The following is a 121,896-nucleotide window of genomic DNA, read 5'->3' as shown; positions in this document are numbered from 1 at the left end:
AGACAAAGGAGCGGCTTGCTCTTGCTTGTACCGTTTCTCGCGTTAACAGAGTTAGCCGTTCGTTTGCGGAATTAGAAATGAAGGCTCGCGTGAAAATTCGCGAGACTGGCTCGCGAGGGACGGAACGGAATAATCGGAATTTAATTTCCATCTCATCGTAAAGCCTTTTTTTTTTTTTCTTTTTCTTTTTATCTATGCATAAACATTAGAAACTTTTTTTCAGAGAAGAAAAGAAAAACGAATATACACGGATAGCAAATTGACGTCTGTATTCGAATTGGTGTTCATTATTCGACGAGACGTTTATTCATCGACCTGTGTCTTGCTAATAACGCGGATCCACGTAATCACGGAAGAGGATTTCTGCGTGAATAGTTGCATAATCATCGATCATAAGGTTTACACGTCGCTCTTAGTCTGTTACACGTACCGTAACGTGATGTACGCGGTCATGTAGTGAATTTTGAACGAGAACTATTAATTGCTCGAATGAAAAAAAAAAAAAAAAAGAAAGAAAAGGAAAAGAGAAGAGTAATTCTTCGTTATCTGGTGAGACAATTTTCTGGTTTATCTTTAATCGAAGGCCTCCCCCGATCATTTGCTCTCGTTTATCGAGTGATTCTGTCGTGTCAGTGTCGGCAAGACTTCAGAAAGAAAAAGGGGCGACTCATATACTTCGAGTTCTCAGACTTTCCGAGAAATTCTCTCCAGTCATCGGGAAGAATTTCATCGAATATCTAAACGGGCGGCCGATGATTAATAAGTTTTTACGGGCATTATATCTGACCGCGTGACAAATCGATTTCCGTTCTTCCTTCTTATCGCGTCTTCTTACCTTTGTCTCGCGAATCGACTTCCGTTTCACCGCTCGAAACATTTTCAACATTTTCCCCTCCGCTTACGTTGCGTGAAATCAGCATTTCGGCTCTTCTCCAAAGGCTAGAAGAATAGAGAGAAATAATAGGTGTGCGCCACGAGTGGTCGAGAAGATGAAAAGGGAAAAGGGATTTCGTCGAGGAGCAGCACAGCGAGGAATAGGAAAAAAGGGAGGAGGGACACTTTGAACGCGTAGAATCGTAAAAATCCAGGTATAAAGCAAGGATCGAACAAGTGCGAGGATGATCCTAATCTCTGGGCTCATTGGTAGGTAGAACAGCAGCAGTTTTTGAGAGATGGAAATCTTTTGAGGAAGAAGAAAATGGTCGAGTATAAATTAGCGTGAATTTGTTAGAAAATCGTTAGGAAATGCAAATTTCAGAAAGAAGATGCTTCGTAAGAATTTCCACGTACATAAGCGAGAGATTATTTACGCACTGCCTACAGTGTCTTTGGTCTGTTCGATAATTTCAAGCTGCTTCGATATTTCTTAAAGAATATGCCGCGAACGACGACTAATCTTTGTCCTTTTGAAAAATTCCTCTTCACACGATTCAATTGGTATTATTATACCCGGTTTGTATCGAAAGACATAGGTAAGAAGAACGTAAAGACAGGAGCTTTTACGTTCCCTCCTCGTTGCCATTTTTGGGTATCGTGAATGTAGCTCCAGGGTTTCTCGTTCGTTGATTCATGCTTTACGCCGACATTTTTATTCGGTTGGTCACCATCGCTGTCAAAAGATATATTCGTCGTGGGTAAAGTGACAGTAAAAACAGGCTGAAAACGTTAATCCGTCATACGTGTCTTAGGAGGTAATTAATAGAGGAGGGTATTCGAGTATGGCTGGCTGGCTGGCTGGCTCGGTCATAAATTTTGTGGAAGGTCGGGGAATGAAACGGCGCATAAATTTCACTTGGACGCGTTGAGCAAAAGACGCGTGCTGGGTAAGAGAAGCGCGCGTGATTTCGCGAATTGAACGGCGGGGAGCTCGAGTTCGAGTTAATGGTTTCGTAATTGAATAAATGTGGGCGATTAGTCGCGTAGCCTAACCGAGACGGTTAACGAGCCACCACCGTAATCCATAATAACCGTTCGTCTCTGCTAAAAATCGAATTTAGAGTTAATCGTCGCTTAATTTAAATAACGCTCGCGCACTAACAGACTTATCTTTCCCATCAGACACGCGAAGATCCGATCTATCTTCGCATCAATTTATAATTTTCGTGTTTATATAGTCTCGCGGCCATGTTGAAGGTTTCTTCTCAGAGAGAGAAGGTTTCTTCTCTAAAAAAAAAAAAAAAAATTGTCCGCCGATCCGGACTGAATCTATATATCGAACAAGAGTTATTTATTTCTTATCTTTAGGCACAGATCGTCGCACGTTGCCTCGATACAACGACAAAACATCTGCTTGATCAAAAAATGAGAGAAAAGTTTTCGGTGAAAACAGTGGACAGAAGACGAAGAAATAACGTGCGATCCCGCCGAGCCCTTATTTCTTCTTGAATCTGGCTTTCTTCGATACCACCACCGCGTTAGACGGAGACTTTGGGTTCGACTGATTCTTGTGCTTTTTGCTCTCCACGTGTTGAGCGAACGTGCTCTCGGAATTTAACGACAGGTTGCACGGTGCGCAATAATACTGGCCTGCGAACAAAACACTTTGGAAATTAACCAGCGACAATACAAATAGATACGGATATTTAATCTCGAAGCAAACTTTTTTTAAAAAAGAAGTCGAAACGAGTCTCGTTACCTGATGGCGTTCGGTAAATGGAATAATCTATTGGTCCAGGAGTGGCGGGTATCGCTTCGCTCTCGGTTGCTGGAAAATCCACGAGGGCGAATTATTATTTATCGCGACAAGAGGCGGGGATGTGAGCGGGATTCTTACCAGGCTCGGGCACGGGTAACCCGTTCAACCTGAGCATTCTCAAATGCCTGGCGCCACGCTTGTGCGTTTCCAATTGGTCCTGTCGATTAGCGGAAACCCCACACAGATCGCAACGCAATGGCGTTGGATAAGGAGGTGGTGTGTAGATGGACCCCGCCCCCGGCGCGGGTACCGCATTGGTACCGTCAGGTACTAGCACCGGCTGTGCCGGTGCAGATTGCACTTCTGCCTGAAAAGCCATTCCTATCCCGAATCGGCCGGTGGGATCTATTTGACTGTACTGATTTTGATTTTGCGACTTCTTCGACGGCCTGTAGAATTCAACGCTCTGCTATGACGATCTCGGCTGACACAGCTATCTTTCTAAGAATAATTAGGGACAAGTATACATCTCTGTACCTCGCACGACGTCCCCCGTTTACTGCTCTAATATGTTTTTTACCGGCATAGTGTTGCGTCGCATCCGTTTGCGACGTGAACCACGTTTTACAAATCTGCAAAAAAAATTGAACGCCGTTTACCGACCATGTTCGCCATTTCTCCCCCATTTCCCCCCACTCCTCAGGCCTCTTCCACCCCGCCCCTCTCATTAATGCCATGTTTTATCAATCTTACATCACAATAATTTTGCCAATCGCTGGTCGTACTACTGACTTGGCCGTCTTCGGTTTTCTGTTTCTTTACGCTTTGATTCAGAAACATCGATACTTTTTTCTGATGCGGCTTTCCATCGTAATGTAACTTTGCTTGCAATGTGGAGTTCATCTGAAATCGTTTATTTTCTTTTTTAGCGATGCTGTACTTGGAGTTGATTTGGTTAAAATACGTGTTAAATATTATGATATAATAAGGATGTTTCGTGTATTTTTTATTATCGAATAAAGTGATCGAGGCTTACAACTGCATTGCACAGATCGCATTTCAGCGGTTTCATTAATGCTGACAGTTCCCTCTGGGCGCTTGCAACTTTCTCTACGAAATAGAAACATAAATCAATCTTTAATAAATTTGAAATCTGATTTCTTAATCGATAATTTCATATAGATACAGAGTTGAGAGTAATCAACTCTGAAAAAAAAAAAAAAGATAAATTCTAAAAATAAAATTCATATATTTCTTATAATAATAATTTCTTTAATTACCAGCATCTTGCGCAGGATCGATGAACTCGTTCTTGCGTTTGTAATATTTGTTCTTAGCTTTGTTGGAAATTGATATAGTAGGTGATGCGACCGCCGCAGCTGTCGTCTTGTAGGTCGTGTCGTACCATCGTGCATAAAGATCGGAAGTGTCCGCGTCTGTGGGTATCCACCAGGGAGTAGTTGGTTGTCCAGGTGTTTGTGCTTGCATCGCTGGATGCATGATATATGGTGTTGGCACAGGGAGGTTTGGAAACGCCGTAGCTGCTGCTTCAATTGTTAGATTTCCCGCTGTTTCGCAGCTCGTTAAACCGGTCGTTGTCGCTTCTGTCGTTACCGGTTGTTGTTGTTGTTGTTGTTGTTCCGTCGTAATTGGCAAATTGTTGCTTTTCGAAGTTATGATTGGTGGTGGGGGTGGTGGAGGTGGCGGTAGAAAACATTCTAATCCTATATAAATGAAAAATATATTTTAAATATATATATATAATAATAATAATAATAATAATTGTATATTAGATTTATGATTATTAATAGAATTCCTTTTATTTAGATGTAAATACGTATAAACATGTATGAATAAAAGTTGAAAAATAATAATAAAGTATAAAGAAAATGTATATTGATATAATTTATTTGGAGATCGGATTTAATCGAGTATAATGTTTTGACTAATCTTGTTAATATCGAATAAGTTTATAAATATATTCAGGATTCAGGATTAAAAACAACTTGAAGTGAATTTCGTTTATCGATTGTATATATTTTGTCCAGTGATCAAAGAAATTATTTTAATTCGCACGATTAATTTTCCGAAATAATGAAATAATCGTAATTATTGTAAATAATAATGTATTCAATAATGTATTCAAAAATTTGATGAAAAATTAGTATTGTGCAAAAAAAAAGAATAATAATAAAGATCAATGTTTACATATTAGCAAAATATCATGCATATGTGATAACTGTTTACATGTTATGTTTACATGTACTACATTCGATAATTCATACACGTATAATCCCTTTACATTTATATCTTCGTTTAATTTATTGATATTTTATTCTAATTCGATATAAAAAAAAGCTAATTTTGATGACAAAATTGATAAACAATTATTATATCATTGTATCAGTGGTATATATATTTGTTATTTTATATTTTAAGTCGTTAGCTGATTTAAATAATCAAATATTGAATGAAATTTGACAATAAACGTAAAAATATCCTATGGCTAAAGTACTTTCTTATTTTACCTATTTAACGTTGAACGTAACATGTGCATGCTTTAAGTAATTGTTTTGATAATTGATTGATATAGGCATATCAAAAGTTATATCCGGTTATTTCTAACAGACTCCATTACGACTGCATACAGTATATTTACACTTGCGGTGGTACTGTTCCATTTATAAAAAATAACTTTTCATATATATATTAATAACAATATAATAAATGTTTTTTCAATGATCGATGTGTTTGGGAGATTCAGGAGTTTGCATATTTTCGATACACTAGATTCACTAGAATATACGTACATATGTCTCTAACAACGTGAATCAATGAAGAAAATTCTTTCCTAGGAATAGAAACTTACCCGGTACTTCTGGATTTTCGATGATCTTTGCACTAGACATTTTTTTCAACTTAAATACCGTGATATTCTCTATTATTGTCAGAGGAATCTTGACGGTGCGCGGTAATTACGGCACGATAAGGTTGTTTTCGTTCGATTTACACTCGCGAATTAGTTTTCTGCCTATAGTTTTACATTTCGCACGATTCGTTGGAATATGGTATCATTACGATTTATGAATTATGTTTGACTGTCAATTATTCAGTGAAATATAAAAGTTTGTGAGGTTAATAGACGAGTTTGACAAGCGACCCGTCGACATTACGCGATATTGAACTGTAATGCAAGATGGCTGCTAACACTACGTTCGTCGATCGTGAACTATTCAAAATTATTAGAATTACTACAAAAAATACAACTTCTCATGGCCAACTTGTCGAAAATCGTTTAATGTTAAAGGATGGAGGAAAAGGGTGAACTTTTAACATGTCTCGGAGAAAAAATAAGCACTGGCAAAGCCACGATAGATCGTCTGAAACTTGTAGGAAAGATTGATGGGATTGAAAAACTTATACGAAAGATTCAACAAGAAATTAGATTCTTAGAAAAGGTATGTTTTTTAGATTACAAGTCAAAATTACAGATATCATATATCTACATTTCCTTCACGATATTAGCCATATATTATAACTTATATAAGTTATGAAACATTTCACTCTCTTTTCTTCTATTAATTTTATGTTTAAATACAAAAAATTGTCGAATTGTTACATACTTTTTTATTAAAAGGATCAGAATTATAACTATATGCTATTCTCATAAAGGTACAATCCACAGGGAATGTAAAGAAGGAACATTTACAAAGCACAAATCTGATTCATTTGAATGCAATTGTAGCACGACTCTTTTGTGCTAATGAACCCATCAATGTTATGAAACCTTTTAAATATCAAAAATCACGTTTAGAAGTAGATATTGTATGTAATGGAGGTGCATCATGGATAAAAGTTATTGCTAGAAATGCTAGAGCTCTTACAATGATTTCAATGGGTAATGGAGAATATGGGCAAAAATCTGTGCTTGACCAAGCAATGAGTTACTTACAATGTGCAAAATGCTATCCACATTTGTATAGGCCACCTGATATTATATTCCATTTTGCTTATGGTATAGAAATTCCATTAGCTACACGTTTGGAACAGATGGGAATAATTGTTGAAGGGGATAAAATACAGTGTGAAGATGTAAAAAATATAGATATACATGGTATATATTTTTTTTAATACGATGAATGTATGAATATGTATGATATATATAAATTAACAAATCATATTTACGGTTATATCTATTCTTCTGGAGGTAGATAGCGAGGACAAAATTTCTACATGGCTATATTCGTTAGAATCTGCCGAGGAATCTTGGGATGATTATAAAAAAAATATAAATTCAGATTTAAATACTCTAAACACATCTTCCCTTAAAACTGAAATAAAGATTCTTAACTTGGATGTATCAACTTTATTAGCATATGTGACAAATATGACCAATGGATATGATCATTTTATTTATCGGGAACCGTTACTCACTCAACAAGCAGAAATGGAAAGAAAATATCCAGTTAAACCAATTTTAGAGAATTTGTTCAAAGGGAAAGAATTAATTGTTTGTCAAACTGCTTATGAAAATTTTATGAATATTATAGATGTCATTGGTGGACCTAAAGAGACTCTTAGGGCAAAAGAATTATTAAATAAAGTTCAGATTGTTAATGACATACCAACAGGCAGAATAATGGAGAAGTTAAATTTAGGTGGTAAAATTAAAGACAGATCTAGATTAGTTTTTGCAACAGGAGAACATATGAAAAGTATTACGGTATCTGCAAATGAGGGATTTGTTAGAGCAGCACGTATGCAGGTATAAGTATTTGTACTATAACAAATATAACAAATTTAAATAATTCTAGTAATAAATTCTTTCAGGGTATTGAATGTACAGTCTTTTTGCATGAACCTAGATCTCTTTCAGAGATTAAAGAAGGTTATGCGACAAAAATAGGTCCATCTTGACACCAGTTAAATGCATTTTAAATTATTGCAAAAGAAATATTCATACTGCATAAGAAATATTTCTATTGTTTACTAATTAATATTATTAACAGATGAAGCTTGATATTTAACGCGCATTTCCAAACTTTCTTCAAATTCTGTAACAATAAATTAAATAAAAATTTAGAATTGTGATAGAAATATTTTCAATGTAAAAAAACATCAACAAAGTACCATTAATAAAATTCGTTAAATGTGGATTTCTTTCTTTTGCTAATAGAATATATTCTTTGTATTTCGTTTCATCTCCGAGTTGTTTATAACACTTAGCACTATTTAATAGGGCTTTCAAGTTCGTGTTATTAACTTTTAATGCCCATTCGCAATCGTTTAAGGCTTTCTCGAATAATCCAAGCTGAATATATGACAAAGCCCTGTTATTCCATAATAGGGTTGAATCTTTTCGCTGTTCTAGCGCTTTAGTATAATATGTTACCGCTTTCTCGTAATTTCCTTCCTTAAATGCCCCATTACCAATTGTTTTCAATGTTTCCGCTCGTTCATTTCTAATCTTTCTATTTTCCGCCCTTTCTTTTGCATCTTTTTCTACGCTTTTCATAAATGCTTCTAAATATAAATAAAACTTTAATTAGTATACAGGAATATAGAAGACAAAAATTATTATTTGGTATACCTTTGGACATTTCTTCATCAGTAGAGTTTTCGTTAATCGAACATTTGTTAATTACTGTACGATTCATTTTTATTTTTACTTCAGTATCATCGCAAATGATATTTTCCATCGCTCGTCCATCCAAAATTTCATCTGCCAATATTTGTCCATGTTCTTGTTCTTCAGGATTGGAAGATGCCAATTTTTTCACAATTTTTTCTTAAAAAAATTACAATAAATCGAAAATTATGTTTATAATCAAAATAAGAAATAGTACTTACCAACTTCGGTAACGCGCTGCATAAAGTTCTGAAATTCTTCCTCAGTTACATGTTTATCAACTGATAAATTATCCATAATTTTTTGCCCTTCTGTTATTTTGTTTTTTAATATATCATGATCTTCTGTTTTATCCATTTTATGTTATATAAATATTTTTTTTATACAAGATTGATCTAACTATATTTGAGACTAACTGTGAAAGGTTTCCATAGAAACATATAACATGGTAACATAAATGTGTATCAAATGGGTTAAGTGATTAAATAAGCATGAAACATTTATTTTGAATTGGTTTATTATAAAATGAACAAGATCATGTAAGAAAGTAACAAGTATGATAGTGAATTATGGTTAATTTATATATATTGAAATTTTGCAGCTTTTTTGGTTAAAAAAGATTTATAATCACAAAAAAGTTTTATTCAGTCTAAGTGTTATATTCAAAGCAATATATATCAATAATTTCAATTTTAAAACACAGTGTTTTATATATTAACCATTAGATCCTTTTCTTGGAGGATATTCTGAAAGTGTTCCTGCATTATAATACGTTTGTTCCACATTTGTGACAGGAAAAATTTGGGAAGAACCCATAATAGTATCTGAACTTTCATTTTCTATCTCTTCAACTTCAAGAGGATCCATATCTGCATCTTCTTCCATTTCAAATATATCCACTTCGTCTTTTATGTAAACTGCACATTTCATGGATTCATTGCTTTCCGAATTAGTCCTTTGTTTTCTTCTGTCTAAAGGTTCATTCCTCTGAAACTCTTGACTAGCTGCAGATGGCTTTCCAGCTGTAATTTCAACTTCATCCATAATACATAATTTTTTCAAAGGTAAAGATTTATCCTTTGATATAGCAGATAAAACACGAGGCCAACTAATAACAGATTCAGAGGGTTCTTTTCTTTTTTGAGGCGGTGGATTGGAAATTCCTCTACTAGTACTTGGCATATCATTAATGTCTACAATACTGATTCCAGATTTTCCTGTGTCTAAACATTGACTTAATAAATTAATATTAGCCTCTTCATTTTTCTTAGTAACCTCTAGTGGAACTTTATTTCCACTTTTATGAAGGTGAGTAGATGAAGTAAATTTTGTTTGATTGTTAGTTTTAGTTTGTGATCTAATATTAGAATCATGATCAGGTACTGTTTTGGTAGGTAGACTCTTTGTTTCTTCGATTTTTAAACGAGATACTGTAGTTGTTTTCCTGGACGTATCATGAGATGCGTTGTTCGATTCTCCTACCAAAACGGAAGTTTTAATATGTCGTAATCCAGTGACTTCCAAAATTTCGGCCAACTTTAACAACCTTCTAACCTCACTTTGAACCACTTGTATTTCACCGCAGTACATAAAATTGACGATAGTCTTGAGATCGTCTGCTTCAATATCGTGAAGAATAATCATAGGGTGAGGATGATCGTTGGCAACCAGTAAACGACGGAAAAATGAGCTCGAATTAGCCAATACCATTTTATGACATTTTATAATCGTCCCATCTTTGCATACTAAAGAAAGATCTACAAACTGTTGCTTCTCATAGCATGTATCGAGAGAAACCGCCAAATGCGATGGAAAACTATGCCACTTTAAACTTAACACTGTTTCTTCCTTCATTTTGAATATTGTAATTGATAGCTTTCAATTCTATCTACGACTAACAGTATACGACTTTCGTTTATAACAACACACTCGCCATGACACGTGCCGCTGTCATCGCAACTGTTTTAAACGGCTGTGCATTCCAATAGAGAAAATATCTTTCAACATGTAAAAAATGAATTCGAAATAACATAGCATCAAATTATGCGATTGATTAAAAATACATTTCACATGATATATTTAAAAATATTCCATGAATATTATATTTTTTGGGTTAAGTAAAGATTCTACTTTTTAAAAATAATCTGTAGAAATCGATCTTTCTAGTTAGATGACGAAATTATCTACATTCTAGAAGATACGAAATACACTTTTACTCGTATCTAAAAATATCTATTTGTCATAAATTTAGAATAATGTCAAAAAGAATTTTTAAAATTACGATTGATCGTCATTTTTATTTGTTTGCAATATCATTTTTAAATTAAGAAATTTAATCAAATTAAAAAAAAGAAACATACTGAATACGATGTTATTTTTTATTATGTTTAATCATACATTTCATAATTTTTTTCACTTTTAAATTGATTAAAAATGGAATTAAATAATTTTTACGTGAAATTGAATTTTGAATATCGCGCCAAATAGGAATGCGCGCATTCTATGACGCCATCTTATGCTCGATATGTCTCGATATGTCTTTTGCTCGATTCTCGATGTCAATTGAGTTCGATAATTGCAAATGGTCGTTTAATAACAGATGATTGAACGCATTCTGCGGCGCGGTCTAGCATTTATCTGTCAAAACTGGTGACGGCCGGCCGATCGGCGATGAGCCGGCATACGCGTGCCTGTTGATTGTTTCGTGCTAAAGTTTTAGGTTATCTACGCGAATATTTTAATAAAATACGTGTGTGTGTATATTTGTGCACTTAACATTACGTTTTCCGAGTGGCATAAACGCGTCGATCGTAAATATTCTTTAAATAATTGCGTCCATTATTATGTGATCGTGAATTGGGAACGAAGTACACGTAGAGAGAAAGACAAAGAGAGAGCGACAACACGAGAAGGAAAAAACAAAGGAAAATGCAAAACATTCGAATCTATGTTTTCTGTTATCTCATCGTGGCAATACTTTTTCTAACGCCATTCAATTACGCTTCAGGTAAGCATGAATTCTGAGAAATAATTTGCAGTTTGTTTAATAGAATAAATCAAATGTCTCTGTACCGAGCGAAGCCAAAATTAGTTGGTTTAATCGAACCATTGGGGTCACCCCTGTAAGGCCACAATAGTCTTCTTCCGCTTTTTCTCCATCACTCTCTCTACCCCTCTCTCGTTCTCTCTCTCTCTCTCTCTCTCTCTCTCTCTCTCTCTTCATTTCTTTCTGATTTCTTTTTGATCCAACTATTCGTACATTTCTCTCTCTCTCTCTCGATGCTTGTAGTCAAAAAATTAAGCTCCCTTAATTACGTATTTTTACTTCGATAGTATTTCATTTCGTTCATCGTTTCTCTCTTGATTTATTTATTCATACTCCATGTTTCAAACCACAATTACTATATATTCTGTCTGAATGGAAGATAAATGCTTAAATTCACGTAGGAAACGCTCGTTATCGCACAATCAATTTGATTCGGTTATTCGGTAATTGATACGATAACACGATATTTTTGTAATAATTGTACGTTTAGTTATTCCTTCTGTCAAGAAATTTCCGTCGAATATATAAATGAATTAACGTTTAACAAAAGTTATCTTTTCGAACCGCGATGAATACGTTTAATATTTTTGCATGATTTCATGGAAAAAAAGGCTCATCAGTATTTGGTCATAACGAAGAAGATGAGTCAATGTGATAATAAAGTCCATGCGTAGCGTTTAACGCTATTTAACACCGAGTACGAGTATTGGTAGCTTTACTAAACCAGTACTAGAGTAGAGTACCCAGTATTTATATCAGAATCAGTACCGCCTGTTTTCATTCTTCATTAACGAATAGCGCTCGATAAATAAAACGTACCACGTAGTATATTCGATTCAAAATATCATTTTATATTTCGCAATCCATTTTATAGGAAATAATTAACGTGCAGTTAACGTATTAACACATTAACTTTAATAACCATAATTAACTTTGCAAATGAATAATGTTGCGCGATAATTCCGTTAGTCATTCTATAGTGCTCTTCTGCTAAATGTAATTTATTTTATGAAAGATACGATTATCCATAGCTAGCGATGAATTCTTTCTTTATATCGCATTTTTATACACGACATGCGTAAAATACACACAGTTTTGTATAGTCAATCTAAGTATAAGTCAAGGACTCTAGCGCATACATTCAAATGATTGAATAATATTTTTCGGTTCTCTCATTCTTTGATTTTTATCTTCTGAATAGAAATACGAACGCATGACGTAGAATTAGAATAAAAGGTCTCATTGTTCGATTGACCTATGAATTCTGTGTGTTGTTATCATGGAAAAGTTCATTGACACGTATTAATGGTATAAATTAATTGCGGAAAGCTGAATGTGATATTTCGAGTCAAGTTGCAAATGTTTCTAATCTCTTGAATATTCGTTTATTTGAAATCGTTCCAAATATCTTTATTATTATTATTATTATTATTATTATTTTGCATTGCATGATTATCGAATTTACAATACCACGATTTAAATCAAAAAGAAAGTCTGTTAATTTGCTTTATTTAACATCGGTATAGTTAACCTCTATATTTTAACTGATAAAATTCGTCTCAATTAAGTGATTCAGCCAATTTCAACTCGTACAGTGTCGATAGAGTCGCAATGATACATCACTATTCAACCGCTCTCTGCCTTTTGTTCAAAGAAAATTAAAAAAAAAAAATAATAATTCTGATTGTCCGGTTTAATAGATATGGAACGTAACAACGAATAATAATACATAATAAAATTTTCAGATTGATAACGATCATCCATTAAGATACGTTTCTTTAACGTTGGTTGGAATTGAAAAATTGAACAAAGATACGGATATTTTTTTTTTTTTTAAACGTGTTCAAAATCGTTTATCGCAATCCGTTAAAGACTTTATTATCTTCATTGTCATTCGTCATATCGCGAGTCGTATATTAACCTTTAGTCTAGGTGAATTAACTCGGAAAGCTATTCCTTTCTTTCAATTCTTCGTCCAATCTTTGTCAACGCGATACATCGAATCTTGAATCATGCGTTGATACAACGTTAATTTGTTTTTTGGATCTCGACGTTTTTTTTTCCGATTTTTAATTTCTTCTTTATTTCTGTGTGTGTTCAGATTTTCCCGCAGGAAATGTCACAAATCAGACGAAACAATGCGATACCCAAAAGATGGAGAATCAATGCGATGAAAACGAGAGATGCTTTCAAAATTCGAAAGGGGAAAAAGCATATTGCAAATGCAAGATAGGTTACGATCTGGAGAAAGGCCGATGCGTCCAGGTTACGATTACCACGGTTGCCAGTGTAACTGATCAACCAAACGTCACGGCCAATTCAGCAGGTATATACACACGCAATATAATTACAAATATTACGATGTTATGAATCATCGCGAATCATTTATCCGTGTATTTAGTATTTATTTATAGAAATCAAATATTCAATTTCACAAGGCATTGGAATTAAATTTTTGCTGAATTAACTAATCGTAGAAAAAAAATTTTCCACGATGTAATGTTTTTATGATAACTATTTTTCTTTTTTTTTTTTTTTCCTTTTTTTTTTTCTTAATTCATAACACGACACATATTAATTTATCATATCGTAAATTACTCATACGATAACGGTATCGTTATATATTGCCATCGTAAAAAAAAAAAAAAAATGGTTACGTAAGACGCGCCACGATTTTACGCTAAAAATTATTGCTGACAAAATTATGAATTTGTTTGAATTTTGTTTAGGTAGTTCTGTAGCCGCTGGCTTGTTAATACCAACTTTTCTCGTAGTAATGAGCGTATTACTGTATTTTGTCGCGAGGCGATATAAATGGTTGCAACGAGTTCGACAGCTTCGTCCAAACCATTATGGTAATGTCCTAGTCACAAGAGACGACGATGACGATGACGATCCACCTATAGCGTAAGCAGACATCTAATAATAATAATAATAATAATAATAATAATAATAATAATAATAATAACAATAATAATAATAATAATAATAATGGAATAATTAATATGTGTGCCGTGTACAAAGTGCGAAAGTTTTTATCATCGAAACATGAACTTTAACACAGTTTAAAAAACGCTCAGTTACACAATTCGCATAATTTTAAAGCGACACAAGCTTTGAGTTACCGCCGTTGCGCGGTATATAAACGGGGATCGTCTTACGGGGATCTCTTTTGTAACCGCAAGAAACGAAAAAAAAAAAATAAAAAAGAAAGGAAAGAAAGGAAAAAAAAAAATAGTTCATGTTCAATTTCTTCGTCACTCTTCTTGGATGGCTTGCAAGAAAATTTCGATCGATCGATCGATTTCGATTATGATTGACGATCGATCAATCATTTAACCAACTTGTCTATCTTTGTGCAGATTTCGAGAATTTTTTTCGTAGATCGCACACGGAAAGTCTTCTCTTGAAGCTTGATACGCTTAGGGAACAATATTGTGTAACTCTGTGTACATATAAAGAAGAGGTTTAGATACATGATATACATAACATATCGTCGAACTGAAATAAGAGGCTAATTGTAAACGAGTGTTAGTGTAAGTAGATGTATTTTATATAAGCGATAAGCGAAACATTAATCGATCCTATTTTTTTTTTCTTTTCTCTCTTTTTTTTCTCTCTCTCTCTCTCCTTTCTTTTCTTTTCTTTTTTTAGTCATAGATGAATATAAATGGTGGACGAGTCTGTCTCATTGATCTTATTGATTAGCGTTAATAATCGCAACGGTTAAATTAATATTTATACTCCTCTTCGAAATTTTCTCCTATCCAAATAATTTTTTTCTAGAAAGAAGCAATAAAAAAAAACGAATGCAGTATGAAAGTATTACTACTTACACAATCACCATTTCTCATGTTTATGTATGTATGTATGTACGATGGTTGCGGGATAACTGACTGCGTTTTCTCATAGTTTTTAAGATTAAGATTAATCGTATCGAGAACAACATATAATTTTTTTTTTTTTTTTTACAATGATATTAAAAAGCTGGTCAGTAAAGTTTCTTATCTCTGTTAATATCTTGATATAAAAATTGATTATCGATCAAACAATTTCACCACGTGTTTTTAAAATTTAGAATTTCGAATTATTCTCTCGATGACAATTGTATAATTTTTATTAATCGTGCAATGAAATTTATCCATGTGACGCGATGATCGATATCGATGCGATATCCTATATTTTTTTAAGAAATAACTCCCCCCCCTCCTTTTATCATTTCGATAAATTTGAGAAATAAACGACGATACATCGATCGGGATCGCGTCTCGTGTATAAATTTATATATCGTTTTCTCTTAATGTCTTGTTTTTTTCAAGGATAACTTTCCACAGAACAAACAATGTAACATTACCAAAGAGCGAATCTCTAAATTAATTAACCAGTTAGGGATAATAATAACTTGGAGAATAACTTTTTCTATCGTACCTCTATGAATTTATAAATATAACTGTATTGATTAATTATAAATTAATTATATAAATTAAATTAATTAAATCGTCACGCGATAAATAATAATAATAATACGTATTTCCAATACGTACCGTATCTCCCAATGCAATATTATACATGTATTATACGATCATTACACGGAATTCGGATTCGACGAGGGTTATTAAATAGGATATTTTTGCTCAAGATGGATTTAAATTTTGTACAAAGGAGTTAACTTTTTAAATTGCAAGACAATTGTAGAGTAGATATGTTTGCACTCATACCAAAACGGGATCGCATTTTCTATCGTGCTCGGTATTGTTTTTTGTATAATATAATGGAAAAAGAAAGAAAAAGAAAGATATATTTGTAAATAAGTTTCCGCCATTCCGCGGCGGGTGCGTAATCTTGCCAGCCAATCATTCTCTCATCCTATAGTATGTAATCGTGACGCAAGAAGAAAAATTTTACATATATAAATTATATATATATATAATTCCTATAAGAAAAAAGGAGAGCCTCCTCCAGAAAGATGATTGGGACGTATGTATTTGCGAGATATACATATACATATATATATATATATTATTTAACCTATTCTTGTACTCTATCATTTTTGTACAGAAAGCTACGCACTAGAAGAAGTTGTGTAATCAGGGCAATTTAATCGGGTGCTCGAAATATCATAATTCTGATTCGTTAGGCCGCTCGACATCGCGAGAGGAGATTTAATATTTTTATAGTTGGCGAGTACAAATTAATTAAAAAAAAAAAAAAAAAAACGGTGCGACTGGTACTAGCGAGTTATCGTTTTTTTTTAACTTTGTATCGTGGAAATTTTCCCGATACAATTGATAGACGAAAATAGGCACCGTTCTTCTCACTCGTTACGACACGTAATCTAATTAGGCTACGCTCAAGCTACATGCAGTTTAGAACGATTCGACTGACTGTAATTGTTGTTGTTACCGTTTGTTTGTTTTTTTTTCTCGATGTATCATAGCCATGTTTGCGTAAAAAAAAAAAAATAAAAAAGCACGGACAATCCTTGAATCGTTGAGAAACGATCGAAAATTAAGAAGAAGAAGAAGAAGAAGAAGAAGAAGAGGAGGAAGAAGAAGAAAATTCTTCTCGCGTACAAGCAATCTTGTTAATTCATCTTTCCGTACCTATGTAAAGTGATGATTTATTTTGCGTAGACGTGGCACCAATCGGGTTGTAAATTTTATTCTGTGATGTGATTTCTCGTTGTTGACATGATCTTCTCTTGGCACAATTCGTTAGGGATAATATTTACTCGACTGCAAGAACGTGCCGTTTTTCCTGTTCTTCGACATTGTACGTATATATATATATATGTATATATGTACATATATATATATATAGATATCTGTGTGTTTAGGTACAAAATTTAAAAGAAAAAAATTTTTTGTTTAAATACAACGAAATATTCTTTTTTGCATTGTAAATTGAGTAGCCATAATCTCTCTGGAAAAAAAAAATTAATCTATTTGTGTAACAAAATGCGTACGTGAAAACGTGTCATCGGATTTATAGGCCACTTGTGACCGCAACGAAGAGTTTGTAAATATTTAACATCGAAAATAAATAGAAAATAAAGAAAATAACATTTAAATCGTTGTAATTATTTGATTATTATTGATACACCTTTTAATTATTCAAGTAATACACCGATCGTTGCCCCATCGTTTATTATTATTAATTCCATTTCGTTTCATTCATCGCGTCGCTTAATTAAGTTGGGCGATAATGAACACGATCCTTCGTAAGACGAGTTTATTTTTGTGAGTCTCCATCCGTAGCAACCTCCACGTTGGTGAGACTTGGGAAATCGATATTATTATTTATCCATATATACTACTGTACACTACTTGCTTGTTATTTACGATGTTATTATTATTATTATATGGATTACATAATATCGAGCTAATGGCTACGAGATTAACACATTAACGTTTATTGGATTCTTATTTGCTATTGCTTCGTTTTTATCGTTATATGTATATATATATTTGTCGAAATTTAATAAGAGAAACGTATAATGTCAATCTAGATGTCTAAATCCAGTTGTGTATGAGAAAATAAATTTCTGACAATTAATTTCAATTTTTCTGATTCTGATTTGTCAAAATTTAATAAGAGAAATGTATAAAGTTAATCTAGATGTCTAAATCCAGTTGTATATGAAAAAATAAATTTCTGAGAATTAATTTTAATTTTTCAGGAGTCTGCTTCTGATTTGTCAAAATTTAATAAGAGAAATGTATAAAATCAATTTAGACATCTAAATCTAGTTGTGTACAAGCGAAAAAATAAATTTGTGAGAATTAATTTTAATTTTTCGTGAATTTGATTCTGATTCGAATGATTCTGATTTGTCAAAATTTAATAAAAGAAATGTATAAAGTCTAAATCCAATTGTATACAAAATAAATTTCTAAGAATTATTTCAATTTTTCTGATTCTGATTTGTCAAAATTTAATAAGAGAAATGTATAAAGTCAATCTAGATATCTAAATCCAGTTGTGTATGAGAAAATAAATTTCTGAGAATTAATTTTAATTTTTCGCGAGTCTGATTCTGATTTGTCAAAATTTAATAAAAGAAACGTATAAAGTCAATCTAAATTCAGTTGTGTGCAAGCGAGAAAATAAATTTCTGAGAATTAATTTCAATTTTTCGCGAGTCTGATTCAAGCGAGAAAGAAGAAAGAAGAAAAGTTTCTTTCCGCAAAGTATCAAGTTCGTGTGAGGATATCAAATAGATTTGTATATGTATATATATATATTTTTTTCCATTCTTTAATATTCGTCAAGGCTGGTATAATTTACAATATATCAAAGGTAAAATGCATACTCGAGAAAACTTATTCGCTACTAAAAAATATCGGGGAAAAAAAAAAAAAAAAAAAAAGAAATCGAGACGACGAATGTGCTTTTAATAAAGGAAATTGTTTACACACGCGCTTAAGAGTAATAATTTAAACAGAAAGAAAGAGCGATAAAATTAGACGCATAATCGTGCGCATATTTACAATAGGTTTTTTTTAGCCGAAAGTAGAAACAAATTACATTTACGACGAATTTTTACAATTTTTCGGATCGAAGTTTCGTTTCGTTCAGTAGTTGTATTCGATTGGAATTGATGGTGATGATGTAAATACAATTATCGAAAAAGTCTCGAAAAAGGGAAGGTCTCGAATTTGAAATCGTTTCTAATTCTAAGAGATTCACCTGTCTCGGAGATTGATTACTTTTCTTAGACAAGCTGTTGCTCGATCTTGTTTCACGTACAACTACTCAAAAGTAGTTTCTCATATTCGTTTTCTACTTTCAAGTTTCTCAAATCTAAACTAACCGCTTTCCTAACCTGTCCCTTCGCGTGAAAGACATCGAAAAGTTTGACCTAAAGGGTCTAAATAAAATTGTGCTCCTTTGCGTCCCTTCCCCTCGGAAAGGGAAGTCAATTTTTCTCTCTTTTTTTTTTTGTTTTCTAAAACTCGACTCTCCTTCGATCGATCGATCGAATCGAATCGAATCGAATCGTATTCCAAGCGAATTTCGCCCGCGTTCACGAAATTGTTCGCCAAAATAGAAGATCGATCTCTCCTAATCTCTCCCTTCCCCCCCTCCCCCCCTATTCCATTCCCTCTTCGTTGGAAATCGGTGTTTTTCTCCCTTTTCAGTAGCCGGTGTAATCCTGCCATGACAATCCTCCCCTCTGCGGCCTGTACTGCGTCCCCCCTATTTGAATCGTCTCGGGTGTCCTGTAATACACGGCTCTTAACCTGTCGTTGCCGCCCGCGTCGACCGCCGATAAGTATTGAGGATTGGGGACGAAGGATTTCTGGTGTTGGTGGTCGGAAATCACGGGCCTGGAAACTTTGTAGTTACTTTCGGACGATTGGAGGATCGCGTCCCTGCCTAACTGCCTGTGGAGAGGAAGGACGAAGCCGCTGGGCAGGCTGGTCTCCTGGTTCAACGTGGGCGTCAACGCGTCGTTCAGGGTGACGTCGTACTCGCTCTCAGGGATGTCCTGCAACCGATGGGTCACCTCGTTCAACCTTTGCTTCACCTTGCTGAAACTTTGGGGCCCGGTCGGATTCTCCTGGATCTCCTCCTGGTTCTTGAAACCGTACACAGGATTCTCGCTCCCCGGACTCGCGACGCGGCCCCCCTTGCCGCGGTACGACTGCACGCTGCTTTGCGCTGGACTCGAGAACTCCTCCGCGGCCCATCCTCCGCCCAACCCCTCCTCGAACGCGCCAACGCCGCCCTCCTGCTGCCCCTTCGGCCCTCTCGCGAGTCCGTCGTCCGCGGATCTCAAGCCATCCTCCCCTCGATGCGTCTTCTCCTGCGTCCCCGGCCTCCGCATCTGACCACCTCTCGCCACCAAGTCGTACTGAGATCCGTGCTCGTCCCGGATCTCCGTCTCCACCTTCTTGTACCCGACGTTCTCCTTCTCTCTGGATTCCAATTCACGGGGGCTCTCCTCCGCAGTCTGATGGTGCACGTGGTAATTTCTTCCTCTTTCCTGCGCTGTCCTCTCGCTGCTCTTCTCCTCCTCCTCCTCCTCCTCTTGCTCCTCCATCAGCCGTTTAGGCGCGGCCGCTTTCGCGCCGACTGGAGATAATCCCCGGGGATTGGGATTACCACCCCTGGACGGGAGGAAGGGTCGTTTGACTACGCGAATAGTGGCGCGCGGCGGTGGCGAGGGAGGATCCTCGGCCTCGTCGTAATATTCCTCCTGCGAGTACTCCTCCATCGACACCTGATACCTGTCGCCTCGTTTCGCGTCGAGGTAATCCGATTGCTGGCCGGCTCGAGCGTCGACCGATCCTCGCAGCGTCTCGCCCTGCGCCGATTTCTCGACAATCGCGCTCGAGACGGATTCCGTCCTACGAGGCGGTGGTTGCTCGGGCGAGCAAGTGGTGGTTGTGGTGGTGGAGGAGGTGGTGGTGGTCGTGGTGCTGGTCGTGGAAGGGGCGGTGGAGGAAGCGGTTGTTCGATCGTAGTTGCGATCTCGAACTCTGGACGGTGAACTCTCGCCGATCCCTTCCTGCGTGTCCTTCGATCTCGACTCCTTCGATCTCGAGCGATCTTCCTTGTCGATGGGCGGTCGATGGCCGACCCTTTCCTGCTTCTCGCCCTCCTGCCCCCTCCCTCGATCCTTCCCACGGTCGAGGAGCGACCGATCCCTGCCGCGCTCCACCACGCCTCGATCTCGATCCCGATCGTAGTACCGATCCCTCGACCGATCCGGGTGTTTCCTCGGCCGCAACTCGTCCTCGTCGTCCCGATATCGCGATCTGGAAAAGAGAATGGAAGGAGGAAAGATCGGAGGATGATTCGGTTCTCGACGATGTCGAGAACGTCGCAATACGAGTGAGGAGAGATTGGATCGGTCGATAGAGATTGATAGAATTGTGTATTGCGTACGTACGTTGCCTTACCTGAAGGGTCGGCCTCTGTCTCTCTCATCGTAGAAATCCCTGTCCCTATCCCTGTCTCTGTACGACGACGGCCTTCTTCTCAACGGCCTTCGAATAGGCCTCACATCCTCCAACTCGTCCTCGTAATAGTCATCCTCCGCGATGTCCACCGGCCTTCTTCGAGGCTCCTCTGTAAAACAAGAGTGTTAGCTCTTGTCTCTTATTTCTCGCTCGATCAATTTCTTACAGCTAACTTGAAATGATTTCAAAGTTAAACGAATCAACGTGTGATACTTTTTGATACGTTGTTTTGCACGATATTTTAATAATAATGTAATTGGCAAGATGAGTTTGTCAATATCGCGATAAATACTCTAATATCCACTGTCTATTATTCTTATTTTTCATTCATTCAATATTTTCCTTCTCTCTATTATCAATTAATATAACGTGTTCTCGTCGTATATTTTTCCCTTGCCATATCTCTATCATCAAATTCTTAATGAACGAATCAACGAAAGAATCGAGTTCTATCCTCCATTTAATTCGAGATAACGAAAAACTAACTCGACAGCATATCATTCCACGCATTTTGTAAGATTACAAACAGCTTAAGAATCTCTATTTTAAAAGGATGAAACATGAATATCGTTCAAATCCAAGAGTCGCCAACTCTCAAAGGGTTGACGAAACAGGTGGCAAAATGGCGTACCGGTCGATTGCACGGCCGTAGTTTTGTAAGCGTATTTATCCTGCTCGGAGAGCGGGACCGGCCTACGAATCTTGGGCGGCGTTCTTGGTCTCGCGTAGAGCGAGGTTGCGGGTGCGGCGGGTTTCACCAACAACCCGTCCGAGCTCCCTCCACCCGCCGAGACGGGATCCTTGTCCTCGTAATCGTCTCTATATCTGCAAAAACGAAATTTAACAACCGTGCAAAAAGAGAGAGAGAGAAAAGAAGGAAAGCTTACCTTTTATCGACGGGATATCGACGATCATCGGCGTCCCTGAGCCTCGACTCGATCCGTCTCTCGTCCAACTCCGGGTCCTCCACCTCCCTGGACACTGACGATCTCGACCCCTGCTCTGGATCCCTCGACCTTACCCTCGAATCCTCCTCCTGGAAAGGCGGATCCCTCCCCCTGGCTGGCTCTCTCCTGTTGTTCCTGGCCGGGTATCGGTCCCTCTCGTCCCTGGGCGCGCCACCCTCCCTCGACCTGGGCGAGTCCCTGTCCCGAAACTCGCGCTCCCTCACGAACTCGCGATCCCTGTTCCTGTACTTCCGATCGTCGTAATCGTACTCGTCCCTCCCGTAACCACCCCTTGGCCGGGTGTAATCGTCGTCGTAGTACTCCTCGTCGTAGTAATCGTACACGGGCGGCCGCCTCCTGAACGGCCTCCTCCTCCTGGGAAGGTCCCTCGGCGATTGGCGGCCGCCGGCCGCTGCCGTCACCGGTGGCAACGCGGTCGTGGTGCTGGTCGTAGTGGTGGTGGTCGTCGAGGTCGTGGACGTGGTGGAGGTCGTGGTCGCTTTGTACAGGGCGTCGTTCCTGTGCCAGTACTTCCTCGAATTCGCGCAATCCACCTCGGACACGAAGTGGCAGATGAACGTCTTTTGGTCGAAGGCGGTGAAATTGGCGCACAGGAAGTCGTATCGGGTGCCGAACAGGCAGTGGTGGTACACCTTGGGTAGAAAGGGTGGAATTTAGAACAGTGGAGTAAATTTTTGGGGGGCGAATTTAACGCGGGTAAGTAAATGGCACGCTTTTCTTCGACTCGAGCCAGCTTTCACGCGAGTAGAAGATCACGCGAACGTGGATCACACGTTTCTCCGTAAAAGTATCCGCACGATTGTCTGGGTATGGCTCTGCTCGGATAGTGGAATCATTCGGAGCACGTCCTCGTTCGTACTCGTTTCGTTTCTCGAAATCTTATCATTTTCTTTTCTTCGAAGGTCCTCGTTCTCTTTCCACGCGATCGTTAATTTTCGAATCTATTTCATTTCGTGTCCAAGTTTCACCAGCTTTTGCTAAGTTTATTGGAAAGTCGTTTCTAAATCGCAGGAAGCGAGGAGAATTCGCTTGGAATATCGTTCGAAAAAATCGCGTCCCTGTTTCCAAGCAACATCGCGGATCCTATTGCTCAACTTTGGTAGGTAAATGTCAAACGTACTCGTTGCTTGGTCACGAGTTCGCCGACTCTTTGCAACCGCGAAAACGGGATTATTTCGAGTTCGATGAAGCGAGAACCCGCGAATTTCTTTCGAAACGTTTCCGCCCAAGATTTCGGATCCTCCGACCACAACTTCTTTCTTTTTGCGATAAATTTTCACTTTTTAACCACGTCATTTTCTGAAAGCCGGTTATCCGGCCACGGGCGGATCGTTGCTCCACACCGGGGGCCGAGCGAGGCGAATCCGCCTTTGAGACATTTGCATAACAATGGCCCATTCGTTCGGTAGCTAAAACAATCGATAAGAAAACGTCGGAAAGGGATACTTTGCAATCGCTTTCACAATCCCAAGATCGTGAATCTTTGAAACGGTCAGGGACGGGAAGCGTATCGGACCGCGAAAAACTCTCCAGTCCTTTTTTTTCTTTTCTTTTTCTTTCCTCTTCTTTTTTCTTCGAGATCGAATCGAAAGAAAATTTACATCTCCCTCCGCGACGGAGAAGATGGAGAGCGTTATGGACGGTTGACGATACGATAATCGATAAGAAAATCTTTCCTCGGGCATTCGTCCAGATGACACCGACTTTCCTTTTCGCCAGATCGATCGAATACCCCGCTTTTACTCTCTCGATCGCGTTTTCTTTCTTTGCGACTTGAAAAAGAAGAAAAAAAGAGACTTATTTATTTATTTATCGCGCGAAGAGATTTATCGGCGGCGAGCGGCGAATGGCGGTGGAAGCGAATTACCTCGAGAAACTGGGCCTTATTAGACCGCGTCTAAAAAAGGTTCGCGTCGTGATCGCACAGTGTCACGGAACAAGCGGTTTTCCACAATCGTGCATCTTCTTTCTCCCCTCCCCTCTCCTCATTTTCATTTTTTTTTATTTATTTCGCTCGAAGGTCTCTCGAAACGAAGAGACACGAGCAGGAATAAATTTTTGCTTAATTATGCGAATCGACTGTCATGAATGCAAACTATATATATATATATATACATATACACATATATATATAGAAAAAGAGCGCGCGCGTCTCTCTTGGAAACATTAAAGGCATCTTTAAGCGGACGGTATCCTTCGATGCGTTATTTAAAGAAAGAGAAAGTCTACCAATTTTCATCGCCAAGAATAACTAAGCAATCGGTACGTTCGTCAACCGATGGAATAATTACGAATACTAATAAAGCATACATATACTACTTCTTCTTCTTCTTCTTCTTCTTCATCTTCTCACCTGGCATTTGTGCGGCACGCTCGCGTAAAATCCATCGTGGAGGCCGTCGCATTTGAAGTCGATGTCCTCGGGTATGCTGTTGTAGAACGGGTAATCGCTCAGGTTGTAGCCGTTCAACTCGCGGGGCAAATTCGGGTCCCAGATGTAGTCGATCTGCGGGATACCTGTGAGGACGTGGCCGCTGGTCGCGTTCGCCTCCCCGCCAGCCGCCACGGTTGCGGTGGTGGTCGCCTGGAGGAAAATTGAATTGAAGGGAACAAGGGGAGTGAAAGAATAGAATCGATTTCTTTTCGATTCCGAGTACGGGTCGGTCGAGATGAGCTCGCCTCGTTGGAGGATGATGTCACCGTGTTTCTATAGTTTCTATGCGAAGGTGAACTTGTTACAGCCTGCGTGTATATACAGTTACAAGATGGATGGATCGTTAATTAATTTCGATACGATCGGTTGAAAGGAGAAGATGAGTTTATCCTTAGTTTATTACGACGCGCGATAAAATGTTGGCTGGCTGGATACATCCAGTAATAGTTGCATCATCTCCCGAATCGAGGCGTTAATTGTTCGAAGCGTACCTCAACATCCTCGTTCTCGCTCCTCTGGCTCTCCTCTGTGGTGGTCGTTGTCGTGGTCGTCGACGTGGTGGCGATCTTGAATTTCGGCCTGGTTGCCTTACGTTCGGCCGAGATCGCGTTTGCCAGCAGGATTCCTGCAAATTGTGCGGGCCAATGAAACCATCTTTCCTTTCTTTTTCGAATTTCCAAGATACATTGATACATTGAATCGAACGAGAAAAAAGTTGAGCGAGTCGAGAGGCTTGTGGAGGCAAATGGTAAATAATCAAAGGTACGCATCTCCGCGCGGGTTGCGCAAGCCGAGAGGAGGAGGAGGAGGAGAAGAAGAAGAAGAAGAAGCGTCGGCGTTGCAAAACCCGCGCATGAGAAGAGCAGCAGGGAGAGGAGTTCTCGGTCCTAGTTTGTGTTGCAATTTTGTGTCGCGGTGAACAGGTGAACGCGTTTGGTTGGGCAATTGTTTTCAAGCGGATCAAGGCTGTCTATCGATCGTTCGCGAGAATTATTTTTCGAGAATTATTATTCGATGAACCTCTTCACCATCCTTTTTCCCCCTTTTTTTCTTTTCTTTCCTCTTTCATCCGTAACGGCACTCTCGTTAATGAACTTGAATTATCGGCGGATCTTTACAGGACGAGCAATCTCTAATTAAATCGAACCGGTTCAAGGTCGGTGGATGGACGAGAAAATCGAACACGTCTCGTGTAACTCGTCGAAGGAAAAAGAAAAAAATACTTTCCTCTCCGATTTTTCCCCTCCCCTTTCGGAACAGTTGTCACGATTTCGGTGTGGGGGTATCTTTACGATCTCCCCCCTCTAGAAGGAGGAGAAGCGGATGTCCTCGATGATGGAAAACGCGTATATAACGGGATATCGTGGTTTTCCAATCGAGAAGGGGAGGGGAGGGGGATCGATGCAACCGAGCAGTGTATAAAAATGAATTATGGGAACGAGAGTGCTCGCATTCCGTTTGTGGGAAATGGTTCCAATCTGGTCACACCTCCTCCCCTCGCGTTTTCGTGACGAATCGATTGCTTCGTTCGAATGGGAATGGCTCGACATTCTCGTTAAAAAGAAGAAGAAGAAAAAAAGGGAGGGGCGCGACGAAATGCACGGGTATGTGTCAAAGATTTTCTTTCTTTCTTTCTTTCTTTCTTCCTTCCTTTTTTTTCGATCCCCCGTGGTATTGGGACAGGAGTGCAAGGTACCGTATCGTTCGATAGCTTTCAAACAAGTTTTCGAAGGCCTCGAAGGACTGTCTCTCTCGGTGCGAGAAACGAATAGTCGTCGAACGGGTGAAAATGTCAGAAACCCACATTCGTATTGCTCGATTCTCTGTTAATATTCCTTCCGAACGATCTTTATCTTTCGTCGAAGCAAAAATTCTTGGGAAGCTGCAAGTGTTCGAATGCGTCTCTCTCTCTCTTTCTCTCTCTTCGTGAGTTTCGAAATGTGGAGAATTTTGGAGCTTGCCTTGTCGCAACAGGACAAAGGAAACGGGCTTGTTGATATGCACACCGGTATCCAGTACCTTCGTGGAATCTTTCGGTCAAGCTCTTTCGCGCGTCACGCGTATCTGATTTGCCGTTATGAATACGAAACGTGGTGTTTTTCCATGCACGTATATATATATATATATATATATATATATATATATATATATATATATATATACGTATGTTCACAGATTCGATCGTGAAAGAAGAAGAAAAAGAGAGAGGAGAGAAAAAAAAAATCGATCCGCCAACGGAGAGAACGAGAGAACAACGGTGTGAACGAACCTTGAACGACATCGACGCGAAACTCTCGCAATGGAAGGTCGACCGCTGTCTTCGGCATTCCTCTCCGGATATGGAGAGTCCAAAAATACCAAGGACACTTTTGTTCCCGGCGCAACGAATCGGAAGCGTACGTAAACCTGTACGCATACGTGTTAAGTATGCGAAAACTAAATCGAGTTAACCAGGGGCGAGATGAGTTAGAATCGATCGAGTTTCTCGAGTTTGATTTTGTGTAACGTGCAGCTACTATACCGTGCTGTACTTACCGTACAGAGCGAGCAGAAGCCACCTTTTCTCCCGCATGTTGGCGCTACTGTAACACACAAGAAAAATGTCTCCGATTAATCCTATCCTCGTGAATCTCGCGAAAGTTTTTCGTGCGCGGCGTGGAATTTCCACTCATAAAAGAGGGTTGAAAATTGATTAGGATGTGTCGTATAGATTCGATATTGAGTTGTACGTAGCATAATCGAGGCAATAGCTCCGCGTTGGAACGTAGACCGGTACAGGCGCTTGAGCATATGGGAACGGTTAGGGAACTTTCTCTGTGCTGTCACCACTGCTAACCATATAATGCAAGGATAATGTAGGTGTTATATAAATGCACGATCACGTAATACCGGGTGTGACTTTGTCGTCACTGCTATGCACGCTACTTTTAATAATAATTATAAAACAAAGAGAATTTTCCCTCTCTCCAATATCCTACATTGCTCCGTTGATAAATCGAAATATATTTTCGACGAAAGTATCGACCGAGTTAACTGAAATCAACGTAATATATTTATATGGAATCGTACTCGTTTCGATACGTCGTCGGACAACAGATTGGACGGAAATAGGTGAAAGTAATCCGCCGATAAGATTCGCGTTTCGATTATTCAACGATTGATTGTTCTTATTGTTGGTTTATCGTCTTCGAAGGAGAAAGAAAAGAATGTATCAACGATTATCGACCGATACGGATTTATCAGTTAAAGAAAAGAAGAGAAAAGGAAAGAAAAAAAAAATGTAGACCAATCGCGGGATATTTTCGCATTAATTAAGCGCTCCAGTTCGCAGACGGATCGTTATCGTTCGTGTAAAAGCGTGGTGGAAAAAGGAGAGAGGATATATACCTGCTCTCTGCCCCTTTCCGCAAAATGGAAGCATGGAATAGCGCGTTGTTCGATTACACAAGTCTCGCGATTGCTTTCTTTACTACGTGTCACGACGACGAATGTACGCGAGTTCCCAGGCGTGCTGGGAAATTTTAGCCGTTTCATTCGGAAGAAGAAGTCACGATTACGCGATCGCGTTTAACGCGCTCGTTTCCTTCGCCATTTTAGAAACTGCCGTTAATACTCTATTCTTCTCTATAGCTCGACGCTCGACCAATCCTCGCTTCTTCCAATCCACCGAGTAAATTGTTATTTCACGCGAGGCGACTACATTTTTCGACGGCTACTGCGAATACTTCTCCTCCCACGGTGGTAGAGATTCCTCTTTTATCGAGTCGCGCGTTCAACGACGCGACACTCGTAACGTTACCTTACGGTAAATTACGTTATGTTACGACACACGTAACGGTCAACCCGCGACCGCTAAAGGTCACCGGAAGTAAATAGCTAGCTAGCACGACTAGTTGCCCGATCAATTCGACTTCTCGAAACAACTGGTAACCTTTTAACCGTTTCTTTTTTTTCTTTTTTCCCCCAAAGCGACGACACGAGATGAACCTTCTCCTCCTCGAACCTTTTAAAACAACTTTTCCTTCTTTTCGTTGGATTTGGAGAGACAATTATACGTTTCTTTTCGAGGGAGAGGAGAGGGATGGAATAATTGGAATCGGGTCAGAGAAAAACTTACAAATATATACAACGCGTAGCGCTTGTTGCTTCTCTCGAGACATTTCTGATATTTTTTTTTTTTTTTTTTAAGATTAAACAGTTCGCAGAAGGCGTGGTTAGAAAACCCGATAGCCTTCAAAACCCGTACGAGTTGGCAGCAAGCTTTCATTTCCTCGTGCTTGCTGTTCTTTCGTCGCCTATCTGTCGAATAAATACATACGTTATCGAGTGAATCGCGTTGCGAAGAAGCTGCGTACTCCTCGCTTCGATCGAGCGACAAGTTTCCACGCATTTTTTTTCCCCTCCCTCTCTTCTTTCTCAATCCGAGTGGGATGCTCGCCGGTGCTCAATCGTAATAACAATAATCGCGCTCAAAAATGGAACGTGAGAATGTGACGTTCTCCCATTTCGATCCCGATTATCTCTCCGAAAACTCGTCGAACGAAACCTCGAATCGTCGAGTGAAAAAAGTCCTGACCAACAAGCCAGCCAAACTTCGAATAGATTCCATCCTCGTCTCGATCGTCTGTTTTTGTCCACGGCGCGTGTTTACCTCCTCGCGAATTCGTACATCCTCATTGGCCGACCGTTGGCCGGCTTATCTGCGTCGCTCGCCTCGTCTGACGCAACGAAACGGGCGAGGTCAAGGCATAACGCTCGATCCTGAGAAAGAAAGGTGGCGGCGCGATATTTTTCCCGTTTCGAATGCTTGCCACTACTACTACCGCTGCTATTATTATTATTATTATTATTACTACTCGATGGACAGGGAATGAGCGCCACTGTGTGGGCATTCAACGTAAACCCATCTTCTTCTCTCGATCGTTAAACACTCGTCGCAGGATAGGATATATAGATAGGACGTAATTACGCGTGGCAAATGGAGACGATTGCGGTCGCACTATCAAATGCACACTCCTCTTTGCCACTTTCAATTAAAATCGCGACGCGATTATGATTATTTCTGGTGGATAATGAGACAGACCGCGAATGCGGGTTTCCTTCGCGCCTGTCTCATCCTTCCCGTGTCGTTTTTAGAGAGAAGGATCGTGTACATGTATAGAAAGTGGCGGCGCGCGCCAATAGCGTGTTTGCTCGCAGTTTGCGCGATATGGAACTGCGCGCGCTGTATCGCCTTTGATTCGAACAGCTGTCGCAACGGGAGGCAAACATTTTTGCGGAACCGACATCCGTGTGAATCTCTCGCTCCTCTTTCGATCAGCGGACCTTGAAAGCTTGGGGGAATATCTTCTATTCTAAGGCGTATCCTATTCGGACGCATAAAAAACGCGAAGGTGCGACTTAATGCCGACTGGTTTTTCGTGTCAAGGTGCCAGAATTATCTCTCGGATTGGTCGCGTGCTAATAATGTTGACAAAAGGTGACAGCACGCGAGACTTTTTAACGCGCGGAAAGCAATCGTCGAATCGAGCAAACAAGCCGTTTTGATTGAAATTTTGAAACCGTCGGCGAGTAACCTCGATAACTACGATCCTTCGATTATTATTCGCTCGTCGCGTCGCGATAATCTGCGTCGCGCGATGGTCTCCCCCTCCCCTTCTCCCTCCCCCTCCTGCTCTGTGCTTCCCTCTATACGTAAACACAGGGCTCGAAAGAGTTTGGTGAAAATGGCCGACTTATGTAATCGCTCATTCATCGAACATGCCTCTTGAATAATTCTAAATCCGCGAGTTTCCCCGCCACGTTGAGTTCGTTCAACCTGAGCGATCGAGAGACGGGGAGAGTGTTGGAATCGAAATAAACTCGAAAATTTTTTCGGAGAGGAGAGGAGAGAGAGCCGGCTTCGGGTATAAACAATTTCACTCTCCGCCATGATGGATAAAATTTATGTAAAAATTAGTGTCAATAAATTTTACATTTTTATCGGCGCATTGTATAAGCTTACGGTAAAGCGACGGTAAAGCGAGAGAAAAGAAGGCCTCTTTCGAATTCTTTTTTCGACGGGAAACGGCGTAAGAGTAGGAGGTTGGCCCGAAATTAAGAAGAACAGGAGAATAAAGCCTGGCATAAAGACGTATGTTTCTTTCTTCCGTTCGCGGTTAATCGGTGCTCGTTCGACAAACGATCCAGAATCCAATTTCACCATCGTTTCGGGGAAAATTTTGTAACCGGGATCGGCGATAATTCCTTCGAAACGGCAAGAAAGTGATCGGCGAGGAGGAAACGGAATGTTGCCGGAATCGGAAATTGTATCTTCCTTTCTGCTTCCTCCACGAATAAATCCGTTTCTTGAGAGGAAGAGATTTTCGTAATTAGCGCAATTAATGTGTCGTGAAGCCGCACTGCCGCAAGGAGTAATTATTACGAGAACCGATCCAGAATCGTACGAGAAATGTCTTTTTTTTTTTTTTACGATTGCTTCCTACTCGTGTAAATTACAACTTATACTTTACACGGTTTTTACGATAGTGGTGAATCCGAAATTGACGATTCGGGATTGCTAAGAAGAAGCGTGTAGTTTTCGAAGCATGATTTTCTTCGTTCGAGCGTTGCTTCGTTTTCTAAAATTGTCTCTGCTTGCTTTCATTTGAATTTCACGATCTCACTCGGGGTCTCTCGCCATCGGTTTCGCCACCGATGTTTGCTCTCTGTGTCTCCAAGTATAAGTTCATCTGAACGGGGAACGGAATCGTCTGAAATTCGATTCATCGGTGCAGATCGCATCATCGAAAGTAGACATCGCGCAATATCCACGCGTGCCTCGCGTAGAACACCTCTGACACACTTTATTTCGTTTCGAAAGCGGCGATGGTCAAATTTCGCTTTATCCTAAGGCGAGGAATAGCGATTAAAAGGAACCTGTTCATTTCATTCTCGCGATAAATAATTTATCACGCCGAATTTGTATATTTTATTCGTCTCTTCTCGCTTAAATTTTTCCCTCCGATACGCGCGATTATTTTTTCTTTTTGACATCGGGACGGGATTCAAACCGGTTGTTTGAAGCAAAAAAAAAAAAAAAAAAAAAAAAATATAAAGCAAAGTTTCAAGCAAGAAATATCTAACGCCGTCGTCCGTCGTTATTGTTCGAGGAAAAAGAATTTCGAAACCCACTCGTCTCGTACGGTAGAAAAGTCAATAAATTCTAATGTCGCGTTATTGGACACGGATAGTGACGGTTCGTTAGTCGTACCGATGATATTCATTTACGAGAAAACCGTTCGGGAAAGGAGTACTGGTCGAGGTACGACCTCGAGCGACCGCAAATATAACGCAAAGCCCTTGAAAATTATCGTACCGTTGATCTTTCGAAAACTAAAGATGGGATACATAAGAAAGGAGGAGTGGGGGAAGAGGCAGAGTTGGCCGTTAACCCGTTGAAAAAGTAAAAAACTGTGGTTAAAAATTTCGAATAAAATTAACCGATCTCTTGTTAAAACGCTTCAATGACATTTATTCGTATCTATTATACCCGTTAATTTCCAATTATTATTATTATTATTATTATTACATTTCGAAAGACGATTAACTTATCCAAGTGAGTTTACTCGTCACTTGGACTATTAAATTTTGCCATTTGCCGTGGAGAGGGCAGTAGCGTCGCTAGTCCGTCTCTATCTATATGGTTCAGAGAGTGCGCGAAAATATTGTGGGCGAATCGGCGATCGAAACGATTAAAGTGTCTATTCCGACCGTTCGATTACGAGCGACCAGCTCGTTTATTTTTCCGACGGCGTATAGCGGGAGAAAGCAGACCGCGGCCGGACGACGCTTGTTCTCTCGTGTCGTAACGTGGCTCGTTCGAGAGCTCGCGCTCCCGATATTGTTTATTGTAAAACATCTGGCAAAGTATCGGTCGAAACGTGTCAAAACAGTGCCGCGAAAGCGTGGCACGTGGATTACGTAAAGCGCGGCGATTAGAGTTATTGCATTGCTTTATGCGCGATCACCTTTGTGCTGGGATTCCAGGAATTGTAATTATAGGTTAGGAAGACGGGAGGGTATTTCGTATTTTTAGAGGAATAGAAGAAGGAAAGAAAGAAGTTTCGTTTTTTTTCGAGCTCGACTTTCCTCGAGCTCGTGATTCCGAGTTGTCGCGTCCGAGGCTTTCACGTCTCTCCGTATCTTTTTTTTTCTTTTTTCTCTTTTTAACCAACGGTTTCTCTTCTTTCGGTAGCGAAACAATAATTGATTCCATTTGACGCTCGATTAGGTGATTCGATCGAGGATAACGAGCGAGCAAGAAGCGTTTTCCGGAGCGTTTAATATCCTTCCCGAGATTGTATCGAATTGGAGAGGATATTCGGCGGGTACGACGCGAGTAATTAGGTCTAGCGTTTAGCGTCTGGTTTAAGCGGTGCTCGAGCAGAATAGGTTCGCTTTCAAGCGTGTGTGTTTAGAATCGGACACGGAATCCGACGGTGATCGAAAGTGAACGTGGACGACGACGTTAGAATGCAACAAGGAGGAAGGAGAGAGAACGAAAGGGGAGACGCCGAAAGAGAGGGAGAGAGTGGAGGCACTGTCGAGGTTACGGAAAACCGCGAGATTAATCGACAACCGATACCGCCGTTCACGAGCAGAGTTTCGTTCATTGGATCGGATAATAAGAAATCGGTAACTCGAAATTAATTGGCGTACGAGCCGATTCGATTATATCAAAATTATCCTCGTTTCTTTACCGACGCGGTGTCGTAACTCGTCGGAGGAAACGTTACACTTGTTGGCGATAAACGAGTATAGTGCATACACGTTTCGCGTATATACGATTCGAATAGGCGTTCAGAATCTCGCGGCAATCTCGAATGGAAACTCGAGATTATCCTTCTATTCCATCGTGGAAACGAGACAGCGTGAAAATGTATTTTATTCGCGCGAGATCAATCGGTGGATTATTACTCGTATGTAAAGAATACGCGTTTCAATCGTATTTTTCGTGGCGTGTTTTCTCGACGCGTGGCGCCGATTCGCGTGCGCGCTTATTACCCTCGACACGTGCACAGTGGCCGTGCGTATTTCCTGAAACGAAATTCCGCTCGTTAACTTTGATCTACGATGAGCGAGAATGGAAATTCGATTTTCCGCGTTCCGATTACGATTCCCGCTGAAATCGTAAAAATACGATCAAACTCGCGTAACATGTTGCAATATATATATCGCGATATATATATATTTTTCTTTCTTTCTTTTTCCCTTTCACCTTATTTAGACAACCTCGATGGAGACGGCAAGCGTAGGCGTACTTTTTCTCTCGAAGGAAGGAAAGAAAAAGAAAGGAAAGTCGAGTGGACGATAAATTGGAGAAGAGATAGAACCAGTTCGCTTTCGTCGTCACATCCGAAGGTGTGAAAGAAAGAAAGAAAAAAAAATAAATAAATAAAAAGGAGAGGATGGCCGGCGAAAGTTTTGCTGCCTTTATCTTGCTCCGATGAAACTATCGATATTCAACGATTCGATCGTCCTTTCACGATTTCAATGTGTTTATCCGCCTTTTCGCGGTGCGTCGCTCGAATTCCATCACGGTATCGATCACGAGAGGAGAGATCATTTTCGAGGCGCTTAAGCTGTTTTCTCCTCTTACGAAAATAATACGTTTAAATACCAGAACATTGCGTTAGAGTTGAAATCTCTTTTTCCTTTTCTTTGTTTTTTTTTTTTTTTTTTTTCTTTTTCAACTATATCGGGCGGAATGAGTCGGTCGGAGCTCGGTTTCACTAGCCGCGAGGTACGGCTCACGTGGAGGGATTGTCGCAAGAAAATGCTGACATTCTGGCCGCGGGCAGAAGCCGACCACCTCTGTCGCTCGAATAAAACACTGTGATTATCGCCGCTTAAGTAATTTCAAATTTCATCCGTCTCGTCTCGTCTTCGTCTTCGAATTCGATGGTAGAAAAAGGAGGCAACGGGTATATAAATAGCGAAGGAAATTTGCCCACTACTTTCGCCACTACGTTCAATCTCTTCTAAATTCTCGTATCGTAACAACGAACGAGGATAATCGAATCGAAACTTCTTCTTCTTCTTTTTTAAATCATCCTCGATTTGACGAACGATCTCTCGAAACTTTCGCGAAAAGTTTTCCATTTCACGGTTCGCGATAAAAGAATTATACGTTTCTTCGAGAAAAAGGAAAGGAAAGAAAATGCACAAACCTGTCTCTCGGCTCCGTTGATAATTTTTCGTTAATCCCTCATGAAAACACGGTCTTCACATCGAGGCGCACTCCAACTGTATATACTTATACTTGTCACACCTTGTACACCGCGCGGCTCTACTTCTTCTCTGCCAGCGAACGATCTTGAGAAAGCACGAGACGGGCGAGGGATGGATCGATTTGGATGATTTTGATTTATGGAGATTTTCGTGCGAGGAAATTTTCGGCGGGGAGAAAAGAGCGCGTTTCGTTGAGGTTGAGGGCAAGACCGCGTCCGGTCCGGCCAGAAGACTGCGCGATGGAAGTGGAAAAGCCAGCGGCAGGAGCGTTGTGCTCCGGCCAGCGTCGTCTGGTCGAGCTTTCTACGACCGGGAGGATAATGCCGGGGTGGGGGGGCTTGGACGGACATAGGCGCCTTCCCCGCATTGGCGTAGCTCTCGTCGAAAAAAGGTTCCCCACCGAGAGAGCGAAAGGTTGGCGAGCAGCACCTGCGTCGCCACCTGACAGCCAATGCAACTCCAACGTTCTCCAACCTTTCAAACTTGACTCTTAAACGTCGCGTTAGAAGGCCATCCATTTCCACGAGATTTTTCCGTCTTATCGTCAGCCTCGCTTTTACCACCGTCCGTCGTATTTTTCATCCTCGATCCGATCCTCGTTTCGAGAATAAACGTAGGTGGATCGAGTCGAAAGGTCTCGAGTCGCCTTTAGGAGATTCTGACACACGTGCATTCTTATCCTTATTTTTTTCCCCTTCGAATAACCTATCCAATTATTTCGATTTTTCGAAGGATCGAGTGAAAGTGAAACGATAAAATCGTCGCATCTTTGAGGATTTATCGATCGATCGATAAGATCGCGCACCGCTGTTTGGAAATAGGAAGTTCGATTTCCCGTTCGATACCTCGATACTTCTTTCGTAATCGAACGGACGCGAAAAAGCGACCGACTGTTCTAGCTTTTTCAATAAATTACGTTCAGGGTCGCATACACCGAGCGAATAACAGAGCTATCCGAAGAAAGTATATTCTAACCTGCTTCCACGCTCCTCGAACAACTCCCTTCTAACTTTGAACGGAATCGACTCACGTACGTGCACGTCATTCGTTTGAATTTATTCGAAAAAATTCTCTCTCTCTCTTTACGTCGCTCGAAAAGTAATCATCTCTCGTTGAGATTTATATCTTATAATATTATACGCCGAGTTCTATCCATATCTCGATCGTTTCTTCAAAGTTCGCCGTTTCCTCTGAGGACAACGAGTTCTTTCTTTCTCGAGATTCCCTATATCCAGTTCCTCGGCTTCTTTTCCTGAAAACGAGATTAGGAGATTGCTCCTATTCCCCTATTCGAATCGCTCGTAGAATCTAGAGTATAACGAGCTGCACGATCTACGATAAATCCTGATCACACTTTATTCCCGCTGTTGCGAAGATTTGCGCACAGCGTGACACGCCTGTTGATCTTTGAAAGGGGATTGTCAAGAATTTCAGGACAAGTCGTACGCCCGTGGCATTTACGTTCGCGATTCGCTCAAAGAGGAACGTCTCGATGCGTGGTTTTTACGCATCAGGAATATTAACGCGCCACGGGTTCGCCGCTTGGAAAAGTTGAACGAATATTTTTCGTAATTCCGTGCCATCGTTTCGATGCTGGACGCTGCACGCGTTCGTCCGAACGTTGGAACAGTTTCGTGATCTTGTTTACACGTTACACGAAACGAAGGAGCGACGATGCTGTGTGTTCTCTGATCGTTGATTCGAGTCGTGGCGATGACTTTGGCCTTGACGCATATTCGACGAACGGAAGAGTTTCGTAAGTGGACAAATTTCTACTCGTTTACGCAACTCATTTGGATATATCGATTGAAATTCTTTCGAAGGGAATCGAACGTATAATTATGTTTCACCGAGTGAAGAGGAAAGAGAGAGATTTCGTGGGATTTTGAATCGCGAATCAATTTCATTTCGGCCGGGGAAAAAAGGAACGTGAACGAGACGTGCATGCAAAACGTATGGATAGAAAAGTGTAGCGAAGGAAAACAACGTTTGACAAGAAAAACGTAGACAACGAACCGGCCGTTTGTGACGACCATTCACTTTCTATTGTTCAATCATGCCAAGAAATAGTTCGATGAGATTTCGATTTTTGCGCGATCGTTGCTTTTTCTTCTCTTTCTCTCTTACACACCTCTGTAGTAAAAAACCGTGGTTACAATTGAATCGAACGAATCGTGTTTAACACGCAGAAAAAAGGTTGATGCATCTGTTGTTCTTTATTGAGGAATCAAATTTGTTATAAAGAGATTAAGAGTAAGTAATTTGGATTAATTTCTCTGGGAAAATTTTAACTTGGTTCTTTTCGAAAATGTAGCTACAAGTTCGAACATTTCGTAACGTTCGATCGTCGTCGCGTAATTTAACGTCTGACAATATTACAGCGCTCTGCTTTTCTCCGTCGGCAAGCTAGAAACTCGCAACTCGTTGCACGCATCTTGCTTCCGTTGAAATACTGTCTCGTCTTTAGAGACGGAAATACTTTTTGTCGACACGCGTTTAAATATTCACAGATATTAACGATTATTAAATCTTGTTCCCGTTCACGTCTCTGTACAGGTCATCGTTGATACCGTACAGTCTTGGCGAATCGTTGCAATCAACCTACGACAAACGGCAAGTCTTTAATTCGTGAAATATCAAAATGATTAAAATATACGTTGAAAAAATGAAATACCTTGAACCACCAATCACAGACGCGAGCAGACTGGCTGAAAACGGTACCGTTTGGACAAAGGAAGCTAAACATGCGCCCATTTGGCAAGCACCAATGCCAAACCTGACGAAAATATTCGAAATATATAAAAATATATCGTGGTGTCGTGTAATGGCCGTGTAAACGTCAGTAGGGCAAACTTACCTGACATCTAGCTTCGGGATCGGCGTAATAACCAGGTAACTTGCCTCCGCAGGTAAACGTGAGACCGAAAGGCACCGAGTCGTAGATCGGATAGTCCACACCAGGCGTGTAACCGTCTACTTGCTGAAACGTCGGTAAAAATAAATGTATTTTAATTAGTGTTTATTACACGCGAATACACGGTGATAATTTTTTGGTGAAAACGTGCAATTTGTAACGTATATAGAACAATCGAGTTATTCGCTCGTTTTCGATTCGAAAAAAATTGTGTGTGAATTACCCGTTGATTTCTCTTCTCTTGAACAAAGACAATTATCCGAGAGGCGCAACTACTGGAAAGTATTATTTACATTGCAATTCCCTTGGGATTCTGTCGAAACATCGGCTACAACTTTCGTCATCTATCACAATGGAATGTGGACCGAGGAAGGATGCACGCTAGAAGCTCGCGCTTCCTTTCCAACCGCAATTATCAATTATTAAACGCATCTTCTCTATCGTCGAGAATTTTCGTTTCATCCGGCGTGGATAAAACACGAAAGGATACGATCGGAGGTAAACGATCGGAGCAGCTTTTAAAGGAAAACGTTTAAATCGCAATTGAAAGGAGAGATCTCGGTGTGCGATCTTTTTCGCAATAATCGACTATTGGTCGAAATGAGAGAAGAGAGAGAGAGATAGAGAGAAAGAGAGAGAGAGAGAGAGAAAAAAGGCTGTTGCGAAACGGCACGGCGGATCGAGCCAGTCCAGTGCGTGTACGTGCCTATGTCTGACCGGAAGTCGGGTTACATTGTTCCCCGCAAGCGGATGCGCATCTCCGTGCCTTTGTATTCGATCTCCTGTCCACTACCACGCGCGCAACCGCAAGGCATTGCCTCCACCCTCTCGACGTGACGGGTGATTTCGACGCCTGGTAAGAGGGTACCGGCAACGATCCACTCGCCGCGCTTGAAATTAGGGTGGGTCAGGATCTCGCTCAGGAAGCTTTTTACACCTTCTTAACCGTTTTAAGAACGAAACTTGCGTAAGAAAGAAAGATAGATTTCGTCAAAAGATCAATCCATCCGCGAGGAGAGATGGATGTTCGAAGAAGAAAATGCCAGGAAATGGTTCTACGGAGATGGTTCTTCGAACGATTAAGAAATTTATCAGTGGAAGCGTGTACCGTGAATGTTAACGCGATACGATCGACGGTTTAATTAATGATTTTTCAGTTTTCTGGCCACTGCCTCGGCGGCATTGAAAAATTTGGATCCCCCCTCCCGCTGCGTTCACGGCCATCGTTTCCGGTGAAAATGAAATGTATTCGAAGAACGGCTCACGATCGTCCGTCCACCATGGAAGAGTAAAGAAAAAAAAAAAAAAAAAAAGAAAAATTAAATAAATAAAATATCGACGGTTATGAAGGATACAAGCTCGAATCACCAAAGTTTCGTAATTCTTGGTACAATTCTCCAAGACTTAATTCTGCCGATATTGCGCAATCCGCGCGGAAATTTTAAACCGCGTCGGACGATCTTGTCCGAGGAATGCACGCGAGAAAGCGCAAGACGAGTTTAATTAATGAATTACTTAATGCCACCACCAGTTGGAGAAGAGATGAGGCGAGAAGATAATACGTCCTCCCTCTGTCATTGTTGCGCGTGAGAACGTGCAACAATATATAATATAATAATAATTTTAATCCGCCACTTATTTCGTAATAATGGTATTGTATTCGTGCCGTGTATCAAACACGAATTTCGAAGATTCTTTTTCAGCCTCTGTGTGAGTTTTTTTCTTTTTTCTCTTTTCTACTTACCGCCATCGCTCGATACAGTAAAACCGTGGCGAGCACCAGGAGCAGGCACAAAATTTGGTACCGCGAAATCATCTAAAAATCAAAAATGGAATCTGTCGATTACAGACAAACGGCGATCGAGAAGAGATATATAATCAACGCTACTGATCCAAGGATCTTTCTTCCAAGGTTGAAACTCACCTCTGTTTTGCGCAAAAAAGATCCGTAAAGATCACGTTAATCCGCAGTGTCCCTCCACGTGGTGTTCATTTATCTCGATGTATGTTTCGATTTTCACTCGACGGATCCGCTGGACCACCGCCGCCCGCCGCCGAGGTTCGGTCCTCCACGGTGTTTGCCGGCAAAGTTTCTTTCACGAAGGATGCCACCACGAGGTGGTGGTATATATATGGCTTTAGAGATCGGGCAGGAACAAGGGGGGGTTCTTGAGAGCCCCTCTTTTCCGGGGCTCCCACACCGGACGAACGGAGAAAGAGAAGATCCCAGGAAGGTAGGGGAGGGATTCGTCGATGCCGCGGATTCCTCTCTTACGCAATCCTTCTCGTGCTCTTACACCCGTGAAAATGGATCGTGAACGATGGATCGTACTTGAACCACTTGCTTTTTGCTTACTTTTTCTCTGCCTCTCACGAGGGTGGCTCTTACGTTCCGTGACAGATCTTATTTGGTTTCTGGCCGTTATCATTGGTAGATGCTTAAAGTGGACGTTTATGCAATATCCATGTTTACACGTACACGTGAAAACGAGAAGACGAGGGAAGAATATTTTCGAGCCATTTATAATAAAATTGGCAGCAGTGGATTAAAAGAATGCGTGAAATTTCTTGGAGAGTATACATCCTCGAAAGATCGTCTCATCGATAAGAAATATATATATTCTTTTCTTCCTTTCTCTGATATGATACAAAAATTCTCGTTCAAGTCTAGAAATAGAATTTCGTTATTCAAGGAAATTAAAAAATTTACGACTAATAATCGAGACACGAAAGATGAGTAAAAAGAAAAATTTCGAAAGTTTTCATTGATCCGATCGAACTTTGGAAAAAAAATGTCGTCGAAGAAAGCAGGAAGTTCCAAAGTAATTCCTTTCTTCCGATACCTCTTATTACATACGTCGTAGTTGAACAAAAGCGGAAAACAGGAATCTCGCACACGATCAAGCCATTCATTTCCATACCTGTTTCATCTTCTTCTTCTTCTTCTTCTTCTTCTTCTAACCCCTTAATTTTCGAGGAGCGTTCACCGCCAATTAGCATTGCGAATAATTGCTGACCGCGAACTTTTCGAGATTGACGTGCAAATTCAGCGGAAATGGATGGTTTTGATTTTAACCGCGGTTAGCATATTTTTTTTTTTTTTTTTTTTTTTTTTTAAATCGAATTAGGTAACAAAGTATTGCGTCGTTTTCGAATATCCTCCATTCTATATAATAACGATCAAACGTTTGCTCAGATTCTCGTTCCCGCGATTAATCATTTAATACCGGTAAATAACAAGGTTCTCTTTGTTTCGTTTCGATTTACACGTACTTTAAACGCGGAAAAAAAAGAAGAATAAAGAGATAAAAATTTTAGTAGGAAGATAGGTGTCGTCTTGAATTAAATTATCGTTAATTACATATTGGGACGATTGCAAAATCCGTGTAACATTCGTGGGAAGGTCTGCCCGATTCTTTTACGATTGGGAGAATCGTTGGAATCGTACCACGGCAGGGAAATGCCAACGTGGCCGTGGTGGAAGGGAAAGAAAACTTTCGTTCTCGTCCCTTGTTGTTGAGCAACATATCTGCGATCAGATATATTTTATGGTCCCCTCAGAAAATCCCTTTATCCAGTAAAAAAAACCTGGCATTGAAATTTTCAAAAAAAAAAAAAAAAAGAAAGAATGTTCATCATCTTACACAAAATGTTATCTTACGAGCGAAAAAGCGCGAGTTTTATTATCGCGCGTTATGCTCGAGAAAGGGACTCGAAGGAGGACCATTTGTTTTAATGGACACTTTCGTCAGACGGTTACTCTACTCACACACACACATATATGTATATATATATATAGAGTATAGGTATATATATATAAAATCTTCACACGCTCGACAACTGTTCGGTCGTTATAGGCTTTCATAATTTCATAATTAGTTGACTTTCGAGCATCTTTTCTTACACAAAAGAGATACGAAAGACTTTCTCACGTTTCTACCACTGTCGACCGATTAAATGTATTTAATTACGATATTGTGGGATAATGTATCGGTCGGTCGTGTACGCGATCTATAAATCCTAGTTTTCGAGGCTGCGACAAAAATCTAGCTTCATCCTATCCGACGATAATCTATCGGCTACGCTCGACAATTAATTCTTGATTAATCTTATCAAATCTATCTAGTTAGGATTTTAAATCTTTATTGATTCGATTATACGCGTTCGCCAATTGTCTAACTATTATTCGCTTTGTATCTCGATTTTTTTTTTTATTTAATCCGCATCTTGATATCCGAGCACACGTGCACACAATCGAAGCTATCCTTTTTTTTTTTTTTTTTACGTAACACTCGGTTGGTAACGTATACGATTTTATTGCGCTCAAACGTTACGTAAACACTGTAACGTCAATTATAACGAATCCTAGGAAACCATCTTCCAATTTTTTCTTTTTCTTCCTCCGTGTACGAATGCAAGCCTCGAGCTTGAAGCGTCGCTTTTTACACGCACTTTCCTCGCCGAGGAGAGAGAAGTTTTGTTTACAAATGACTTTCATCATCCGTATCGGTGTATAATAAATATATATATTCATCGGCACGCTTGCTTTATTTATTCTACCGATTCGTTCCGATTGTGCGTCGGTATACACGAAGCTTGTCCCAGATTCGACACCTGTTCGCGAGCAAATTAATAAACGTTCTAAAGGCTTGTTGCGCAACGCTCGATACTTCTCCAACTGAAGAAACTGAAGCGTGCATAGTCATTATGGAGGCAAAAAAAAAAAAAAAAAAAAGGAAAAAGAAAAAAGAAAAGAAAAGAAGGAGAAAGAGAAAAGGAAATGAATAAATAATTTATTTAGTAGAGTTAACGCGAGCATAACGAAATGGCGTTATCTTGGCCGCTCGGCTTGATTCAGATTTATCACAAGTTCGGTGATAATAGACGCGCAGGCATGCGTCGTGGCATCGAGCTCGTAGCGGCGACTCGCCTCACTGTGTTTTATCAGTCGACGCGAGTCGAAGCGAGTCGACGCGGTGTCCCAGATTTTCAGTCGCACGTACGTGCTACACGCGACAGTGCATAGCACGCAGCCGGTTGTTGATCGGATCCTAGATCGGTCCATCTTCAGAACGGTTTCGCGGTTCAACGAGCGTGCATCTATGCATCCACGTTTCTCGTGCCTGCGGGATCGATTCGCCGATTGAACTGTTGAAGTATCTTCGAGACTTTTCCATCGCGTTTCCAATTTTCCAACGAGGGAAAAATTTGTACGTGTCTCAGTGATGTCGATCGCACATGGTCTGAAAACTGTGCAGGTAAACAGTTTAATTTTTTTAAGATAATTATTTAATCCTAGTGTTGAGTTATTTCTCAATACTTGTTCTTTTATATATATTTTTTGCGTAGAAACGAAATCGTACATTATCAGATATCATAAAAAATTTCGTTATCTTCTCTTTCGATATTTATCAGCGATAAAAAAAAAACAAAAGAAAGAAAACGACGATATTGAAATCTTTCTTCTGATATAAAGCAATTTTTTTTTCTCAATAGAAAATTGTTCGAGCAAATATTTATATCCCTTTTTATCCTTTTTCTTTTCTTTTTCCAATCGCGTTACCTTCGATTCACGATCGTTTTCTTCTTCCGCGTTTTTCTACCGGTGGAAAAAAAAAAGAACGAGTATCGCGGAATCGTGAGAAAATGCGTTGTGGCAGGGAAACGACAATGAATTACCACCGGTTTCATTTCGCTCGTTGGAAATCTGCTCGCTGATTAAATTAACGCTCGCGTATTAAAGAAGGATGCGTTCGTTCCGCGATGAAAATTAAAGAAAAAGAAAAAAAATATATTTTCACGGATCAACGTGGACGAGCGCGTTACACCACGCTACGGTTTAAATTCAAGCGGCGCGAGACGCGCCGTTGCAGTCCGTTCGTGACACGAGTATAATAGCTTCCGGCCAGACAGTCATCCACCGACACTTCCGGTATCGTTGTTACCCCGACTTCGAGAGGGGAACCTTTTTCCTTTCCTTTCTTTCTTTTTTTTTTTCTTTTTCCACCCGTTTTCGACGCGAGAGAAGCCGATTATCGACAAAGTTCGATAATCCCGCCGCGGCTTAACGGAAATCTTGGAAAACCGTAATAACGATCGGCGACTGTCTTCGTTTCATCCTCCATAACGATACCGTTACTGCTAATACCCGAGCTAAGCTCTTTCCCTCTCCTCTTTCTTCTTTTTCTTCTTTTTCTCGCGAAGAATCGTTCTTCGTGAAATCTTTCCGAATACCGAGTGTTCACTCGGTATGCTTTCGAATCGGTACACCCGGTACGTGGATACGCGTGTTTACAGTTTCTAGTATCGTGCGCGGGTGTAATTGGAGGACAGGTGTATGAGGCGCAAGGGATATATACAGGGTGGTCCGAACGTCTCTAAAAATCTACGCTCCAACAGACACTTCGACCTTTTCCCTCTTGGATCTTCCTCTGTTTGTTTATTCTGTTCGCGAAAAGTCTAGGAAGGACTATCGAGTTTCGCTCACGCGGAGAGGAGGGGATCGAGTAAAATTTCACGAGCGTCTCTCCTCGTCTAGGCTCGTTTCGACCTTCGTTCTTGAATTTCTCCTCCCTCCCTCCTCCCTCGCACAAGCGCACCGTTTTTCGAAACGGTAACTGCGCACACGGATTCCCCTTTGACAAGCGGGGAACGGCCGACCGACACACCTGACCAACGGACGGAATAACATTAATGAATCCCTTTTTTTTTCTCTTTCACCTGACCATCGGTCACCTGACTCATTTCCTGCTCGATGTCGCGCCAAGCCCCCCCCCCCTTGCGCATTTAGAATCTCTCGATCGTATCGCGTCGCATAGTGCGTTTCGCGTTTTTACGCGAGGGCGCATCCGTTTCGTTCGATTAAATGCGCGCGACCAAAGCGACAAAGCGGGGCTTTGTGCAAAATAGAGGAGCAGGTGAAACGTAGCGCGCCGCCCGTAGTCTCGAATTTCTCGAGTGGCGCGTTCCCTGAAACTCCTCGCGCTTGTATATTTGCGGATGAAACACGGCGAAACGTGGAGAGGAGTGGTGGAAGAGGGGGGGAGGGGCGCGGAGCGGGCCGAGCGGAAAGAGTGCGAAAGGAACGATCGGGGATCGAGAGCGCAAGGTGCAACACGTGCCGCGCGACAGCTGTTTTCCGGCTCGAGTCGAGACGTTAACCACATTTTTAATTTCGCGGCTCAACGATGAAAATAATAATAATAATAATAATAAAATAATAATAATATAACGTCCGTTGCCATGGTGAATTCTCCCTATTGCGTTGCTCGTTACGTTCTAACATCCGTTTTTCTTTTTTTAATAACAATAATAGTAAAAGTTAGAAAATAAAAGTTATCCTTCGTAACGATCATTTTTTTTATGATTTTCATCGAATCGAAAACGAGAAACGATTGTCGATGATCGATATTTGTCGCTTGTATATTATAATAGTAATTTTTATAATTGGAAAATTAACGTTGTTTGTTAAAGGAACGGATCGGAGAAGATAGGAGGGAGAGGAACTTGTGGTAGATAGAAAAGGAGAGATTGCGCGTACCGGTGAACGAAATGGAAGACGAGGACTTTGGCTTCGCTTCGAAAAGGGCTGATTCTAAGGAAACGATGAAAAGTGATAAGGATAGCTGCCCCCCGATCGTCGGCGATAATTGCTCGGGAGAGAAGGTCTTTTATTTGAAATTTAAAAAAAAAAAAAAAAAAAAAAAAAGTTAAAAGTTTAAAAACGAAAAATTGTCGAGGAGAAAGAATGAAAGGAAATTTTTGTTTCGAATTTGTCAGACGAGGGAAACGATCGGTGGTGGTGGGTATAGATCAGTGATGACAGCGCCGTTATTCGGGGCGACCGAGGCCGGAAACGCCGTCCCTGAGCGGGCAGCGACCGCCTCTTCATCCTCTCCGGCTTCCTCAGTCGTTTCCAACCCGCCGAACATACCGAACGTAGTCGAGTATCATCTGAAAGTGAAGCCTGGCCAAACGCGGAGAATTAGCACCACTCGACTCGATAATAGTAGCGTGAGTATCGAACGACTTTTTTTTAAATCTTTTTTTTTTAAAATCGATCGAATATATTCGTCCTCTCGATTGTTTTCGAGAATCGAAAAAGATGTCGAAGAAGAAGTTGTGTCGTAATTTTCTAACGCAACACTACGATTAATTAATTCGTCGTGTGAGTTTCGTTCAATGTTTCTCTTTTCTTTTTTTCTTTTCTTAATTTATTAGAATCGTTAAAATGGAGATAAATTTGTAACATCGAAATTTTTCCTTCAACGCAGACAAGTCAAGAAGTGGTCGAGATGAAGAAGGAGAAAAGTCCCGCATCCTCGACCGACAAAGAAAGGAAAGATCTCTTGTCAAAGCTATCTCGTCTGTCCATCGATAACAACGTCTTCGAAGGTTCTACGGATCTTCCTCAAGTGTTCCAGGTATGTATACATATATTTCACGATGTTTATCCACGCGCACTCTCGATCTTCGCGCCTAACCTTACATCACGTAACCTTAAATGCGTAATTTCCCAACTTTTATTATTATTCAAAAATTATGGATACCGAAACTCGCATACCACGTTAGGAATTCGGGGTATAATTATTACCTGAACGAAGCCTCGAGTCACGGAGACTAAAGGGGAGCCCCTTTTCAGGTGAAATATTTGGGCTCTCACGATGCCAGGGGCCTCTGGGGTATTAAGCACACGAGGAGGCCAGTCGATAACATGGTCGCTGCGGCTAAGGCTTTACCGACCAACACCATGCTACCTCTGATCAAACTGGTTGTGTCCGAGGAAGGCGTAGCTCTGCTGTCCATCGAGAAAAGGAAGCAGGATCCCAACTTTGTCAAGATGTATCCTATCGAGACGATCTCTTACGGGGTCCAGGATCTCGTCTATACCCGGGTATTCTCGATGATCGTCGTACGGGAGACGGACAACTTTAGAAGAATGTCGCCGTTCGAATGTTACGGTTTCGTCTGCGAGTCGAAACATCACGCGAGGCAGCTCACCTACGCTCTGGCCGCCGCTTTCGAGATCTATTCGAGGAGCGTAAAGGCGCAGGATAAAATGGCGGAAATGGCGGGCAAAAACGCGAAAAGAAGGTTCGCCATAGATCTTAGGAGTCCGGAAGAGATGGCGGCCGATTTGGCCGTAGATTCCGAAGCCTAAAAGCGTTTTGTTTTCGCTTCCGTTCCGTCGATAAAAAGATGCAAATTATGTTGGATTATCGGGATAGATGTCTGCTCGATGGACAATACAGGGTATATACATGGTCGAAAATATTTAATATATTTTAGATTGCGTTGTATCGTTAAGTTCGTTTAAGACAGAGATATTTATGGATTAAGGAATAAAATATTAGAAACTTGCTTGTGAAAGGCTTGTTAAAGATACGAGTGATTTACAAAAAAAAGAGTATTTGTATTCTCTTCAATCGTTTAAATGTTAAACATTAGGTATCTATTTTTTTTTTTTTTTAATGTATATTATCTTCTCATGAAATGCCGACCAATGGCTACGAAATTTACGTTGATCTTAATTCTTTTCCCTTTTCGATTATAAAATTGACTATTGATATAACGTTTCACGAGTCTTCTGATCGCAGTGAAGTTGTGTTGTGAACGCGAAAGTTGATTTAATCGTTGTTTGTTGTTAATTCTATTTTATCGGCATTTATAAACGAGGGAAATAGGTACTGCCTATGTCCACGATATGATGGCTAGTTATCCAAAGATACCGAATAGAAAAGAAGCCGAAGATTACCGACGGATTTCGGTGACTTTTGCAATTTCGTAAATAATTCTCTAATTTTTTGAATTTAAAGTATGAAAAAAAAAAAAAAAAAAAAAAAGATTGGATTTATTTCTAGCCGCTTTTCACGCGAGCGTGCGTGCGTGTGTATGTGTGTGCGTGTATTTCTTCTTCTTTTTTTTTTTTCATTTTATCCTCTCTGTACAGTTTTAAGTTTCGAGTATATTTTTTTTTTCTCTACTACTTCTCTTACGTATTATAATTTATTCTCGACTTATCCTTTTAAGTCGCAACACCAATATCGACACATATCAATCGTTGTAAATAAATAGTTAACGAAAAAAAAAAAGAAAAAAAAGAAGAAAAAGCGTTATCGACAACGATAGCCTTCTTTAGCGATCGATAATTATTATTTTTCGACGTTTCGTTAAATTAGATGTTAAGTTACCTTTTTTTTTTTTTTTTTTTTTCTTTTTTTGCTTTTAATCGCATTCATCTTTTGCACCGTCGTCGCACTTTCCGTTTCGTTCTAGGCTTGGGACATTTGTGTAAACTTCTTTATACGTGTGATTGCTTAATTACCGAATACCGAAGTAGCAGTATTAATTAATTAACTCGTATCATTGTACACGCAATAAAATTTGTTGCAGAGACTACTAATCCCTTTATTTTCTGTGCGCTTTCGCCAATCTACAAATATACATATATATATATATATCTTTTTAACAATTCAAATGTACATTTCGATATAATTTTTATTCTACATTTAAATATCAATACTTAAATACTAACTTATTCTTTGCTTTTCGTCGAGCAAGCGTAATTAATCTTGTTTTTTCCTTTTTCTTTCTTTCAAAAGTTCTTCGCAAATTCGATCTCTTCCACCCACACGCACACATACACACACATATACAAACAGCCGCATTTCTCAACGATCGCAAGAGATCACTGATCCCGTGATATTTTCTTCGAGATCCTCGACGTCCTGGACGTTGGAGGTCTGCTCGAAATCGGTTCCGCGTCCGATTCCTTCGCAGGCCGCTCCTCCGTGTCGTTTTCCTCTTCCTCCACCTCCTTGCCAATCGCCTCGTTCAAGTTGTAGAATTTCTCAGACTCCTCGCACGGTATTGAGTTTTCCGTTTTCGTGCAAACGAACGTCGCCTAACGTTTTTTTTTTCCCACGATCAAAACTCAACTCGATCGATTTATCGTCTCGAGATAGAATAGAAAGATAGAAAAATAGGAAGGGAAATTTAATTACTCACTTGATTGAATACCGTCTCCGCGGGGCAGATGAAGCTCCACCTGGTCGAACCCCTGATCTGTGGCATGCAAACGTGGAAAATTTGACAATCGTTCTCCATGTCTGCGTAGTATCCGTAAATTCTATCTTGACAGGAGAAATTGTCGACGATATTCTCCCGGATCAGCGTGGCGTTGTCGGGTAGTTCCAAGCCCCCGGTCTTGTTCTGAAAGAAAGAAGGGAGAAGAAAAACAATTCCTTCGCTCCAAAGAAAAGAAAAGAAAAGAAAAGAAAAAAAAGGAATGACAAACCTTGAACTGAGGGATCGGCCTCCTTGACTTGGGCTGTTGAGGAAAAGTCCAAACGACGGTGAGGAGGAGGGCGAGGGGCAGAATTAGACAAGTTTGCCGAATCATGATTTTCGAGAGGAATAGAGGAATATATGTATATGGAGATTGGAACAAAGTTGTTTTTTCGTTGCGTGTAAACGAAGATCCTGGACGAAGACTGGTGATCCGTCCCGTAGAAGGGTGTTATATAGGGAAGCCGCGCGGAGAGGATCTTGAATATTGTATGAATGGCCAATTCTCGGTAGACGTCGAATCAGTAATTCCATCACGTTTGGTCTGCCAATGACCATCCAGACGTCCACATCATCCTCGAAGGCCCGATGCAAATTTTTTTCCCCCGTTGATGTACGGATTGATACCGCCTCCCCCGCGTGCGAATCGAATTCCGGCATCGAATATTTCCTCGAAAAATCCAAATCGTCACGTCCGGCCACGTTCGATCCGTCGAGTTTTTCCTAATTCTCTCTCTCTCTTTCTCTCTCTCTCGTTAAATATTCTTTCCTCTCGAGAAGAAACGGAGAGAAACGCCCTTTGGATCGGATCCAATCCTCCTCTCTCGAAGATATTCTCTCTCTCGAAAGCGAAAGAGAGGGTGCGGCGAATTCTATCGAGCGAAGGACGGATGCGGATGGAAAGCGTTAAGGAGCGAAAGGAGATTCGATTTTCGTATCTGATTAAGAAAAGTTGGACGTAAGACAGGTCCCTGAACAAGAAATTCTATAAATGAACGGCGGAAGGATGCTTCCCGAATTCTCCGCTCGCCGAATTTCGATTGATTTTGACGCGGTCTCGTTGGCCGCGGTCCAATCACGGATTCCGAAAAGAGGTTTCGAAGAGGATCGAGGGCGAATCTCAGATCGGGGATCCTCCCGTCACGAGGTCGCGTCACTCACCGCCAATTCTTTTTCGGGATTTGAATACATAAGAGCGATCCGTGAGGGCCTGATCGGTTACGAAACGCGAATCCGTTTCTGGTCATTGACCATGACAGCCACGAAACACGTCCTATTCTTATATACATAAAGGGTGTCCCAAAATTAAGATTTGAATTTGCCGCCATTTTTGTATTAAGTTATTGGCAACTGAAAAAAGAGTTAGTTTAGTTAGTAAAAATGGAGCGTTATACGATGCAACAACGTGGAATGGATTATTAATCGTCAAAAAGTGGATGCTCGTTTTTCCAGCAAAATAATCCTAAACACATTTTCACTTCGATGGCTTTGTTAATCGGCAAAATTTCCGTGTTTGGGGTTCGAAGAACCCACGTGATTAGCGAAAAACAAATGCACCCACAACGTGTCACCGTTTAGTGCGGATTTTAGCCAGGAAGCATCATATTTTTTTGAAAACGAGACTGGTCAAGCAGCAATTGTTAATGGTGCTCGATATCGACGTGATAACACAGTTCTTTCTGCCGAAATTGGATGATATGGATGTGGCCGATGTGGTTTCAACGAAACGATGCCACGTGCCAATGAAACGATTCAATTACCGCACATTTCCTGTACTTTTTCGTTTCGGTGATCAGAATTGGCCCCCTAGATCGTGTGATTTAACGCCATTAGATTTCTTCTTATGGGGTTATTTGAAGTCAAAGGTCTACGTCGACAATCCCACAACCACACGTGCATTACAAGAGGAAATTAAACGCTGCATCGACGAAATTCAGCCAAATTATGCAGAAAGATGATGAAAAATTTGGACGAAAGTGTGCGTAGGTGCCAGCAAAGCCATGTACTTTACGATTCGCTTAAAAAATAAATATCTAAAGACTCTCTTTTATATTTAATTCAAATCTTGCTTGTTAATTTTGGGACACCCTATATATGTGTATATATTACACACGTCTATGCACCTGTTCGCCCGAGCCAAGGACGTTTTGTAAAATTTGTTTGCCTCGCGCTTCTTTTATCGATGAGTTATGAAGAGAAGAGGCAGATTTTTCGATTGTTCGAAAAAAAGAAAAATTAACATCGAAAAATCTATTTGTTATTGAGAGAGAGAGAGAGAGAGGAGAAATATTTCGAATGTTTATCAATCGATAGGAATCACGGCCGGGTGAACAACCACGAAACTATCAGCGTTCGTTGAAAATTCTCGTCGCATTTTCTTCCAGCCGATGACGAGGAATACAAAAGCTAGTTTTAAACTAAAAAAAAGTCCACACTCCGCGGAGAAAGAAGGTCGATTCAATAAGCTTTCTCGATCCTCTCCTATCCACGCTTCTTCTTATTCAACTGTCGATAAATCGACGATCTACGTTTCGTAGGAATTCGCTAACTTCCTCTCTTTGTCTCTCGAAGGTTTGGAAAAGTTTGCAAAAAAAAAAAAAAATTATTATCCAAAATAATTTATTTACGCTTTCTTACAAATTGTTATTTCATAGACAATAAATTATTATATAACAAAGTTTGGATCGGTATGGAAGGGTAAGAATAAATAATAAACAATAATAATAATAATTAACAGGTACGCAAAGTAGAGACTTTGGTTCGAGAATGTGATCTCTATCGAAGACTTTGCGAAACGAAGGGGAAAAAAAAAAAGAAAAAAAAAAAGAAAGGAAAAAGGTACGTGGAAAAGAAAACGCGTTATTTTCTTTCATATCGAAGAAGAAACGCGATCTTCTATAAATAAAAAAAAATAATAATAAATAAATAAATAAATAAATAAATATAACTTACAAATACAAAGAATAACATATGGATTATACCACGTATTCGTGTTAATTGTAGACGATAGAGGTTAAGAATGCGATCGAGAACAAAGATTAACAATTTTTTTTTTTTTTCTTTTTCATCTAATAAAACCTGAGTAGGGAGAAAATAACGGCAGCGAAGGTCGTTTCGTTAATTTTCGCCGCTCATCATTTCGCTTCGTAATCTTTCATGGATCGAAAGATGGAGAATTTCGATCGATTTTCTATCAATTTTTCGGGGCGTAGGCGGAATATGGTAAATCTTGGGGTGAATCGTTGGAGGAGGATCGTCCCCAATAGTTGTGATCGTGATCGTCGTGATCGTAATGATGCTGGTGTTGGGCGTGCTCGTAATATATCACCTTGGACGGTTTAGCGTTCTTCAGATCTAACCAGAATTTGGTTGCGTTGATGACGAGGGTCGCGATAGCGATGAAGAAGAATTTGAGCTGGAAGTGAGTCGAGATCAGTTGAAGGAGAAGGCTGAGCTTTGCTTTGAACAACATCGCCAAACCGAGCAGCTTTTGCAGTTGCTTCTTCTTCTTCTTCCTCCTCGCGCGCCCCTCCTCTGCAAATCGAAATTCTTCCGTTTAGAAGAAACGTTTGTCGGATTGAATAATCATTTGCGAACGAACGAAGTTTTATCGGAATAAAATCGAACAAGAAACGAAATCGAATATCTTATTATTATCGTTAAATTATAATTTCTAAAGAAAAAAAAAATCCAGAAATAAATAAATTCTCTCTAGTTTGCCAAGAGGAAACTATTAATAATGAATCGACACAGATACGAAACACTACGAAAACACTCGGCTCGTTCTTTACCACGAACTCACTCTCTTCGGTCGCCTAGGTGGCCGCGATTTGCGCCACCATCAATTGTTTACGCGAGTTTAAGTGTAACGAGACGTTCTCAAGATCTACACGCTAATTTTCCCTCTACTTTCATTCACTTCTCCCTTTTTAACCGTTTAACGAACCGCTGCTTCACAGCGGATGAATTAATAGTTTCGTCACAAAAAAGAAAAAAAGAAAGAAAGAAATTGATAAGAGTAATCGGAGTAATAATTTGATGGGATGATGAGATGAGCGAGTCCGGTGACCCGGATACTTTCAACTCTTGTGGGCCACATAATTCCTCTCCGATGATGGCTTTCCCCTCGAGGAAGAAGAGGAAAGAAAAAAAAAGTCACGGTATTTCGACGACAAAAATTCGTAAGAATATTTTAATGAAAAGAAAAAAAAAAGGAATTATAGAACGAGGATATCAAAATTGGCGGAAGATTGTTCCGTCAAATTGTTCAATTTCTATTGAATTCGCTCGGCAAACGACGACAATGAAGTATAGGATAACGAGCGTGACGATACCGTTAGAGCAAATTTGCCCAAGTCGCACAATCATTAAATAGTGTGCAAACCGAGAGAGAAGTTGACGTTCGTATCGAATGTTGAATTTCAAGTCAAACGTGTCCTAGTTGACCTAAAGACACGTATTCTATCTCTAACGCACCACTACTACACGCCTCGTCTTCTAACGTTCCCGTGTTAATGCGCTTCTTCGCAACGTTGTGAAATGTTCCGTGTAAATGTAATTAGTCCCGTTTGTTTTGCTTCGTCTTACTAATATATGTATACATACATATATATATGAAGTTTGAATTCGGTTACTTCTTTCTATTCTCTCTATTTATCTCGATAAAGTTTGTTTTTAAACGCACGATTTTTCCCGAGTATTTTGAGATTGAAAAAAGACGAAAAATAAATAAACAACTCGGGAATGCTGCTCGAAGTCGTATCGTGTTTCGAAGACGAAGAAAAGAAGATACGATAGAGAGAGAGAGAGAGAGAGAAAGAGAAAGAGGTCAGTGAAATTTCCTGGATATCTAAAAGCTAATAAGGCAAATCTCGTCGTCGAGTTTCGAAAATAAAGCGAATTAATTTTAAAATTGGTAAGATCAGCCGATTTTTTTTACGTTTTGAAACAGACGCTCAGAAAAATTCACATTTTTTTTCTTTTTTTACGATGCGCGTACGAGCACGTGTCTCGACTTTTCTCTTTCATCTACCTTTGCGTCTACTATCTTTTTCTTTTTCTTTTCTTGACTCGACAGAAATTTATCGAAAAGCGTTTCGAATCGTTACTTGGACGAAAAAAAAAAGAAAAAGAAAATCACTATTCTCACCGTGTTCACCAAGTTGCGAGGTTTCGTCCACCTGATCCGCTCTTCCGGGATTTTGAATGTCGTCGACAAGCTCGGCCACGAAATTACCAGCCTGCTCGATCACCACGCTCATCGGTGTCTCGCTCCTCTTCCCCGTCACCTGCATCTCGATTCGATCCATGCTTCTTGCCAGCCTCGTGCCCAAACATCCCAACGTGTTCTCCTGCGACGCGCAGTCGAGCAACGCCTCGTCGCTCTCCTCCTCGGTTTTGCCGATCGACTCACCCCGTGCGTCGAGGATCGTAATCCCAAGGAGAAACAAGACTGTCACTGTTATCCTCATGATAAGGGGAAGGAAGGAAGGAAGGGATGACGTGACGTAAAAAATGAAAAATTTACACACTGACGTATGAAAACTCCACTGATATCGATCCGATTAACGATCACAGTCCATCTACCCCGTCCTTCACCCTTCGATCTTCTCGAGCCTTCGACTCGGCCTTCCGCTTTTTATATCCTTGGACCGTGTGTCACGGGCACCAAGTGGTTGTGGAAGGCGCGTGGTCGAACATATATCAGACTCTAACCCCTTCCTTTTGGACTTCCGCCAATCAAGTTGGTCCTGTTTCAAGTCGGACCTCGCTCGCCATCCCCCCACTGCCACGGTTTTCGTGGGCACACACATTGTTGTTGAAACCGAGCCGCGTCTGGCTCTCCTTAAGGAATTCTGACCGCCTCGTGGGGTCGAGCCGCTCCTGTGAATGGGAAAGAATTTTTTTTACCGCGCTTACGAAATAAGACTTATTAATTCTCTAATAAAACTCGATGGAAATTCGATCAAAAGTTCCATCTCCATTTTCGTTTTCGTTCGAAACGCGAAATCTCTCTCTTTCGCCCTTTATCCAACGACTTTTTCTCTCAACGAAAAGTTATCGATTTTGATCATCGATTTTTTTACCATCGAAAAACTTCCCTCCCTCTCTCTCTCCCTCGTTGGAAATTGGCATCCCTCCATAATTTCTATCGCGTTTCCTGTTACATTTTTAATGACACGATGTTTCTTTCTTTTTTCTTTTTTTACTGAAAAGCATAATGGAATTAACATTGTACTCGTGTAGCTTGGCACGGGCGTGAGTCACGTACGTGGACCAGAAGCGACAGAAATTCCGCTTGGACAACGCTGGGATGCTAATACAACCTAATTCTTCTGGCCATCTCTTTTTTTTTTTTTAAAGTTAAACTACGAAGAGGCACGGAGCCTCTACAGTGAAATCGGCGTTGCTTTCGAAACTGCGTGGAATTAAGAACGAATTAGGAATAACTCGCGCCTTTACTCCCTGATTGGATGGATCTTCCACTCGATCGAGGATATTCATTACAGGCCGTGTGTTAACAAAGTAAAAGATGAAAATCTTTTCGTCCCCATTCGAATATAATAATCGACGAGGCCAATTATTTTCTCCGCTCTCGATTAGCATAATCGAAAACGTTCCGCATAATCGGCGCGAAACGGTCGCAGCTCGTTATGAATGATTATTATACGCAGGATGAATCATCGGTGAACTTTTTCCCCCGCGAAAACGCTCACTGTTCTGATTCGATAAATCGAGGAACGAATTTTGGAATCGGGAGAGGAGATTTACGATATTTCATTTCCCTTTTTTTTTTATTTCTCGTCGACGATCGACGTTTTTTCTTTTCCTTTTTTCCCCCTTTTTTTCTTTGCGTTACATGAAATTCGTTCGACAGAAGATTGACAGATGCGGCGAAGAGGCGAAGAGATAGTGAGAAGGTGGATCAATCGGGATCAATACCAGAGGAAGAGACTCCCTTTCAGCCGTTGCGATTCGTCGTTGGTCGCGTTGACGAAGGTCGAAACGTTGGGCTGGTGGCGGAATTCGTTCGCCCTGCCCTTCTCCTCCCCTCCCGGCCTTTCGTCCTTCTTCCCGCTCACGTACCCATCCTCTCGATGCCCGTGCGAGCTTATCGTGTAATTGAACCGATATCGGACGTCCTCGTTGTCCCCGTTCGACGAATTGTTCCACTCGCGGGGAACGAGCCCCTTCGTCGAGTTCCTGGCCTCAATCACGTTCCTCACGGTCAACCCCTTCCCCCTTCTCGACCCCCTCGCGTCTTTAAAACTCTTGCTCCGTTCTCGGCCCGAGGCGTCTGTTTTAATAAAAAAGAAATCGAATTAACGATACACTTGAGTAAGTTGAGGGATGAATATTAATTCATTTTCCCTACCATCTCTCTTCTTTTCTATCAACGTGCCCCTCACCCTTTCCAGCAAAGGGTCGGAAGTGGCGGGTTTCGCGGCAATTGCGCCTCCCCTTGCCTCCCCCTGAACATCTGCAGCCTTGTCCATTCCCAATCCTATCCGGCGACACGCGCCGCAAGCCCTCGCTATCGCCTCCACCAGCTTCCTCCCACCTTTCGCCCTGTTTTTCAATATCCCTTGCGCGTCCTTCACTTAAATTCGCACAAGAATTTAATGTAATAATAATGATGATAATAATATTTCTTGGAAAAAAGGTTAAACACTTACGAGTTTTGATCCTTCCGTAACGCGTCCTGGTCACCACGAAGTTATCGTTCTTGTCCGTCCCGTATGCGGTTTCGTGGTACATCCCGTCCGCCGTTACGAATCCATACTCCCCTGTGACAAAGATATGTGACAAGATATCCGATGTTAATCGAACAGACACAAAAAGTAATTTCTTTTCTCGATCCGTTATTTTCTTCTATTTCTATCTCGAGTTAAACACACGTACCTTTGTTCTCGTATCTGTGCTGGAAATCGACGATGTTGAAGGCGAACCGATACGGTCTGTCCTCTGGGGGAGAAGCGGAAACAGGCGCGGAGGCGGCGGAGGCGGGAACTTGGTCGTTCTGCGCGATCGAGACGGGGGCGAACGAGAGAAAAGTGGCGCAGAGGGGGAGGAACAAGATCCGACGATTCATCCCTCGAGAAGGAATGTCGTTGTCGACGCGGTTATTATCGAACGATTATTTAATTTATATTTTTATTCCCCCTTTCGAGGAAACGAAGGGATCGTCATCCGAGAGATGCTGCAAACACTTTACGATCGAATGATTGAATGAACGAGAGAAGATGGTTCGGATCCTTCTCGACCGTTGAACGATGCGACGGTGATGCAACGGGGGACGAGGAGGAGAGAGGAAGGGAGGGGGGGGGAAATCTCTTTGTCGATTTGTCAAAAGTTTTTCGCCAGGGGGAGGGGGGAGAGAGAAAGAGGAAATCGTGTTATCCGTTTATTGAAGAAAAAATCCGAGTGAATAGGAGAATCCTCGACGCTCGCTTTCATCCCATGCGCTTGAATAATTACAACGACAACGAGCGCGAGTTGTAAATCTTTTTACGGCCTATCGTAAGTACATGTATTTATCCCGAAGACACGAAGCCATAAAAGTTCTCGTTACAACCTTCCTTCCTTATCTACCAGTCTCGCGAAGACAACGTAATTTTTTCCGTCTCCTCAGATAATCGTATGCGAATTTCTTCTTCTCCTTTGGCGAGCCAACCATCATACGATAATTACTTTCTCGATCGCCGTGTACAGCTTTCGATACATCGTTACGCAATTTTTGCAAAACGCGAGTTCGATGGATAATTCATCATATGGATGATGGATATATATATATATTTATATATATACGTGTGTGTTTATATATGTGCGTGTGCGAGTATCATCGTAAAATGTATCCATTCGTTCGAGATTGTCGAATGCCTCGTCACAAGGATCATATAATAAAAGGCGAATCAAACGTTCCGACGATAGACTGGTCGAGGTGCGCAAATAGAAAACGATTTATGAGATGTATCGTCGAGAAAGGTGAAAGGTGAAAGCATCTTTCGAGTTGCGTAAACGTAGGAAAAGATTAACGCGATAAAGGGCTTTCAACCTGTGGAGAGGAGAGGTTTTGAAATTCTGGGACCAAGAGCGTTAATGAGAGAGAGAGAGAGAGAAGGAGAATTGGAACGTGTGCTACGTTTCTGAAAAAGCTGGATGCTTTCACGTAGCGCGATCTAAGCATACAGAGATTAATCCGGGTTCGATTCGCCGCGTAACGTATGCGGCGTGCATCGTACATTTTGTAGTTTAGAAAACGGTATATAGAGGCGCACGTTTCGTATGGCGAGCTGTCGATACGGCCGATCGATGGCGATAGCATACCAAGTAAACGCGCACGGAAGGTGGGTTTCTGGCACGTATACGCACACCGAATAACGAAGCCTTGAACGAATAAATTCGACATTGACGGTACTTTCGTTACGTGTCCCTAACATTTGATCTATATCGATATATATCGATTCGAAAACGACGTTACGCTCGTCTCCTCGAAAAGTGGAACGCAGCGAAGATTGTTCGCGAACAATTTTCGAATCGTAGCGTAGATTGTTGTCGCGCGGATATACACGTTCGTGTATAATATGTGAATCGACCCGTCATCGGGACCGAACGGTGTTATCTCGATTTCGATTTCGACGTCGAATTTAACGGCAGAGAAAAGGGAAAACTGGTACGTGGTCGGTGGTTCAGAATCTGGACCGAAATGCCGTTACGATGCCGTTCGAAAGTGGGCCGCTCGATGTATCTCGTGCTTGGTTGGTTGGCTGGCTGGCTGGTCGGTCGCTCGCCGTACACTGGACGTTTCCACGAGAGCCAATTTAATTTTAGCTCGTATAGTTGATCGAGCGCCGATTCATCGTGCGGAAAATCAATTCAATATTATTCTCCTCGACAAGTTTCGTGAAAAATAATCACGATATCTTCCATCACGTATCACAATATATATATATACACACATACACACATATATATATAATTTTCGTTGGAATAATAATTATCTTAAACACGATTATTCGGGGATGTAATTCTATTTGAAAAAGTGCCATCTCATTCCTCTTCCCCACCATCCGCCGTCATCCTCTTCCGGCTCGTGATAAGTTTCGTAATAGTGTTGGTGATATTCAGGTTTGTGGATCACTATCGTTTCCGACTTCTTGGAATTCCTCAGCGTGTTGTACAGCATTATTGCCAACGCGATTTTCCCTACGAACAAGCTTCGGATTAAACTCAATTTGATGGAGGAGAGGGTGACCGGTAGCCATGCTAACTGAAAAATTAAACGGACGTTAGAGGCCGATATCGAGATCCAACGATCCTTTTTCTTTTTTTTTTTTGCATAAAAAAGATATAAACCTGCATCATCAAAGGGACCATCATCATCGCCATACCGATTCCTCTTATAATTTTCTTTTTAAACCTCATTATTCCAAATTTTCGTTCCTCTGGATCGTCCCCTTGAAAGAAGAAGACGAGATTCGTGAGTGAGTAGCGATTTAAAAAACAAAAGAAAAAGAAAAGAAACGATATTTCTTTTCTTTACTTACTTTTAATCAAACAGGACATGCTCAGCTTCACGGTCGTCTCGTTACTCGTCACGTACACGGCAATTCCTCGAGAAATGTCTATTCTCAGAGCGTTGCTCGAATCCTTGGCAGTATGGTCGGCACGCGTCAACGTTTGGTACATAATCGCGATGCACAAACACCAAAAAATCGTGTCCACTTTGTTCATCGTGCCGCTCTCTCTCTCTCTCTCTTGAGAATGTTAATTCTTAAATATAAAAAAAATGGGAACTCGAATCAACACACCTTTATTTTCTTCTCTTTTCTAACCACCTTTCTAATTAAAGCTAATTAATTCCTCGCGCGTCTCCCCTCACCTTTTTCCCTTCCACCATTCTATCGTCGATTTCCACCATCAGAGGAAATAGAAAATCTTTCGACGACCGTTTCGGCGGTACCGTTAAACGTCGACTCTCGCCACGCCTCTCTTCCCTCGCTTCCGGTCCCCCGAAACTCGAGTCGAATAATATTTTCCAACGAGCAAAACGACGAGCGGTTTCGATGTCGGTGAACAGACTGCACTGCACTGGCGAGTGGAGAGCGGACATTTTCCTTTTTTTTCCTTTTTTTCTCTTCTTCCTGCTCACCCCACTAAACCTAGGGAAACTAGAACTCGTGCAATTCGTCGGGCACGGAAGATGCGACGCGGTTGGTCGCGGACGCGTGGTGTGGATCAAGCTTGACCTTGAAACGCGGAAAACTTTAACTTTTTTCGTTTCGAAGAGGAGATCCCTGAAATTTATGGGGGGACAAATTTTTTTCCCCGTCGAATTTTCTTTTCGGCGCTCGAAGAACGAAGATCGAGAAATAATTCGAGAAAAGAAGAGGAGGATAATCGATTTGATGATGATAAAAAAAAAAAAAAGAAAATTTAATAGAATACATTCATACGATGATGTACATGTAATTGTTACGATCAAACGATGGATGGATTATCGAGACGCCGCTTCCTTACTACAATAATAAATTAATACTAATATCGCTAAGTTGAGGTAAACGTGTCGAGGTTGCTGTTCCTTAAACGAGTAACACAAGTTTACACAATTTTGGTTTCTCAATTTGGCCATTTTTTTCTCGATTATATATCTATATGTGCGATTCGAGGCGAGTGTGTTTCTACTTTCCGAAATAATACTTAAATAGAAAACTTAAATTCGAGAATAAATAAGTCCTTTGGTACGTGGAGAGCAAATGTAGCATCGGTTTCGTATGATAAATTATCACAAATAATCGCGATTATTATATATATATATATAGAGTCGAAGAAGGAACGATGTACGCGCGATAAGTCTAATTCTAATTGTGTGTGTTTATATATATATCGAAGACACAGTCTCTTGAACGGAGAGAGAATTCACGCTCTGTAGTAGTAGTGGTGTTCCCCTCCTGAACCGCTCCCCGGTATCCAACCGCTGTACGCTTGATTGTGAGACGTTGGTGGACTGTTGTGAACGTGCACATGGATCGGTTGAGGAGCCTGCGCATTGTGCTGCCAACCGAAGGAGAACTTGGCTATTAGCGTGCTCAGTTTCAGCATTAATAACATGGCACCTGTAATGGCGAGTCCGCGTTCAGACCGATGCGATAAGATAAGAAGAAAGGGAGTTTATATTTATTATACGCGTATAGAATTTTGCGATGCGCGTCGTCATCGTTATTTTCTTTCTTTCTTCGAAAGGATAGATTTTTTTTCTTTTTTCCACTTACCAACGAGCAATCCCTTGACGGAGATCGCCGTCAAAACGATCAGCATCGTCATCATCACTCCCATTTTGTACATCATCGGCATCAGCATGAATTGGATTCGCTTTTGACCGAACGTTCGACCCTCTCTTCTCGTCCCTTCTAAACATTCGACACGAGCGTTATTACACGTACAGAATCCTGTTCATCGAGTGGCTCGATACGACTCGGAATAATATCGTTTGTGTGTACACGTGAATTACGTACGAAACGTTGAATTTAAAATGTTTTACCCTGTACGCTTCTCCTCCTCCTCCTTCTCCTCTCATCGTCGATAAATTGTTCGAGTCGGTGTGCAGCGTCCTTGGAAATGGGCAGCAGTTTGGCCAGTTTGCCGCGTTCAGTCGGATGGCGGTGAGCCGTGGCAACGACACCAACACTCTCCTCCTCGGCGCTGGTGAGCAGAGATGCACTTTTTGGAAAAGTAGACGCGAGCAACGCGCACGCCATCGCCCAACCAATCGGCCGCATTATCGAACCGGTTACGATGATCACGTGGCCCTCTTCATCGACACCGCGTATTCGATCGAGGTGAGAGAATTTTCTCGCGAATCCCTTCGTTTCCCTTTTGTAACAGATTCTCGGATTGTCGAAAAATCGCCGCGGGACGAATCCAGCCGAATCCCAGGAACCACGAATTGTGGAACGTGTTTATCGAGCTCGCACGAGCCGGCGTATGATTCGGACGAACGGCCACGGAGCCGTTCCAACTCAAAAGAGGATCGGCCTGCGCGGTGGATCTGCGCAGCGCTTCGAATTTCCTCCTCGCGGACAATTTGGTGGACGTGAGCCGCGATTCAAACTTTTTTTTTTTTTTTCCTTTGATGGAGATGAAAGTTCGACGATGTACGATTCGATATATATATATAAATTTATAAATTTCATTTCGATTGTTACGTAATGAAACGTTCAATTATACGGGAAATTCTCTTTTCGCGCGTACGAATTTTTAGAAAGGAGGCTATACAGAGGAGAGGAGAGGGAGGGACGGTTAAGAATAAAATTTGAAAACTATAGATGTCCCTTCGAGCATCGTTGTAAATTTTTCTTTCGAGTGTACATTACGTCCTACTTTCTACTCGTCGTCATTGTCCTACAATCGTTCGTATCCCCGAATAGGGACGCGCGATCGTTAAATCCCGTGGGTCGCTGTGAAAAATAAAAAAGGAAAAAAAAGAAAGGAAAGATTTTTCTATTTCAAATTTTAAAAAATCGACGAGAGGAGAAAGCGCGGGAATTCACGGTCCTTCCGTCCATCACGTTTCTCAATTTTTCTTCACGCCCTGTTAATTTAAACGATGCGCCAAATAGCAAGCAGTTGTTTACGTTTAGCGTAGATAAACGATCTCTTTCTTTAATTTCTTTTCCAAGTGATCGGCGATTTTCGAGACAAAAAAAACTTATTTTACTCTGGAATTTGGAATTGAAAAAAAGAGGGGAAGAACGGAGAGGACACCACGAGAAGGAAGGGAAATGGAAAGCGACCATTCAGATCGGACGATCCCATTCAGATTCGGATCTGTCCCAATTGGCCGGCACAAAGCACACCTTTTACCGGCGGTAATAATAATCGGCATTGTGAACACACCTTAAGAGCCAAGCGTGGTACGATGAATAAAAGGAAGAAAAGCGGTACAGGTTTATGCTGCATCGGGTTTAGCGCAGTGAATCCGGCGTGCGGAAGGAAAGAGAGAAGAAGAGAGAGCCGAGGAAGGAAAGCATGGAGGAGGAGGAGGAGGAGGAGGAGGAGGCCATGTTGGAAAATAACGCGCGTCGTAAAAATTCTTTACCCTTCGCGCGGAATCCCTGTTGCCAGGTTACAGATACACCTCTTTCTCCCTTCTGGCTTCATCCCGTTCTGGTCTCATCTCGATTCGTTCAAGGACTTAAAAATTCGATTCCCTCCACCCTCCCTCCCTCCCTCCTTGGTACCAGAACCAGAAAGATGCCGTATTAAAGATGAACTTGAAACCTTGCTTGTACTCTATTCCACCTTGTTGTATTGCCTCCGTCATGCCTCCTCCCCCTTCGCCTTCCTCCTTTTTTGCACCTTTCCTATCAACTCGTCCCTCCATCGTAGCGAATTCTTAAAACCTGTGCCGCGCTCGCCGCGGATAATTTAAGAAAACGATAAAAGGGAAACGGATGGGCGATATAATAAAACGAGAGAGGGAGAGAAAATCTTTTTTCTTTTCTTTCTTTCTTTTCTTCACATACAGTTTTATCTCCCCACGGAGCAAGTTCTTCCTTCGTCATCATTCGCCTTTTTTCCTTCCTTTCTTTTCTTGATTAAAATTCCACAATTCGACGAGGAGAAGGAGGAGGAGGGCCGTGAAAATGCTCGAGGGGTGAAAAGGATATTCAAAGAAAGATATCCGCGAGATTCCCTTCCTCTCAGATTTGTACTTCTTAACAGCAACCCAAATAGAGTTCAAGTACAAAGAGCTCGAGCTCTGGAAGTTGGATCTCGAGGAGCAGAGGCACGTTATTTTCCAAGCACCACTGGCTCAAGGTTAAATGGCTCATTACCGGCCATGAGAAGGAACAGCGTTGGACACACGAGCGGTCAGCAACCGGTATTAACCGACTCGGTTGCCTCGGCCATTGCTTCCCGAGCTTGAGTAAAGAGAAAAACCTATATCCTCCAACCCTTTTCAAATTTTTCTCATCGAACAACCCGTCGTCGTCGTCCTCTTCCGAAAAAACGGAAAGAATCTAATTCATCCCCTCTCGACGAAGCCCTCGTCGAACTTTGGCTACGCACCACAGTCGTCTAATGGAACTGAAATTCCGCGAATCGTTCTTCGCTCTTCGAAGAAAACACACGCTCTCTCTCTCCCCTCCTTCCACAAAACGAGCAGGTAAAAGAAAATGCATTTACACCCGTTAGAGCTTGAACTCGATTCGCTCGCTACGCAACCCCGTAGGTAGAGGGGCGGCTCGGTGTAAAAATGGATGGAATTCCCTGCCGCGTATCCGCGTCTCGTTGGTCGAGCCTCTCCACGTACACTGTTACGAGCATCTCCGTCCGATGCGCCCCGGCCGGGTGGTGGTGTACGTATATTACCATACACCTCTTCCCACGGGCTGGCTCCCCATAAACCGGCTCACAAGTGGCCGAGACATTCGCCTCTCGACCGCGACCATGAGAGCACTCGGCTCGCGACGCCCACAGCTACCGGCTACCAGCTACCATCCACCGTCGCTCCTCTTCCTCGCCTTTCTGCTCCTCGCCTTCGTTGCCCGCGGTGGCGAGCCGTTGCCGAGCGCCAGCCGCGACCAGGGCGAACCGCCCCTCGGGGGACAACGTTCGAATTCGTCGTCGCAACTGCGGAGGGACGACTACGCTTACCCGGATCGAGAAACGGATGTGGACGGTGAGACGGTTGCGGAGCGGAGGAGAGATGTCGACGAGGATCGAGGAAAGAGGGAGGAGGAGGAGGTGGAGGAGAGGCTCGGGGACGAGGAGGCCGAGGGCGCGGTGAAGAAGCGGAGGAGGAACGACGTTGGTAAATCGGCGGAGGAGGTCAAGGAGGAGGCGAAGAGCGAGGAGGGGATCAGGAGGTTCGACGAGGGGGGGTCGGTGATCCCGAATTATTTCCGAAAATCGGGCAAGTTGGAGGAGGAGGAGGAGGAGGATGGGAGCGAGGAGGAGGCCCCTTGCGAGGAAAGTTCGGAGGAGAAGGGGAGGAAGGGGCAGAGATCGTTGCACGAGACCCGTGGATCGAAGAATCGTAAGAGTTCGACCGTTTACCTGAACGCGGAGGAGAAGAGGATACCGGACGGGGAGCAACAGTCGATCGTCGATGGGCAGATAAAGAGGTTGATATCGATACGGGACGACGCGTTGGACGCGAGGGCCAAGGCGGACGAGATGGACGAGGCGAAAGTGTTGAATTTCAAGCGGGAGGTCGAGCCGGAGGAGCGAGAGATTCGGAGCGGAGACGAGGTAAGTATCGAAGGTAAATTTAAAGAGAAATTGTATAGTTTAATATTAGACGGAGAGTTGATCGAATTGGATTGGAAAAAAAAGCGCGAACGGTTCTCGAATCTGGGAGGTTGAATGATAAACGTTTATAACGAACGTGTACGTTTCAGGGGCAAAAGTCGGGCAAAGGTCGAGGTCTGGAGGATCGGCAGGGGATCAGGCTTCTAACCCCGGACACGTTGGTGTACAACATCCTGCAGGACGCGTTGGAAACGTATCAGAGCGAGGAGCCTCGGGTCTCTTACATCGACGTGAACAACGACACCCTTAAAAAGTTGGTGACCACCGATCAATTGTACATACTTCGTATGGCCGAGAAATTTCTGCCTCAAACCCTGCGCCTCGACTACTCGGAGAAGATGTACTCCTGCGTGAGAAGATTCGAGTATTACAGCTGCGTCAAGTACATCGCCTGGCCAATGATCAAGCAATACTTCCCCGCCCTGCCCCCGTTTCCCGACTCCCACGCCTGGTATCCGATAATCGACATGTATCCCGTCTTCCCCCCGCTGCTCCCCGCTTACCTCGACGGTATCCCCGCGGATCTCGAGTTGCCGGAGGTGGTGGACGCGATGGACGACTCGAAAACGGGGAAGAAAAACGGGCCCGAGGCAACCATCATCCAGATCCTGCACAACGTCCTCAAGGATCGTAGAGCCGACCCCTACCCTACTCTACCCCCCGCCCCCTCCTTCCTCGACCGCTCGCCCGACGTCTACGTCGCTTTCCTCTTCGACGATCGATCCGTAACCGTCAACCTGACCGAACGGTCGATCCCGATCTCGTACAGGGCCCGATTCGTCCAGAACGCGGTCAGATGCGCGAACGAGTACGATTACCTGGCCTGCTTCAAATACTCCATCTGGCCCATGATCAAACGCATCGCCCCCGACGCGGCGCCCGCCCTCTTCCCCTCGTCGGAGGAGGACGCTCAGAATCCAGCGTCGAGCGGCAACCTCGCCCCGAAATTCCTCGTCTATCTGCCCACCGTCCTCGCGAAAGGCGGCGGCCTGTCGCTCGCCTATCTCTTGCCGCTCAAGGAGGGCGGGCAAAGAGGAGGGACGCGGCTGAGCTCCTCGGACGAGTTGGAGACGAAGATGCTGAACGCTCTGGCGAAGGTGCGGGACACGGCGGACGCGGCAACGGAGATGTCCACGTTCATCCTGACGGGGGGGAACGCCGTGACGTACGCGATCTCGTTCACCAAGAGGCAGATGGAAATTTTACGCCTGGCCGAGTATCTGCTGCCCCCCTCGGCACGCCCGCTCCTCGTCGTCGACGTTTTGTCTTACCTTCGGAGCAACGCCGACTTCGTCGACTGCGCCAGACACGTGATCTGGCCGACCATCGCCAAACACGTGCCCGATCTACCCGATTTCCCTCGACCGGCCGAGGAGGCGAAGGGCGGGGACGCGGCGAGTACCACGAACGTGCAGAGAGCGGAGGGGAATTCGGAGGAGCGAAGGGTCGGGATTGGGGGGAAGGAGAAGAAGGCGAGCGCGTTGTTCGAGGACGGGAAGGAGTCGCGAGACGGGATCCCGAGTGCCGCCGTGCCGGTGATCAGCGTGTCCGGGACGAGATTCGTCCCCATATTCACCGAGCTTCCCGAGACGGTAATCCTCAACATACTCCGCGCCATCCAGTTCCAATCCCTGAACCCGAGCGTACCGATTTCACCCCCCTCCTCCCTCCCCTCGGCGACAAAGAATCCCCAATTCCAGGACCTGCTCACGGAGCAACAGGCGAGCATCGTGAACGTCGTGAACGCGTTGCTCCCGGCCAGCATAAGGCCCGAGTTCGCCAACAAGATGATCGAGTGCCTTCGGGTTAACAGCTTCCTGGTGTGCACGAGGGACGTGGCCTGGCCAATACTCTTGCAATACTTCCCCTGGCTGCCCAACTTCCCGAATTTCGGCATCGTCGCTTCGACCACCACCCCCACCGCCAACTCCACCGCCTCGGTCGCCGACGAGAAAAGCGCGCTCACCGAGATCAACTCCGCGCCCCCCCTGTCGGAGACGAACGTGAAGACGAGGCAGCACGGGGACACGACCGTCACGATTACGGACACGAGATTCGTCCCGATACTGAACGATCTGCCCGAGACGATCATCCTCAACATATTGAAAGCCGTCCAACTGTCCGTCCCGAACTTGCCCGCCCCACCCGCCGCGGAGGACCCCGCGTACCCCCCTCACCTCACCGAGCACCAGATCAGCATCATGCGCGCGGCGGCCAATTTGTTGCCGGTCCAAACGAGGGCCGAGTTCGAGCGGAAAATTCTGCCCTGCCTCGGGGAGACCAGCTTCCTCGAGTGCACCAGGGACGTCACCTGGCCGACCATCGCCCAAACATACCCCTGGCTCCCCAATTTCCCCAATTTCACCGCCCTCGGCCGCACCTCGCCCCAGACGCGCGGCTCCATCCGACTCCAATTTTTCCTCGACTCAGCCGACGAGAGATCGTCGACGGCCGAACGAGCGACCGACTCGAGCGGACGAGAGGGAGGGAAGGAGGGAGCGGAGGAGAGGATGGAGGAGGCTTTGCTGACCGTTCTCGGGAAAGGGGAGGGCGGATCGATTTCCAAGTTGAACGAGACTTCGACGTTGAGCGAGCGGCAAGCGACGATCGTGGGACGGATCGAGGAAAGGATACCGGAGGCGGAAAGATCGTCGTACGTGACGAGAATGCTGGATTGCTCGGCTCGTTACAGTTTCCCCAGCTGCGTCGAAAACATCGGTTGGCCGATTTTGAAGCGGTACAATTCCTCCATCCCCGACCTTTCCACCGTTATCGACCTCTTCTCCCATTTGAACGCCCGTATCTCGTTGCCTACAATCCCTCAATCCTCCGAATCTTCTCAATCCTCCCAGCCTTCAGCAATTTCGCAGATCGCCAACTCGTCCACCGAAGCTTCTTCTTCTTCTTCTTCTTCTTCTTCTCGATCGTCTTTGAGGAGCGACGAGGTGGAAGGGCAGGATCCGGGGAACGAGGGTCAGGAGAAGGAGGACGCCAAGAAGAAAGGAAACCCAACGAACACGCCGTCAGTAGGTGAATCAATCGTCGATTGATATTTTATCAGAGATTGTCAAAGTTCTCTCCAATCATCCTGCTCTCTTTCTTTCTCTCTTTCCTTTCTTTTTCCGTTTCTCTTTTCTTTCAGGCAACGAAGGGATCATCCCCGAGTACGCAGGCCAGCCGACAGGCATCCCCATAGATATCTCGAGCGAGAAGGTGCACGCACCATCGGCCGTCGGTGTCGTTCAGCGAGGGGAGAAATCGGGGGGGAGGGGAGGGCGCAGGGAGCGTAGAAGCGCCGCGGAGTTGCACGATTCTTATTACGACGAGACGGCCGGCAGATTTTCGTCGCGGAACCCGTTCTTCCCAAATATCACGGAATCCGAGTATCTTGGATTGTTGATCAGAGTGAAGGAGAAGACGAAATCGTCCTCGAGATCGAAAACGCAGTATCTCGTCGACAATTTGAATTCAACGATCAGAGATTCTTTGACGGCGGATCAATACGAAATTTTGAAGATAGTCGAGGATCTGGACGGTCAAGGATCGGCAGGCAAAGGGCTCGCGTCCCAGACAATGAATTGCATCTTGAGTCTTAGCTTCATCAGGTGTTTGGCAATCTTCGTTTGGCCACTCATAGCCAGCAATTTCCCCACCCTCGGTATCCTGGGACGTTCTCTGAACGACGCGAACGCGTTACGACGAGACGATCCGGGCCGTTCCTCCGTCGAAACGGAGAAACGGATGCAAGAATTTTTCGCCATGTCGACGACCGAGTTCGAGAACGAGTTGTTGAAGAGGAAGGAGTCGATCGAGAGATTTTTCCTCCACTTGTACAGAATGTTGACCGAGGAGAAGTTCGAGACGAGTATCGGCCGCTTCCAGATCAAAGGTTACGGAAAGGACGGGCCTGCCTCGTCCTCCAGAGAGGGGAGAGGGGCCAAGCTGAAAGACAACAAGAACCTGCCCAGCATATTGACCATCATAAGCGACATAATGGAGGAAGTTTTGGATCAACGTCCGGAAGGGGCGAAGAAGGAGAAGGAGAAGAGGGAGAGGAGCATAGAGGGGTCGAGGGTTGAATCCAACGTTCAATCGTTGAAGGACGGGAGGAAGGGATACATCGATATCAAGAGATCGATGAACGACGACGAGATAATCACCATGTTTCTCGACAAGATCAAATCGAACGACTCCGACGAGGTGGCGGTGGAGGAGGAGGGGGACGAGGGCACCGGGTATCTCGCCTCGGAGGATGCGTACAACGCTTTCGAAGTTCTTTTCGGCACGAAATTGCACGACAAGCTCGCGAGGGAAGCGAGCCTGCTGCCCCTCGACTCCTCTCGATCGTCCGAATCCCCGGCAAGGAGCGGCTCGATCGAGCCGATCAAGCGAGTGGATATCGTGTCTTTGGAATCTCGGAAACGAGCCCTGAACGGAGGAGACGGGTCGAAGCTTTCGCCGATCAAGGATCGAGTTGCGTACGATTTCGAGAAAGAGTTGTCCGAGGGGCAGGAGGAGAGGCGAAGGAAGAAGCGGGCCAAAGCTTATTTCAAGTCGTTTTTCGAGAGATACTCGTCGAGGGATAGACGTTTAAGGGACGTGGAGAGCGTGGAGGATAACGCGATCGACGGCGATGAAAAGAAACGAGATGAGAAGGACGAAGGATCGACTCTGATCGTTCGATTGCCGCGTCTACGGGACGAGGACGCGTCGAGAAAAGGCACCGCCGCTTCGTTGAGCAAAGGTTTCAAGTCGAAAATGTCCGAGATGATGCCGGGCTTCGGCCTCGTCTTATCTTTCTTGCTCCAATTGGCTCTGGCGCATGCGCGTGCCACCGCCTCGGTGGCCGGAATGATCAGCAACATAGCCCTGGGAACGGCCATGTTCGGCATGATGCGAGACTCTCTTTTCGGAACGAGCAGCAATCCGAAAATTAAATACGTTTACGATAACGACAAGACGGGGCCGGGCATCTCCTGGCCTGCTCAATACGAATACGCTCCTCATTACTACGGTTAAGTGATAAGATTGATCCAACGTTTCTAGAATAGATTTCTTTTTCTTTGCACGCTTGATAGATGGATAGAAGAAGCGATACTCGATATTCCCGGATATTTGGTATATACGCGATATCGCTCGAATTTTCTTTGGGAAATACATATACGATTTAACCTACGAGCCAGTTTTATGGAATAGAATGGGTTCCACGATGCTTTACACGGATTACAATGATTGTACGCTATAGTAAAATATTAATATTATTAAGGCACGGGATTTGATGTACTAAGAGTTAAGACTATAACTTCGTCGTTCCAGGGTTCGTCGTTCACTCCATTAAAGGTTGAATAACAATGAACGTTGTATTGGGCTAGCTTTAATTTTCTTCCGTACGCGACTGACGTATATATATATACACGTATATGTATATATATATATCGTGCTCCTTCTCAGTCTTTTCTGAAAAACAAATTTTATACATATATATATATATTATACACGTAGATTTATTATATAATAGCACGGACTGCAGAGACTCGATCTTAGCTAGGGACGAACTAAGTAGTTTCCACGAATTTGTTAACACGCGGATAAAATTTGTTTAATTAGAAACGACAGCTCTTGTTCGTTCGTGGAGGGGTTTATAATGGTGAAGGGTTTAATAACAATAAATAAACTTCGTTGGGCAACTCTCTCTTATCGATCTCGGTATAATCGGTGCGCTCGACGATGATCAAAGACAACGCAGGAATATATAATGTTGTAACGAATAAAAATCTTTTAGTTTGTAAAGCTGTAAGCGATGTTTTGCTCTCTCTCTCTCTCTGTTTCTACGTTTACGAAGAATAAAACGCTTCAGAATCCACCGATTTCCTTTGCTCGGCCACCACCTCTCCGCCCGTTCCCATTGTCTCTCGCCTTTTTACCGATTGTTCTCTGTTAGTTTTTTCTTAAGATAAGAATCGTTGGATTACGACGTGCGCGCAATGTAATTATTCTCGGATGCTCCTCCTTTCTTCTTTTGTCGTTAAAAAGATAAAACGGGAGAGAAGAATGTTATTGGATTCTGCATTTTATCGCGATCAGAAATCGCGATTAATTTCAACAACGTATCGATTCAACACTGATTTTTTAAACGATAATAAAACGCTGTCGATTTTCTCATTTCGCTTCTCTATTTTTAAAAGATACTTAATTAATGCCGTATTTGGATACGACAGAATCACGATGATGATTCGTCGAATCTTTTGAAGATCAATTATACGGTATACGAACGAGTCCATTGTTACGTTTCTTATTTCACACTTTCGCGTGAAAGAAAACACAAGTTTTAATCTTTGATTTCGTCACTGTAACAAAAGAGGCAACACCGAAGGTATTTCTTCTTTTTCCTCTGCTCGAGCGCGACTCTCCTCCATCACTTCCACCGAGAATGGCAACTCGTTTAAATAATACCTGAAAATATTTGTTGATAGAGAAGAAAATACAAAAGAGTATAAGATAGAATAGGATTCATTGCGAGATATCGCGTCTACCATTCGTTCGCGTGCTCGCAGTCGACGTGTCCTTCGTCGCTGCACACACGTTCCCGTTGATCGAAAAACGTATCGTTCGGACAAACGACCGGGAAACCTTTTCCCGAATCATCGCATGCGTGGAAAATTCGGCAATCGTATTCGAGATCCGCGTACAGGCCGATCGGTTTTCCCTCGCAAGAGAATCGAAAGGTCAGATTGTTGAAAAAATCCAAGTCGCCTTCCTCGGAAAAATCTTCGTAAGTCTCTAGACGATGTCGATCCTGTGAAAAATAAAAAAAAAAATAGATACTCCTTTCTAACTTCTTTTCGCAAAAAAAAAAAAAAACGTAAAGGAAACATCTTACGACGTAACCCAAGGTTGGTAAACAGACGACCGCGAGGAACAAATCTGTAAAATTAATTTAATTCGTAATTCGATCGTGAAAGAAATTCCGAATAATTTTCTTTACTCACGAGCCCAGAGCAGAAACTTCAACAGGAATATCATCGAATGATCCATTTTACACACACACAAAAAAAAAAAAAAAAATTAAGAAAACGAGCGAGAAGATGTTCGTTCAATCGAGTCGAGATTTTCGTTTTTCGAATCACAATCTTTGCACACCGATACTCGGCTGTCTTTACTTGCACTACCGGTTTTCGAAGCATCCCACTCGAAGAACTTATCGACCTTAATGACCGCGTAATTTCTCGAAAAGCATAACGCCATTATTCGTTATGGTATAAACGATCGCTAACCGGGATATCCGGTTATTATTTTACGTTCAACGAAGCTGGTAGTTAATTCGATTAAAAAACGATACTCCTTTGCCATAAAAACAGGAAGATTGCGAAAAATTTTTGCGAAATGTACGAACGAGTTTATTCGCGAAAATGACGTACAAATTCAACCTGCTTTGCTGTTGAGAGTTCCATGATATCGATGTTACCATTCTTGTATCGTTTCCAACATTATCGATTAGAATGCGATCGCGACACTATGAAATTAAAACCGATCGAGTTTATTCGTATATTGAAAAAATAAAATTACGAATTAATATAATTTTTAAAACAAATTATAAGTGATAAATTAGAATCCCTTTTTTTGTTTATCTAACGTTTATCATTGACGATATATCGTATTAACTTCCTTCGTTTTCACTCGATAAAACTTATTAATTTTAAATGATTTCACATGATTAAGAATAATTCAACTGTTACGACAATATTATTAACAATTAATCACTTCATTTGTTCAACTTTTTAGATTTCTATCGCGTTCGAAATTTCGATCGAAACGGTAAATAAACTCGAATATATATTACAGCGCCGCACCGCGTCAATTGTATACATACGATAGATTAGAAGTAGTAGCTGTCATTACGAACGAGTCTTCCTTATATAATATTCCCTAGTTTTATAATTTATCGATTTATACATATTTAATAAATTTAAATTATCATATTCACAATATCACTTTGCACAAAATATTCTTATTATCGTTGAAAAAGAGAAATCAGATTAATTAAAATTAACACGAATTTTTTAAACTATAACATCGATTGAAAACGTTTACAAGATTATTTTTACGTACCAATAGATGTCACTGTAGCTCGTAAAACAAGTCAAGAAATCGTGATCTAACTTTCACAAATATCCACCAATCGCGGCCAGTCTTCTCGGCTTTCTTCTAAACCAAATAGAAATGCGCCTTCGTAGAACGCTTTTCCAGGTGAAAAAAATTCACTAGAAAAAAAATAAATGATCGAGAAAAATTACTTTTCAAACTGGAAATTACAATTACAAGTTAACGACAAGTTTTTTCTCAATTTTTTAACGATAAATTTGGACACGGGAAAAAAAACAATACGAAACGAATCGTTACGGAACGTGAACAAATAGTACGGTCCTGGGAACCCGATGAGCCAATCGAGCGCAACCTTAACGTTCTCGTCTCGTGGAAATGTTTCAAAGCCAGAGAGCCCGCGTGTCCACGAAAGGACAGCGTGTATCAACTGCCAATGGGAGAACTCTCTTCTCGAGCCGCCTTTCTCTTTAGTTTCGAGCCACGGCTCAGTTTTCACGGTAGCCTCATCCTGGAATCATTTGCAGAATGTCTCCAAGACGGAAATGTGGTGAAACATTTACGTGAATTTTTTTCTTTTTCTTTCCGTTGATATTTGAACACGCGTAAACAAAGAATTAACAATTGATCGAAGGACGAATATGTGATTTCGAAGACAGAGCTCGTCCTAAAAGCAACGACTGTCACCGTGCTTTCGGAATCTTTTCGGACGAAGTGCAAACAAGGTATTTCATCTGTTCACTCGATAAAGATATTATACGGTTTTCGATTAGAAATTCGAAATTTACATTCTGTTTTAATATCTCTCTATTAATGAAAACAAGCTATTAATAAAAACAAGGTATTTCGATGCGCTGTTCCACGTGCGTTTGCGTGTCATCTGCTTGTTTCGATAAACGATGATTTCAATGTATATAGATAGATACAATTTAGATATAATTTTTGCTTTTTTTTTTTTTAATTTCTTCAATTTCTTTTTTCTTGTTCTTTAACGTAGACAATGACAAGTCTCTCGCCTTTCTTCGATCATTGAGATCTCGTCAATTCGATTGAAATCATATTCAAAAAAAAAAAATTGCATCTCTTCGATGCTGGCACGAGGTCAGGAGATCAGAAATCTGTACAAGGTCGGCTGGTCGAAAGAAAATATCGCACGATTCGATTTTTAAAAGGAGAGAGGAAACAAAAAGTCACTTTGTACTGTTTGAAAAAAAAAAAGATTTATTCGAGCGTAAAGAAAATCGCGTGGAAACAATTGATTATTATTCTAGAAATTTTCTCTTCAGCCGGGTCGTCATAATAGCATTAATTCAGAAAGTGGAGCGTAGTTTATTGTATTTTCTTCGCGCATCAGTTATTTCTTTCGAGATCAGGGAATCGAAACAATTTTTCTCACGAGCTCGTAGATTTCTTTTTTTGATTGTTCAACCAGTCGAAGTGTTTAAGCGTGTCTCGCGTAACATGTTTTACGTGTTCTCTTCATTTTCACCGTGATAAAAATATCACGAAATATCAAGTGTCAAACGTAGGATTACGCGAGTTAGAGAACCGGTACATGACATTTCTTTTTTTTTTTTTTTCTTTCTTTTCAGTCGGAACATGAAATCCAAGCGATTCGGTTCATTGCTTCGTTAAGGTCGAGTATAGGAATAAGTGAAAGGATCAACCGTTTTCACCTCCCTCGTGTCGTGTCGTATCGGTCGATAAAATTTCGCGCTTCCTATTTCATATCCAGGCAACGCGTTTTTGCATCAGAAAAGAGGGTTTGGGTTTGACTCGTGTTTCCGTATTTTGTATTTACGTTCAACTGTCATGGAAGTATTATGTTCGAAACACTGGTTGCGTAAACACTGGTTGCGGCGAAACTAGATCAGCCCGCTTTTCTTTTTTACCTTCTCGCTCGTTGAATTACTAGATTACTGGAACCGTAATAAAGAATGGTTATTCGCGTTTCTCAGGTCAGTGAGTTTGGCGAGCCGTTCAATCCTTTCTAACCGAGGATTATAAAATTATTAGCGAGCTATTAATTCATCGACCCCGTTCGAAACGATGGTTGAGGCCATCGTTAACGCATCGATCCAAATAAAAATATGAATACGGTATCGTTTCAGAATCGTCGTGCATCCTCGGCCTACGTTTTACACCGCCCACGATCTCAACAATCGAACGCCTAATTTTCTTTTTTCTGTTCTCTAGTTTTATTTTTTCTGTAAAAAAGAAAAAAAATTCGCGGATCGATCGATCGTTTTCTCCACACCACGGTTCGTAACTTCGATAAGAAAATCACGGAACTAATTTACTCGATATTCGATAATCGCGTGCGAACACGTGGTTCTCGTGTTCGAATCGAAAGAAAATAGTTAATCGCGAGCCGCCATTTCACTTTCCGCAAGAGAATGCGATTACCTATTTCTTTCCCCCGCCGATAGAGTCTATCATCCCGTTGGCAGCTTTCCAACTCAAACTATCGAGGTAGATTTCCTCTTGCAAGGAGTTTGGTAAAAAAAAAAAAAAATCTCAATTAACCTCGATCAAAGATTCCCGTTCATCTTATCGATAAACTGGATGGACAGAATCGTCTTGGTTTGGAAGAAATGATACGCAGTGGATAACAGTGAATTGCGCGCAGTTCCTCGTAAAAACGGTACGAGGTAGGTAGACAGGGAGGTAGGTAGCGGCAACGAGGTCGTTCGTCTCTTTACGACTTCTCTTTGTTCCTCTTTCAGATCCTCTTCTCGGCGGCGATCGCCGATCCGCAAACAAATTAGTCGCGCCTCGCTCCTATGATTTCCGCTCATTTGGACGCCTAATGCGCGTGTCTCTGCCTCGAATCGTTCTCGATCAAGAAACTGACGATGATACGCGAGAGCGAGAGAGAGAGAGAGAGAGAGAGAGAGAGAATGCGCGTGTTGAAAAGGAAAGGCGAATCGATGGTCGAATCGAAGGGAAAAACGTACGATTCGCCTATGGCTGTCTCTATCTATTTATCTATATAAGCTCGTTTATTATCGCGCCGCGAATCTAACGCAAGAAAACTTTCCCACGTTTCCCTCGCGAACCGAAGGGTGATCGCAACAGGATTACTTACCAATGAAACTTTTTCGAGCGAACTTTTTTAGCGAAACGCAACGAAACAAAAATAATCGTCGATCCACTGCTCATAGATGATATCTCTCCCGTTATTGTGGATCTCGATCCTGCCCGCCATCATGGGCGGTTACGTTCCACCCGGCCCACGATTCAGATGCCCCAGCGAGCCGAAATACATCTATCCATGCGCTTGCGCACGCGGTAGCGACAGAGGGCTTTACGTCCGTTGCGAGAATACGAATTTGGCCAGCCTGAGCTTGGCCTTCTCCAATCTGGGCAACGAGGGCGCGCCGATCGAGGAACTAGTTTTGTACAAGTGCAACATAGGTAAGCGTGTCGCTTTTCATTGAGAGCTTCTCAAACTCGAGAATCCTGGTGGTGATGTCGGGTCGTTGGCCGTTGGTTCGAAGGACGTTTCTACGGGCCCGCACTCTATCCCCTCGATGTTCGAGTACTCAAGTTCGTCGACACCCCGCTCAGATTGATCGAGGAGCACAGCTTTCTCGGCGTGAACAGGACGTTGCAGGAGTTGCACGTGATAAACAGCATCCTGGAAAAGTTCCCGCACGAGGCGTTGCAAATTTTGGGGAATCTCAGTATCCTGAGCATAACTGGCCATCGAATTTCTACTTTACCGGCGAACAGTTTCGCGGAGAGTGCCGCGGCAGCGAAAATCGAAAAGTTGGAGATCAGTAACGGTACTCGCGTCTACCTTTTTCTTTCGAGGAAACGCGCGTTTCCAGAATCGCGCGTCCTACTTCACCCAACCATTTTCCTTTCCTATGTAGGCACGCTTAGCTCGTTACCCGTCGAAGCGTTGGCGCCTTTGAAGAAGCTGAAGAGATTGGACATGCACGGCAACAAGATCAAGGAGCTTAAAAGGAATCAGTTCAAGGGTTTGAGGGATACGGAATATCTAGACTTGTCCCACAATTTGATTAGCAAGCTCGATGGTTCTCATCTGGCCGATTTGACGAAAATGGGCTGGTGCAACATGTCTCACAACGCGATCGCGGATTTAAAGAGGTAAATCGATCGTTCGTCCTTTGCGCTCCAATGATGACTCAGGCACCATTCGATTTGATGCGGCAATTCGAACGGCGATAATATTTATATTTAATTTTTTAAATGTTGTTTCACGAATAGATTCCTAAACTCTTTACGTACACTCTTATAAAGTGTAAAATAACGTATTGCCAAATGGCTAGATTTTTTCTATCTGAAATTAAATCGCAAATCGGATTACATCTTTGGCGTTAGTTTGAGTTTCGACATCCGTGGCAATAGAAATATTTTCAAAGTTTTTAAATTAATTTTGCTTAGTATAGAACACGGTAATGAAATTGGTTCGAAGATGAATGTTTCCTTATTAAATAACTAAATTACTTTTTAATTCATTAAAAAATTGACGATAGAGAGAAATGTAGAAAGAGAAGCTGAAAAATAAGAATAATAGAATAATATGAGACAAAACAAGCAACGATACAGACTTTAATATTCCATAAATTTTCTTTCTTCACGATAAAGATACGTAAAATATTAAAATACAAAAGTTTTATAAATTTGAAATCATTTCAAGTTAGAAATTCATCGAACGAGTGCAGTGTCTGAAATTCCGTGCGAAGTTGTTGGTTCGGCCGAGCGAAAAAATCTCTTGCTGAGCGCAAAGGAGAGATTAGATTATTATCCGTGAGAATATTCATTCGGATAACTCGCCTGTTATATTATAGAGGGACATTCGCGAGGAACTCCTTGCTCAAGGTATTGAATCTGAGCCACAATAAAATAAGGAAGCTCGACTCCAACACTTTTCGCGGCATGCGTTTCTTGATAAGATTGTATTTGAGCGACAATCAGATAAACGACGTTGGGAGGGGGACCTTTGGACCCGTGACCAGGATAGGAACCATCGATCTGGCGCGAAATTTCATCAAGAAGATCGACTTTCAGATGTTCAATCAACTTCAATTCGCCGAAGTACGAGTGCATTCCCTACAAAATTCTTCGAAATAGAAGAAGATTCTCCTTACATCCTTTTCTTCTGTTCAGCTGTTGGACGTGTCCGAAAATTTCGTCACCGTCGTAGAGAAACTTTCTTTCAAGGATCTCTACTTGACAAGGATCGATTTATCCCGCAACGAAATTTCGAAGATAGAGCCGGGCGCCTTTGAGAATTGCGTCAACATCACGTTGCTTGACCTGAGCCACAACAAATTGGAAAACATCTCCAAGTATTCCTTCGACAGTGCAACTTATGCCACCGAGCTGCAATTGAGTTACAATCAATTGACCTCTCTTAACCAGGTCAGAAAAAATAATTCGAATAAAATGATCCAAGTTCGAACGAGTTTATCATCGAATTCCATCTAATGAGAGAATCGAAATAATAATTGCAGGTACCCCTACACAACATGACGGGATTGAAAGTTCTCAACGTGTCTAACAACTTGATCCATTCGGTGCCCCGCCAAACGTTTCCAAAATTGTACGAGCTGCATACGATCGATCTGTCGCACAACAATCTGTCCGAGATCCACAACGCCGTCTTTCAAACCCTGTTCAGTCTTCGTTCCTTGAATCTGTCCTACAATTCTCTGGAGAGGATTAAACCGTCCACGTTCGGCCCGTTGGCTACCTTGTTGGAATTGGACATGAGTTACAATCGATTGACCGACGTCGCTCGCAGCAGTTTGACCAGATTGCCTAGTTGCAGGTATTTTATTATAACGATTCGTGATGACTCTTTTTATATATACATATATAAATAAAAGTCACGATGATCGATAGGAGCTTAACGGTGAGAAACAATCGATTAACGAAGATCTTCCAGTTACCGATTTCCCTGGCCAGCCTAGACTTTTCCGAAAATTCGTTGGAGGAAATTCCAACCGTGGACGTGTGGCCCACGATGAACGCTCTCCTCTCGTTGGACCTTACGGGAAATCGGTTGGCTGACAATCTCAAGTATGGAAGTTTCGAGAACTTGCTCACCTTGAGGACCTTGAACCTGCGCTCCAACAACATGACGAAACCACCTTGGGAGGCGTTAAGCACGCTAACCAGCTTGCAGTACCTTTACATGCAGGTTCGACGAATTATGGAAATATTATATTCGAAAAAAGAATGGTTATAGACAGACTATATGTATATGTATACATAAAATTTCAGGATAACGAATTGACCGAGTTGAGGAAGGCGGCGTTCGGGCGTCTCCCGATAGTGTTCGAGTTGAATCTGGCTGATAATCGGATAGAGAGAGTGAGCGTGCGCGCGTTCGAAGGTTTGCTGCAATTGTTGACGTTGAATCTGACCAACAATAAGATCGGCCACATCCCGAACGGGGCGTTCCAAGGCCTCGTCTCTTTGAGAACGTTGGATCTTTCTCGCAACGAGTTGGAAAAATTGGACAACAAGACCCACGGCCTCCTCGACGATTGCCTCTCCCTGGAGAGGGTCAATCTGAGCCACAACAAGATCTCATTCGTGACCAAGAGAACGTTCCCCAACGATCCATGGATACCTTATCGGTTGAAGGAGATCGATCTCTCTTATAACGTTATGCCTGTATTGACCCACGAGCTCACCACGGGGATGAAGAAGATTCTACGTTTGAACATAAGTCATAACAACGTTAACGAGATTCATAGATGTGAGTGTGCGTTTTACAGTTATCGCGGGGGCCTGGCTACGGGGATAATGCGAGAGGGGAGATTGTAATTCGATATTTCCATTTTTCTTCCTTTCTTCCTTTCTTTCTTTCTTTCTTTTTCGACAGATGTGATTGGAAACTTGACGGCGATACAAACGCTGGATCTTTCTTACAACGAGATCAACGACCTCTCGGAACCGGATATCTTCGAACCTCCGACCAACCTGACTAATCTGTACCTGAGTCACAACCGGCTGACTCACCTACCGTTCAACAAAATTCTACCGCTGCCAAATTTGAAGATTCTCGACCTGGAGTCGAATACCATCGGTGTATTCGACGAAACGTTAATGAAAATCATAAACAACGGGACGAAAGTACGGTATCACGGTAAGAGAATCGTATTTTTGTTAAAAAAAAAAAAAACGAATCATCATCGTGCGAATATTTTCAGGAAATTTGTTGCACTGCGATTGCCACGTGAGGCCTTTGAAGAGGTGGCTGGCCACCAAAACGGAAATACCCGAGGAATGGTCGAACGTTAGCTGCGAGAGCCCGCACTTTCTCGCGAATAAACCGTTGTCTGGAATCACGGAGGACTTGATGGGGTGCGGCGAGAGAGACGTGAGGGAGTATCCCGAGTTCGACATCACCCCAGACGTGAAATATCGTAACATCGAGTAGTAAGCGAACACTAGGAAGAAGATTATATATACATAATTTTTCAATTTCCATCTTCTTGGAAACTTGGAATTAATATTTCCTTTTTCCAGCGACGAGGAGGACAAGAGTTGGAAGGCGACCTGGTACGTGACGTCGCGGGAGGACATCGGCGACTTTTACGTGGTGGTGAGAGAGTCTGGGAGCGGCAAGTCCGCCATCGAGAAGGATCTCGTGTACAGCGAGAGATCGTTCAAAATCCAGGATCTTCGGGACACCGGGTCGAAGTACGAGCTGTGCGTGTTGGCGAGGGACTCGGAGGGGAACGTGAAACATTTTCGAAGCTCCCAGTGTAGGACGTTGGCCCAGCACGGCCTGCTCGACTCCTCCTCGTCGAGGCTCGCCGTGAACGGGCACCTTCTCATCCTGATCGCCGTGTCCGTTCGCATCCTGGCGTGACGATCCTCTCCATCCAATTGTAGCGCGTGTAAATAACGATTAGACGTGTATTAAGGCGTATATTAAGATTGCAAGTTGTGTACATAGTGTACATGTACGTGTATCGAGGTATCGAGGACGTTGAACGTCGCATGTATCATATTTTTGTAAAATATATACGTTTTCTACATGGAATTTTTTCTCTTTCCGAGAAAAGAAAGATTCACGATTCACTGGAAAGATAAAGGGAGATCTACTCGACGGTGGTGGTCGAGTTAGCGAGGGTGGTGTCGATTAGCGGGCAATTTGTCTTAATAACTCCGAGTCGCTTTATCCCACGAGCCTAATTTCTCCCGCGGAGCGTTGTCCCATCCGCTAATAAAGGCGTTTCTCTCGCGGGCCCGGTTGAAAAAGTTTCTCAAGGAAGTGAGCGGGCTCGCGAGCCGCGCTTAGCAAGATGATTTCATTATTCGCGCGTTTTATAATTAGCATCCACGCGGTTATCCGCACGGAGGATAAGATAAGGGGATGGCGAGGAGGGGACGGCTCGGGGGGGGGAGGGCACCTTTCCTCTTAATGAGGCCAAAGTCCCGTGGAAGTTGTCGCTTCCGCAAAACGATCCGGTAGCGAGATTAACGACGCGAGCGCCGATCACGATCATCCACGCGACACGTTTCGTGTAATATACGTTAACCCGTCCCGTTGTTTAAGCCTTATTCGATTATACACGGACTATTATAACGCGGACGTTTAACGTTTTCTATCCTCCCGATCGCGGAATATTTGCGAGATATACGTAACGAGAAGGGACGTAACCATTCCGTTGACGATTAACGGGACTTTGGATCGGTAAACTGCTCGCGACGCGCGCGCTCTCATCGCCGTCGTCCCTGTGCGATAAAACAAAAAAAAAAAGGATAATTTACTTTTTTACGTTTACCGTACCGTCGCGAGTCGAAGAAAAAGAAAAAAGGATCTGTTCAAATATTTACGAGGAGGTTACAGATGGTCGAAATCGACGCAAATAGCGAAAAGGTAGAAACAGGATTTTCAAGGAGAGAGAAGCTTCTTTCTCTTCCCTTTAAATCGTGTTATTATTTGGGATCCCTTAAGAAGAGATTAGCACGAATCGGCAGAAAAATAAGTATAGTTTCGCTAGAGATCGTATTGATTGTCGAATTTTTTCCGAAACAAGGAGAAGGGCGAGAAGAAGGAGTTCCAATTAGAGATGGAAGCTTAGTAGCGTTCGTTAAAGAGGCAAACGATTTCTCGTGGCGAGCGTAATCGCAATCGGTCGCTCGTTACGAAATCCTTGGACACTTTCACCTCGAGGGCCGGCGTGGAATGGCGTGGCTCGTCCAAGTACCGTACACGAGCGTGCACGATCGTGCACGAGCAGCCACGAACGGCAGTGTCTATCAAAGACAGACATCCGTTTTTGTCCAGCTTCGACCATAAGTGCCCCAAGGCTGTTGTTTCGCCTGAATAAACGTGCACGTCCTTTCATCCTTCCTTTCTCCTCGATCGATACGAGCTTCCCCCTCCTCTCTCCACTTAACTCTCACGGTTAATGCGATAATTAATTATCGATCGATCCGGCTATGCCTGTGTATATATAAATCACGGGGGGGACCAACGTTCGCCCCACGATCTATCGATGTATTCCAGTTATTTATTCCACTTCGGTATCGACGAACGAGACCTGAGCTAGTTATGCACACACACACATATATATATATATATGTATATTATAGTATACTATATAATATAGTATACTAAAAATAGAAGTCGAAAAAGAGCGAAGCTCGTGAAAGATTCATTCGTGATAAACGATCGACCAGTTTCTTCGAGCCAAACACATTTACATAGTCCACTTTGGGCAGTGACTCACACCAGATCCATGTAAGGCCCAGCGCCCTTCCCTCTCCTCTCGAGTTGCACGCCTACAGCCAGACCACCTTCCCTTCCTCCCCTATACAAGATAATAAAAAGGTTGCAATCCTGGAGAAGGAGGAGGAGAAGGAGGAACCTTTCGAAAAGGCGTACAGTTTCGTAGCCTGCCATTTCGTAAATAGCCTCGTTAACAAGGGACCCGTGGGAGGAAGGAACGATCTCTTCCTTCTTTTCTTTACATCTCTTTCTCCACCGTGGCGAAGTTTCGTTTCGGGATCGATCGCGAGGGAACGAATTGGAATCTCGTGGATAAGGACGTGGACAGACAAGGATAGGGAGCGGAGCGGTTGGGAAAAATGGTGGCGCACGAGGTAGCGCGCCACGGCTACGGACTATGGATCTCACGTGCGCGCCGTTAAAAAGATGTTGCCCCGTTCCGCGTCCACGTCTCTGGGTCCTGTGTGCGTCGGTGTGCGCGGTTCGAACTCTCCCGCCAGTCGCCGGGCCCGTCAGTGCCTCTCGCGTTCTTGGCCGGAGAACACCTCTCCGACTGGAGATTGTCCATCCAATCGTCCACCGATCGTCTTTTTTCCCTCTTTCTTTCTCTCTCTCTCCCTTTTTCTTTTCCAGTAACGAGTTGTGTATCCGAGTTGTGCAGTGAGTCGAAATCGAAACGAAAAGTTGCGGGAGAAGTGGAACGCGAGTGGAACGAGCGCGATAATAAATCTCGATCCTCGAGGAGAAGGGAGGACGATCAAATATAAATGAGAGTTTTCCACGGTTAAACCGTTCTTCCCCCTTTTTTTCTTCCTTTCTTCCTTTCTTCCTTTCTCCCTTCTTTCCTTTCTTCCTTCCTTCTTTCCTTTCTTTCCTTCCTTCCTTCCTTCCTTTCTCTCTCTCTTTCTTCCTCGAGACATCTCACCGAATAATAATATCCTTCGCCTCCTCGAAGGATCGATTTTGGAGGATCGTCGGCCGATTATTATAAGTCGATGATGGAGACCGGACCACGAAGACTGCTCCTGTGGTGGATATACATTTTCGGCGTTGCAGGGGCGAACGGTGAGCAAAACGCGAATCCCTCCGAATTTCGACACTTCTCGGCTCTCGTTCGACGACACGTCACGTGGACGATGGATGCGTGGCTCAAGGCCGACGGACGTTCACTCTACGCGACGACCTCGATGCGCCTCGATTCTCTCCGTCTCTCTCTCTCTCTCTCTCTCTCTCGTCCGATCTTCCTCAACTCCCGAATCGAAATAGTTTCTTTCCTCCTCCCGAGCAAAATGAGGAGTTAATATTGTGCGAACTCGTATACAATAAACCCGTAGTAAATTCCCCTAGTGATTACACAGTAATTGCACTGTTTCGTTGACGGAAATGAAGCGCCAAGTGAGAAACTATTTTTAATCGCGTTGCGATTCGATTCAACCGACGTGTATATATTTTTAGATCGCGAATTTTTCTCCCTTTATCGGAATCTCTGTGCGAAAACGGGATCCACGGAAGATGGAAAAAGAGTTGGAAAATTGCGTAAGAACGTTAATAATTGCGCGGTGATTTACGAGCGCAACAATGATGTTGTCCGATGAATCACGCGATCCTTCTTCTCCTCCTCCTTCTCCTCCTTCTCCTCCTCCTTCTCCTTCTCCTTCTCTTCGTTTCTCGTAACTCATACACAGCAGACCGTCGTATACATTTCGATTCAACGACGAAAGTTTGAAAATTATTTTTTAATTTCCTTCGGTGAAAAATTAATCTTATCGGATATTGATTCAATCGAAAGAAGATTCCTGATTAAAAACGAGTTGGTTATAATACGAATCGTTTATCGATCGAATCTCATCAAATTCTCTTGGAACGTCTGGCTCGCGATTCTTTCCGCGGAGAGAAAGAAAGGGAACGCGAGGAGGAAAGTGATTTTCCACGCTTCGAATTACGTTCCGACTCCTTGCCTTGGTTCCGTTCTTCTCGCGTCTTTTCGTTTGCTCTTTCATATATACACACATATATTTCTCCTGGAAAGAAGAAAAAATAATGGAGCGTTTAGAATTATTCGTATCCGCCTCTCCCCCGTTTTTAACCCTTATCTTCTTCGTTCCCCCCTTTTGCTGCTTCCGTTCTCTCAAACGGTTCGATCGTGCGACAGGTGCTTCTTATCCTTCTCTTGAATCGGTATCCGCGGAATTCACCCGAGTTGTAAATCCCGCGGTTGTTGCGAGAAGCCAGCTAAAAGTGGTTAAAGGATATATAAACTGCATACTTCGCCAGTGGAAAAAAAAGAAAAGTAAAACGCGCGATTCGTTGTCCTCGGCTCGATACGATCGTCCCCCCTCCCCTCTCAACGAACGAGGAAATGAAAAAGCGTCGATCGAGGTAGGAAACAGCCAACGGATGAAACAACAACAATAATCGCGTTGATTTTACCGGGAGAAAGCGAAAAGCTATAGGGATAGCGATCGAGAATCTTTTCGATCAGATCGATAATCCTGGAATCCTAAAAGGAGGATCCCCTTTTGCGGGTAGAAGGTAATCGCGATTCTCGCGATTTCAAGAAAGATATTTCACGCGATTGGAACGCGTTCGATCGCGAGAGAGTGCGTATCGCTTTGTATGCAAAATAAGTATGTGTCGCCTGTGTCGCCGTCGTCGATATGTGTTGCGCGCATGCGTGTGTGAATTCGCTTCCAAGTTTTTTCGCGGGAGGAGGGGGGGAAATTGGCGATGTCGGTCGCGTAACGTCCGGCGTTTGCTTTTCCTCCGAAAGATAAGATCACCGGGTGAAAGAGCGGGGAGGAAAAGGACGACGCGGAGAGAAAGAAGAGTGGAAAGAAAGGGAGAAGATGGAATAACGCGGCGGCCCTCCTCAAGGAGGAAGGAGGGCGCGGAGAATGCGAGAGGAGGAGGAGGAGGAGGGGAGAGAGGTTTGTTGGAATGGGAATCGGGTGGTGGGAGTGTGAGAGTGGGAGTGAGGAATCGGTTGGGAGAGGCCATAGGAAAACCGGTTGCCAATCTGCACGGACGTTGGACATCGGCCGCAACAGTGCCGAGAGAAAAGGGTAAAAAGGGTACTCCGGTACTCCGGTTTTCAGCGGACCGATCTACCTACCCCGTCCAATCCATTTTCCTTCCATTTTTCTTCCCTCCCCGAGAATGGAGGGGGAGTGGAAGAGGAACGAAAGATCGCAAAGTGTTTGTGCGAAAAATGTGTTTCGAATCGGGAGGATTATATCGGTGGATTACAGAAACTCGATCTCTCCTTTATCAGGATCCGATCGAAATTAGATCGATGATAATTTATCCCTTCCTCGATCCAAGCATCGATTGAACAATCGTTCGATCTTCTTTTTTTCCTCGCGTATCCGTGATTCGTGCCGTCCATTTTTCACTTTGCCATTCTTTAACGAGAAAACACCCGCCTCCTAAGAGATGCTCGTTAACGAAGGAAGGAAGAAAGAAAGATCGTGGAAATTCCGTGGAGCGAGAAGGCAATTTCGTTGTTTCGCGCCTCTGGCTTTAAATGCATCTAAATATAGAAGATAATTATCGATAGGTGGTAACAAAACGGCAATCTTGTTGGACGAAGATAATTTTTTATCACGGGTCAAACTACCTCACTTCACCTTCCCGTGATTTATTTACGACCCTCGCTCAGTTATAATTCACGCGATATCTCTACGAGACGTTTCGGTCGAAAGCCTTTTCTCTCTCTCTCTCTCTCTCTCTCGTTCTCCTTTTATTTACGCCTTGGATACGGCATCGGTGACCTCTTCCCTTCTGGTGGATTTCTACGTCTCCGTAGTTCACGCGGCCGTTCGACCAGCCAAATATGGCGGATACCGGTCGAACCACTCGCGTTGGTGCACGCGTGTCACCGTCACTGCGTGGGCACTACTCGTCGGCTGTGCGTGCGGAGACGAAGGACAGACGGGAGCACCCACGGGCGAATTCCTCCGCTTCGGCTCTCTTATACGAGCATAAGCTTCACGGGAACGAATGCGTCGTAAAGATTGGTTGCCTCGCCTCCGTTTCACGCGGCCTAATACCTTCTACGTTGCGAATAATACGACGCCTCGCTTGTGTCCATATCTCGCGCCTCCTCTCGCCTCCCCTCCCCTCCCTCTAGAATCGAATCGAATTTCATTTCGTTCCACCTTTTTTTTTCTTTTCCATACTTGCAACGAGGAGGTGAAACGCAACGACGAGACGAGTTCAGTAGTTCGGCTTCAAGGATTTCCACCTACCGGATTTACGCATCTGGGACGTAATTTCCAAGATGGTCTCGTCCTGGTTGTGTGCAATAAACTAGCAATTTTCGCAGAAGCGTGGTGAATTTTTCGTTGCGTTGTTCTTTCTTCTCCCTCTCTTCTTGTCTCTCTTCAACCGTTCCACTTGCGCGAGTCGTTCTCTCCTCCCGAATCGGCTTCCCTTCGTCGATATCGTCCATTATAGACACTCGATCTCTTCGGCCTTCTGACCTTTTCGACCGGTCTAACGTTACACGCGCCCGCTTCGTCGTGAACCCGAAGCTTGTTCCCTCGTTAATCACTCCTCTGCGCTCGCGCGTCGCCTTTTTCTTTCATTCCTCGATTTTCTTTCACTCCTCGAAATTGTTCGCCGGTCATTCATTCGCGATTCGTCGATGATAAACGAGACATTCCCATTCCCGAGCGGGGAACAATCGCGATTCCGTTCGAGACGTTTCAAAGGATTTGATCTTTCGATGGAGAGAGAGAGAAAGGGAGAGAATGTTCCGAGAGAGAAAGAGGAAGGATAGGCTTATCGATTTCTACGATTTAAACGAGCAAACGAGCGTGTAACGAAACCCCGGGATAAATGGTGTATTTTACGTATCGAGGAAACGTTAATAAAATTGGCAAGGAGTGTATTACCTACTAGTTAGGGATCACCTTAAACGCAAACTTTACGATGAAATTCGAGATTAACGAAGAATTAATGCTAACGAACGTGATAATTACCGCAGGCGTTCGAAAGGAAGTGGCATAACGTTGAGCGGAATAGGCGATCGTAATGATGTAAAGATAGAAACGCTGACGAAAGTTTTCTGCGTGCGAGGACGGTTCCTCGCGCAGCAATCCATTAGAGGAGTGGGGAGGCGAGAGGTGGGGAGTATTATATCTCGAGCAAAGCGAGAGAGCCTTTTGTTTACTTTTTTTTGTCCCCCTTGCAAAAAAGAGAAGGCGATGGCGAAGACGTTGCCAAACAAAAACAACTCGGCCACGCGATTCGAGGCGTTTCGAAGTCGAGTCGAATCGCGCGTACCGATCGATCGAGACGAGAATTCGAGCGTTCGTTTCTAATTTATTGCGGACGGCAATTAACCGAATCGGCGAGCGTGACGTTGACCGATTCCCGAGCGAGAAATCGAGTAGGTGGAGAGAGGTTACGAGACGGGGAGCATTCGATAAGGATTAAAAAGTCGGAGAGAGAGAGAGAGAGAAGCGTGTCGAATATACATCGCCACGCTTTTGCCCGAGGTTGCCGAGCGTGTTATCGGGAATGAATCGCGCGTATATATGGTTCCCAGACGAGCATCATTCGTGCGTGTCTCACTCCCTAGAAAATTCCACTGTTCTGCGCAATGATCTCCCCCTATCGTGGCCAATAAATCTGCGCCAACGTTCCAACATTCTGGTCGGAGACTCGTTTAACTCGTGAAACTCGTGCCGCAATGATTGCCGCGACTCGAATGCGCGGCTCGAATTAAGGATAGAAATTAAAAGAAAAAACGCCCGCCGATGCGTTTCTTCTTTCTTTCTCCCTTTCTCTCGTAACATTCGATACTCGAATGATGGATCGAGCTCGTTTCTTCAAACGCATATTTGGAATATTCGCTCGAATCGAAACGCGAGGATTCCCTTGGAAAAGGGAAAAGGGGGGACGTCCAAGAAAGGAAAGGACGGACTCGCGGAAACAATTAAATCCCGTGATCAGATAAGCGCGCGAGTATCCTCTGGAAAATGTATTCCGTGCTCGGGTCGGGAGCGGTACAACGTCTGGATAATAAAGCGTGCCGGAAGTCCCCCTGGGGGATAGAGATTCAACCCGATTCGATATCTCGACCGTCGGTCGATGACGATACGGGGCATCCTCTTTCGAATGACAAAGAGATCTCTTTCTTCCTGGTATAAATTGTTCGCGATCGGAGAGAAACTTGTATCGATACGATCTGCCTTTTCTCTTTCTATTCGCGGGTAAAGGAAGGAGGGGAGGAAAAATGAAATTCGTTCTCTCGGCACGGAATGAATGGAGAAAACTTGACGACGAAAAATATACGTATAGACGATCGGAATACGGGAGAATCGGGAAAAATGAGAATCTATATTATGCGCGTCGAACTGCCGCGTAACGACGCGTGTGAACGTTTTATGCACCGGCGACTCGAGGCGTAAAATTGTTGGAATAATCGAGCGGCAGCGGTGTCGGCCGGCAGTGGTCGAGAAGACGATGCCCGTCGATTTAATCGTTGTCGAGATTACCGAAAATGTGCATAACGGTAATCGTTGGCTACGCGCATAATTTGTGCACGGATCGCCGCCATGATAAATTATTCATTCTGCATTTGGCGCGCGCGATGCACCTTGCTCCCTGTGTCCCTGTGCGTTTCGTGACCGGCTCTATCGCGGCTCATTTGCATCCTCCCCGCTCCTCCACGATTATTTCTTCGAATCGTGGAAGGAAATCGACACCTCCTCCCCTCTCCAGAATCCCTTCCACCGATGGAAAACCATCGATTGTACTCAAATATTCGAAGGATTTCGACGATAAAGAAACTCTCGTCTGTATTCCATTCCTCTCCTCTTCGATTTCTCCTCGTTGCTCGCGTTCGTAAAATGGCCGAGCTTGGTACGCGATGCACGATCGATCGCTTTCGCGCGGAGCGAGCACAGTGATAATATATATATATATATATATATACGAATTCGAATACGAGCGATTATATCGTATTATCGAGCGGAGAAATCACCACCATCTTCGAATTAAGAGGGAATCCGTCAGCTTCTCGAAACCGGTCTGATATTTTCATTCGCTCTATCGATCGAAAGGGACGAGAAATTTAGATCTCGATCCGATACAAAGAAGATAAGGAGAGGGGAGGGGGGAAGAGATACGGATCCTATCCAATCGAGTCCACCGCTTAACGATCCGATCGGTGATTTACCGCTGGCAACGGTTATAATCGGGCCGATGCGACGTGGAAAGCGGCGTGGCCAAAGGAACCGGAATGAAATCACCGTTACCGAGCCCCGCTCCTCTTTTATCACTCTCGCGGCCAGCCAGCCTGCTGCCCCCTTCGCCATCGATTACTTACAACTTTCGATCCTGTTGCACGCGCCCCGCGCAACGCCACCGGCAACACCGCCGACTCTTCGCCCGGCCTCGTCGTATCGGGATCCGACTCTTATCTCGGTTGAGGAGGATATATAAGAGAGAGAGAGAGAGAGAAAAATAGAGAAGGAAGGAAATGGAAGAGGAGAGATGGCAGCTGCGATCATTCGCAACGGTTAATCCTTAAGCGGATCCTTGGACGAGGATTGCGGTGGCAATTTTTTCTCTCTCTCTCCTCTCTTCTCTTCTTTTCTTTTCTCTTCTTTTCACTTCTTTCCTTTCTTTCTTTCTTTCGCTCGAAGTGGTGGTGCGCAACGGCTGTTATATAGTTAAAGGGGAAAATAAGCATGCGTCGGCGCGTGGAGATCGGGGAACGACAACGGGGAGTAATTGAATTATGTACAGTGGTGACGTTTGAATTACCGAGGTTGCGCTGTCGCTCGTTGGTGAGACGCGTGTGGCGAATTTATTTGCATAACTGGCAAAAACGTGGGCGTCCACGTTTAATTAATCGTCCTTTCTTTTTCCTTCTTTCTTTTTTTTTTTTAACCAAAGGTCATCGAAGCGGATTCCTTTGAAAATTAATAAAACGATTTTATCGCGCGTATTTTATTACTTTTTTTTAACGGTTATATATCGAGATCGCGCCTAAAGTTTTCTTCCAACAATATCTGATATTATAACACGTTCTCGACACTCGTACAACAGGCAACTTGTTACTTGTCGTAACTCGGAAAGCAAATCGATTTGCCGGCGATGCTTGCAACCGGAAGTCGTAAAAAACTCGAAGGAATCTCGATCTCGAAAATGATGGTATCTTCTGCTCGATATCGTATCAAAGTTCGGTTTGCTACCAAAGCAGTCGTCTTTGTCGTTGGTAGCTTTAGTAATGACGTTCTCAAAAGTGATTTCTCTCTCTCTCTCTCTCTCTCTATATGCATCCCCCATCCTCTCCCATCGTTCGAAGCAATTTCAACGCTACAACGACGGTTGGTTATTCCAACACGATGCGGAAAGGCGAAGCTATCGATCGATTCCTTCGGATAAAAACGATCGTAATTACAAAAAAATACATAACTCGATATATACTGTAACTCGTGCACAGCGGATTGGATTATCGTGTGCAGTTTTCCTTTTTTTTTCTTTCTTTTCGTTTCTCGTAGACAATTTTAGACGCAACGTAAGTAAAAACTTGACAGTACACGCACACTTACAAACATACACATACATGATGGAGAAGAACAGACGCCTACGTACGTTCGATTCCTTCCCGTCGTCCCGTTCGATCGACCAGTTTAAACGCAGAGTATTTCCGAGTATTTCACTCTGCCCACAGTGTTCTCGGTTCCCTCATTGTACAGTTAACACGGCGTGGACGTGAATGTTAATCACACCCGGCGCGCACCGGATTTCCAACCCCTTTCGCGTAGCTGTCGCCGCTGCCTTACGCGGAAAAACGGGGTCGAACGGGAGAGAAATTCCTCGTCGAGAATTTCACGGCCGCCTCGCGAATTACTCTCGATTCTGAGGATACGTCGTCCGTATACACGCACAGCGATTCCCTTCCCCATAAATTATTCAGGGACTGTTCCGCGGACAAACGACGATTACGGATGGACGACGTTCTACCCTGTGGTGTTCCATCGACAAGAGGGAGAAGGGAGGAACAAGCGATACGAATCAATTTCGTGCGATTACGTCTGTCCGTCCATCCGTCTATCCACTAGGATACACTTGTCCTTGATCCTTGGCACGCAGGTGATCGCTTGGCGCGATGACGCGTAATTACGCCTCGTTCCCCTTAACACCGAGGTCATACAACAGGCCGAGATTATTGTAATTTCTCCGAGGATCCCTGCGTTTCCAGTAATTTACATCAATTTCTTCTCGCTCGGCTTTGCCTCGGTGTGAGAAAGGGGAGGAAGAGAGGAGAGAGAGAGAGAGAGACGGAGATCGGAAGAGAGAAGCTTCGGCACGAGAATCACGCGAGACGCGGGGAAGGAAAAGAAAGGGATAGGTGAGGTATCGGCGAGTATTTCGATTCATTTTTTCGAGAAGAGCCTTTAGATAATATCTAAATGATATTGAACGAATCGAGCGGATGGAAAGGGAGGAGAGACCGCGCGGCAATTAGCGAGCAGCAAACATAAAATAAATGGTCGTAAGGGAAACCGTGGGAGGGCAAAGGTCGGGCTTTGGAAACTTCGCATTGTAAACTTTCCCGAGATCTTAATCGCGAGGCGAGGCGAGGAAGGTGGGGCGGAGGAGAGGAAGCACGAAGTGAAAAGAGAAAGAAAAAAGAGAGGAAAAAGGAAGAAAGAGATAAAGTAGAAAGGGAATCGAGAGATACGCGTTTAAAGGAAGGAAGAGATAAAGGAAGGAAGGAAGGGAACTCGGGAAGAATAATAATAAAGGGGAAAGGTACAAGGGTCACGTAATCCCTGTAACGGCGTCGAGAATCCGTTCCCGGAACGGAGAATTCCGGCGGCGTTTCGGGCGAAACGATTACCGGTTAATGGAAATCGGATCCCTATCTACGGCATATGTAAATATATACACACCGAGACAATGGGTCGAGTGTCCGAATCGAACCAAGTTCTGGAAAAGAAAAGAAAGGAAAGAAAGGAAGAAATACGATGGACGAGATTTTGAGAAAAAAAACAAGAAAGGAACGTCGAGCAAATGACAAATCTCGATGAGGAGAAGTGATAGCTGGAAGAAGAGGCGAAGAGAGAGGTATAGGGGAAGAAAGGAGGGAAGGAGATAAAGCGAAAACGTAGCGAAAATGAGAAAAAGGGAGGAGGAAGGAACGAAAGAAGAAAGAAAAAGTATAAGGTCACGGACCTTTGTCGAGAGATGGCTGCTCGAGGATCGCACAGGTGGTTGCACCGGCTGCGGGGAACCGCTTTAAACTCGCTAATGGAAAAGACCACCAACCCTGGGGCTATTTGAAAGTGACACACACCGTGCAGTCACGTAATTTGCGCGTTAATCGCAACCTGATGGATGCACGGAAACCGTGGATAAACGCGAGGACACAAATTGTGCGGATAAGCTCGTTTCGATGTTCGAATCGCGCCAGAATTCAGAGACGAGGCGAAGAGTCGAGAGCGAAAAATATTTTTCTCGTTAGAAATTTCTATTACTCGAAACGCGGTAGAAATGAACGAGCGGTGACAATCATTAATTGTATCGAATCATCATCTTTGGATAATAAGAATTCGCTAAATTTCTCGTAATTAGTCATCGAGCGTTCGTTTTCGAGATCAACGAGTCAGAATTGCGTATCGAGCGTGGGATTATCGAAAATTTTTCCGTTCATCTTAACGAAAAATCTGTCTCGATCGATTTACCGATCGAGCGCGATCGAACATGGGAAAGTAAGGTTGTAATGCGTTTGTTTGTGGTACGATAATATATGGTTGAAAATTCAATTATCCCGGGAGGAAGCAATTTCGTTTCTCATAACCGGATGAAAGGTTTTTCTCGCAGGGAGGATAATATGAAATCGGTGGTTTCGGTGTATATACGGGTTTTTACTCGCGAACGGTGAAAGTATCTATAGTTGTTCCGCGAAAGGAACAGAGGCGAGGCTCGGGGGATGCGCATCGGTGGTGCGCGGTGGTGTTTCTCGAGCGCGCGATGTCGGTTTGCTCGCATTTCAAGGTCGAGAGACGTTTACGACTTTATGGGGCAATTACCGTGGTATACTGGCAAGTTAGTTTGCGGCCGCGTCGTACCTCTCTTTTTCCCCGCATCCCTCCGCCCATCCCTCCCCCTAACCCAACCGTCTTCCCCTTCCATTTCTCTTTTTAGTCGAAAACGACGCGTCCGAGTGCACGTTCGATCGACATTTCGGAGACAGGCGTTCGATCGACATTTTGACGGGGCGTTTGAATTTTCGTTTCCGATTTCCAGTGCAGAGCAAAGTGAGATGTTCCGAGCAGTGGATGGAAGTCGACATCGTAAGGAGCAGCCCACAAGCGAGGATATATCTGCAACAAATGAAAGACTTTCCAGGTAAAGATCGATTCGTTTCGTGTATTCGCAAGATACGCGCGTAGTCGCGAGATATAGAAGCGGGAAGCGGTGGTACACGTGCCGTATTTTACACGGTGGAACGTATCTTCCTCTTGCAGACGAAGCTTGCAAACCTCGGCTTAGCAACGGTGTCGCCACGTTCCGATTACCTCTCCTAGAAGAGGACATGTTGCGATGCGGCATCACGAGGGTCGTTAACAAAGTCACGGTAAGCCATAATTACGATCAACGAATAAAACTATCGTTTCTTGTTATAATAAGTTAAACGCTCGAATAATTTGATCTAACGATCTTATCGAAAATTGGATCGAATCGAATTGAAAATGGAAATGGAGGAAATCGATCGATCCTCGTATTCTTGGTTGAAATTGAAATAAGCGTAGAAAGAGAGAGAGAGAGAGTGTGTGTATGTATAAAGAAAGAGCGTCGAATCTATGAACAGAAAAGAGAAGAATGAAAATCGACGCGGGAATAGCGATAAGTTGTTACGTCGGCTCGGCCTTCGTTATTGTTTCGATCGATGGGAAGGAATCCCATGGATTCGAGCAAAATTATAGATATATGTGTGATATACAGGGTCAGAAGGTGTACTTTCATCGGATAATAGTGGAGGAGCTCGCGGATTCCAGCAAGCACACGTTCACCGTAAAATGTGTTATCACCGAGGTCGTTGTGAAACCTGGAATCTCGATCGCAGCCAATCACACCGTGGTTCGCAGGAGCGTTCTACCAGCAGGTTTCCAGGAACCCGAGTGAGTTCATATTTTACCTTAATATTCAGTTTCCGTCTTATCTTCTCTCTTTTTTTTTATCTGTTCGCACTTTTCCCTCGATTCACTTCCCTTGGTAGACCGATAGATGGTTCTCGCAGAGTCGAGAACCACTGTTTCGATTTCGCGTTATTCGCCATCGCGATTCCAACAGCTGTTCAACGTGCTCGAACGATCGTCGTCCACTCCGCGCAACGCTCGCGTATTCTCATCATCAAGGACAACCCAGCGTCTCTAATACGTTCTACGACTAGCGCCAAGAAATAACGGCTAAAATTATCTTTCAAACTTTCATCCATTATCTATGTACTCTATGTTGGAAGCGTTACGCTTTTCGATATTTTTTTTTTTTTTTTTTCTAACGATCTTCGAAACTTTCCAAGCGAACGAACGCGGCGAAATAATTTTATTCCATAAGCAACGATCGCGTAATCAATTTCAACGGTACAACGGTGGCTGTGTAAACTTGATTAATTAAAACAGTCCCGATTTATGCGAGCAATGAATAAAACGAGATGAGTTTAATCTGCGTGCTAATTATCCCGCTTCGTCCTTATTATCGAGCAAAATGTTGTTTACTTTAATCGAAACAAGACCGAGCTTTCCGCGAGATTGAAATTGTAAATTGTATATTTTTTTCGCTCGACGTATCGAGAATAAACCTCCGATTTCGAATTAGAAAGAGGGAGGAGGGAATAAAAATCCGAGTATCGACTTCCTCCGATGCAAACGAGCGATCTGAAACGAAGATGAACGTTTTGTCGCTGATCACCGGAGTTTGATTCATGATTCCACGTTCCATTTATTTGTCGAGGCTATACGCGCAGGTGCTGGAAAACCTGAAATGTAATTTTAGCCTCGTATACATCGCGTCACAGAGTCTCCCCCTTCCCCATTCCCTCCACCTCCTCCTCCTCCTCCTCCCCCTTCTCCCTCCTGCCGCTCGCTCGATAAAACTCACTTTGCGAGCCATTCGTATTCTCCGGTCGCGTTCTCCTCGCGTAAAACGTTTCTAGCGGGCGAGCATCCAACGAGAATCTTCTTTTATTCACCCGGTGATACGTAAATACGTCGCTTAAGAGTTGCTAACGATCTCTTCGAAACGGTTTCGAGGTTACAATTTTTTTTTTTTTTAAACAGATCAAATATATATATTTATATATATATATACATAAAATACTAAATTGATGAATTTTTTCTTCCGTAGCGAATTTCAATTATCAAGTTTATTTCGCGTGTTTACAACTTCCCTATATTTATCTCAGTCTGAAACGAACAGATGGCGAAAGAAGAAAATTTTAAGCACGAGCGACGAGTTAGACGTACGTCAAGAGTGATTCTTTTTCCCAACTAACTACTTTTCGCGAATGAAAGTTCTTAGACTTAGCCGGTTGACATTCTTTCCCTGCTCCACACTTACTATCCCCGGCAGCCTGCCAACCGTACACGCGCGCAATTTTTCTCCCGTCGCTAATTTATTGACACTAATCGATCGTAGCTCGGTATTGCGCGAATCGTACGAAGGATGGACGGAGGAAGGATGGGGGACAAGAGGAAGATTGTCGATGTCGCCTTCCCAACCAGGAAGCCGTAAAATCCTTATTGTTGAATTATCACGTGGTTATCTCGCCTGTTCGATCCCCGGGGTCGAGGCGAGATACACGCGGGAAAATTCTTTCTCGATCTTGATAACTGTTCCCTCCTTCCGAGAAGTCGATGGAATTGCGTGCTTGCCCGATCGCATTCGGCCGCCCGCGAATCCAGGGATCATCGTACACGAAAATTCCACGGATATTTCCTCGATTCTTCGATTCGATCCGTCCGACAGATGCGAGTTGCAATTACGATAAAAACAATCGAAGCGACGTTCGAACGGAAACTTTATCGTCGTCCCTACTTTTTTTCCCCTTCTTTTCTTCCTTTTCTTTTTTCATCATCATCATCATCATCATCATCATTATCGTCGTTCGTGTTTAGTGGTACCGTTCGTGGCTCGTACATGGAGAGAATCGTAGATCTACGTTGTTTCACGGAAACGACGGATGAGTCGGCAGAAGCGATCTTCGAGACGATTCAGGTCGATCGAGGCAAGATTCGATGACTGTCGAAAGTGGCCCAGGTCTGGCGTTATAGGCAATAAAGCTAGCTCTTCTTCTGTAAACGGGTTAATTTTCCCTCGGCCGACCGATTCAATACTTCGTGTCGCCACTTTTTTCCCCCCCGGAAATTACGCTCGAGTACGTCCCTCCCGATCCATCCGCCAGATGGCGCTATTCTCCATCTGATTTATTTCTCGTCTCGCGACGAATTTCTTCCTTCGAGATTTAACTCGCTCGCGCTTTTATCCCGCAGCGTGATCGACATCAGAGGCGAGATCTCCGAATCGGCGCCCGTGCCGATATTGGGGGTCGGTGTGAGGCAAGGGGGAAATCTGGTCACCGGCGAGCTGAACGTCAGCCCCGGCACGCCTTTGCAGATGGAGATCTTCCTGGACAACGGGTCCGCGCCCGTTTACGGATTGTTGGTCACCTACATGCTTGTCACGGATACCAAGTCGCAGGAGGAGACTATTATCATCAACGGGTAAGTTGATTTCGATAGATAATATATATATAGTAATTCTCGATCTCGATAAAAGGAGTAATAAGAATTATAGGAATAATAAGAATTCTCGATATAGGATAATATATAAGGAATAATAATTCTCGATATAGGGAATAATATAATATTATTATTTAATATTTAATAAATAAAATTAAATAATATTATTATTTATATTATAAGAATAAGAATTATTATTTGTGCATCTAGTTGCTGATTTCGATAAATAATATATATATGGTAATTTTCGATTTCGATAAAAGGAGTAATAAGAATTATAGGAATAATAATAATTCTCGATGTAGGGAATAATATAATATTATTATTTAATATTTAATAAATAAAATTAAATAATATTATTATTTATATTATAAGAATAAAAATTATTATTTGTGCATCTAGTTGCTGATTTCGATAGATAATATATATATGGTAATTTTCGATCTCGATAAAAGGAGTAATAAGAATTATAGGAATAATAATAATTCTCGATATAGGATAATATATAAGGAATAATAATAATTCTCGATATAGGGAATAATATAATATTATTATTTAATATTTAATAAATAAAATTAAATAATATTATTATTTATATTATAAGAATAAGAATTATTATTTGTGCATCTAGTTGCTCGGTGGATCCGTATCTGTTCGAGAACTTCAACACCGTGGACGGTGACTTTTTGACGGCGAAATTCCGCGCTTTCAAGTTTCCAGAAAGCACTTACGTCCAGTTCCGTGGCACTGTTAACGTCTGCTTGGACAAGTGCCAAGGGGTATGTCAATGTTGGCGCGTTACACGCGTGGCGTCGTTAAGCTTGTTCAAATATATTCGCCGTTTACGCCGATATTTACGCCGTCACGTTGTTTCAGATCGAGTGCAGCAACGGCCAGATTGGATTCGGGAGGAGGAGGAGGGCCATCGACGTCTCGAGTACCGACAAGAACAAGCTCTTCGAGGTGACCATGTCCGCTCTTATTAAAGTTGACTTCGAGGAGGACGCGGTGATCGACAAAGGTAGGATTTCTACCTTCTTCCGAAAATTTAATCTGTTTAATCTTGAGATTCTTCTCGTCGATCTCCAGCACTGTCCGAATTGTACGTGAGAAGAGGGAAGAACAGGACAAAAGCGAGGGCGGTGATCGCGGAGGAGGTGAGAGATCAAGCTGGGCCGACGACGATCAGGACGGAGGAGAGAGCTTTCATCGCGCAAGAAGTGAAAGAACAGTTCAAGTACAAGGTTACGGAAACGGAGATGAACGGTTCGTCCTCGATCTGCCGCGAGACGACCAACATCTTGTCCTTCACCCTCCTCCTTCTCTGCATCTGCAAATTTTTATAAAAACGGTTCGCGAAGGGGGACGAACGATCGTTTCTTTTCTTTTTTATTTTTCATTGTAAATAGAGAGTAGAATTGAGAACCGGCTCCAGGATTCTCCAGCGCGTAGCGAAGAAACCGATGGGGATCGAATTTCTTTGCCGGACGTTAGTATAATTTTTTTCCCCTTCCACGTAGGAGAAGCAAGATTGATCGATGAATCGTCCATTTTGTTCGGATCGAGTTTACGATCGAGCATCGCCTTTCTAGTAACATTGTCCGAAATTAAGCCAAGCTTGTTATTAACGGACGATACCTCGGATAGTGTTAGTGGAACGAGTTATGATAAAGTAGAAAAACGTTGTGGAAGATTATCATAAGAAAAAAATGGGGGAAATAACGAGCTAAGATTTTTGGATTAATTAATAGCACGTGCTCAAGAAATTTCTCCGCTCTGCGACCGCCAAATTTTTTTCACTCCTCTTTTATTAATCCACGCATTGTTCCACGCGTTCCCCTTCAGCTGCGTTTCCCCTGCGAGTAACCGCGAATAAAACAAGTAAAGCCGCTATTACTGCCAGGAAAAAAAATTGGCCTTTGCGAGCGGAGAATGTCGGATGACCTAGTCGCGCGACGAGCTGTAACCACGTGATGTGACTTAACTTTTAGACAATTATAAGTGGATTAATCGCTGCTGTAATCTCAATATAATTATAAGGGAATATACGCGAATATGTAAAAAAAAATTAATACCGTGTAAGAGTTGGAATATCGTGTAAGCGTTTCATTCGGAGAGGCGTCTTTATTCTTTAGGAAGAAAAGAGAAGATTAATAAAAGTAACGCATAGAAACAATATAAATTTATCTATATATTTCGAATGTTCAATAATAGTGTATACGTGATAGAACAATGTTGTATAAAAAAATATATATTTACACGTCTTTGGCGTAAAATATCGGAATAGAATAATCGGGGAACTGTTATATTTGATCGTACTTTCATAATTTCAGGCCACGAATTCTCAGATTGTAGAATATATTCGCTGTTACATCCGGAAAATTCCAAATTTAGTTTCCGGTATAGGCGCGTTGAGCGCCGCTGACAAACTGAGACCCAATACTACCCTGGTGTCAACGGGGTCGATCACACCGTCGTCCCAAAGCCTGAAAAGAAAAATAATTTACGCGGATAATACGTTTTCCTAGTCTCTTAGTCTAATAATAATGCGAGATAGATTCTACCTAGCGCTACAATAATATGGATTGCTCTCCTCTTCGAATTTCCTCAATATTGGTTCCCTCAATTTCTCCTCCTCTTCCACGCTCCACTACAAAAGCGAAAATTTGTATAAATACCTGGTTTAAACGAAATCGAGATCGAGACCGTAATCTGCCATTTACCCGTTTCCCTTCGCGTTTGTATTGATCCTTGTTAATTTGAATCAGTACGTTGGCAGCCTGTTCCCCACCCATCACGGATATCCTGGCATTCGGCCAGGTATAGAGAAACCTCGGTGAATAAGCTCGACCGCACATACCTACGTTAAATTTTAATCAAATTGAACGTTTCGAACAGTGAGCGTAACGAATTACGTACCGTAATTCCCTGCACCGAACGAGCCACCGATTACCACGGTAATTTTAGGCACTTCGGCACAAGCAACGGCAGTCACCATTTTTGCACCGTTTTTGGCAATGCCTCCGGCTTCGGCATCTTTGCCCACCATAAATCCTGCAATTTTTTTTTTTTTTTTTTACAAATCGCTGTAAAATCGTTCGCGGGAAAGCTGCAATTTTATTTTACGCAACGAGAGATACCTGTAATATTCTGCAAAAAAATAAGCGGTATTTTCCTTTGTGCGCAGATCTGCACGAAATGTGTACCCTTCAACGCGCCTTGCGAGAACAGTATACCGTTATTCGCGATTATCCCCACAGGGTAACCATAAATATTCGCGAATCCGGTGACCAATGTTTCCCCATATTGAGCTTTGAACTCGCGAAACTTTGATCCATCGACGATCCTTGCGATCACCTCTCTCACGTCGTACGTCTGCTTCCAATTCAACCCGACTATTCCATAAATTTCGTCGACAGGATGTAACGGTATATCTATATTTTTATTCACGTTAACGTGCATCGGTCTTTGCCTATTCAAATCCTTGACAATTTGCCGGGTCAGAAACAAGGCGTGAATATCGTCCACGGCGTAATGATCGGTGACTCCGGAAATTCTGAAAATCGATTCTCCGATATTCTCAAATCGTCGAAAGGAATGAAGTCGGGTTAGAAATGTATTTTGTGTCGATTACCGACAATGAAGATCCGCGCCACCCAACTCGTTCGCGGTGACTTCTTCGCCCGTGGAAGCTTTTACTAGAGGTGGACCGGCCAAAAAAATGGTTCCCTCCTTACCGACGATTATATTTTCGTCGGCCATTGACGGTACGTATGCACCACCTGTTATAAATTGATCAAAATGACGATAATTGGATACACGACGAATATAGGACGAATGATAAACAATTGATATAAAAATATCCTGTGACGAAAATAGAATGAATCAAAGAGAATCGGACACCTGCTGTGCAACTTCCCATTACCACCGCGATCTGCGCGATTCCTTTCGCGCTCATTCTTGCCTGATTAAAGAAAGTTCTACCGAAATGCATTTTATCCGCAAATATTTCAGCTTGTTTAGTTAAATTGGCACCACCGCTATCTACCAAATATATACAAGGTAAATGATTCTCCTCCGCAATTTCTTGAGCCCTTAATTGCTTCTTTACCGTTATTGGATAATAAGAACCTCCTTTTACAGTCGCATCATTTGCGATTATTACGCATTCGGTCCTGTTCGAAACGAAATATTCTTTGAAAAAAGAAAAAATATATTTTGTCGAATCATTTTTTTATTCAAACAGTACTTACCCCTCTATCCTACCGATACCGGTAATAATTCCACCAGCTGGTACATCCTCTTTGTCGTATAACTCGTAACCAGCCAATTGAGAAAATTCGAGGAAAGGAGACGTCGGATCGAGAAGCGTATTAATTCGTTCTCGTGGTAAAAGCTTTCCTTTCTTCATATGCCTCTCTTTCGCCTTTTGTTTTCCACCCTCTACAATTCTTTGAACTGTGCTTTTCAACTTATTCACCGCACATTCCATTTGAACGTAATTTTCCTAAAAATTTGTTTATACATATTTAATCTCTATTATTCATTTTTATTTATCATTATTATTATCGTTTTTATTTATTATTATTTTATTCCAAATATTCGATTTCATCATTTTTTTTTTTCTATGAAAAACAACACGCGTAACATACACAGTGTTTGTAATACGCGCCTAATCGTTCGGCATCCATTGCGCAGGTGTATGTTACGCTTTAATGCATTTAAATGAACAATTTCGTTTTATTTTGTTTATGAAGGAAAAGATATATATACATTAATATTGTGCAATATTTCATGAACTCATTTTAGATCAATAACGTAATATTGATCGAAAACGAAAGATTTAATGAATTAATCTTGCGATATTTTGCTTATAAATGAAATGGATATATATATATATATATATTATCGTTCTAACCTGATATGTCGAAGATTTAGTATTTTGTACATTACCAATAACAACTGCTTTACTGTGAAACGTTCTTATGGTACAGCCTAAATTCTTTATAAAAAGATTTCCCTTACTTAACATTCTTCTATCGATTCTTCTTTCGTTCAAATTTTACGAATCACAATATACAGGTAAGAACTATACTTTTTTCGCTATACTTTGAGCACGTTGTACGATATAACATATATTATTTCTCTATTTTATGGACACTATCATCTCAATGAAGTTATTCACAGATCAACAGCTAGTGTGTTTAGTATATGGCGTAATCTATAATAGCAGCACAGCACAGCATTCATTTATCAAAGAACTGTAAGCAGATAATTTTTTTCCAGATCACAAAAGGTCAATCGACATGTTAGAACTTAAATAAAATTATTAAATTTCTCTATTTGTTTTTAATTAGAATAAAATATAAAGAAAAACAAAATTTTTGTTAATCGTAAATTTTTTTTTCAATTTGATTATAAATATATCGAAATATAAAATAAAAATTGAAGAAAAGGTTAAATTCTTATAATAAATTCGAATAATTTGTTCATCTCTTGCTTCATAGATGGCGTTGAATCATACACTTTTCATAAACGTCACTATAGACGTATTATACGCAGTATTCGTTTCGTGTTGTATTGATGGAACGTTTGAACGAAGGAAAAAGTTTAAAAAATATATTTTGATACATATTTGTGAACCATTAGGCGTGTTTCGATTAACAAATAATTAACAATAATTATCGTAAAAGCAAAGAAGTCGAAATAGTTTCAGGTCAAGTTTGAAAAAAATTTCGAAGGTTAAAAAATGCCGGATATGTCTAGTATATCCCATTATCCCTTAAAGGTAAATTTCATTGGACCTTCGTTATTTTGCTCATTTTCTTAGAATATTCTATTCTAGAATTATTTGCTTTTTTTTTTTTTTTAAAAATATAATTCGTTGCACGTCATATATTTATTATATCTTCCTTTTGCTTATCGCTTTTGGCTCTCGCGATTCCGTGGTGAATATTTCTATCAAATATCTTCATGTCCAATTATGAGAACAGATATCGAATAATTCTTTAAAATAATAATTATATTTCAAGAAGGCTTTTGCGTAGTTCATTCGACTATGCATGTTTTCCAATGAATAAAATATAATTATACAAGGGCACGGCAATGAAAGAATAATTTGTTTGACAAATTTCTCGTATCAAGACAATTTTTGCAATATTGCAAATATATTTTCGAAACATCATTGCTTAAAAATCCACTTAATTTGCATTTTAAGATCATTTTTTATGATCTTGTCGGATTTTTTCAGGTGATATTTGCAATTCATTTAGTCCTAGTAACATGGTAAGAATAAATTTTTTGTTTATTGTATATTAGTCTGTATAATTTTAGAAGTACATATTGTGAATCACTCTTGTATGGAATGTCATATTTGTACTATATAGTTAAACAATAAATTTTTAGGGGCATTCAGGGACATTGGTGTCCAAAATCTGTAATGTTTTACAATTTCCTTTTCTTCGTCTGCTTATTGTGGGCTATTCATAATATCGAATCAGATGAACCTCTACAATTTGTAAGCATTTGGTTTATTGAAATATGTCCTATATGTAATTTTAATTTAATTGTGTTGTGTTTGTAATAGAATTATATATTTTAGGCACTTTTTATAAATGTACTTTCCATATTTTTTGATGTAGTAACATTAGCAGTCTATTTTCCAACAACGTGTAAGTTAGTGCTATCTACTATTGAATTGAAAACTAACCTAAAATTTTCCAAATTATATTGTCGATTAACCTTCCTATGCAGAAGATGTATCTATCTGATCGCACAAACTTGTAGATGCATCTGAGAAGTTTAGTGCAGCGATTATGATCTTAAACATGATTGCTCGCATCATCACAAGCATATATCTTCTACGAATAGGCCAAGCAAGAGGTGGATGTTTAGCCACAATGTTCACTACAAATCCTGCAATGGGTCAGTAATACATTGGATACAGATGTTTTGTAGGCCTGCATTGCTTCTTCAAAATTATGCTTTAAGTAGGTGCATGAAATCATTTTTCAAATATGCATATTAGATTGCATAATTGTTTTAAATTATTGATATAGGAATATTTATTTTTCATCATAATGCTTGTCACGAGAAGGATTCGTTTGTGATGCACGAATTTTATGTATCAGTCATCTTGAAATGTTTTATGTTGTTTTATTGTCTTTTGTACATATGATTTATAATTTTTAGCGGGGGTGGGGACAGACGTTCATAAACGTTTTTCTATTCTAGGCTTTGGTCGACAGGATTACGAGGACATATCTCATCCGATTCCACAAAATTCCGATTTTGCTGGAGTTTAAAAATAGAACATGACGTTTCTAAAATTCGATACGTCGAAAATTACGCGATTTCATTATCGAATCTCTCGTAGCTCGTAAGAAGTACGCGCATCTATAATCATGACATTAAAATCTATTTTATTTATTGTATATATCAGGATTTTCAATATCGATTAACAATGCAAAATAGAAAGAAATTTATGTATATAAACATATATAAACATGCAAATAACATTATATATCAAAACGTGAAAACGCAAAGAAATATAGAATAATAATAACAACAACAACAACAATAATAATAAATTTAGTTATTCGTATTTCATACGTGAAATCTATTATGTACTCGCAACATGTGAATAAAAATCTTCACCGTAACAAAATGCCCGAATTCCTTAGGTTTTTATGGATCATCTAATCTTTAAATTTATAATTGAAAATTATTTTATTTTTTATTACAAGTAAATCTTACTTGTTCTTATAATTGATGAAAATAACTAATTATTGAATCAATAAAATAACAATAGCAATTTTTTACTCATCCATTTGATCTAACGATAAACACATTTTTGCGAAGGTATCGAATGAGGAAAATATGATATTCAAAGTAGCCGCGTAGCGACAACGTAAGGAAGAGTGGCGCCACTGATGGACTATAAGAGCCGCATCGGTGAGGCGGCGTGGTTCAGTAGTGTGCGTGACCGTTTCTGGAGGAGGGTGGCTCCACGCGCGGCCACACCGCGAAACCGTGCCCACTCGCCTCAACCACGGACATCCACTCGTTTTCTTGTCTCGTGAAAACATGGCGGCCAGCGACGACGAGCCGATGCATCTCTACGAGGTCTTTCAAAACTGCTTCAATAAGATCGCCAATAAACATCCCGGTGAGTGTCGTCAGTTACGAAACAAATACTCTTTCGAGTCAAAATCGGGAAAATCTTGTGCTGTGCGTGTGCCGTGTGAAAATAGAGCGGCGGAGTCTCTTGTGTCTAGTGTCTTCTGCGAAAGCACTATGTATTAAATCCAACAAGCGTCGCTTTAGTGGTTTTTTTGTGTCAACGAGTTATTCCTCGAAGGATTAGGTAAATTTGAGTGTTGTGTTTTGGTCGATCGAAGCCCCGATTACGTCAAGGATCCGTGCCGGACGATTCTCTCGGCTGACTCGCTCCGTTCTGTGTTTTGGTTTGCTTGTCAGTGCTTTGGACAGTGCTGCCCCGTCGTAGTGAACTAACCCTCGAGAGAGATCTGTTCCTCATTGTGTTTCTTCATTTGCATCGTTCATTATCGTTCTTTCGTTCATTTATACTCGTATACAAAAAAAATACTATTCAAATGGCTAAAGTCGAGGAATATCGTCGACATAACCTAGACATCAGAGACTCTATCTCAGTCGCTCTTTTACCCGCTGTCATGTGCAACAACGTTCAGTCGATACGAATATTGTCGTGAGATGTTTGCGATACATCTGTGACGTTTAAGTGATCTTAGGATCATCGAATGATTATTATTTACTTCGTATAACGATATTTATCGTTCTATTTCACTTTCAAAAGTTGACCTATGATTGGGCGAGCCTCCAATCATGTACCACGTGTCCTTCTCACGACGCCGTTGAAATCGTTAGAGGTTAATCGCTCGGACGTAATGTAAGGAACTATAAATCGAAATCTTTTCTTCGGCAAACAGCTTTGGAAGGTCTGTCGTGGATAGGGACTAGTATGTTTTTTATTTTTTTTATTTTTCTCTTTTCATACACCTGCCTGAGAAAGAAACAGTTTCTTTCGCGGAGTCGTTGCATCGTCGTGACCGTTGCACGAATTGTGGTTAAAGGGGTTCTCATTTTTATCGCGACAATTGCAACGTCAATTTCAGCACGTGTTGTCTTTTTACGAGTACGCTCGTTATATCGTAATCGAATATTCTTATCTGTTTTCGAAAAGAAAAAAAAACCGATTTTATCTAATATCGTGATTTTGGTATTGTCGAGGTTTAATTTATTAGAGATAAGTTTAATAAGGATAACAGTGTCGTTTAGCCTCGATGCGAGCGAAATCATTCGAAAATTGTTGGTCAAAGGGAATTGTAAAGTCAACTGTTTGCTTGTCCCTCGGGATAGTTGGTCGACCGTGTCTCGGATGTTTGCTTAGCTTGCGGATGCTGTTTGGAAAACGCTGGAGGTGCGTGGTTGCCTCGACGAAATGTTCTCCCTAGCCGATAGGAAATGTTTCGTGTCATCAAAGTAGTATAACAAACTCTGTCGACCAACCGAATTAAACGTTTTTTTTTTTTTTTTTTCTTTCTCATTAGACGAGTCGCGTTTAGATTGATATGTCGACACACGCAGCGAGCTCGTGTTTAATCGGAGATTAGATATACGATTCGTTGGTCGGGCGGCGTATCGAGTTTGACACGATGTTTGAAGTGCGGTCCGAGCAATTTCGAAAATATCGAGCCGATTGTTTGGGATCGATCGTCGTCTTACTCATTTATATTCCGATGTTTAAGCGCACGCGGTGTCAGGTTCGTTAAGCGTCAATTGTTCTGCCGAGGCGGCCGCCAATTGCCAACAATCCAGTTAATTCTTCGCTCGTTTCGCCCCTGTTAATTTCAACGATTGCCACTTTGAGCGGAAACATTGTACACGAGTCGGCGCACAGAGGATGACTGGCGTTTCTTCGAATCGAGCAATTTGATTCGGAGCGCGAGCACCGCGTCCCCGTTCATTGTTCAATATCCGAAGGGTCAGGGCGCATCGTTCAAGTGCAAGGGTATCTAAAAATACGCGAAAACCTCGGCGTGCATTCCACGGATATTTCCTTCCATTTGGAAGAAACGTTTATACCGTGGACGCTTATCCGTTAATGGAACGGAGTTGTTGCGCTCCAACGTTTTTCGCGCGACGTCAAGAACGGGAAAACGGTTCAAAATCGCACGTAATGCGGCGGAAACAGGAGCGTAAATTTTAATGGTCGATTCGATCTAAAATTATCAGACAGTGACTCACGAGTAAATTTACCTGAAGCGGAGTTTGTTTCGGGAAACCGTGGATACGATAAAACGTTTACCGTCTACGACGCGTTTATCCAACAGTGAATACCTCGTATCGATTATTCTTTGTCGATCGCTAGAAAGAAAAAAAAAAAAAGAAGAAGATATAAATACGTTCGATTTCGTATTTCCTCGACGAAGAAATATTCGTTTAATTTTTTGATCGTAAACGATTGCGACGAATCCGCGCGACTGTCAGATTATTACAAAAAGTATCAACCTTCTCGCAGGAATACGCAGCTGATTCGATCTGACTCAAGAGCGCCATTTCTGAAACTCTCTCGTTCCCCGGAGCGAGAGTTTGAACGAACAACCATAAACGAGCTCCAGACACAACACTCGTGACTTAGCTCTCTTTCTTCCTTTCTTTTTCCATCTCTCGGTCCCTTCAATTTCTCTCTTTTTCTCTCTTCTTACTTCTCGCTTCTCCCTCCCTCCCTCTCTCTCTTTCGTGCAATCTCTTTCTCTATCTATTTCTTTCTCTCTCAGGTGAATTATCGAGGGAGTGTCACCGTGATGCACCTGCCTCTTGCTCTCTCTCTCTTTCTCTTTTCCTCTCTTTCTCACTCCCACTATTTCATTCCCGTCTTCCTACCGCCTTCTCCTTTGCTCTCTCTCTTTCTCTTTCACTCTTTCTTCTTTTCTCTCGCCTTGCTTATTGGTCGCACACGCGCCTCGCACACGACTTTGGTATCGCAACAGCTCGCGTAAAATCTTCAATGTAAGATATATAGCAAACGGATGGTTTCGCAATCGTGCCAATGTAGAGAACCGTAACTTGGAAATGTAAGCCTCCAACACTCCAATTTCGTCTAATACTCTTCTAAATAGGAATCGTTTCGGTTTAAACAATTCATTGGGAACCGCGTTCACGAAAGATACGCGGATTATTTGATTTTCGGAAAAAGGTAAATCGGGGAGGAAAAGTTTACAACGATTGTTGGTTGGACGAGGTTCCTGCGATCCTGTTCTTAGGAAAGGCCGAGTGCATTTCACGAGTAGGGGCGCGCGCGCACACAAATCAAGGATGAGCATAATCTACATTTACAGGAGGGGCCCGATGAGCATCTGCTTCCACCCCTCCCGGCCTCGACCCCTCATCCCTCGACGCCCCGACTCGAATCCCTTTCTCCGCCGACGAGCATCCTCCCACCGAGCATCGCGATCGTTTTTTCCTCGTCTCCGTGGAACACCGCTCCTCCTCCCTTCCCTTTCCTTCCTCGTCCCGTCCCGTTCCGTTCCGTTCCGTTCCCTTCGATCCGTGCTACGCCAGTGTCGATAGGTCAGAGCGGAGATCTCGCGAGCCGCGTTTATCTCCCAACTTTATTATTCGCGATGAAAAATTCGTAATCGTTCCGGACGACTTTTCACTTCCCCGCCATTTTTTTCGATCGCGCCTCTCTATTGCGTCTCGAAACCAGGCGGATCCTCTCTCTCTCTCTCTCTGCGAAATGCGTAGATGCTGTTACTCAGCTATTACGATCCTCGTTATCTTTCGACTGGGAGAGGAATAAAAATTCGTTTAACGATAAAATGCCTAATGATGTGTGTTCGTATGTAATTGTACGACTTACGCTTTGTACGATGTTAGTCCACTCGTCGAATACGAGCTATTCGAATTCAATATGCGTTTATATTTTTCCCGTTTATTTTTATTTATTTATTTTTTTTTTCGACCGCGTCTAAGGTCATCGTCGAGTTGCGCAAGCCGAGATAGATTCACGTCCTCCTCTTACGAAATCCTTCGAAGGCCTTTGGATTATCCGGAAAACTCTGGATTAGCTTCTAGTGTTCGGACTAGACGCTAAGATGGGAAGGAAGGAGAAGTTGGCGGAAACGGGCCGCGACTCGAATTCCTGACTAATGCAAGTCCCTCGTTACCGAACACACGCCGCCATTCGCCGCACTCCCGTTATGGTCGATATGAATTTGCCACACCGTGAAACACCGTCGTCCTCAAACTCCGTCCGCTTCTCTTCCATTTTCCTTCTCGCTCTCTCTCTCTCCCTCCCCCCCTCTCCGTTTTTCCCCGCCACAATTTCGCGTCTCCTCCCTCCTCTCTCTCCAATGCTCCCAGGTAAATTCACCACGGGCAAAAGCAAAACTCCATTAACCATCGCGAGAATTGGGTTACCGAAAAAGGTAACTGGATAAAAAAAAAAGTTACGTACTTGTCATTCCTTTCTCGCTCGATCAATTCAACGTCTCTCGAAGTTCTTTTTCTCGATCTTTGGCAAGGATATTCGAAAATTCGTTTCTCGTTTCGATAATTAACCTACCATATCCTGCTGTTCTCTCGCCCCATTGGCGTAGAGAGGAGAGGTTTTTCTTCGAATAATAAATCGATAAAGTGATAAACGGGTTACAGATTCGAGGAAGGAGAGGCGCGTCCCACCTGTGACGAATCGTATATCGGTGGTAATCGGCGAAAAGCCGCGGCTACCGTGTACACAAGTGCTCGTGTCGACCTGTATCACGCTCGGAATAGACATCTGGCCAGATTTCGTCAAGTTTGGCCCACGTGTATACACGCGTGTATACACGCGACACCGGGGTTCGAACAAATGTGCATTCGGCTTCTGGCGCCAGCCAGAAAAGGGGGCTCTGATTTTTTGGCAGGTGCCACTGTCCCTCCACTCCTTACTTTCCAACGCGTTCAATGGCCCGCCTCTCCACCCATCTGGAATTCCGTGCAATCTCCAACGTCCTCGTACGGAGATTCCTCGACCTATCTCGTCAAACTCTCCTCGCCCACCGATTTCTTCCTATCCTGTCATCTCTTTCCATGAACTGGGGGATAATCTCTCTTTGTCTCTCTCTCAGAGGAAATAACACCATCGCGAACGCACCACCACCTCTCCGCTTTTTCCCTGCCGATCGAACGTCGGCAGAAGGAAGGAGTGAGCGTGGACGCGCGTGAGAACGCGTGCTGGTGAAACGTTGGAGAGGCGAAAATGGCGGCGGCAGCCTCTCACCTGTTGATCGCGACCCCGAGGCGATCCACGAGATTCGCTCGAGAACCTTAGCCCTGCCGGTGGTCCTCTTGCGCCACGCCGCTTTCGCGTGAACCTCCGTGAATGAAAAGCCGCGTTAACCTAGCCGTGCGAACGGGAGGAAGAGAGACGGGGCGCGAAACCGGAGCACGTGTACGCCACGTGCCGATGGACGGCACGGCAGCGCGCGCACACGTATGGGTTTGCTTTTTTTTCTTCTTCTAGAATAAAGAGATTTTATTTCCATTTCATTTTATCCCGCGAGGAATTTTGCTACTTCGCTTCCCTTTGTTCCGGTTCGCAAACGTTGACTCATATCCTCCATCATTCCTTTTGGTTTTACTCTCTCTCTCTGTCTCTCCAGTTGGAAGGAGCACGAAAGTTGGAAGGCTTTTGGCATTCGGCAGGCAGCAAAGCTCTAAAGATGCCTCGAGTGTCGTTACACCTAAAATTCGCGGGGAACGTTGCTCGCGTTTATCGTTGGTCGGGCCGAGACACCGAGTTGGACCCGTTCCAACGAAGAACGGAGCAAAACGAGCCCTCCCGAAAGGATACTCCCTCCCGTCGGATAATCCATTTCTAGAACGTTTTCCCTTCCATCCTCTCGTATCGATCTCTCGCTTTCTTTCCATTCGATTCGTCGATAATGCCTCTTTCTCCGGACGGAATGGGAAGGAAAGAAAATTTGAGAGCCACTGGAGCCCCCGTGGCCTGCGCCACTGTCCTCCGGTGGGCCCCTTCTAGGGTAACACGAAGGGGGGCACTGACAGCGACAGCTGCCGCTGCTGCTGCCGCTGCTATATTCCCCTCCCTCCCCCTCTGTCTCTCCTCCTCGGCTGTCCGCCTCGTCTCACCGCTTCGACTCGGTCCCTTTTGCCGCTGCCCGTAGCCCTCTTGGTCCCGCGGGGCCCGTTGCACCCCCACCACGGGGCCCATGGTCGCGTGGCAGCCAGTCTTCTCCGCTACGAAATACACCTTCGCTGTTCCGTTTACTTCCAAATGCCGCAACGGATGCTCTCCTCCTCCTTTTTTTACCCTTTCTCTCTCTCTCTCTCTCTCTCTCCTCTTTCTCAGGGAACCTCGCGCTCCCAACCGACCTTCTTGCGAATCGAATATATATATATATATATATATATATACTCACGCTTCTCTGGTCTCGCGGTCGATCCGAGTTTTCGCGTTGATACGTGCCAGGCCCGGTCTCCCATTTTTTTTTTCCTTTCTTTCTTTCTTTCCACCGCTCCTGCTATCTCTCCCATTCCAGAAAGTAAGTAACGGTTTCCGACCGAGATACCGCCGTTTCGCTCCACTCTCCCCGAATGGGAGAGAGAACGGAATCCGATCGACGTCTAGAAGAAGTAACGCTACTCGAGCGTGGTAAGGGAGGGAGGGACGTGTCGTGCACGAAGGAATATTACGAGTGCCTCTTCCGTGGGATACGTCCGAGCTCCCTGTGCGGCGTTCAAGGACGGATAAATGTGCGTGCGCGTGTTTCGATTATTGTTCCTATATACGCTTCTCGGTCTCGAGGGAGATCAAGAAAAATGTTGGATTTGCGAATTTCTCTTCGAGGCGTTTTGGAATCGACGTATATCAGCGACGACAACGCGATCGATGGATAGAAGGGATCGATTGGAACGAAAGCGTTGGCTGGTTGAGCACCAGTGTCTACCTGAGTTCTTTTTCACATTTTTTTCGTCTTTCTCCGCTGGTCTCCTATTCTTCCTCCCTCTCTGGTAGTGGTGCGCGTACCCCCTCCACGGTTAGGGTCGAGGGCCCCTAGGGTGGTAAACCTTCTCCTCCCTCTCTCCCTTCTCCGCGAACTCTTTCTCCCTCTCTCTTTTTCTCTCTTCCCCCTTTCCATTCCCGTTCTCCCTCTCTCACGCTTACCTGCGAGAACCTGGAACACCCTTTTGGGTCGCGTGGCACCGTGCACCGGCGTGCTACACACGCGAATTCTCCCATAGAAATGGCCTCGTTGGGGTGCGTGGGTCTGGCCGGTACGTGGCGTGTATCGGGTGTCCCGCAAATATCCGAGCGAAAAAGAAAGGGAATACGCGCAGAAAGGACGCAGGTATTTCTCCTTTTCAGATTTTAAATTTCCCTTCGTCCCCTTTCACCTTTCCTACTTCTCCTCCTTTTCCACCTCTTTCTTTCCTTCGACGGGAGCGATTTCTTTTGTTTCCTTTCTCGACTCGAGTCGAGAACAATTATATCTTTGAGAAATTTACAAAATTAGAAAAATGCGATTATTATTTTATTATTCGCCTCGAATTAAGACTTTTCTTCGAGGTGTTTCTTTATTTCCTCCATCGATTTAAAGAAGAACCGCTTTAGATCTTTCTTCTCCGAAATTTACAAAATTTCGTTTAGAGAAATGCGATTATTATTTTATTATTCGCCTCGAGAGAGAGAAAGATGAGATCGAATTAAGACTGTTTCTTTATTTCCTCCACCGATTTCAAGAAAAAGTACTTCCGACATCTTTTTCCTCCGAAATTTACAAAATTTTGTTTAGAGAAATGCGATTATTATTTTATTATTCGCCTCGAGAGAGAATCGAATTAAGACTTTTCTCTCGAAAATTTACAAAATTATGTTTAGAAAAATGCGATTATTATTTTATTATTCGCCTCGAGAGATGAGATCGAATTAAGACTGTTTCTTTATTTCCTCCATCGATTTCAAGAAGAATCGCTTTCGACAGATCTTTCTCCTCCGAAATTTACAAAATTTCGTTTAGAGAAATGCGATTATTATTTTATTATTCGTCTCGAGAGAAAGAAAGAGAGAGATGAGATCGAATTAAGACTGTTTCTTTATTTCCTCCATCCATTTCAAAAAGAATCGCTTCCGATAGATCTTTTTCTTCCAAAATTTACAAAATTTCGTTTAGAAAAATGCGATTATTATTTTATTATTCGCCTCGATAGAGAATCGAATTAAGATTTTTCTCCTCCGTGCTCGATTCGATTCGAGGATAGATTTCGATCTCTTTCGATCTCGCGAAACAAAATTTCGTCGAGATTCCAGCGAAATTTGACGTACGTACGAATCGCGTGGGAACGGATCGTTCGTACCAAATGCTTCGTAATTTTATCGCGCGTAAAGTCGCGTCCCATGTGATCGTTCCTCGAGAAATTCGACTTCGAAAAAATTGGGCGGGTAAGGTTGTCGTCCGAGGAATCGTCCAAACCCTGGGACTTAGCCGGGACATTTAATCCTCGGGCGTTAAGTACGCCCGATCGAGCGTGTAACGGTGTCTCTTAACATCCATCCATCCATCCCTCGATCGTCCACTACCAAAATTATGGTAATCTAACCGGCCACCATATTGGTGTAACGCGGCCCTCGTTAATTAAGCCCCCTCACTTGGAGCCTAAGCCGCATTTTTACCACCTGTTCCTTCCTACCCGACCGAATAACATCGACTCTGATAGAGAGAAGAATGAGATCGATGATGAATCGGTTCGTCGTTTCAATTCGCTCTTCTTACTCTTTTCTTCTTTTTTTTTAAGCTTTTCCACGCTTTTTTTCCACGAGATTCGTCTGGCATTTCCATGTAATATTTGCCGATATTCTCATCCTCCTCCTCTCTTTTTTTTCATGCGTCGCCGCGGCAGAAGCGGCGTTGGCGCGATTTAATTGATCCCGTGGCGGCTCCCCGCGCGAATTGGCGGTGGATTTGGAAAGATTGGTTGTAATCCAGCCCGGAATTTTTCGGAATTACCAACGGATTTGCCCGTTTCGCTCGGAATCAATAAGCGAAATAGAATCGGTCGAAAAAGAGGGATACACATATACATATACACACAACGCGAAGGGTTGTTTGGCGGGATATAACGACAACCGCGATAGGAGGAGGGGATAATTTCAGGTAATTCTAATTCGATGGTGTCGCGGTGATATATACGACGCCGGGCCGCGGGGTGACCACGGAATCGCGGTCGTGTCTCGCGCGGTGAAAATCGCACGGTGGCGTGGCGCGCGGTTTTCGAGGTTGTGTCGCGCGTTTCGCGAGCTGTAATGCCGAATTGATGCCGGCCGAAATCCCGTGTAGATGGTGTCGCCCTGTAATTCCCTATCCCGCGTACACGTCGACCGATCCTTCCCTTCTCGAAGGAGCGATCCGTTCGTCGAAGAACGGCTGGATGGCGCGTAAATCGCGCATCGATCCTCGGTAATGGCGATTGTTCATCGGGCAAATATCGGGTAGGTGACGGCGGCAGGAGTAGCGGGAGGCGTGGAAGACGAACTAGTCGTGACACGGAGGCCCGGTGCTCAACGCTACGTCATAACGGTCGAGCTGGCTTGCGCTGGTTCTGAGGATGACACGATGGACCACGGTTTAGCTTGTACTTTGATGCATGATATTGCAGACTCGGCAGTGCACGCTTCGGCAAACATGTCACGAGCAAGCCGAAACTGTTAGGATTCATAGTTATACCTCGACCGATCGTAGTTGGACACTCGTATCGTCGTATCGTCCTCGCACGCATATATATATATATGTATATATATATATTCTCCTCTAATATCTGTACGCTATAACCTCTACCGCACACCCTTTTCTCGGCTAGTTATCGGCCAGCTGGACTTCCAACCTCTTACAACTTTGATAACAAGGGGATTCGCTCCTTCAGAATCGCCTGCCTTCCCGAATTACTCGAAATAATTAATAAACGCTTCGCCTCTTCGTCTTCGTCCTGAAACACACTTCCATAGCGTATCGTATATATGTATGTATATAAGGAGAAAATATAGTCGGTCGAAAGCCGTCCAAAGAGCCTTTTCTCCGTTCGCCGCAGCGAAGGAACGCGCAATAATAGGATGTAACGATAAAGTATCGTCGAATCGAAATTAATCGGGATTCTTCCGGGCTGGGGGATGTTTTTCGAGGCCGGTAAATCCTGCCGATCCTCATAAATTCTTGGCAAGAACCGAGCGCGTGGATCCGCGTTCTCTTTCTCTTTCTCTCTCTCTTCTTTCGCATCCGCGAGTGCATGCGTGTGCGCGCGCGTGTGTGTGTGTGCACGGGGTGGCGGGCAGCATTAATAACGGATGAAGCCTCGACTGCGGCAACCTCGTAATGTTTATCTCGTTGTTTATTCCGCATGCGTCCCAGCCGCAACGCGGAAAACGCGTACATCTCGGTTGGATTCTTAACGCGATCGCGGTTTTGATTTATAAAGACACGGCGCGAATTTATGCCCGGCATTAATTTTCCATCGACTCGCCTTTTCCGTCTCCTTATTCCGTTCCCCCCTTCTTTTTCCCTTCTCTTCTCGTATTCGTTATCGATACGATCTCTACCTTCCCACCTCGAAATAGGTGGAAGAAGTCGAGAAATCGTCCATCTTTTTTTACATCTTTCCCTTTGCATCACGAATGCAATTCTAAGTTTTCTTCTTCTTTTTTGTGTCTGTTGCAGAAAAATTAGGCTTCCAGTCGCCGTATGGCCCCACGATGGACAACGGAATGGTGAGTGTGTTTTTGATCGAAGATGACCAACAACTCGAGGATGAAAATTGAACGAGTCTCCTTTCTTCCCTTCCTCCTTCCCTTCGAGGAATTGACCATCCCGAATCTTAAGATAAAAGGCGGGATTACGTAAGAAACAGGGGCAGAATAATTATTGCAGTCGAGGAGGCAAATTTATCCGAGAAAAAGTTACTCCTTTTCTTCTTCTTCTTCTTCTTCCTCTTCTCTCTCTCTCTCTTTCTCGCGCCATCCCTCCAAACTAATCCCAAAACTTTAGTCCGAGTAATATTTTTCGGCAAGCGGTTCTCATCGTCCTTTAAATTTTCCCATTTAAAGAAACACAGCTACCCTTCCCTATCTAGTGTACTCGTTTAGCTTATCCGGGATTTAATTCCTTCCCCGGAGAAACGAGAAGGATAAAAAATTATATAAAAATATTCTCGAACGAAATTCCTTTTCTTTCATCGACTCTCCCTTTTCAAAAGAAAGTATCGAGGAAGAATCGAGAGAAGAATTAATTCGCGGATCGATCGCTTTGGAAGTTCGCAGTTTCTGTCTCTTTTGGAAGTAAGAATTACCGCGAGGGTTGAGCGTCGTCAACCTCCGGCTTTAATATCACTTACGCTCTCCCTCGTTCGCGACCGTGTATTTATACGCCTGCACACACGTATATTTATATATATATATTAATATATACATCGTGGGGGAAGGAGGGTTAAGCGAGATGAAAAGTTATCCCGGAATATGGATATCCCTCGTACTTCCTTCTTCTCCCGCTTGGCTTGCCATCCATTTCTTCCAACCTCGCTCTGGATATCGTTAATTAATTGGAAGGAAAACGCGGATAATAATTCGTGGAAACTCGCATCACTTTCGATTATTATCTCATCTCGACAATCCTCGAATAGATTAAAAAAATCGACACGAGTGACGATTATTTGAAAAAGAGAGGAGAAAGAAACGAAATAAAAAAAAAGAAGGAAGAAAAGGTGCACGCGCAAAACGAATAAGGTTTCTACGAGGAGATAGCAGAGATTTTTTCCACGGCGCCAGGGAGCAGTATCTAATCAGCCGGTTGTTAAACTACGCTTGATAAGAAGTATTGATTTCGATACGGATTGTATCGAAAGTCGCCCTCCTTCCTTCCTTCCTTCCTTCCTCCCTCTTTTCAACCTCGAATCGAATCGAATCGACGATCCGCTTCTCCTTCGATCTCGAATCTCGAAGAATATTCCTTTTTTTTTTTATACTCCAGTCAAGGAGTATAAAATGTTGCGCGTTTTCCAGGCGTACGGCGGAGGAAGTTTCGGGCCGACTGCGGGAGGGCCAGGCGGTGGGCCAGGGGGAGGCGGAGGTGGCGGTGGAGGCGGCGGTGGCGGAGGTGGTGGTGGTGGTGGTGGTGGGAACGGGGGCGGCGGGGGCAGCGGTGGCGGCGGAGGCGTCGAGGGCGCCGCTTACTCCCCGGACTCCCCTTACTTCCCGTTCGGGGGTCGAGGGGTACCGCCTTCCGTCGGGACACCCACCCCTACCGCCGCCAACCCCGCGGCACCCACCGGCACCAATGGAGCACGGTTACCAAATTCGACAGCCGGTCAGTTCTCTTCTCATCTATCATCTCCGTGTACGTGCCGTTAACCACCCGTTAATCGTGGCGAGAATTTTCGATTTCGAGAATTGATATTGTTTTTCTTCTTTTTTTTTTTTTTTTTTTTTTTTTTTTCCGTTCGATTGTTTCAGGCGCGGGAACCGTGAAGAGGAAGAAGGACGTAAGTATCTTTCGAGCTTTTTTTCCTTTTAGATCGCAACGAAACGATTAAGTTTGAGACACGTTTCGTTTGCATTTTTTTTTTATTTTCTTTCCTTTTTTTCTCTCTCTCTTTGTCCAGTGTTCCGGAAAGAAATTGATCTCGTGTTCGTTTTTTTTTTTTTTTTTCTTCTCTTTATTTAGCAGGCCCTTGACGGAACGGATGGCGAGGTCGTAACAACGCAGCATTGGGTGAGTGACTCGAAAAAGATTCGATAAACGCATGCCAGTCGATAGTGAATGTGTTTCCCTTACCCTTACACATCGGGATTCGATAATGGCTTCGAATGTATATGGGATAGTAGTATCCATGTATGAGTTGAGCGGCGCGATTGATAAAAGCCACCGACGGGAAAACGGATAGAATTAGGTTAGCTCGTAAATTACTTCTTCTTCTTCTTCTTCTTTTTTCTTTTCTCTTTTTCTTTCTTTCTTTCTTTCTTTATCTTTCCCTCTCTTTCTCCTGGCAGTTTCTCGAGGCGAAACTCGTGAAAGACGCCACGACGTGGATGATCTCAGGGACCGCTCGTGATCGTAATCTTTACGAGCTCGGTTATGGAGTATATAATGATTTTACCAAGAGTCCAGCCCGAGTTATCCAACTCCGAGTCTGTTCCTCGTGAACTCTAATCCACGATTGGTCATTCTCTCGTTTTCTTTTTTTCGTTCTTTAAAACTATCCATCCAGAAATAACCGTTCTCCGCTTTTCCAACCGATTATTTATCTCGCTCGACGACATTAGTCGTCTAATTTCTACCGTTAATGAATTGCGAATCGTTTTCGAGGAAAATTAGGATATAAAAAACATAGGAAAAGAGGAGAGGTTTAGAAAGGTTTAGAAAAATTATTCTCGGTGTTTTCGAACGATTCGACGAGAATTGGACGGAACGGTGCGGGGAAATGTTTGGCCCCGAAAATACGACACGCGAAGGAAGAGAGGCTTTCGGTAAATGGAACATAATGTCGATCGATACGAGGAACGTTAAATATTTGTCCTACGCGTTCTTCCTCGAGTGGCGAATAAGGAAAGGAGGGTGAAAAAAAACGAATCGCTTCTCGATGATCAAATACACTCTCGCACCTGTTTAAATTCTCCTTCCTTCGCGCCCCCTCTTCCGTTAATAATGATTTATCGGGGGCGATAAATCTGGAAGGATATTTCTCCAGGTTCATAATCTCGTTTCTATTTCGCGTCGATCGGCGTTGTTCCTATTCGGGCCACGGTTTTTATTCGGTTTCTCCCAACACATCGATAAAACCTACCAATTATTCCCCGGCAAAACGGGGATAAATACGAGGGAGGGAAAAGGCCGATGCTTTCTCCCTCGATTTGTCGTTCGTTTATCTCCGGAGAATCGGGACGATTTTCGCGTTTGAAAAATTTCTCCCCCCGACGAACAACAACGATCGATCCGACTCAAACCGATTATTCTTTCATGAAACGTGTAACCCGTTTATTATTCGAACCCGAAACAGAACGTTTCGATCGAGTGGCGATAATTGGCCGAGTAGCCTCCCGATATCTGTAATTTCGCGAAGGACGAGATTCAGGGCCGCTCTCGATTGAAAACAGCCGATTGTACGTTTGGAAATCGGCTCGATAACGGCGGACCCGGTTTCGGCCGAGCTCTCGATAAGATTAATCGTACGTTTCCTTCTTCGCTTAATTACTTATCGTAATCGATGATATCACCGCGTGAACTGAAACCAACGCGAATAATTCTCTTTCGATCTTTTTACCCGCGAAATTCGAACGCGCGTCGATTACACGATATTACATTACGGTTGATCTTTAATCCTTAATAACGCATCGTCACGAGTATAATCGATACGATTATTCTCGAGGCGGATAGAAATCGCGGGTTGAAAAATTGGCGAGCCAATAATGGATAACTGGGCGAACCAAAATAATAATAATAATAATAATAATAAATAAGCGTGGAGAGTCACGGCCGAATAAATCCTCGACGCGTCCCACGGTGCGGATCGCCGTTAATCCAGCCGATATGGTTGCGCGCTGCTCGAACCCTCGGCCCTCCACCGTGCCGTAAGCCTGCTAATAATTTATTCAGCGTGCAGGACTACGCGATTACGTTTCTATTAGGATATGAGCGTTCTAGTGTCCTCGAGGGTGCCGTTACCGGTGTTCCCGTACTCCCTCCTCCGGGAGTTTCACTTATCGTCCAGTTTCCACCACCGCAACACCGCATCCCCTTCTCCTTTTGCCTCTCTCTTCTTCTTTTCGAGTCTTCGAATCTTTGGAAACGCATCGAGCTTCTTATCTCGGTTGGAAAAGAAGAATAAGATCGGAAGAATATTCTGTTCGTCGTTCATTTCGGTTAAGATCTCGAAAGAGCCTTGGTATCCTCGGAGCGGAACGGTCGAGGAAGGCGTGTTTTGTGCATAGGGGGAGGGGAAGGGTCACGGGGATCGGGGGAGACCATATGGTGTCGCGTGCTACGGCCGCCAGACCGTGGAGCCCTTCCAGTTTGCCTCGATGGCTCGCGCTATGCCTCGCCCGAACGCCTAATTCACGACCTCGAGGAATTTCGAACGGTCGAACGATGGAGACGTGGACCTTTCGAATCGTATTCGCTTCGATCGTGTCCTCTAAGAAATGAGAAACATTGGTGGAAAAATCCAAATGATGGTTAAGAAAACTGCATCTCTCCTTTCTTTATCGTTTGCTTCTCTGGGTAATTCAACATGCAACCATTGATCGATGGATAAATCGGTAATCGAATCCGCGACGTCAGCAACGCAGGTGCTTTCTCTCCTCTCGAGAAAATTAAACCGTGTTCAGGTTTTTTCAGGCCCCGATTTTAATTGCGTCCGTTAATATCTCCGCTGAACGTTTGTATTCTCCATTAAGATCGTTATTTTCGTAGTTCCGAAAATATCAATAATTTCCCTTTCGCTTTCGAGGAAAAAATCGAGGGATTGCCCGCATATTGATCCATACCTTTCTCATAATAAGGCTCGATTATAATCGATAATCGTCGACGATAAACGAGGAGTAACAGTTTTTACAAGTTTCAATTTTCCACGTTCATTCACCCTCCTGGAACTACTCGAGAGTCAATAGATTGATGCGATGTATGGAATACTCGACAATAATTTTTCGAGTTTGCGAAAAGGAAACTCGATTTCGTCGATCGATTCGATTGTCCTCGACGAGACAAAGACGAAGATCGAGAATTAACTCACGAGAGAAAGAGAGAGAGACTCGATCCGTTGGTCGCTTCGCTACTGAATCGAGGCGAATCGACGAGATCGTTCTTGCGCCCCGATTCTAGTCGACGAATCAATTAGCAGGAATCGCGTGCGAGGCGAGGGAGAGAGAGAGGGGGAGAGGGAGGGAAGGAGAAAGAAAGGAAAAAGGGGGGAAGGTCAGCGCGAGAGGGAGAAAGAGACGGTTTGCCAGAGACGTTGAACGTTTGTTTG

At 42.9% G+C, this 121,896-nt stretch overlaps 20 protein-coding genes and 1 non-coding gene across 26 annotated transcripts; 8 read left to right on the top strand and 13 right to left on the bottom strand.

The window, feature by feature from the left end:
- Positions 1-226: 226 nt before the first annotated feature.
- LOC113219244 (zinc finger protein 346-like) lies at positions 227-5,831 on the bottom strand. Its single transcript, XM_026445246.1, has 8 exons — positions 5,505-5,831; positions 3,916-4,359; positions 3,672-3,745; positions 3,389-3,538; positions 3,173-3,267; positions 2,774-3,084; positions 2,636-2,704; positions 227-2,526 (listed from the first exon to the last, which is right to left on the bottom strand). Exons 1-8 carry the CDS (start codon positions 5,542-5,544, stop codon positions 2,372-2,374), a joined length of 1,338 nt encoding a protein of 445 aa, XP_026301031.1. The 5' UTR covers positions 5,545-5,831; the 3' UTR covers positions 227-2,371.
- LOC410556 (UPF0415 protein C7orf25 homolog) lies at positions 5,562-7,732 on the top strand. The gene is made up of 4 exons (XM_394035.6): positions 5,562-6,093; positions 6,308-6,749; positions 6,847-7,400; positions 7,466-7,732. The coding sequence occupies exons 1-4, from the start codon at positions 5,944-5,946 to the stop codon at positions 7,550-7,552; spliced, it is 1,233 nt and encodes a 410-aa protein (XP_394035.3). The 5' UTR covers positions 5,562-5,943; the 3' UTR covers positions 7,553-7,732.
- Positions 7,548-8,862, bottom strand: LOC727151 (tetratricopeptide repeat protein 12-like). 2 transcript variants are annotated; one of them, XM_006565745.3, is made up of 5 exons: positions 8,486-8,862; positions 8,226-8,423; positions 8,028-8,158; positions 7,766-7,946; positions 7,548-7,689 (listed from the first exon to the last, which is right to left on the bottom strand). In XM_006565745.3, exons 1-5 carry the CDS (start codon positions 8,619-8,621, stop codon positions 7,625-7,627), a joined length of 711 nt encoding a protein of 236 aa, XP_006565808.1. In that variant the 5' UTR covers positions 8,622-8,862; the 3' UTR covers positions 7,548-7,624. The 2 variants fall into 2 exon arrangements, with proteins under 2 accessions (XP_006565808.1, XP_001122862.2); XM_001122862.5 differs by having other exon boundaries at positions 7,766-8,158.
- Positions 8,863-8,884: 22 nt separating this feature from the next.
- On the bottom strand, positions 8,885-10,353 carry LOC100577180. The gene has a single exon (XM_006565746.3). The coding sequence runs from the start codon at positions 10,116-10,118 to the stop codon at positions 8,979-8,981; it is 1,140 nt and encodes a 379-aa protein (XP_006565809.1). The 5' UTR covers positions 10,119-10,353; the 3' UTR covers positions 8,885-8,978.
- A 458-nt stretch (positions 10,354-10,811) lies between these two features.
- Positions 10,812-17,380, top strand: LOC727135. Its single transcript, XM_001122848.4, has 3 exons — positions 10,812-11,271; positions 13,412-13,636; positions 14,040-17,380. The coding sequence occupies exons 1-3, from the start codon at positions 11,193-11,195 to the stop codon at positions 14,219-14,221; spliced, it is 486 nt and encodes a 161-aa protein (XP_001122848.2). The 5' UTR covers positions 10,812-11,192; the 3' UTR covers positions 14,222-17,380.
- A 1,171-nt stretch (positions 17,381-18,551) lies between these two features.
- LOC552724 (zinc finger CCCH domain-containing protein 13) lies at positions 18,552-35,223 on the bottom strand. Of its 2 annotated transcripts, none has more exons than XM_625099.6 (8): positions 34,892-35,223; positions 27,216-27,262; positions 25,172-25,305; positions 24,600-24,830; positions 22,166-22,878; positions 21,910-22,103; positions 21,219-21,387; positions 18,552-21,074 (listed from the first exon to the last, which is right to left on the bottom strand). In XM_625099.6, the coding sequence occupies exons 2-8, from the start codon at positions 27,250-27,252 to the stop codon at positions 19,448-19,450; spliced, it is 3,105 nt and encodes a 1,034-aa protein (XP_625102.3). In that variant the 5' UTR covers positions 27,253-27,262; positions 34,892-35,223; the 3' UTR covers positions 18,552-19,447. The 2 variants fall into 2 exon arrangements, with proteins under 2 accessions (XP_625102.3, XP_006565810.2); XM_006565747.3 differs by having other exon boundaries at positions 27,216-27,259; positions 34,892-35,205.
- A 1,267-nt stretch (positions 35,224-36,490) lies between these two features.
- On the top strand, positions 36,491-48,264 carry LOC727121. Of its 2 annotated transcripts, none has more exons than XM_006565748.3 (5): positions 36,491-36,708; positions 45,340-45,531; positions 45,646-45,879; positions 46,140-46,289; positions 46,508-48,264. In XM_006565748.3, the coding sequence occupies exons 2-5, from the start codon at positions 45,418-45,420 to the stop codon at positions 47,024-47,026; spliced, it is 1,017 nt and encodes a 338-aa protein (XP_006565811.2). In that variant the 5' UTR covers positions 36,491-36,708; positions 45,340-45,417; the 3' UTR covers positions 47,027-48,264. The 2 variants fall into 2 exon arrangements, with proteins under 2 accessions (XP_006565811.2, XP_001122835.3); XM_001122835.5 differs by lacking the exon at positions 36,491-36,708 and adding an exon at positions 42,800-43,124.
- Positions 37,143-40,240, bottom strand: LOC727129. The gene is made up of 5 exons (XM_001122842.5): positions 39,791-40,240; positions 39,611-39,682; positions 37,810-37,932; positions 37,627-37,728; positions 37,143-37,553 (listed from the first exon to the last, which is right to left on the bottom strand). The coding sequence occupies exons 2-5, from the start codon at positions 39,680-39,682 to the stop codon at positions 37,476-37,478; spliced, it is 375 nt and encodes a 124-aa protein (XP_001122842.2). The 5' UTR covers positions 39,791-40,240; the 3' UTR covers positions 37,143-37,475.
- LOC100577362 lies at positions 48,058-49,378 on the bottom strand. The gene is made up of 3 exons (XM_003250646.4): positions 49,163-49,378; positions 48,874-49,077; positions 48,058-48,769 (listed from the first exon to the last, which is right to left on the bottom strand). The coding sequence occupies exons 1-3, from the start codon at positions 49,265-49,267 to the stop codon at positions 48,554-48,556; spliced, it is 525 nt and encodes a 174-aa protein (XP_003250694.2). The 5' UTR covers positions 49,268-49,378; the 3' UTR covers positions 48,058-48,553.
- Positions 49,379-51,535: 2,157 nt separating this feature from the next.
- LOC100576152 lies at positions 51,536-54,601 on the bottom strand. The gene is made up of 2 exons (XM_003250660.4): positions 54,083-54,601; positions 51,536-52,467 (listed from the first exon to the last, which is right to left on the bottom strand). Exons 1-2 carry the CDS (start codon positions 54,402-54,404, stop codon positions 52,127-52,129), a joined length of 663 nt encoding a protein of 220 aa, XP_003250708.2. The 5' UTR covers positions 54,405-54,601; the 3' UTR covers positions 51,536-52,126.
- Positions 54,602-54,710: 109 nt separating this feature from the next.
- LOC107963969 lies at positions 54,711-57,216 on the bottom strand. Its single transcript, XM_016916070.2, has 4 exons — positions 56,836-57,216; positions 56,610-56,720; positions 56,309-56,533; positions 54,711-56,230 (listed from the first exon to the last, which is right to left on the bottom strand). Exons 1-4 carry the CDS (start codon positions 57,023-57,025, stop codon positions 55,869-55,871), a joined length of 888 nt encoding a protein of 295 aa, XP_016771559.2. The 5' UTR covers positions 57,026-57,216; the 3' UTR covers positions 54,711-55,868.
- Positions 57,217-57,324: 108 nt separating this feature from the next.
- LOC102653936 lies at positions 57,325-60,313 on the bottom strand. The gene is made up of 4 exons (XM_016916071.2): positions 59,816-60,313; positions 59,481-59,706; positions 59,290-59,390; positions 57,325-59,203 (listed from the first exon to the last, which is right to left on the bottom strand). Exons 2-4 carry the CDS (start codon positions 59,665-59,667, stop codon positions 58,964-58,966), a joined length of 528 nt encoding a protein of 175 aa, XP_016771560.1. The 5' UTR covers positions 59,668-59,706; positions 59,816-60,313; the 3' UTR covers positions 57,325-58,963.
- Positions 60,314-60,350: 37 nt separating this feature from the next.
- Positions 60,351-61,872, bottom strand: LOC100577387. Its single transcript, XM_003250647.4, has 3 exons — positions 61,475-61,872; positions 61,206-61,343; positions 60,351-61,049 (listed from the first exon to the last, which is right to left on the bottom strand). The coding sequence occupies exons 1-3, from the start codon at positions 61,710-61,712 to the stop codon at positions 60,853-60,855; spliced, it is 573 nt and encodes a 190-aa protein (XP_003250695.1). The 5' UTR covers positions 61,713-61,872; the 3' UTR covers positions 60,351-60,852.
- A 213-nt stretch (positions 61,873-62,085) lies between these two features.
- On the top strand, positions 62,086-71,047 carry LOC107965485. The gene is made up of 3 exons (XM_016916052.2): positions 62,086-65,190; positions 65,340-68,280; positions 68,393-71,047. The coding sequence occupies exons 1-3, from the start codon at positions 64,273-64,275 to the stop codon at positions 70,267-70,269; spliced, it is 5,736 nt and encodes a 1,911-aa protein (XP_016771541.2). The 5' UTR covers positions 62,086-64,272; the 3' UTR covers positions 70,270-71,047.
- Positions 67,408-67,505, bottom strand: Mir3789 (microRNA 3789). The gene has a single exon (NR_039488.1). It is a non-coding gene; the product is annotated as a microRNA 3789 (primary transcript).
- LOC100576184 lies at positions 70,939-73,169 on the bottom strand. The gene is made up of 4 exons (XM_003250661.4): positions 72,240-73,169; positions 72,131-72,174; positions 71,784-72,046; positions 70,939-71,703 (listed from the first exon to the last, which is right to left on the bottom strand). The coding sequence occupies exons 1-4, from the start codon at positions 72,283-72,285 to the stop codon at positions 71,595-71,597; spliced, it is 462 nt and encodes a 153-aa protein (XP_003250709.1). The 5' UTR covers positions 72,286-73,169; the 3' UTR covers positions 70,939-71,594.
- Positions 73,170-73,772: 603 nt separating this feature from the next.
- Positions 73,773-81,382, top strand: LOC410555 (insulin-like growth factor-binding protein complex acid labile subunit). Its single transcript, XM_394034.6, has 12 exons — positions 73,773-74,075; positions 76,515-76,767; positions 76,851-77,138; positions 77,229-77,466; positions 78,171-78,417; positions 78,490-78,744; positions 78,837-79,153; positions 79,228-79,525; positions 79,609-80,089; positions 80,216-80,479; positions 80,544-80,772; positions 80,863-81,382. Exons 2-12 carry the CDS (start codon positions 76,515-76,517, stop codon positions 81,206-81,208), a joined length of 3,216 nt encoding a protein of 1,071 aa, XP_394034.5. The 5' UTR covers positions 73,773-74,075; the 3' UTR covers positions 81,209-81,382.
- Positions 81,383-83,528: 2,146 nt separating this feature from the next.
- LOC727081 lies at positions 83,529-100,034 on the top strand. Of its 2 annotated transcripts, none has more exons than XM_001122795.5 (8): positions 83,529-84,142; positions 94,349-94,450; positions 94,570-94,679; positions 95,048-95,223; positions 97,594-97,824; positions 98,474-98,621; positions 98,719-98,863; positions 98,932-100,034. In XM_001122795.5, exons 1-8 carry the CDS (start codon positions 84,073-84,075, stop codon positions 99,186-99,188), a joined length of 1,239 nt encoding a protein of 412 aa, XP_001122795.2. In that variant the 5' UTR covers positions 83,529-84,072; the 3' UTR covers positions 99,189-100,034. The 2 variants fall into 2 exon arrangements, with proteins under 2 accessions (XP_001122795.2, XP_026300723.1); XM_026444938.1 differs by lacking the exon at positions 83,529-84,142 and adding an exon at positions 85,541-86,139.
- LOC410554 (methylcrotonoyl-CoA carboxylase beta chain, mitochondrial) lies at positions 99,586-103,079 on the bottom strand. The gene is made up of 9 exons (XM_394033.6): positions 102,761-103,079; positions 102,096-102,349; positions 101,746-102,017; positions 101,477-101,624; positions 100,983-101,398; positions 100,762-100,896; positions 100,566-100,702; positions 100,407-100,492; positions 99,586-100,328 (listed from the first exon to the last, which is right to left on the bottom strand). The coding sequence occupies exons 1-9, from the start codon at positions 102,872-102,874 to the stop codon at positions 100,211-100,213; spliced, it is 1,680 nt and encodes a 559-aa protein (XP_394033.1). The 5' UTR covers positions 102,875-103,079; the 3' UTR covers positions 99,586-100,210.
- Positions 103,080-103,376: 297 nt separating this feature from the next.
- Positions 103,377-105,516, top strand: LOC113218579. 2 transcript variants are annotated; one of them, XR_003306090.1, is made up of 6 exons: positions 103,377-103,630; positions 104,093-104,127; positions 104,248-104,359; positions 104,444-104,513; positions 104,629-104,831; positions 105,076-105,516. XR_003306090.1 is itself a non-coding variant. In XM_026445194.1 (6 exons), the coding sequence occupies exons 1-6, from the start codon at positions 103,592-103,594 to the stop codon at positions 105,144-105,146; spliced, it is 465 nt and encodes a 154-aa protein (XP_026300979.1). In that variant the 5' UTR covers positions 103,380-103,591; the 3' UTR covers positions 105,147-105,516. The 2 variants fall into 2 exon arrangements, 1 of the variants encoding a protein (XP_026300979.1); XM_026445194.1 differs by having other exon boundaries at positions 103,380-103,630; positions 104,629-104,766.
- A 512-nt stretch (positions 105,517-106,028) lies between these two features.
- Positions 106,029-119,214, top strand: LOC410553 (POU domain, class 4, transcription factor 1). The gene is made up of 5 exons (XM_026445195.1): positions 106,029-106,207; positions 116,598-116,647; positions 117,935-118,268; positions 118,385-118,413; positions 118,596-119,214. Exons 2-5 carry the CDS (start codon positions 116,633-116,635, stop codon positions 118,668-118,670), a joined length of 453 nt encoding a protein of 150 aa, XP_026300980.1. The 5' UTR covers positions 106,029-106,207; positions 116,598-116,632; the 3' UTR covers positions 118,671-119,214.
- The last annotated feature ends 2,682 nt before the right edge of the window (positions 119,215-121,896 follow it).

Source organism: Apis mellifera, linkage group LG14 (genome assembly GCF_003254395.2).
Source record: "Apis mellifera strain DH4 linkage group LG14, Amel_HAv3.1, whole genome shotgun sequence".
In the NCBI taxonomy this organism is placed as follows: domain Eukaryota; kingdom Metazoa; phylum Arthropoda; class Insecta; order Hymenoptera; family Apidae; genus Apis; species Apis mellifera.
The sequence above is the reverse complement of the archived record's forward strand: the minus strand, read 5'-3'. Positions and strand labels throughout refer to the sequence as shown.

Coding starts and splice junctions, on each gene's coding strand:
- LOC113219244 (XM_026445246.1), bottom strand. CDS start 5,544: ATGTCTAGTGCAAAGATCATCGAAAATCCAGAAGTACCGG. Junction 3,746..3,915: donor CGATCCTGCGCAAGATGCTG/GTAATTAAAGAA, acceptor TCTATTTCGTAG/AGAAAGTTGCAAGCGCCCAG. Junction 3,268..3,388: donor ATTGGCAAAATTATTGTGAT/GTAAGATTGATA, acceptor TTTTTTTTGCAG/ATTTGTAAAACGTGGTTCAC.
- LOC410556 (XM_394035.6), top strand. CDS start 5,944: ATGGAGGAAAAGGGTGAACTTTTAACATGTCTCGGAGAAAAAATAAGC. Junction 6,750..6,846: donor AAAAAATATAGATATACATG/GTATATATTTTT, acceptor TTCTGGAGGTAG/ATAGCGAGGACAAAATTTCT. Junction 7,401..7,465: donor TTAGAGCAGCACGTATGCAG/GTATAAGTATTT, acceptor AAATTCTTTCAG/GGTATTGAATGTACAGTCTT.
- LOC727151 (XM_001122862.5), bottom strand. CDS start 8,621: ATGGATAAAACAGAAGATCATGATATATTAAAAAACAAAATAACAGAA. Junction 8,424..8,485: donor GCAGCGCGTTACCGAAGTTG/GTAAGTACTATT, acceptor AATTTTTTTAAG/AAAAAATTGTGAAAAAATTG. Junction 7,690..7,765: donor TTTAACGAATTTTATTAATG/GTACTTTGTTGA, acceptor TTATTGTTACAG/AATTTGAAGAAAGTTTGGAA.
- LOC100577180 (XM_006565746.3), bottom strand. CDS start 10,118: ATGAAGGAAGAAACAGTGTTAAGTTTAAAGTGGCATAGTTTTCCATCG.
- LOC727135 (XM_001122848.4), top strand. CDS start 11,193: ATGCAAAACATTCGAATCTATGTTTTCTGTTATCTCATCGTGGCAATA. Junction 11,272..13,411: donor GCCATTCAATTACGCTTCAG/GTAAGCATGAAT, acceptor GTGTGTGTTCAG/ATTTTCCCGCAGGAAATGTC. Junction 13,637..14,039: donor CGTCACGGCCAATTCAGCAG/GTATATACACAC, acceptor AATTTTGTTTAG/GTAGTTCTGTAGCCGCTGGC.
- LOC552724 (XM_625099.6), bottom strand. CDS start 27,252: ATGCGGGAGAAAAGGTGGCTTCTGCTCGCTCTGTACG. Junction 25,306..27,215: donor GCTTCTGCTCGCTCTGTACG/GTAAGTACAGCA, acceptor CACAATTTGCAG/GAATCCTGCTGGCAAACGCG. Junction 21,388..21,909: donor TACGGCCGTGCAATCGACCG/GTACGCCATTTT, acceptor CTTGTTTTACAG/AGGAGCCTCGAAGAAGGCCG.
- LOC727129 (XM_001122842.5), bottom strand. CDS start 39,682: ATGATTTCGCGGTACCAAATTTTGTGCCTGCTCCTGGTGCTCGCCACG. Junction 37,933..39,610: donor TACTGTATCGAGCGATGGCG/GTAAGTAGAAAA, acceptor CCGACGTTTCAG/CAAGTAGACGGTTACACGCC. Junction 37,729..37,809: donor ATCCCGAAGCTAGATGTCAG/GTAAGTTTGCCC, acceptor TATTTTCGTCAG/GTTTGGCATTGGTGCTTGCC.
- LOC727121 (XM_006565748.3), top strand. CDS start 45,418: ATGGAAGACGAGGACTTTGGCTTCGCTTCGAAAAGGGCTGATTCTAAG. Junction 45,880..46,139: donor CTCGACTCGATAATAGTAGC/GTGAGTATCGAA, acceptor CCTTCAACGCAG/ACAAGTCAAGAAGTGGTCGA. Junction 46,290..46,507: donor ATCTTCCTCAAGTGTTCCAG/GTATGTATACAT, acceptor GCCCCTTTTCAG/GTGAAATATTTGGGCTCTCA.
- LOC100577362 (XM_003250646.4), bottom strand. CDS start 49,267: ATGATTCGGCAAACTTGTCTAATTCTGCCCCTCGCCCTCCTCCTCACC. Junction 49,078..49,162: donor GGCCGATCCCTCAGTTCAAG/GTTTGTCATTCC, acceptor TCTTTCTTTCAG/AACAAGACCGGGGGCTTGGA. Junction 48,770..48,873: donor CGGAGACGGTATTCAATCAA/GTGAGTAATTAA, acceptor AAAAAACGTTAG/GCGACGTTCGTTTGCACGAA.
- LOC100576152 (XM_003250660.4), bottom strand. CDS start 54,404: ATGAGGATAACAGTGACAGTCTTGTTTCTCCTTGGGATTACGATCCTC. Junction 52,468..54,082: donor CTCGCAACTTGGTGAACACG/GTGAGAATAGTG, acceptor TTCGATTTGCAG/AGGAGGGGCGCGCGAGGAGG.
- LOC107963969 (XM_016916070.2), bottom strand. CDS start 57,025: ATGAATCGTCGGATCTTGTTCCTCCCCCTCTGCGCCACTTTTCTCTCG. Junction 56,721..56,835: donor GCACAGATACGAGAACAAAG/GTACGTGTGTTT, acceptor TCTTTGTCACAG/GGGAGTATGGATTCGTAACG. Junction 56,534..56,609: donor TTACGGAAGGATCAAAACTC/GTAAGTGTTTAA, acceptor TGCGAATTTAAG/TGAAGGACGCGCAAGGGATA.
- LOC102653936 (XM_016916071.2), bottom strand. CDS start 59,667: ATGAACAAAGTGGACACGATTTTTTGGTGTTTGTGCATCGCGATTATG. Junction 59,391..59,480: donor CATGTCCTGTTTGATTAAAA/GTAAGTAAAGAA, acceptor TCTTCTTTCAAG/GGGACGATCCAGAGGAACGA. Junction 59,204..59,289: donor TGGTCCCTTTGATGATGCAG/GTTTATATCTTT, acceptor TTAATTTTTCAG/TTAGCATGGCTACCGGTCAC.
- LOC100577387 (XM_003250647.4), bottom strand. CDS start 61,712: ATGCGGCCGATTGGTTGGGCGATGGCGTGCGCGTTGCTCGCGTCTACT. Junction 61,344..61,474: donor GAGGAGGAGAAGCGTACAGG/GTAAAACATTTT, acceptor TCGAATGTTTAG/AAGGGACGAGAAGAGAGGGT. Junction 61,050..61,205: donor CGTCAAGGGATTGCTCGTTG/GTAAGTGGAAAA, acceptor TCGCCATTACAG/GTGCCATGTTATTAATGCTG.
- LOC107965485 (XM_016916052.2), top strand. CDS start 64,273: ATGCGCCCCGGCCGGGTGGTGGTGTACGTATATTACCATACACCTCTT. Junction 65,191..65,339: donor AGATTCGGAGCGGAGACGAG/GTAAGTATCGAA, acceptor TGTACGTTTCAG/GGGCAAAAGTCGGGCAAAGG. Junction 68,281..68,392: donor AACGAACACGCCGTCAGTAG/GTGAATCAATCG, acceptor CTTTTCTTTCAG/GCAACGAAGGGATCATCCCC.
- LOC100576184 (XM_003250661.4), bottom strand. CDS start 72,285: ATGGATCATTCGATGATATTCCTGTTGAAGTTTCTGCTCTGGGCTC. Junction 72,047..72,130: donor TACCAACCTTGGGTTACGTC/GTAAGATGTTTC, acceptor TATTTTTCACAG/GATCGACATCGTCTAGAGAC. Junction 71,704..71,783: donor TGCGAGCACGCGAACGAATG/GTAGACGCGATA, acceptor AAATATTTTCAG/GTATTATTTAAACGAGTTGC.
- LOC410555 (XM_394034.6), top strand. CDS start 76,515: ATGATATCTCTCCCGTTATTGTGGATCTCGATCCTGCCCGCCATCATG. Junction 79,526..79,608: donor TGCAGTACCTTTACATGCAG/GTTCGACGAATT, acceptor ATAAAATTTCAG/GATAACGAATTGACCGAGTT. Junction 80,480..80,543: donor GACGAAAGTACGGTATCACG/GTAAGAGAATCG, acceptor GAATATTTTCAG/GAAATTTGTTGCACTGCGAT.
- LOC727081 (XM_026444938.1), top strand. CDS start 85,707: ATGTGTCGCCTGTGTCGCCGTCGTCGATATGTGTTGCGCGCATGCGTG. Junction 98,622..98,718: donor GCTTGGACAAGTGCCAAGGG/GTATGTCAATGT, acceptor ACGTTGTTTCAG/ATCGAGTGCAGCAACGGCCA. Junction 98,864..98,931: donor GGACGCGGTGATCGACAAAG/GTAGGATTTCTA, acceptor GTCGATCTCCAG/CACTGTCCGAATTGTACGTG.
- LOC410554 (XM_394033.6), bottom strand. CDS start 102,874: ATGTTAAGTAAGGGAAATCTTTTTATAAAGAATTTAGGCTGTACCATA. Junction 102,350..102,760: donor CTAAATCTTCGACATATCAG/GTTAGAACGATA, acceptor ACAAATTTTTAG/GAAAATTACGTTCAAATGGA. Junction 101,625..101,745: donor AATGGGAAGTTGCACAGCAG/GTGTCCGATTCT, acceptor AATTTATAACAG/GTGGTGCATACGTACCGTCA.
- LOC113218579 (XM_026445194.1), top strand. CDS start 103,592: ATGCCGGATATGTCTAGTATATCCCATTATCCCTTAAAG. Junction 103,631..104,092: donor TATCCCATTATCCCTTAAAG/GTAAATTTCATT, acceptor GGATTTTTTCAG/GTGATATTTGCAATTCATTT. Junction 104,128..104,247: donor CATTTAGTCCTAGTAACATG/GTAAGAATAAAT, acceptor ATAAATTTTTAG/GGGCATTCAGGGACATTGGT.
- LOC410553 (XM_026445195.1), top strand. Junction 118,269..118,384: donor TTCTCATCTATCATCTCCGT/GTACGTGCCGTT, acceptor CGATTGTTTCAG/GCGCGGGAACCGTGAAGAGG. Junction 118,414..118,595: donor CCGTGAAGAGGAAGAAGGAC/GTAAGTATCTTT, acceptor CTCTTTATTTAG/CAGGCCCTTGACGGAACGGA.